At 44.8% G+C, this 131,438-nt stretch overlaps 2 protein-coding genes across 3 annotated transcripts; one reads left to right on the forward strand and one right to left on the reverse strand.

Annotated features, from left to right (window-relative positions):
* The first annotated feature begins 34,457 nt into the window (after positions 1–34,457).
* On the forward strand, positions 34,458–70,791 carry LOC143765663 (uncharacterized). Of its 2 annotated transcripts, none has more exons than XM_077252548.1 (5): positions 34,458–34,753; positions 40,963–40,982; positions 48,724–48,789; positions 70,096–70,246; positions 70,354–70,791. In XM_077252548.1, exons 1-5 carry the CDS (start codon positions 34,679–34,681, stop codon positions 70,459–70,461), a joined length of 420 nt encoding a protein of 139 aa, XP_077108663.1. In that variant the 5' UTR covers positions 34,458–34,678; the 3' UTR covers positions 70,462–70,791. The 2 variants fall into 2 exon arrangements, with proteins under 2 accessions (XP_077108663.1, XP_077108664.1); XM_077252549.1 differs by having other exon boundaries at positions 48,724–48,783.
* A 4,324-nt stretch (positions 70,792–75,115) lies between these two features.
* On the reverse strand, positions 75,116–99,610 carry LOC143765664 (all-trans-retinol 13,14-reductase-like). Its single transcript, XM_077252550.1, has 11 exons — positions 99,185–99,610; positions 96,641–96,823; positions 96,246–96,475; positions 85,471–85,666; positions 80,870–81,064; positions 80,406–80,525; positions 80,061–80,199; positions 79,244–79,353; positions 78,296–78,462; positions 77,159–77,318; positions 75,116–75,442 (listed from the first exon to the last, which is right to left on the reverse strand). The coding sequence occupies exons 1-11, from the start codon at positions 99,345–99,347 to the stop codon at positions 75,297–75,299; spliced, it is 1,809 nt and encodes a 602-aa protein (XP_077108665.1). The 5' UTR covers positions 99,348–99,610; the 3' UTR covers positions 75,116–75,296.
* Between the last annotated feature and the right edge of the window lie 31,828 nt (positions 99,611–131,438).

Genomic DNA, 131,438 nt, shown 5'->3' on the forward strand with positions numbered 1-131,438 from the left:
TGCCGCGAAAACGTTGGAAGCACATGCGGTCTTTGGACAAAAATGGTTAAGGCCAGGATAAAGGTTAACAGGGTGGTGTCCGCCTTTGTGTCTAGGAATGGGGGTGTGGCGGTTAGACACTTTGAGTTGGAAACAGGAAAAGGGGAGTATTGGTTTGCGGACAGCATTCATTTGAATGCCGTGGGAATGGATTTTTGGGCTCTCGGCTTACAGGAGGGCATTGAAAGGGCCATGGCTTTTCGTTTGGGTGGGGTCTCGGGCCTTTAAGGTGTTCAAAGGCCTCTCGTTGTGGCGGCTGGGGGGAGTCCTTGGAGTTGGTGGAAATTGGTTTGGGGGATCCATCGGTTTATGGCTCCTCTGTTTTGGAGTTTAATATGTTTCGGATCTGGTGAATGGTGGTGGGGAGTTCCGGCAGGGGTGGTCGGATCTCCAGATTATTACTGTGAACAGTGAACCCTCTTGTGGGGTTTTTGGTGCTCCTGAGCCAGGGTTACAACGGCTGGGAGTAAAATATTGGTTAAGTTATGTTCACGTTATGGTTAAATCACCAGATTCTTGTGGGCTCCAAGGACTTCTTCTAGTTTTAAAAATGTTGTGCTTTTACATTCATTGTTAATTGTTGTATGTTTAATAAAAAGGCTGCTGTGGCCTATACAATTCCAAAGAAATAATGGTCTCTGTCTTTAATTGGGAAATTGTGGGTGAATAGTCGGGTTGGGATGAAAAGGTGGAGTTAACGATTGGTGGGAGCAGGAGGTATTCCCCTCTTTTTCCCATAGAGCGCCTTCGACAATACCAGTGTCAAGGACAGGCCGGAGCGAGCCGTCCCCTCCCCCCACGGCCTAAGCGAAGGCCATCGTGACAATGGGTTGGAGAGGAGGGGGTGGGCGGCAATAGGCTAATTACATGGGGGGGCTAGTGGTAGGGGAGCAGAGAGGGGTCAGGGGGCGGGGGCCGGTCAGTTCCCGCTCACCTCTCTGAGAAGCATCCCTCCCTCCTGCCCTTATTTTTTGGTCTTTTTGGTTTTTTTATTGCTCGCGTTGAGCGGGTAGTTATAGTTTTTATACATGTTGTTGGTTTTTCTCTGGTCATTGCGGCCGGGGCGGCTGGGGGGAGTCCTTGGAGTTGGTGGAAATTGGTTTGGGGGGTCCATCGGTATATGGCTCCTCTGTTTTGGAGTTTAATATGTTTCGGATCTGGTGAATGGTGGTGGGGAGTTCGGCAGGGGTGGTCGGATCTCCAGATTATTACTGCGAACAGTGAACCCTCTTGTGGGGTTTTTGGTGCTCCCGAACCAGGGTTACAATGGCTGGGAGTAAAATATTGGTTAAGTTTTGTTCACATTATGGTTAAATCACCAGATTCTTGTGGGCTCCAAGGACTTCTCCTAGTTTTAAAAATGTTGTGCTTTTACATTCATTGTTAATTGTTGTATGTTTAATAAAAAGGCTGCTGTGGCCTATACAATTCCAAAGAAATAACGGTCTCTGTCTTTAATTGGGAAATTGATGGGTGAATAGTCGGGTTGGGATGAAAAGGTGGAGTTAACGATTGGTGGGAGCGGGAGGTATTCCACTCTTTTTCCCATAGAGCGCCTTCGACAATACCAGTTTCATGTGCTCGACATGAAAATTAAAATCCTGTAGTGCTAAAACCCATCTAGTCACCCGAGCATTCTTCTCCTTCCTTTCCCTCATCCATCTCAAGGGCACATGATCTGATACTAGCCTGAACTTATGCCTGAGCAGGTTGTACCTCAGGGTGTCAATCGCCCATTTGATGGCCAAGTGCTCTTTCTCCACAATGGCATAGTTCTTCTCACAGGAGAAGACTTTCCTACTCAGGTACAGGACTAGGTGTTCGTCCCCATCTATTTCTTGGGACAACACAGCTCCTAAACCGACTTTGAATGCATCCGTCTGGAGCACAAACTCCTTACTGAAATCTGGTGCAACAAAGACTGCCTGCTGCACAGGATGAGCTTCAACTCCTAAAATGCCATCTCAGCTTCAGCAGACCATTTGACCATCGGAGACTTTGTGCCCTTGAGAAGATCCACAAGGGGGGTGGCTATCATGGCGAAATTAGAGATAAATCGCCGATAATATCCCACAATTCCCAGAAACGCCCGAACCTGCTTCTTGGAGAACGGCTGCGGCCACTTTTGGATTGCTTCCACTTTGTCTACTTGCGGCTTTATCTCGCCCCTTTCGATGACATAGCCCAAGTACTTTGCTTCTTCTTTCCCGAGAGCGCACTTCTTTGGGTTTATAGTAAACCCTGCCTTCCTCAGTACATCCAGTACCGCCTGGACCTTTTGCAGGTGAATTCCGCACTCCGGGCTAAAGATCACAATGCCATCCAAATAAGCAGCGGCATACTTCTTGTGAGGGGCTAGGATCCGGTCCATAGCCCTCTGGAAGGTAGCTGGGGCTCCTTGTAGACTGAACTGCATTCTGGTATACTAGAAGCATCCATTAGATGTAGAGAAGTTGTTTTCTCCTTGGCACTTGGGGACAGGAGAATCTGCCAGTACTCTTTCGTTAGGTCCAGAGTGGTGATGTATCTGGCTGACCCTAGCTTCTCAATGAGCTCATTGACCTGGGGCATTGTATACGTGTCAAACTTAGACACCTCATTTAGCTTTCTGTAGTTACAGAAGTGCCACTCTCAATCGGGCTTCGGTACAAGGACAATAGGGCTGGACCAACTGCTCTTTGACTCCTCGATGACGCCCAGGCTCAACATTCTCCTCACCTCCTTTGAGATCATCTTGCACTGGGCTTCAGAAATCCGATACGGCCTCTGATTCACCGTCACATGTGGTTCAGCCAGGATCTCGTGCTCCACAACCTGCGTACAACCTGGTAGCTCCGTAAACAGGTCCCGGTTCCATTGAAGCAGCTCACGGCATTGTTGTTTCTGGGCTGGTGACAGTGTCTCTGCCACTGTGACATTCTCGACCCTGGCTTCAAGACATGCAGCCTCCCCCGGTTCCCGGTCTCACCATGGTTTGAGCAGGTTGATGTGGTACACTTGTTATGGCTTTCATCTCCCTGGTTGGTGAACCTTGTAGTTGACATCACTCAACTTTTCAACCACCTCATATGGCCCTTGCCTCTTGGCCAGGAATTTACTTAATCCTCTCAACACAATGTGCTGGAGGAAACTACTCTGGTCTTACATCACTGACACCATCATGCGCAGTGACAGGTATCTCCCCTCCATCACTTCACCAGTGACTCTGTCACACACTATATCTATAAAACTGAATAAAATAGGTCTCCTAATATATTGCTTACGTTTACCATCAAGGACCCTGTCTGTTTCATCTTCTATCCTTTTTCTATGATTTTTTAGCTAATGCCCGAGCTTCTCACTTGCCACTGGAGAATAGAGTCCTGTATAGACAACAAAGAACTAAGGGGTTGAAACCAACAATAAATGGGCTCCCTCTTCCCTAGAGACCTTATAGAAGCTGCATAGTCTGCTTATATACTTTGTGCACCCATAACCCCATAGCGGGTTCATGTATCGTCTCTATGGCTAAGTATGCCGTTCCTGTAACAAACCACTGCAGTAGTGGACACAGACAGAAGAAGACCCTTATGTAAATACAATATATGGGCCTTTTTCAGTTCAAAATCTCACAATAATGCACAATTCCTCTGGCTTGAATTGGTAGCGGGCCCCATACATCTTGGGTCCATACATGGCTGCACAGGTTGCACCAATGGTACGGCCATCCCTGAATCACTGTGCCCCAGATCGCATACTTGACCCAAAAAAAGAAAGAAAACGAGTGTATACAATATTAGTGGCTTCAAGTTTTACTCTAGCCACAGTGAAGTGTAGAATTAGGATACGTCAGAGACTTTTATGTCATCATAGAAATCCTTTTAATAATTCATAATACAAACTATAAGTTGATGGTCACAAGTCTCAGTATTGCTGCCAATCTGGTTTAAATAGAAATCGAAGTTCAGTATCAACAACAGCAGCTGACCAGTTGTACCCCCGAGCCGACAGTCTGAGCGGGGTTCATTGTACATGACCTGACATGAGAAGTAGCTTATGTTCTTTCTACTTGATTTTTAGGGAGTTGCAGATGTCTTCCACCACCCGTCCAGATGGCTAGTGTGAGTCCATTTGGATTTTGCAACTGTTTTTATCTCCTCTTATAATTAATCTCCAGCTAATGATATTATTATAAGCAGTTAAATAAGTTGAATGTTGATAGAAATATGCACAAGTTTCTTCATTGTATATTATCCAATACAGTAAAAATTACATATTAAAAGGACTTGGAGGCATTAGTACATAGTGAGCTGACCTATCGTAAATCGTGCCAGGCAGCTACCGCCAAACCACGAGATATATTGGATGAAACACTAAAGAACTATATATATGGTACATGAAGAAACAAAGTAAAGGATATAGTATTAAACATCAGAAAATAAGAAAGGCTAGGTGGAGCCAGTTCGACAAGGTTGGTTTGGGATGGCGGGCATGTTCCTTCTGGGTCAGACGATCAGACCCCCAGTGCATGTTTAGTGCCGGGATATCGAATAACATGGGAGGATTGTGGCAAACTACCCTTCATCTCCATGTAGAAGCATCCTAAGCCCGCTGCAACAGTACCCTGGTTCTGACTTTTTTTTATGTGCATGGCTGCCTGCCTAGGCCAGCTACAATGCCCAGAACATCTGATGCTGGCTATATTATGGGGAATATTATGATGACCACTCTGTTAGCTGCTGGAGAAGTGCCAGCTCTGCCCCATTGCCTATCCTCATACTTGTCCTCCTGGCTTTTCAAGGAACGGCTCTGCCTCCTGCTGCCACTGCCACAATGCCACTCCTTGATGTTCTAAGTCTGAAAGTTCAGCAGTGTTTGTGTTTATATTAATGAGTCTCTTTGTGTGTATATGTAAATATGCCTATGTATGTGTATATATTAATGTCTACGTATATGTGTAAATATGTACAGTATTATTTATGTATATGTAAATATGCCTGTGTATTTACAAATAAGCCTATGTATGTAACCAAGCCTAGATTAGATTCCTACCATGTTTTCAAATGTAACAAGTGGTTGTAGCTGTATTTCAATTATATGTTGTTTTTTAGGGAACACTAAAATGCTGGAATGCTCGTTACTCTAACCAAACAATTCCTAATGCTCGGATCCTTTTTTTCGAGTAGCGAGTATATAATGGGAGTCAATGGGAAATCCGAGCATTTTTCCGGCAGACTCTACAGTACAAGGAAGTCTGGGGGCAGTGAAAATGTTGAACTGGATGGAAAAAGTGCTGAGTGGAAGGAGAACAGTATGGGGAAGACCCCTGGAAGCATCTTTGACTCTCAGATTGCTGCTGAGAACAATAATGTCACACTTTTTACTCCACTTTAAGGACTGACAATAAAACATTCAAAATCGGCAAGAAATTGGAGGTTACAGGAAATCTTTCCTGTATAGTGATTTGTATATAAGGCTAAATTTAAAAAGGATAAAAAAAGATAATTTAAGTAAACCAAAACTGAAATCGTTATTAAAAAAAATTGAAATTTTCAGTGTAATTTACACTCACCGGCCACTTTATTAGGTACACCATGCTAGTAACGGGTTGGACCCCTTTTGCCTTCAGAACTGCCTCAATTCTTCGTGGCATAGATTCAACAAGGTGCTGGAAGCATTCCTCAGAGATTTTGGTCCATATTGACATGATGGCATCACACAGTTGCCGCAGATTTGTCGGCTGCACATCCCAAAGATGCTCCATACAAGGCAGGATGGATCCATGCTTTCATGTTGTTTACGCCAAATTCTGACCCTACCATCCGAATGTCGCAGCAGAAATCGAGACTCATCAGACCAAGCAATGTTTTTCCAATCTTCTACTGTCCAATTTCGATGAGCTTGTACAAATTGTAGCCTCAGTTTCCTGTTCTTAGCTGAAAGGAGTGGTACCCGGTGTGGTCTTCTGCTGCTGTAGCCCATCTGCCTCAAAGTTCGACGCACTGTGCGTTCAGAGATGCTCTTAGGCCTACCTTGGTTGTAACGGGTGGCGATTTGAGTCACTGTTGCCTTTCTATCAGCTCGAACCAGTCTGCCCATTCTCCTCTGACCTCTGGCATCAACAAGGCATTTCCGCCCACAGAACTGCCGCTCACTGGATTTTTTTTCTTTTTCGGACCATTCTCTGTAAACCCTAGAGATGGTTGTGCGTGAAAATCCCAGTAGATCAGCAGTTTCTGAAATACTCAGACCAGCCCTTCTGGCACCAACAACCATGCCACGTTCAAAGGCACTCAAATCACCTTTCTTCCCCATACTGATGCTCGGTTTGAACTGCAGGAGATTGTCTTGACCATGTCTACATGCCTAAATGCACTGAGTTGCCGCCATGTGATTGGCTGATTAGAAATTAAGTGTTAACAAGAAGTTGGACAGGTGTACCTAATAAAGTGGCCAGTGAGTGTATGAAGGAAGCAAGAACTGTCAAAAATGTGATGGAAGAGGGATTCAGATACAACCTGTGTTAGATATAAAGGAGGGCCTCATACACATTCTGTTCAAATTTTCATGAAGTGGTACCCCTAGACTCATAAAGGCTATGCACGAAGTGCAAAGTCTGCCAAAAATTACAAGCAGGGTTATCCATACACCCTTGAAGGTGCCAACTGTAGTATCTCATTCAAATATTGTGAACAATATGTAGTTGTGGTACTCCTACACTCATGGAAGCTATGCACACAGTGCAAAGCCAGCCAAAAATTACAAGCAGGGTTATCCATACACCCTTGAAGGTGCCAACTGTAGTATCTCATTCAAATATTGTGAACAATATGTAGTTGTGGTACTCCCACACTCATGGAAGCTATGCGCACAGTGCAAAGCCAGCCAAAAATTACAAGCAGGGTTATACATACACCCTTCAAGGCATCAACTGTAGTATCTCATTCATATATTGTGAACAAAGTGTAGTTGTGGTACTCCCACACTCATAAATGCTCTGCACACAATGCAAAGACTGCCTAAAATTACAACATTGATTTTTTTTTCCTGTTTTCAAGTACACGATATGGTAAAACCAATGGTGTGGTTTAAAAGTACAACTCGGCCTGCAAAAAACAAGCCCTCACAGGGCCATATTGATGGAAAAATAAAATAAAAACAGAAAAGCAAAAACGAAAAAGGGCTCCATCATGAAGGGGTTTAAACAATGTTTTACTTCAAAGAAAGAATAATTTGCAACCTCATGCTGTAATGTCTCTACACTTCCCACACCCTCCCCCGCCCAGGAGCTGTGGTGTGATCAGACAATGTTCTTCCTTGCTCAGACACAACAATTACACAGTACATATTAGGGACACATTTCTAAGATTATCTCAGCACAGGAACATTTTATCTAAACACATCCAGTTGTGGAAATTATTATTAACCCAAGGTTTACTGAGTAAATTGAATGTTTGTTCATGGGAAAACCCCTTTAAGTCCAAAGTTTAGCCCAGAGAGGGAGGGGTTATGCAGCAGGATCAGAAAGGACTTCCTGGTAGTTAGTCAGACCTTAGGTCTAGAGTGAATAGTGCTGCACGCAGTGGGTGTCATTGTGGCAAGAAAGGAACTACCGGAGCAGATAGTAAGAGCCTGTAAGAGAAGAGACAGCAGGGAAGAGAAGCAAGTAGCAGTCCAAAATTGGGACAGAGAAAGTGAGAGAAAGAATATTGCGGCCTGGGGCAAGAAGCCTAGCAGGACAGTGCGGAGTCTTCATCGGAGAGGTAATGGAAGCTAAAAGTAAAGGGAAGAGAATACGTATATCCAGGGGCGTAACTACCGCGGTCGCAGCGGTCGCCATTGCGACCGGGCCCCGCAGGTCAGGGGCCCCGGGCCGGCAGGTCTGAGCAGGGCCGGGCTGGCCATCGGGCACTTCTGGCAAATGCCAGAAGAGCCGATGCCAGTAGTGGGCCGCTGCACTGTTCCTCCCCCGGAACCCCCCCCCCCAGTGCCGCCGCCGCCGCATTTAACTATACCGGCGTCTATGACACCGGTATAGTTCAATGCAATGATGAAAGAGAGAGCGTCACCTGACGCTCCCTCTCCCATCATTCCCCGCTCTGCCTCTGACAGTACACTGCGGGTGCGCGATGACGTCATATCATCGCGCACTTGCAGTGTCCTGGGCAGACTTCAGCCGCCAGGAGCAGCGCGGGCAAAAGGAAAGGTGAGGAGAGTTTTTTTTTTCTTTTTAACCGGACTGTGGGGCCATTATTGGGGGGGGGGGGGAGATGAGTTGTCGGCTGTGCTGTGTATACCCCTGTGCTGGCTGTGCTGTATATACCCCTGTGCTGGCTGTGCTGTATATACCCCTGTGCTGCCTGTGCTGTATATACCCCTGTGCTGGCTGTGCTCTATATACCCCTGTGCTGGCTGTGCTGTATATACCCCTGTGCGGGCTGTGCTGGATATATCCCTGTGCGGGCTGTGCTGTATATACCCCTGTGCGGGCTGTGCTGTATATACCCCTGTGCTGGCTGTGCTGTATATACCCCTGTGCGGGCTGTGCTGTATATACCCCTGTGCGGGCTGTGCTGTATATACCACTGTGCGGGCTGTGCTGTATATACCCCTGTGCGGGCTTTGCTGGATATACCCCTGTGCGGGCTGTGCTGTATATACCCCTGTGCTGGCTGTGCTGGATATACCCCTGTGCGGGCTGTGCTGTATATACCCCTGTGCGGGCTGTGCTGTATATACCACTGTGCGGGCTGTGCTGTATATACCCCTGTGCGGGCTCTGCTGGATATACCCCTGTGTGGGCTGTGCTGTATATACCCCTGTGCTGGCTGTGCTGTATATACCCCTGTGCGGGCTGTGCTGTATATACCCCTGTGCGGGCTGTGCTGTATATACCACTGTGCGGGCTGTGCTGGATATACCCCTGTGCGGGCTGTGCTGGATATACCCCTGTGCGGGCTGTGCTGTATATACCTCTGTGCGGGCTGTGCTGTATATACCCCTGTGCTGGCTGTGCTGGATATACCACTGTGAGGGCTGTGCTGGATATACCACTGTGAGGGCTGTGCTGGATATACCACTGTGAGGGCTGTGCTGGATATACCACTGTGAGGGCTGTGCTGGATATACCACTGTGCGGGCTGTGCTGGATATACCACTGTGCGGGCTGTGCTGGCACCCAACACCATGTTGCAGTGCAGGAGATTCCTGCAACAGTCCGAGGCGTATCTAGGGGAAGGTGGGGGGGTAGGGCAGGGCGGGGGAAGGTGGGGGGGGGGTAGGGCGGGGCGGGGGAAGGTGGGGGGGTAGGGGGGGCCCCATTTGGAAGTTCGCACCGGGGCCCATAACTTTGTAGTTACGCCACTGCGTATATCATTGTAGTTTCTAAGCGTCTACAGTAAAGAAAGTCAAGAGTCGCCATATTGTGACACATCCTCTCCTACAGAGTAATCACAGGTCGCATTGCTATAGGATGGAGTCTATGACTCTTGTGGACTGGAAACCGAGATTATGTGAGGGGCCGTAGCATAACACCTCACCCCGTGCGGACCTCACAGAGGAAATGGGCCGTACCATTGCACCTTGACTCTTGCGATCCCCACAGAGGAAAACGGAAACTCCCAAGATAGTTTGCTGGGCTGTGCAAAGAGTAGAGCAAGTAATCGAAGAAGATACATTGTTTTCAGGGAAGAAGGAGATGTGTGTGTTTATGTCACTTGTGGTTAAAGAAACGTCCTTGAAGATAAATGCCTACTATCTGCTGTATACATGTCACGGTACTGTTGCAGGATTTCTCAGGAAAGGGGTTCCATCTCTATCCCTCATACTAAGGGGCACCCTAGTCTATCCCTGTCCCCCATAAGCTGGAGACGCCGAGGTCATGTGCCAAGCCTGCTATGCTCTTGACTTACCCATATCTGTTCCCTCCCCCACACAGGGAGGTGTGAGGCCAAAGTGTACAGGTTTACACTAAACCAGACAGACAAGGGAAGACACACAGAGATAAATGAAACCTGCAATAATACAAAAAATGATCACCAAACAGCAGAGTGGAACACAGGGGAGAATAAGGTAGGTGAAACCAAATATTAGAGGATGAGGATGAGTATGCAAACAAACTCCACTCAGAAATTGCCAGAACAACACTCTAAATGCCAACTCCAAATACCGAACTCCAAACCAGGCAGAACGAACTATCCCTGGCAATTCCCAAATGCCAGTGGAAGGCATATATAGCAGAGGTGAGTGTCCAACACAGAACAGCTGAGGCAATCCATGATGGAGAGCTCCAGGAAATAAACTGAAATGACTAACCCTAGTAATGCCACAGTTAAGAAAACCTGCATTGCTTAGTATGATGGTGAAGCAGTTATAACCAGTGCAGGAGTACGGTTAACCAGATGCCGCAATCTCCTGGCCCTTCTCTGTCATGGTATCCCCATGAACAGATAGTTCATAGTAAGTTATTCTTAAGTAAAAAGAAGTTTAATTTTAAATGGTGGTCTCCTTTCATGAACTGGTTAAAGAAGTTGTCCACTACTTGGACAACTCCTTCTCATTCCTGTTTGGCCCCGATAAAATAAAAAAGTCTATGCTCAAGTCCCATGCCGGCGCCGTTCCCGTGCTGTCGCCACTGTCTCTGCCTTCTGTTGAATTGAACAGAAGAGCAAGTCAGAGGTCAGCTGCAGCCCGGACTTCCTCTTCATGTGCAATTCATACAAAGGTCGGCACAGCGATGACAGTGCTGGGGTCACGTGTTACAGCAACCGCACGGGAGCCCGGGCACGGCTATTGCCGACACGGCTGGAACAGCACTGACTCGGTAAGGCTAGTTTCACATTTGTGGTTGAGTCCACAGTGACTTGTCCGCAACCGCATGCAAAAACGCATGCCAACGCATGTTTACACAGCGTTTTTATCCGCATCAGCTTACGCATGACAGCAAAAAAAACCTGCAGCATTTGCATGCGTTTTTATGCGTTTTTTGCCTGCGTTTGCGCTTTTTATGCGCATACGTTCGATATTTCCAGGAGGGCGTGTCTCAATGGGCATGTAAATCAGTTCCTGGACATGCGCAGCCCGAAGTACGCAAATGTAGCGAACGCATGCGTACGCAAATACATGCGTACGCATGCATTCCCATAGGCAGTAATGTTTTTTTAACACACTCATCCGCATGCGCATGCCTGAGCATATTTGACAGTAATTTGGCGCCTCAAAAATTGCAACATGGTGCGTTAGCCGCGCCCCGCCGCACACCGCGAAAATACACATGCGTAAGGAAACGCAGGCGAACGCATGCAAACGCATGAACCTGCGTCCACAATGTAAAAGATATGAAATCAAGTCGCATGTGGATGTATGCGTCAGAAACGCTGCGGATGTGACGCCCCAGGGTCCTGGTTGTCACAGTGACATTGCTTTCCTCACTGGGAGAGTGATGTTACGTTTGGAAGCGATGAAGGAAGATCTTTTATCAGGTAATCACAATGCATACGACATGTTCACACTCCAGACCAGAAGGGGGAGCTCTAAGCCTATGCACCTCTCACCATTCTACCATCTACATACTGGGAAGCCCTGGGGATACACTTCACCTGTGGGAAGGTGTACCATCTAGCTGCCATAGCATCACCCCAGCGGACCCCTTAAAGCAGCGTCGGTCACCTTGACCGAATACCACAGGTGGGGTCACGAACATAAACTTTATTCCCTTTAAAGACCTTTCCCTTTTATACGGACGTCCAAGGGCCATGGACCGCGTCAGCCACCGTGACATCCCCCTGTGAACCGCAGGACCCAGTACCAAGTATCCCCCTTGCCCTGACGGGGCGATCTACGGACACGACCGCGAATGTGAAGCTGGCCTTCGTAAGTATAAGCTTTTTTTTATAGGGACCAAACATTTTGATCAAGAAGGGGTTGTCCTAGTAGTGGACAACCCCTTTAAAATCTGGTCCTGGTAAATCAATGTCATCGGTTACATGCGGACTGCACTGATGTACTGTCCCAACCACACAAGTCCACACACCCAGCCAGGACCCCCACTTTCATGTAACATGCCGGAGCGCAGGAGAATACCTTAGGCTACGTTCACATTTGCGGTCAGCACCGCAGCGTCGGGCGCCGCAGCGTCGCCGCATGCGTCATGCGCCCCTATATTTAACATGGGGGCGCATGGACATGCGTCGCACTTGCGTTTTGCGCCGCATGCGTCACTGCGGCGCCCGCGTCCGGGCGCAGAGGACGCAACAAGTTGCATTTTTGCTGCGTCCAAAATCAATGAAAAAAAGGACGCATGCGGCGCAAAACGCAGCGTTGTGCATGCGTTTTGCTGCGTTTTTGCTTGCGTTGTGCGTTGCGGCGCCGACGCTGCGGCGCACAACGCTAATGTGAACGTAGCCTTATCCATGGTTACCATCCCGCACCACAGAGTAGGGCAGGGAGACCATGGTTTCTTGCTCTACTGCAGGGTTTAACTGTACGAGCTTCCTATGCACATTGATACAGCGAATTAACAGTGTACAGTATCTGGGTGGACCCGTCGCTGTAAATGGGTCAGGGGTGAACGCCACCCTGTTTTTCCAGTAGCTATGCTATTACAAAATCTTGTTCTACGACAGACTGTGTTTTACTGTACAGTACACAATTGTACATTTTGTTTTTTTGGTCCCAATGTATACCGTTATATTTATTCTCATTTTTACCATTTCTTTCAGTTAGTTTTGTCAGGTGGCATAAAGCTCTGATATTTCTGATAAATTCAGTTATGTAACATTCATCTACAGCTCTAGCAAAAATGAAGAGACCACACATGAAAACCCTGTCATGGGCAGCCCAATCTGCAGACCTGAACCCCATTGAAAACCTCTGGAATGTAATCAAGAAGAAGATGGATAGTCATAAGTCATCAAACAAAGAAGAACTGCTTACATTTTTGTACCAGGAGTGGCATAAGGTCATAAGCAGTTGAAAGACTGGTGGAAAGCATGCCAAGACACATGAAAGTTGTGATTAACAATCATGGTTATTCCACAAAATATTGATTTCTGAACTCTTCCTGAGTTAAAAAATTAGTATTGTTGTTTCTAAATGATTATGAACTTGTTTTGTTTGCATTATTTGAGGTCTGAAAGCACTGTTTTTTTTTAAATTTATTGCTTGTAACTTCGGAGACATGTTGTCAGAAGTTTATAGAATAAATTAACAATTTACATTTTACTCAAAAATATACCCATAAAGAGAAAAATCGGACAAACTGAAAATTTTGCTGTGGTCTCTTATTTTTTGCCAGAAAGAGCTGTATACAACCCCTGGCAAAAATTAAGGAATCACCGACCTTGGAGGATGTTCATTCAGTTGTTTAATTTTGTAGAAAAAAAGCAGATCACATACATGGCACAAAACTAAAGTAATTTCAAATGGCAACTTTCTGGCTTTAACCCCTTAACGACCGCCGATACGCCTTTTAACGGCGGCCGCTAAGGGTACTTAAACCACAGCGCCGTTAATTAACGGCGCTGTGGAAAAAGTGAATAGCGCCCCCCAGAGTCGGATTTTCTCTGGGATCTCGGTTGCCGAGGGTAGCCGAGACCCCAGAGAACATGATTCGGGGGGTTTTTACCGACCCCCGAGTTGCGATCGCCGGTAATTAACCGTTTATCGGCGGTCGCAAAAAAAACCAAATGCGATTTGCCATTTAATTTCTCTGTCCTCCGATGTGATCGGAGGACAGAGAAATGGGGTCCCCGATAGCCCCCCAATACTCACCTATCTCCCCCAGTGCTCCTCGTGGCTCCCGATGGGCGCCGCCATCTTTTTTCAGGGAAAAAATGGCGGGCGCATGCGCAGTGCGCCCGCCATGATCTGCTGGCCGGCAGAGGAGGATTCTTCCACTTGTTTTATTTTGGTCACTGTGAGATCCTATCACAGTGATCAAAATAAAAAAAATAGTAAATAACCTCCCCCCTTTATCACCCCCTTAGTAAGGAAAAAATAATAAAATTAAAAAAATGTATGAATTTCTATTTTCCAATTAGGGGTAGGGGTAGGGTTAGGATATGTGCACACGTAGAATGGTTCTCTGTGGATTTTTCCACAGCGGATTTGATAAATCCGCAGGGCCAGAACGCTGCATTTTTCCTGCGGATTTATTGCGGATGTACCGCGGTTTTTGTGCGGATTCCCCTGCGGTTTTACACCTGCGGTTTTCTATTATGGAGCAGGTGTAAAACCGCTGCAGAATCCGCAGAAAGAATTGACATGCTGCGGAATGTAAACCGCTGCGTTTCCGCGTGGTTTTTTCCGCAGCATGGGCACAGCGTTTTATGTTTCCCATAGGTTTACATTGTACTGTAAACTCATGGGAAACTGCTGCGGACCCGCAGCTGCAGAAACGCTGTGGATCCGCAGCAAAATCCGCAACGTGTGCACATAGCCTTAGGGTTAGGGCTAGGGATATGGCTTGGGTTAGGGCTAGGGTTAGGGCTAGGGTTAGGGTTGGGGCTAAAGTTAGGGTTAGGGTTGGGGCTATGTTTAGGGCTAAAGTTAGGGTTTGGGCTAAAGTTAGGGTTAGGGCTAGAGTTGGGGCTAAAGTTAGGGTTAGAGTTGGGATTAGGGTTTGGATTAGGGTTGGCATTAGGGTTACATTTGGGATTAGGGTTAGGTTTGGGATTAGGGTTAAGGCTAGGGTTGGGATTAGGGATAGGGGTGTATTGGGATTAGGGTTAAGTTTTGAGGTTAGGGTTGAGATTAGGATTAGGGGTGTGTTCGGTTTAGGGTTTTGATTAGGGTTATGGTTAGCTTTGGGATTAGGGTTAGGGGTGTTTTGGGGGTTAGGGTTGTGATTAGGATTATGGATCGGGTTGGGATTAGGGTTAGGGGTCTGTTGGGGTTAGGGTTGGAGTTAGAATTGGGCGGTTTCCACTGTTTAGGTACATCAGGGGGTCTCTAAACGTCTCAGCCAATTTTGCGCTCAAAAAGTCAAATGGTGCTCCCTCCCTTCTGAGCTCTGCCGTGCGCCCAAACAGTGGTATACCCCCACACATGGGGCATCAGCGTACTCGGGATAAATTGGACAACAACTTTTGCGGTCCAAATTCTCCTGTTACCCTTGTGAAAATAAAAACTTGGGGGCTAAAAATCTTTTTTTGTGGAAAAAAAAATATTTTTTATTTTCACGACTCTGCATTATAAACTTCTGTGAAGCACTTGGGCATTCAAAGTTCTCACCACACATCTAGATAAGTTCCTTGGGGGGGTCTAGTTTCCAAAATGTGGTCACTTGTGGGGGGTTTCTACTGTTTAGGTACATCAGGGGCTCTGCAAATGCAACATAACGCCTGCACACCATTCTATCAAAGTCTGCATTCCAAAACGGCGCTCCTTCCCTTCCGAGCTCAGTCATGCGCCCAAACAGTGGTCCCCCCCACATATGGGGTATCAGTGTACTCAGGACAAATTGGACAACAACTTTTGGGGTCCAATTTCTCTTGTTACCCTTGTGAAAATAAAAATTTGGGGGCTAAAAAAATCTCTTTTGTGGAAAAAATATTTTTTTTTTATTTTCACGACACTGCATTATAACCTTCTGTGAAGCACTTGGGCATTCAAAGTTCTCACAACACATCTAGATAAGTTCCTTGGGGGGTCTAGTTTCCAAAATGGGGTCACTTGTGGGGTGTTTCTACTGTTTAGGTACATCAGGGGCTCTGCAAACGTAACATAACGCCCGCAGACCATTCTATCAAAGTCTGCATTCCAAAACGGCGCTCCTTCCCTTCCGAGCTCTGCCATGCGCCCAAACAGTGGTTTATCCCCCACATATGGGGTATCAGCCTACTCAGCATAAATTGCACAATACATTTTGGGGTCCAATTTCTCCTGTTACCCTTGTGAAAGTAAAAATTTGGTGGTGAAAAGATCATTTTTGTGGAAAAAATATGATTTTGTTTATTTTCATGGCTCTACATTATAAACTTTTGTGAAGCAGTTGGGGGTTCATAGTGCTCACTACTAGGGTTGAGCGACCTTTGCTTTTTTAGGATCGAGTTGGGTTTTTCACGAAACCCAATGCAAGTCAATGTGCATTCTCATCCATCTCTCTCTCTCTCTCTCTCTCTCTCCTCCGTGCATATATTATATTTGACTCCGGAAATCATTGCAGCCCAAACGGTAATATGGCTCTATGACGCCGCAGAAACTGGGCCAGAACCTATGTCATCACGCTGCCCACAATTAATTGGCTGAAAAAATGGCGGGGAAGGCGTCATTCAAAATGCGACTTTGGCGCCAAGATCGCGTACCGCATGGCCGACCCCACGCTGGGATCGGGTCGGGTTTCATGAGACGCCGACTTTGCCAAAAGTCGGCGACTTATGAAAATGACCGATCCGTTTCGCTCAACCCTACTCACTACATATCTAGATAAGCTCTTTGGGGGGTCTAGTTTCCAAAATGGAGTCACTTGTGGGGGGTTTCTACTGTTTAGGTACATCAGGAGCTCTGCAAATGCAACATGACACCCGCAGACCATCCCATCAAAGTCTGCATTCCAAGCGGCGCTCCTTCCCGGCTGAGCCCTGATGGGTACCCAAACAGTGCCCTTCCCACACATATGGGGTATCAGCGTACTCAGAACAAACTGGTCAACAGATTTTAGGGTCCAATGTCTCCTGTTACCCTTGAGAAAATAAAAAATTGCAGGCTAAAAAATCATTTTTGAGGGAAAAAAAAGGATTTTTTATTTTCACGGCTCTACGTTATAAATTTCTGTGAAGCACTCGGGGGTTTAAAGTGCTCACCACACATCTAGATAAGTTCCTTAAGGGGTCTAGTTTCCAAAATGGGGTCACTTGTGGGGAGTTTCTACTGTTTAGGCACATCAGGGGCTCTCCAAACGCGACATGGTGTCCGATCTCAATTCCAGCCAATTCTACATTGAAAAAGTAAAACGGCACTCCTTCTCTTCCAAGCTTGGCAGTGCGCCCAAACAGTGGTTTACCCCCACATATGGGGTATCGACGTACTCAGGAGAAATTGCACAACAACTTTTGTGGTCTAATTTCTCCTGTTACCCTTGTGAAAATAAGAATTTGTGGGCGAAAAGATCATTTTTGTGTAAACAAATGCGATTTTTTATTTTCACGGCTCTACTTTATAAACTTCTGTGAAGCACTTGGGGGTTTAAAGTGCTCACCACACATCTAGTTAAGTTCCTTAAGGGGTCTAGTTTCCAAAATGGTGTCACTTGTGGAGCGTTTCCACTGTTTAGGCACATCAGGGTTTCTCTAAACATGACATGGCATCCGATCTCAATTCCAGCCAATTCTGCATTGAAAAAGTCAAACGGCGCACCTTCTCTTCCAAGCTCTGCGGTGCGCCCAAACAGTGGTTTATCCCCACATATGGGGTATCGGCATATTCAGGAGAAATTGCACAATAAAATGTATGGTTAAATTTCTGTTTTTAAACTTGTGAAAATAAAAAAATATGGTTCTGAATTAAAATGTTTGCAAAGAAAGTTAAATGTTCATTTTTTCCTTCCACATTGTTTCAGTTCCTGTGAAGCATGTAAAGGGTTAATAAACGTCTTGAATGTGGTTTTGAGCACCTCGAGGGGTGCAGTTTTTAGAATGGTGTCACACTTGGTTATTTTCTATCATATAGACCCCTCAAAATGACTTCAAATGTGATGCGGTCCCTAAAAAAAAATGGTGTTGTAAAAATGAGAAATTGCTGGTCAACTTTTAACCCTTATAACTCCCTAACAAAAAAAAATTTTGTTTCCAAAATTGTGCTGATGTAAAGTAGACATGTGGGAAATGTTATTTATTAACTATTTTTTGTGACATATCTCTCTGATTTAAGGGCATAAAAATACAAAGTTTGAAAATTGCTAAATTTTCTAAATTTTCGCCATATTTCCATTTTTTTCATAAATAATCGCAAGTAATATTGAAGAAATGTTACCACTAATATGAAGTACAATATGTCACGAAAAACAGTCTCAGAATCAGTGGGATCCGTTAAAGCGTTCCAGAGTTATAACCTCATAAAGTGACAGTGGTCAGAATTGTAAAAATTGGCCCGGTCATTAAGTACCAAATTGGCTCTGTCACTAAGGGGTTAAGAAACACTAAAAGAAAAAAACAAGGTTACAATGGGCTAACGAAAAGCAATCGTGGACTGTGGATGACTGGATGAAAGTCATATTCAGTGATGAATTGCGAATCTGCATTGGGCAAGGTGATGATGCTGGAACTTTTGTTTGGTACCGTTCCAATGAGATTTATAAAGATGACTGCCTGAAGAGAACATGCAAATTTCCACAGTCATTGATGATATGGGGCTGCATGTCAGGTAAAGGCACTGGGGAGATGGCTGTCATTACATCTTCAATAAATGCACAAGTTTATGTTGATATTTTGGACACTTTTCTTATCCCATCAATTGAAAGGATGTTTGGGGATGATGAAATCATTTTTCAAGAAGATAATGCATCCTGCCGTAGAGCAAAAACTGAAAACATTCCTTGAAAAAAGACACATAAGGTCAATGTCATGGTCTGCAAATAGTCCGGATCTCAATCCAATTGAAAATCTTTGGTGGAAGTTGAAGAAAATGGTCCATGACAAGGCTCCAACCTGCAAAGCTGATCTGGCAACAGCAATCAGAGAAAGTTGGAGCTAGATTGATGAAGAGTACTGTTTGACACTCATTAAGTCCCGGACTTTTACAGCCAGGGGCGGCTGCATTAGCAGCAATCCTGGTTGTAAATGTATTTAACCCCTTCAGATGGATTTACAATGTGGGACATGACTGTACGACGGACAGGTATGGGATATTGTTGCTTTTTTCTGTTCTTTTTTTTTCAGAAGAATGAGGCGGGTCTTCAGGTGGATTGAGCATACAATAAAGATATTAAAACCCCATGTGTGTATTTATTTCATTAAAATACTTTATTCATAATGTGTGTGTGTATTTTTAACCCTTTACTACTATTGGATTAATAATGGATAGGTGTCTTATTGACATCTCTCCATTATTAACCAGGCTTAATGTCACCTTAAATTAGCAAGGTGACATTAACCCCTTATTACCCCATATCCCACCGCTATTCGGGAATGGGAAGAGAGTGGCTAAGTGCCAAAATAGGTGCATCTTACAGATGTGCCTTTTCTGGGGTGGCTGGGGGCAGATGTTTTTAGCCAGGGGGGGCCAATAACCATGGTCCCTCTCTAGGCTATTAATATCTGCCCTCAGTTACTGGCTTTCCCACTCTGGCGGAGAAAATTGCGCTGGAGCCCACTCCAGTTTTTTTCCATGATTTAACCCTTTATTTTAACACCTAGAGCTCCCAAATTTTACACACAGACGCTTCTAACATTATTAGTGAGGGATATGTAAAAATCTAACGGATATGAAATGGTTTACTGTATGTAAACCATGTCTCATATCCTGTCGGGTTTGGTAAGGAGATAGCAAAAGCCGGCAATTGAATTACCGGCTTTTATGCTATCTAGCTCTGTATTAAATATAAATATATATACTGTATATATATATATATATATATATATATATATATATATATATATATATGTGTGTGTGTGTCTCAGTGACATATATATATACTGTATATATGTTTTCATGAATATTTGAGCCCATTGATCCATTATATGTCCATTTTGCAAGCCGGCGAGAAAATCTCGCCGTACGGATGCCATATGGATGACACACGGATAATTTTTGGAGGAAAAATCTCATCCTCGTACTGAATATGAATCACTGTTCAGGAACTTTTCTGCAAATCTCGTCCTTAAAAAATGGACCGTATTTTTATACGTTAGGTGTGACGCCGGCCTAAGTTGGACGCCCAAGGCCACGGACCGGGTCACTGCCACCGTGACTACCTCTTTAATGACTACTGGACCCGACCCGAGTACCCCAAGGTTCTAGCGGGCGCTCCAGGTTAGAGTCCAAACATACTGCCATTCGGCACTCAGAAGAATGGCGGCGCTCATGTCAAGGGATGGCGCCCCACACTTAGCAATGCACAAAAGACTGGCACCCAAGTATGTTCGTAGTGTTTTAAGGTTTTTTTCCATATTCTCAAGTATCCGGTGCTTGAGAAGAATATGGAATAAACCTTTTATATACTTTGAACATGCGTGAGTGACAGCTTTTGTGTATTTCTACCCACAGGTTATATGAAAATGTACTGATCAGTGTGGCTCCGACTGCTGGGACCCTCACTGATCAGTCAAATGGAAAGTTTTATCCCTGACGGGGAACTTATTTTTCATTTACAAAATGATGCGGCAGGTGACAAACCAACGCTCCACTTTTCACAGGGGCCCAAGAGGTAAGCAGCAGTTTTCATTAGCTATTGGATTGCAAAGGGCCCATATACTGTCCATGCAGGGGCCCCTCTTCGGACTATGATTGTCTCTCTATTCATTCTCTATTGGGTTGCCAGAAAAAGCCCGAATTCACCCCTTGGCAGTCTCTTAGGGAATGAATTTAGTGCAGGGACAGACATAGCCCAAAGAGGGCCCCCGTAAGGACATTATATGGGCCCTTTACAATCCAATAGCTCATTACAATTCACCCCTTTATATGTCTGTGACAGAAATTACTTGCTGCTTTGGAAGTAGAAGTGGGCTCCCTTACCCCTTGGGACCCTGGCAACTGCAGAGGCACCAGTGGTGTGTGCGCCCCTGATGGAGCCACCGTCGATCATGTACTTTGCGGCTCAATTCTCACATGAATAAAAATGCTCCATACTGGAGATTCCTGTGGATCCTGGACTCCTACTGATCGGTATAAGACATGTGATAAAGGAGTTGTCCGGGAAAACAAGCTAAGTGTTCTGCCGAAACCTTTCAGGGGCGTGCATACTGTTTGTGCAACCTATACAGCCCTCCGAGGGCACAAGAGGTATGGGGGTCCACATCTACCTCCGATGCAGCAAGCAGAATATGTCACAGACACATTATTGGGCTGCAAAAGGTCTAGGCAGAATGTTAACCACTAGTGATGAGCGAGTGTACTCGTTGCTCGGGTTTTCCCGAGCACGCTCGGGTGACCTCCGAGTATTTATGACTGCTCGGAGATTTAGTTTTCATTGCGGCAGCTGAATGATTTACAGCTACTAGCCAGGCTGAGTACATGAGGAGGTTACCTGGTTGCTAGGGAATCCCCACATGTAATCAAGCAGGCTAGTAGCTGTAAATCATTCACCTGCAGTGATGAACACTAAATCTCCGAGCAGTCATAAATTCTCGAAGGTCACCCGAGCAACGAGTACACTCGCTCATCACTATTAAAGGGAACCTGTCACCCCCAAAATCTAAGGTGAGCTAAGCCCACCGACATCAGGGGCTGATCTATAGCATTCCGGAATGCTGTAGATAAGCCCAAAATGTAACCTGAAAGATGAGAAAAAGTGGTTAGATTATAGTCACCCGGGGGCTGCGGTCCGGTCCGATGGGCGTCGCGATCCGGTCCAGCGCCTCCTATCTTCTTACGATGACGTCCCATTCTTGTCTTCACGCTGCGGCTCCGGCGCAGTCGTACTTTGTCTGCCCTGTTGAGGGCAGAGCAAAGTACTGCAGTGCGCAGGCGCTGGGCCTCTCTGACCTTTCCCGGTGCCTGCACACTGCAGTACTTTGCTCTGCCCTCAACAGGGAGACAAAGTACGCCTGTGCCGGAGCCGCAGCGTGAATACAAAAAGAGGACGTCATCGTAAGAAGATGGGATGCCCCGGACCGGACCGCGACACCCAGGTGAGTATAATCTAACCTCTTTTTCTCATCTTCCAGGATACATCGGGGGCTTATCTACAGCATTACAGAATGCTGTAGATAAGCCCCTGATGCCGGTGGGCTTAGCTCACCTTCGATTTTGGGGGTGACAGGTTCCCTTTTACCACAAAGCGAGATGATGGAAAGTCTCACCCTTGTGTAATATCGCCATCTAATGGCAAGATGAAGAACTAAAGAAAAGTAGAAGGAAGAAGACATTACAGTGAGTGTGACATGTACCCAAACAAATAATGATGAATTTGCCACATAGCGAAGCTATATGTGATATTACTAGGATTTTACATAGGGCTGAATTACCTATCAATACAAAACAATTCAAAAGTGACTAATGACAAATTCAGCTCTGCTATGTACATCCAGCCTCTAACGGAGCAGATCTGCTAATACATGCATATTTAGATAGCAGGGGTCTCACTACTGTAGCGGAATTACTGATCTCAGGTGAAGCTATATGGGGGGGGCAGCTCTAATCTTGTTCAGGTTTCTGAGATGACCCCGAGGCCCCTCCTAAGAATCCAGCATTATAAATTGCACATAGGAGGTGGGGGCTCTCATGTAGATTTTACATTAGATCCTAGGAGGTTCAAATTCCGCACCTTTCACCAATGGTCATGATAATAAAATGACCCCTTTCCCACACTTTGATGTGCGGCAAAGTATCTGAAGTGTTTTACCTTATGGAGAGTGATATACCAGCTGGCTTGTCAAGGTAAGGAGGCTTATTCGTTAAAGGGTTGATTGTGACTTGTAGGGTCGCTACTTCCAACAGGTGGCACTATAGAGTTTAAGTCCTCTTTTTCTCAGAAGAGGCAATTTGAATATTTAATTTCCCAGAGGAGCATTGCACGGCGAATAAGCCTCCTTACCTTGACAAGCCAGCTGGTATGTCACTCTCCATAAGGAGAAACGCTAGCCCTTAGACCCCAGTCCAGAGCCTCTCACCTAGCCAAATCAGTTCTCATGCTTCGCACTGACGAGGGCCAACAGCCTGAAACACCGTGTCTGTGAATTGAGATACTGATTTGGCTTTTATCCTAAGTCATATTGCACGACTCGTTAAAGGGTTGATTGTGACTTGTAGGATCGCTACTTCCAACAGGTGGCGCTATAGAGTTTAAGTCCTCTTTTTCTCAGAAGAGGCAATTTGAATATGAAGTGTTTTAGGCATTTTGACCTACTATTATGTCAGGGTAATCGGATGGGTACTGCTACTGTGCCCAAACAGAAGAAAATGTTCTAATGAATTCATTCCTAAATACCTGTAAAGAAAACCTATTATCCGACTGTGGCTGCCCTTTTAATTAAGAATATAGCTGGCAGACGCAGACAAGTGATTTTACTAAATAACTTTAACATGCTCAGAACTGTCCTGAAGCTGCCCTAAAGGTCTGGATTTTCTAGGAACAGTGGGGTCCAAACGTCCGCAAGGTAAAATACCGACATGCAAAGTTTGAGATCCTGCCGTATTATGTACACAGCAATTATTGATTGGTAACAGCTAAAAAGGTGTCACTGATCAGTAAGAACTGTGTATATTATGTGGCAGCGCTGTTTTAAGCCCTATTCTCACTGCATTTTCTGCAGTGTACTGAATACATCTAACAGGAATCAGCCGAACCCGCAATAGCACCATAGATTGCAATGACATAAAGGGAGTTCATTTGGGCACCACTCGGCCATTGTATTCTATGGCTTGTACGGGGTTCGTTTGAATCCCGTTTCTATGTAATAATAATAATAATAATTTTAATTTCTATAGCGCTAACATATTCCGCAGCACTTTACATTTTAGAGGGAACTTGTACAGATAATAAAAGACATGACATTGCTATTGGTCGATACCCAGAAGGAATTAACCCCTTCTTTTACCTAAACATCCCACACATTTGACGCCGAATGACCCCTCCAAATAACGACAGACTCCGAATCTTGGATAATAATTGGCCACAGTGGCCTTTATTACAAACATACAATAACAGTAAAATAGCATAGGGAGGAGTCCTTGAAGCTCCAAACTGGTGGTCAGACATAATAGAGAGTGGACAAAAACATACCATAAATTTACTCCCAGCCGTTACCACCCAGGCTCGGGAGCACCAAAATACCCCGGAGGGTTAACCATGTCCACTTAAACCTGGGAATCCGGCCCACCGTTGCCAAGATCCCCCCCCGGACCACCAGACCCGAGACCAAAGTTTACACCAACTGAAGAATCCGTATCCCGATGGATCCCCCAGGCCAATTTAGAACCAACTCCAAGGACCCCTCCCACCACCTCGAGCCACCATGACCCAAAACCATTACCGAAAAACACAACAATACAACAACACAAAAAACAGGGCGGGAGGGCGGGATCTTCTTGCTGCCACCAGAGCGGGAACTGGTAAGCACCACCCACCCCCCACCCTATAAACCCCCTCCTCATGAATAAGACTCTCCTCCCATAATTAACCCCTACCTCTCCTGACCTTCTGCTCCCAAACCCCTGTCATGACGGCCTGCACGTACGCCGTCTGTGGGGGGGAGGGGATGGCTCGCTCCGGCCTGCTCTTGACATTGCTATTGGTCGATACCCAGAAGGAATGAACCCCTTCTTTTACCTAAACATTCCACACATTTGACGCCGAATGACCCCTCCAAATAACAACAGACTCCGAATCTTGGATAATAATTGGCGACAGTGGCCTTTATTACAAACATACAATAACAGTAAAATAACATAGGGAGGAGTCCTTGAAGCTCCAAACTGGTGGTCAGACATAATAGAGAGTGGACAAAAACATACCATAAATTTACTCCCAGCCGTTACCACCCAGGCTCGGGAGCACCAAAATACCCCGGAGGGTTAACCATGTCCACTTAAACCTGGGAATCTGGCCCACCGTTGCCAAGATCCCCCCCCCCCCGGACCACCAGACCCGAAACCAAAGTTTACACCAACTGAAGAATCTGTACCCCGACGGATCCCCTGGCCAATTTAGAACCAACTCCAAGGACCCCTCCCACCGCCACAACGAGGGTATTTGCACACCTCAAATACCCAAGACCCCCCCACACTTGACCGCTATGGCCCTTTCGATACCGTTCTGCAAACCTAGGGCCCACAAATCGATGCTCACCGCATTCAGGTGAACACCATCACCAAGGAGAAAATCATTCCCACCTTTTTCCAGGTCAAAGTGACGGACAAACAAACCACCATTCCTGACCACAAACTTAGAAACCGCCCGATTAACCTTAATTCTGGCCTTATTGACCTTTTCTGCAGATCTGGCGTGACGCCAACATCTCCTTGGGACAATATCCGACCACACCATAAGTAAATCCCGAAAGGACACCCATAACCTGAGAAGGTCGTGTTTAATATCCCGGATCAGCTCCCGACAGGGGCGGATCCCCAAATCATTTCCTCCCACGTGCAACACCAAAATGTCAGGAGGCCTATCCAAACGAGTGCCATTATGCACCTCCTGCAAAACCCCGTTCCATCCCAATCCCCGAAAACCCAACCACCTGACCACGGCCACATCCTTGGAAAACCCGAGTTGGCGTCCGTCCCACCGAACGTCCGCACGTCTCGCGCCCCAATACACGTATGAATGGCCGACGATCCAAACCAACGGGATGAGGACCTGGAAAAACACAAACAACTTAGATTCCACCAAATTTTTACCACAAATACAAAAAACAATGTGGACCCCCCCAAACTATCAGGGTCTAACATAGCTCCTGTAACGCCCCGACTCCCATCTCCCGATCCTCTGTACAACCTTGGGTGCCAAACCTCCCATAGCCGCCTCTGTCGCGGCCCCAATACGGAAAGAGTGAGCTGCAAAATGGGAAGCATCCAGCCCCATCCCCGACAATGCCCGCCTAAGAACCGCCACAAACTGAAATTTCGACAAAAAGGACCCATTCTCATGACACAACAAAGGTCCAGCCCTAGAAGGCTGAAAACTATTAAAAACTTGCCAACAACTGACGGGACACATGAGCGAACCCACAACAGCACCCAAAACTACACGTTCACCTCTACCTTCCTGGTCCGTCTTCGACCTACGCAACCAAAATTGTAAACCACCTTCGGTAAGCACCACGTCCCTAGCCAAAAGCCCCCCTTGCCTGTACGTGTTAGGAGACACAATTTCCCCGACTCGCAAAGCACCGAAAAACGCCAGGGAAAAAGCTAAACGGAAAAGAGCCACCTCAAAACTAGATGTACAAATCTCGTCCAGCTGCGCACCAACTCTTTCCAGCAGGCTAAAAGAAATCGGACGCCTCCGATCCCCCCGACCCGCATTCCTTCTAAAACCTTTTACCGCCTGCCTGACCAGAAACAACTTTGTCAAATCCCATAAACCCCTGAGCTGGAAACAAAAAGCCAAAGCCGACCTAACTCTCTCCACCTTCGACGCCGACCACCCTTCATCAGCACCACGTCTCAACCACAACAACAAGGCCCCCACCTGATCATCACCCACGTTATCTGCCCCGCAAGACACCAACCAGGACTCCCATTCACCCCATACCGACCGGTACACCGCCCATGTGCTGGGTGCCAAAGACGCATGAATCAAAGGTCCTGCAGCCCGGATACCACGCTCCAGAGTTCCTGAGGGCATTCCAACCCCGCCTCCTCCGCATCTGGGGCCAAAGCACGGAAACGTTCCCACTGGAATCGAGACAAAGAGTCAGCAATGGAGTTCTCAACCCCAGGCACATGAGATGCCGTAACATACGCATTGATCGACATGCAAAACAACACCAACTGACGCAAAACCCTGATAACTGGCGGAGAAGATGCCGTTAAGCTGTTGATAACGCAAACAACTGCCATGTTATCACAATTGAGCCAAACCCTCCGATTGCGCAAATCCTCTTTCCACAAATAAACGGCAACCAGGATAGGAAAAATCTCCAACAAAGTCACGTTTTTTACCAACCTGGAACCGAACCAGTCATCAGGCCACCTGGAGGCACACCACCGACCACCAAAAAAGGCGGCAAAACCAACACCACCCGAGGCGTCCGTGAACAGCTCCAAATCCGAGTTGGCCACCACTTCTTCCATCAGCAGCGATCGGCCATTGTACCGCGCCAAGAAACTGTCCCACACCTCCAGATCAGCTTTGTGCTCGCTAGACAAGCGGACAAAATGATGGGGGGCCTTAACCCCCGCCGTAGCACCCGCCAGCCTGCGAGAAAAAACCCTCCCCATTGGGATGATTCTGCACGCAAAATTCAATTTGCCGAGAAGGGACTGAACCTCCCGCAAAGGCAACAAACGACGCGCAAGAGCCACCTCGCTTCTCAAACCGACCACTTTTTCTTCAGGTAACCGAAACTCCCATTCAACGGAATCAGTGACAATGCCCAAAAAAGAAATACACGTACTGGGCCCCTCAGTTAATCCAGGCGCCTAAGGAACTCCAAACCGTTCCGCCACCCAAAACACTGCCTCCAATGCTACGTCACAACAATTGGACTGAGCAGGCCCGATGCACAAAAAGTTGTCCAAATAATGAATCACCGAGTCAAAACCCGACAAATCCCGAACAACCCACTCGAGAAAGGAACTAAAAGCCTCAAAATAAGCGCAGGACAACGAACAACCCATCGGCAAACATCTATCAACATAGAACCCCCGGTCCCAATAACAACCCAACAGTCTCACGCTATCCGGATGAACGGGAAGTAACCGAAAAGCCGACTCAATATCGGTTTTTGCCAACAACGCGCCCCTGCCGCAGCTACGCACCAAACGTATCGCCTCGTCAAAAGACGTATAAACCACAGAGCAAAGCTCTGGGTCTATCCTGTCATTCACAGACCGCCCCCTGGGATAAGACAAATGCTGAATTAGCCTAAACTTGTTAGGCTCCTTCTTCGGGACCACACCCAACGGTTAAACAACCAAATCATCGAGGGGAGGAACGGGGAAAGGGCCGGACATCCTACCCAACGCCACTTCCTTGTTCAACTTTTCAGACACAACCGCCGTGTGCAAAACCGCGGATCTCAAATTCCTCAAAACTTGAGGAATACCAAAAGGAGGGGCAGGTATCCGAAAACCATCACAAAAACCTAAAAACAACAACTCCACTTTCTCCCTATCCGGAAACCTATTTAGATAGGGGACCATCGCGTCCAGCCTCACCGGCGTCACCCCCTTTTGAATTACCATCGGGCTTTCCTTTTTTCTTGAAGCACTTAGCGGCGCCATGGGAGGATCCGCTGCAATGCGAGCACGCGTGCTTAAACTTACAAGTGGCCCCGAATTTGCACTGGCCGTCGTTAAACTGTGAACACAAACCATGCTTCTGGCCCCCCGATTGCCCAGACTGACTTCCTGATCCAGAAGAACTCCCTTGCGCCGCGGTTTGGCCGGCATTTCCGGCCCCGCCCTGAAAGGAATGACCAAATTTCGTCGGCGCCATTACCCGCAACCACAAACCAATGTCCTTTTGATCCCACCGGATCGCCGGACGAACCGCCTTCCGCTGCCTAAACTGTTCGTCGTACCGAAGCCAAGCCTGACCCCCATACGCCCTGTGCGCCTCGCCTATCGAATCCATATAACAGAATAGTGCTGAACAATTCTCGGGCGCCTTTTCACCAATTACGCTCGCCAGAATCGCGAACGCTTGCAACCAGTTCGCAAAAGTCTGCGGGATAAGACGCCACCTCCGCTTTTCCTCGTCCTCTTTCCTACTGTCCTCCTTTTTGCTCATATTCGTCTTTCCAGATCTTCTCCCTCACCTCCTTTTTCAAATGAGCCCCAAGCGGCCCCTCAAAACAGACATAAATTTCGCCCCGCGCCTTGTCGTCCAAACGAATCCCGCCTTCCTTCTCCTTTTCGGTCTGCACCGACACCGACACGGGCTCAGATGAGCTACTGGGCGCCAAAGCACCCCCTCCCGACACCCCCAAACCCAAATCCGTAGGACCAACCCACGCGGCCAAAGGGGATGGCACGGACCTAACGCCTCCCAATCGTGCGAGCAACTCACGAACACTAGACAACAACTCGCCCACCCCCTCGCTCCCCTAAGCCGACCGAACCACCCCTTGCTCCCCCAAAACCGCCGCCCCACTCGCCTGACTAACCCCAACCGCCGGGGAAAAGGATAGCGCCGGTAACAAAACAGACATAGAGTCTTGCTCACCAGGCTGCAGGGGAGCTGGGGTCCCCCCAGCCGCAGACGTCCCGCTCGTCCAGCCGTCATCCGCTCCCGAACCGCTCCGTGGAACCCCGCGAGGCTGCGTCTCACCGCGCGATGGGGGACGTGAAGATCCGGCCCGGTCCAGGCCCGCTGCAGACGATCCCGATGCAGCCCGGTGGGAAAGGACACTCTGCGCAGGCCCACCGTGGGATGCAGGCTCTTCGGACCCCCGACCACGGCTCCTTCCAAATCGGCTGACGACCCTGGCGACGATCCCGGCTCGCTGAACGGGCCCGGCAGCCCGGGGGAACCGACGGCGCTGCCAGCCGCTGCATTGGTGGCTCTCCCTCGCTGTCGCTGTGCTGTGGCAGAAGCAGGTCGCCCGGCAGTAGCTGCACCGCGGCGACCCGCCGTGACATCACCGGCAGAAGAAGCTGCAGCGCGTGGAGGCCCCGCCCCCCGAAGTGCAGGAGAAGCAGGCCTCTCCACCGCCGCAGGCCCCAGCGCGCCCTGCTAGGGCATTTGCGGGCGGGCGCTCGGTCCGGAGGGTCCCTGGAGGGGCTCCTGCGCCTGCGCTGGGGTCGAAGGGAATCAGGGGACAGCCGATCTGGAGGCCGGGAGCGCCGCTCACCACTGGACGCTGCATGCACATCTCCGCTGCTGCTTCCCAGGATTCCAGCCACCTGTGCCTCTAGCCAGCCAGGAGGCTGATGCTCCGCTGCCGCCCGCAGCTGCTGCAGCACGCCATCAATAGCCAACATGGTGTGGATATCTTCTTGCTGCCACCAGAGCGGGAACTGGTAAGCACCACCCACCCCCCACCCTATAAACCCCCTCCTCATGAATAAGACTCTCCTCCCATAATTAACCCCTACCTCTCCTGACCTTCTGCTCCCAAACCCCTGTCATGACGGCCTGCACGTACGCCGTCTGTGGGGGGGAGGGGACGGCTCGCTCCGGCCTGCTCTTTACAGCATAACAGTAAGCACATAAATCCACAAATATCAAAAGGAATGAGGACCCTGCTCGCATGCTTACAATCTATGAGTAGATAGGGGAGACACGAGAGGTGGATGGTAACAATTACTTTCGTTGTTCGGCCAGCCATAGTGTAAGAATCGGGTGTTCATATAATGCTGCATGAACCAGTTATCAGCCAGAATATGCAACAGTACAGACACAGAGGGCTATTAAATGCATAAAGCATGTGAGAACATGATACCTAGGTCCTGGTTATGAAGAAAATTTAGATTAGGCAACACAGGTATAGTTAAATAAATGTGTTGAGGCGGTAGTCCAGTCGGTATATTCAGGCTGAACCCCGAACACAATGCAATGCATGATGGCATCTGAAGACCTTGAAGTTCGGATATAACTTTTCCTAGAAAGTTAGGTCCCATAGAGTGGCATTAGGGGCACTTCTTTTTCTAATTAAAAGGGTTGACTGAGCTTTGGACATACTGTATGTGACGCCTGCTAGGGCTATTTTGTCCGGGTCGGGCAGTTCTTCAAGGGAGATTGACACGGCAGCAGTGACCCGGCCTGTGGCCCTGGGCGCGCAATAAAATAATGAGGGAAAGTTTATAGGGGATTTAACGTGACGCCACCTGTGGTGTTTGGCAATGGATGGCCGACGCTGCTTAAGTGGACCGCTGGCGCCGATGGTGACACAGCTAGGATGGTTCTCTCTCCACAGGTGGAGCGGGGCTCCAGGGCTACCGGTACTGTTGTAAGTGGTTGGTGGACGTTGGGGTGCAGGACTGAGGGTGCGAGAAATGACTGGAGGACACAAGGGCTGTAGTTTTATTTACGTTTACTTGTCAGCTGAAGGTGCAGTCCAGGGCACAGGTAACAGATGGTATAGGGATCCGGGCAGCCTGGAAGCAATTTGGGATCCACCTGGCCAGGTGGGTTTGGAGGTCCTTCTTCTGCGCTGTCCTCTTAGGTCCCTGCTGCTTTAAGCTCTGCTCAGGTTCCTCTCACTGTCTGGCAGTTAGAACAAAATGTTACCCCCATGGCAAGCTGCTTGAGCCTTTTACAGGTGTTGCTCCTATGTGGCGGCTCCGGGCTCTGGGATGCTGCTGTGCCGCTGGGTGTTATTTGGGCCAAGAGACCTGCAGCCTCCTGCAGTCCAGATTTAGCTGCCAGGACTTCAGTACCCGAGCAACCACAGACTCCAGTGTCCGGTTTCTGGCGCTCAGCTCTGGGGTGAGCTTGGTTACAGCTCCACTCCCCAGGTTCTCCTTGACTTCCCTCCTCTCCTCTCTCAGGCTCTGACTAACTCCGCCTCCAGGTCAGAACTTATGATGATGCTCCCCTGAAACTGCAGAAATCATTGCCGGGCAAAACAAGCAGGTACAGTAGATAGCAACTACCTGCCTGTCATTTCTTACCCCATAGGGGAAAATAAATAAAGTCCTGAATAGCCCCTTTAATTAGTAAATCACATTTGTTTTGTCTAGGGAGGTAATCATTATAGTACATAAAAATTTTGTTACACTGACTAAAACCAGACCTAGAATATTAGCATAGGTGTCTGTGAGCATGTGACTCTCCGCTGCTGTGACCACTGTCAAGCTATCTCCGGGTCACAGCAGCAGAGCTTACGACTGCACCTGCTCACAGGCTCCTGTCTCAATATTCTAGGACTGGTTTCATTTAGGCCATGTGCACACGTTCAGTATTTTTCGCGTTTTTTTTTCGCGTTTTTTCGCTATAAAAATGTGATAAAAACGCGAAAAAAACGCTTACATATGCCTCCCATTATTTTCAGTGTATTCCGCATATCTTGTGCAAATGTTGCATTTTTTTCCGCAAAAAAATCGCATCGCGGAAAAAAGAGAACATGTTCATTAAATTTGCGGAATTGTGGGGATTCCGCACAACTAGGAATGCATTGATCTGCTTACTTTCCGCATGTGGCTATGCCCACCATGCGGGAAGTAAGCAGATCATGTGCGGTTGGTACCCAGGGTGGAGGAGAGGAGACTCTCCTCCACGGACTGGGCACCATATAATTGGTAAAAAAAAAAGAATTAAAATAAAAAATAGTCATATACTCACCTTCGATGGCCCCCGCAGTCTTCCCGCCTCTCAGGTGCACGCTGCCGCTTCCGTTCCTATAGCTGGTGTGTGTGAAGGACCTGCGATGACGTCGCGGTCACATGACCGCGATGACGTCGCGGTCACGTGACCGCGACGTCATCGAAGGTCCTGCACACACCATCTATAGGAACGGACGCCGCTGAGGAGATCGGCTGTCTGCAGAAGGTGAGTATAACCATTTTTTAAATTATTTTTAACCCCTTCCCGACATGTGACGGTATAGTACGTCACATGTCGGGACCCCCGCTTTGATGTGCGCTCCGGCGGTGAGCGCACATCAAAGCCGGGACATGTCAGCTGTTTTGAACAGCTGACATGTGCCCGCAATAGGCGCGAGCAGAATCGCGATCTGCGCGCGCCTATTAACTAGTTAAATGCCGCTGTCAAACGCAGACAGCGGCATTTAACTACCGCATCCGGCCGTGCGGCCGGATATGAGCGCATCGCCGACCCCCGTCACATGATCGGGGGTCGGCGATGCTCCTCCATTGTAACGATAGAGGTCCTTGAGACCTCTATGGTTACTGATTGCCGGTGGCTGTGAGCGCCCCCCTGTGGTCGGCGCTCACAGCACACCTGCAAATCTGCTGTGTAGCAGCGATCTTATGATCACTGCTGCATAGCAGAGCCGATCGGGCTGTGCCTGCTTCTAGCCTCCCATGGAGGCTATAGAAGCATGGCAAAAGTAAAAAAAAAAAGTTTTTAAAAATGTGAAAAAAATAAAAAAAATATAAAAGTTTAAATCACCCCCCTTTCGCCCCAATCAAAATAAATCAATAAAAAAAAAACCCAACCTACACATATTTGGTATCGCCGCGTTCAGAATCGCCCGATCTATCAATAAAAAAAAAGCATTAACCTGATCGCTAAATGGCGTAATGAGAAAAAAATTCGAAACGCCAGATTTACGTTTTTTTGGTCGCCACGACATTGCATTAAAATGCAATAACGGGCGATCAAAAGAACGTATCTACACCAAAATGCTATCATTTAAAACGCCAGCTCGGCACGCAAAAAATAAGCCCTCACCTGACCCCAGATCACGAAAAATGGAGACGCTACGAGTATCGGAAAATGGCGCAATTTTGTTTTGTTTTGTTTTTTGCAAAGTTTGGAATTTTTTTTCACCACTTAGGTGAAAAATAACCTAGTCATGTTAGGTGTCTATGAACTCGTAGTGACCTGGAGAATCATAATGGCAGGTCAGTTTTAGCATTTAGTGAACCTAGCAAAATAGGCAAGCAAAAAACAAGTGTGGGATTGCACTTTTTTTGCAATTTCACTGCACTTGGAATTTTTTTCCTGTTTTCTAGTACACGACATGCTAAAACCAATGATGTCGTTCAAAAGTACAACTCGTCCCGCAAAAAATAAGCCCTCACATGGCCAAATTGACGGAAAAATAAAAAAGTTATGGCTCTGGGAAGGAGGGGAGCGAAAAACGAAAACGGAAAAACGGAAAAAGCTCCGGGGGTGAAGGGGTTAACATTCTATCTTTTACTATTGATGCTGCATAGGCTGCATCTATAGTAAAAAGGTTGGTCACACTTGTCAAACACTATGTTTGACAAGTGTGACCAACCTGTCAATCAGTTTTCCAAGCGATGCTACAGATCGCTTGGAAAACTTTAGCATTCTGCAAGCTAATTACGCTTGCAAAATGCTAAAAAAAACGCAAAAAAAAACGGGAAAAAAACGCAAAAAGAAACATGCGGATTTCTAGCAGAAAATTTCCGGTTTTCTTCAGGAAATTTCTGCAAGAAATCCTGATGTGTGCACATACCCTAGTGTAACAAGACAGCAGCTATTTTAATGTGGCATAGTTGCTACCAATCTTGAAAAGACAAAAGTGATTTACTCTAGCTAGGAATTATTTCATTACATTTTCATTATTTTTTTTTTCTATTCCTGGAGTACCTCTTATAGTTACAACAATCACTCTTGTTGCTGAGCGTGGGTTACCTCTATGCCACTGAGGGATGAGGTGGGATCTAACAAAGTAGTTTGACCTTTAAGGTTAGTAATGTTAATATAAAATGTAGATGCAGACGCGAGATTCTCAATGTAGTTTCTGAAAGTAGAAAAGCTAAATTGAAGATGTTTAGAATTGAGAACATCCAAGCCCCCAAACTCCAGAAGTGTGTGAGACAGATGTGCTAAGGACCACTCAATATCTCATCCGTAACTCCTAGTAAGGACAAAGACAGGCAAGAGGAGGTGGAGAAAGCAGGGACAGCAGCTGTCTAGGTGTACAGAGTACTGTAACAAAGAAGTGGGAGGTGAAGCAGAGGAATGGGAGGTGTGAAGAAGGCAGTGACTTGCCAGTGTGAGAAGGTGTCAACCAGGAAAAGACAGAGAAACAGAAGGGCAATGAGGGTCACAATAAGGCGTGACTGAGTGAGACTTCAAGAAGTTAAGAAACAGGAGGTGGGTGGAGATATAATGTCCAAGGAGGAGAGAGGAAGAGAGACAGATAGACAAGACAGAGGATGTGAGCAGGATAGGTCATAGGGAAGAAGAGAAGCAAGACTTGTGACAGAAAAACAAAGACCACCAAGGGAACAAGACATGGCAGTCAATTCTTTCCAAAGGAAATTCAACATCAAGTTCTTGGCTGGTTATCTCGTCCATGTCAGCGCTTCAGTAAGTAAAGACAGTACTGATATATATTATTAATATTGAGATATGCAAATTGTCTCTTCAGAGAGGTAGATGACTAGATCCCTAGTGCCACCTATAGGAAGTAGCAATCCTAAAAGTCAATGTCGACTCTAACGAGCCTTGTCACATGTCTTAGGATAAAAGCCAAAACCAGGATCTCAATTTGCAGACACCGTGTTTCAGGGTACAGCGCCTTGTCGGTGCAAAGTGCGAGATCTGGTTTGAGTGTGTGAGAGGAGTCTGACCGGGATTCAAGACATAAATATCCAAAAACAATTCACCGAAAAGATGACGTGACTATGAGGACACTACAATAACTTTTTCCCCAAGGCTTGTACTTCCTTGGGAAATGAGCTCATTGTGAAGGCTAAAAAGACAAAAGAACTTGCAGACCAGTAGTAAACATTAGCTCTACTTAATCTTTAACATAGAGGATCGGAGAGTGCAGAAGTTTAGAACAAGGGTCCTTTTCATGACAAGCGTTTCATTTCTAGTCGGGATATAGTCAGTGTAGAAGGATAAAGGTGGGTAAATATATTACCCAGAGATGTAGACGTTTCACCAGTGAGAACAGTTGGTGAGACATCTGACAACTTTAAACTTCTGAGGGAACACACGTGTCACAGAACCAGCTTTACAGATTATGGGAGAATTGATGAATCTTTGGTACCTCAGGTGAGGATTAGTGACATTATCAAACTGGTAAAGGGGCATGACTTAACGTGAGTCTCAACTATCCAGATGGAAACCACCGTTGTTCCTATTTACAGGCAATACATGGCCCTAAAAGCCACAGGGGAACTACATATGCCAGCACTGTTATGTCAGACAATAGCCAAGAACCTATAGGAGAGATCAGCACAAATAGGGTCTTATCTGAGAAATACAGTAAGCTTTACACTCAGATTAAACTAACCTGTTCAATCTGTCAAAGATGCATATAATGTAGAAAATCAGCTGCAGCGGATCCACGAGTCAGCAAGCGACCATCAGACTGTAAAGGGAGTTAGTGAACAATATTCCGTGCTGCCGACAGAATAGAGACGTATATCCCAGTATGGTAAAGTGAGGTGGTGGTTTATTTCTACGCGTTTTGAAGTATATAACTTCTTCTTCAGGAAATTCCACATGTATGACGAGAGAGGAGGAGTATCATTTAAATAGGTTAATGCTTTGAATGTGGGCGCCAAAAAACGGAACCACATGACAACATCTGGTACTGGACTGAAACCTGACATTCTGTCGACAGCGCAGAATATTGTCCACTAACTCCCTTTACAGTCTGACAATAGGTAATTCCTCAGTAGATTGAACCACAGCCGGATTCTGACTCATATCCTGCTTACTGTCACACATTGCTGAAAAAGCCCAGTATGTAACGTATTCAAACGTTTTATTACAATCGTGCACGGTAGTGATCTACTAGGTTACACCGTCTATGCATAAACGACTAGATTAAAGGCCCATTTACTCTGGCCAATGGCGGCCATTAACTAATCACTGACTGGCTGCATAGAAGTATATTGTCAGTCATTTAGTAGCCTGATTAGACAGGCAAGCAGCGCTTATGATGCACACAGAATGATCAGTAATGGATCTTTTTGTGCACATAGGCTGTCATTGTTCTCGGCAGCACAAGTACTGTTTACACAGGATTATGTGCTGTCAAGAACAGTGATTTTTTTTTAGACCTGCCAAAAGATCTTTTCACCTGATGAATGAGCATTTTGCTCTTTCAGTGAGATACGCTGCACAATTATCGGGAAGTAAACGTTCCTAGGATCTGTTGAACCTGATAATTGTGCAGTATAAATGCAGCTTTAGATAAAGTATATACTTTAAATCAACTTCTCTTGATTAGTATCTTCATATTTAAAGACATTTAAGGTTTATTCATACGTCCATACACATCGATCCGAGATCGGACTGCTAATGCACGGACTGCCTGTGGGTCTCCCGACCTGAGCATTATGACTTCACGGATTTCTATGAGGATGTCCCATTCGGGTCAGGAGAGTTGTGGCAGGTCTGAGCATTGTGGTCCGATCTCGGAGCGATTTGCACGGATGTCTGAATAAGCCCTTAGGCCGGTGTCCCACTTTCAACTGCAATGTGAGAAACTCGCGCCTCAATACCCGGCACTGCCGCCGGCGGTTCGGACCGGAACGTTAAGCTGCATAGAAATACATGCAGCCGCACACTCTAGTCCCGAGTGCCAGCGGCAATGCAAAGTTTTGAGGCCCGAGTTTCTCGCATTGCAGTTGCAAGTGGGACACCGGCCTTACACTGATTATAACCCATTTAGACGAATTGATTTATGCCCATTATGTTTGCTGACTGACTGTTTACATGGTGGTGGGCGGTTGTATTCTGGCCCATTCTCGCACTCCAACACAACTGTACGGTAAAGAACGAGTGATAATACAATGGTTGCCTTTGTGTGATTCAGACCAGCATGGCAGATGTTAACAGATGTCAGGTATCTGTCAAAAAGTTATTCTGCCATGTAGGAATTTTCTAGGTATTTCATGTGGGAGTTAGAAAGTCATTAATGCCTAATGACACACTTGCATCCCATCTATGGAAGTCCAAACTAGGCCATAGATCATGGCAGTGATATTAACCCCTAATGCAACTGTACATCACAATCCGCTTGTGTGTGTATGGAACCCAATGCATACTTAGCAAATGCCATCTGAGTAATCCAGATATATAAATACTGCTGCCACACACTGCCAAAAGCATCTACATAGTACGACTTCCCAGCAACCCAACAACAGTTCCACCCTGTTCACCAGTACTGGACCCCAACAATCTGATATTGATAATCTATTCTATGAGAAGGTACACATTAGGCTAACATTGGCCAATATAGGCAGGTTCAGCCAAGATGTGTATAGGTGCCTTGGATAGATGATTGAAGTGGAAATTAAGGATCCAATTTTGGTCTGCGGATCATTTTGTTTTGTCTGAGATAGGTTGTGTCTGGCAGAGGGTCTTTAATAGAAAACAGAGCAGCAATTGGCAGAGCATGTCATTGAATAGGAGAGACGGCCGAGATCACTGCTGATCGGTTGAACCATTGTTTTGCTGATAGACATTTAAGGTGTATGAGGGATTACCCATGAATGACAATGACCGTGGATGTATTGGGGAATTTAAGGCAGATGTGTCACCAGATCTCACAAAGCACCCTTTAATACGTTATTAAATAGCTCTTTTAGACCTGATGAGGCTGGTGGACTTACATATCAGTATAGCATATTACAAGAATATTCAAATGATGTACACCAGCCTCATCATGTCTAAGAAATCTGATTAATAATGTACACCTATTGTATTATAGAATCTGGTGACAGATACGCTTTGCCGCTGTTATATTAATGTATAATAGTTTAATGTAGAGAAAAGCTTTTTTGGGGATATTATTGCGTCACTGCCTGCAAGGACTTGTGACATGAATGTGTAATATCTCTAGATAAGGTTTTCTTATCATGTAAATTCCCCGTCTCGTTATCTATGTTACCTTCCTCAGAAATGACTTATCAGATATCAGATATTTTTAGGGCATCATGTCTGGACAAATAGAGTATGTGTTTCAGTAGAGAGAGGGGTATAAGTTACTTCCAGACAGTGGCTTATCATCTTCAGGAACAAGACATTGGATGGGTTGAAATCTAATATGCACACTGCTTCATTCCTCTACATCTGCCACTTCATGGGAATGAGGGCACCCTCATACACAATACATATTCCCCTTGTCTTGCCCAAAATTATAGGTTCAGTTAACTTTTATTGCATAAATATGGGCAGCCAAACTCATCGATGGCAAAGCCATAGACTGGAGGCCACAGCTGGGAGAATTCTCCTTGATTCTGAAACTTTTTTATTTCCATGATCCCGTGAGGAACAAAAGGTTGGACAGGTAAAATTTTGTCCAGTTTGATCCACATATTGCTCAATGTTTAGGGGCCTTTAATTAACATTCTCAAGTCTATCGCCACCATTAAGTCTATGGCCACCTTGATTGCGTAGAACCTCCAACCTACTGACTTGAGTCATTGTGGCATACAGACTGTCTGGAAAAGACTTATACATGTGAGGATTGAGTTTCAAGAGAAGCATCAGTGAAAACATTTAAAGACCCCTGGTTTAGAATGATAGGTGTTTTCTCACAAATGAAGCCCACTTAACGATATGGCCAGATGAGCAACCCATGTCTAGAGGATACTGAACACTCACTGTAGTAACATTCAATCCTGGGATGAGGAATCCAGAATAGAAGACAATGAGTTACACAACGATGACTCCTATCTCCAAGGTGCTCCATCCATTATTTACTACAGATAGGTCTCCTTTAAGTAACACAAGTATTACAGTGAGAGACGGGGAACCAGTTATACCAGAGCAAATGCAAATATGTTATACATACTGTTTATACATAACATGGGTGTCTGTATTGATAACAATGAATGTATATATGTATATAAGGTATACACACTGCATCACACATGCAACATGCTGTATATGCGTTAGCAGTGGTACTGTATTTACCACTGAAGAATCATCTGGGTGGTGACAATATCAGAAAGAGTCCACTTCTCTTAGCCTGATTGAGATTTCCTAAATGTCACTATGATGGCCCCTGCCAAGCTTGGGCATACGCTGTTGACTTGTAGATCCTGCCTCGGGGTATACTGTGTGTATGCACTGAGACTGTCATACCCAGATTGTTGTATATTTTTCCCATGGTAGCGTTACAAAAGCCCCTAGGTCTTTTTTGGATAAAGTGCTAGCGTAGCAGTCTGTATCTTTGCCCCAGGTGAATGTAAGCAAGAATGTGTTTGTATACTTACTCCAAGCAAACATTCATAAATTGTGATAGTGATGTGGCAAATTCAATAAATACATCAAATTTGTTATGTTTCATGTGAAAAGAAATGATAAAAAAGCAATCCAATGACATTTTTCTCCATTCTCCCCACCTGATTGTTTGTCACACTCTGCATTTATTTTATGCAAAATGTACAGTTCCCTGAATTCTGTATCGTTTTCCTCCCCATAATACATCAGTAGTACAGTACATGGGCTGCAAGAGCAAGTAAAATCCCTGCTTGTTGTGCTTTATTATATTCCACCAAATAAGAAGCTGTCTAATGATCATCAGTATCTGTGATAGGAGTTTCTGCAATAACTTTTTCCATGAAGAACTTTAGTGGTACAGTACATGCAGTTTCATCATACTGGCAGTTCTTGGGACGGAGATGGTGACCCCCTTTAAACTACAGAAAGTTATATTATTTCCTGGGGTTCTCCATGAAATCACAAGATATAACTGACAAGAAGGAAGACATAATTTTCAGATTGAAAGGAACAACTTAATAAGGCAATAATAGTTGAATTATATTTATTAAAGGACTAGTGACTGAAGGAACTGAAAAACACACGACTTCTAATTTAATCATTGTATAGTGGAAAATTCTGCATCTTTCTAATATACTATATACATTTTGTATTTCAATTCCTTATCAATTTCAGAATCGCTTTTTGCTCTCTGAATGGAGATATTATTTTATTACATTATTACTCGAGACCCCTTCCTCACCATTTGCACTCTCATTGATCTGATGGTTTTACCAGTCTATGCAAACTTCAGTGAATGGCTCAAGCAATAGATTTATAGGGAGAAATATATTTATATACAAGCAGCTTTAGAAATTGGACCTAGTGTGCACATTTGACTATACACAATGATGTACTTCCCTGTAGCTACTCATTACTGTACAGATACATAATTATTACATTTGTATTAATGAAAATGGAAAATGCTGACCTGAATGATGTCACATGAATGAGCAACGGCTGCAGAGGCGAGCAGCGTGACTTGTATGAGCCACAGGCTTTTCTGAATATACATGGGGAGGCAAAGCAAATGATACTTCACTGTGCATTATTTCATTTCTGGAGAGTCAGAACAGGATGAAACGTCATAGATATTACACATGGCACAGAAATGCCGCCTTCATAGTGACCTGCTTCTGTGTGCCACATAAGAGGACACCAGTCTCTATAAATGAAACCTTGCAGATGGTTCGGTGTCAGATTCCACATAGGAACCAAATTCTAATTATCTGGTGTAAAAAAAATTATAGATGATTGTTTTTAACATTTCTTTTTCTTTTTTTTTATAGAAACTATGTCGGGACACAGAGTAAGTTATCACCTCAATAGTTTCCTCATTAGATACATCCATGTAATCATTTTCCAGATCTGGATCTTTTGATATCTCAGTAAGGCCTCAATCAGACTCCTTATAACCTCCCTATATCTCCTCCTATTACTCCATATAACCCCCTATATCTACTCCTATTACTCCATATAACCTCCCTATATCTCCTCCTATTACTCCATATAACCTCCCTATATCTCCTCCTATTACTCCATACAACCTCCCCTATATCTCCTCCTATTACTCCATATAACCTCCCTATATCTCCTCCTATTACTCCATATAACCTCCCTATATCTCCTCCTATTACTCCATATAACCTCCCCTATATCTCCTCCTATTACTCCATATAACCTCCCTATATCTCCTCCTATTACTCCATATAACCTCCCTATATCTCCCCCTATTACTCCATATAACCTCCCTATATCTCCTCCTATTACTCCATATAACCTCCCTATATCTCCTCCTATTATTCCATATAACCTCCCTATATCTCCTCCTATTACTCCATATAACCTCCCTATATCTCCTCCTATTACTCCATATAACCTCCCCTATATCTCCTCCTATTACTCCATATAACCTCCCTATATCTCCTCCTATTACTCCATATAACCTCCCTATATCTCCCCCTATTACTCCATATAATCTCCCCTATATCTCCTCCTATTACTCCATATAACCTCCCTATATCTCCTCCTATTACTCCATATAACCTCCCTATATCTCCTCCTATTACTCCATATAACCTCCCTATATCTCCCCCTATTACTCCATATAATCTCCCCTATATCTCCTCCTATTACTCCATATAACCTCCCTATATCTCCTCCTATTACTCCATATAACCTCTCCTATATCTCCTCCTATTACTCCATATAACCTCCCTATATCTCCTCCTATTACTCCATATAACCTCCCTATATCTACTCCTATTACTCCATATAACCTCCCTATATCTCCTCCTATTGCTCCATATAACCTCCCCTATATCTCCTCCTATTACTCCATATAACCCTCCTATATCTACTCCTATTACTCCATATAACCTCCCTATATCTCCTCCTATTACTCCATATAACCTCCCTATATCTCCTCCTATTACTCCATATAACCCCCTATATCTCCTCCTATTACTCCATATAACCTCCCTATATCTCCCCCTATTACTCCATATAATCTCCCCTATATCTCCTCCTATTACTCCATATAACCTCCCTATATCTCCTCCTATTACTCCATATAACCTCCCTATATCTCCTCCTATTACTCCATATAACCCCCCTATATCTCCTATTACTCCATATAACCTCTCTATATCTCCTCCTATTACTCCATATAACCTCCCTATATCTCCTCCTATTACTCCATATAACCCCCCTATATCTCCTATTACTCCATATAACCTCCCTATATCTCCTCCTATTACTCCATATAACCTCCCTATATCTCCTCCTATTACTCCATATGACCTTCCTATATCTCCTCCTATTACTCCATATAACCTCCCTATATCTCCTCCTATTACTCCATATAACCTCCCTATATCTCCTCCTATTACTCCATATAACCCCCCTATATCTCCTATTACTCCATATAACCTCTCTATATCTCCTCCTATTACTCCATATAACCTCCCTATATCTCCTCCTATTACTCCATATAACCCCCCTATATCTCCTATTACTCCATATAACCTCCCTATATCTCCTCCTATTACTCCATATAACCTCCCTATATCTCCTCCTATTACTCCATATGACCTTCCTATATCTCCTCCTATTACTCCATATAACCTCCCTATACCTCCTCCTATTACTCCATATAACCTCTCTATATCTCCTCCTATTACTCCATATAACCTCCCTATATCTCCTCCTATTACTCCATATGACCTTCCTATATCTCCTCCTATTACTCCATATAACCTCCCTATATCTCCTCCTATTACTCCATATCACCTCCCTATATCTCCTCCTATTACTCCATATAACCTCCCTATATCTCCTCCTATTACTCCATATAACCTCCCTATATCTCCTCCTATTACTCCATATAACCTCCCTATATCTCCTCCTATTACTCCATATAACCTCCCTATATCTCCTCCTATTACTCCATATAACCTCTCTATATCTCCTCCTATTACTCCATATAACCCCCTAAATCTCCTATTACTCCATATAACCTCTCTATATCTCCTCCTATTACTCCATATAACCCCCCTATATCTCCTATTACTCCATATAACCCCCCTATATCTCCTATTACTCCATATAACCTCCCTATATCTCCTCCTATTACTCCATATAACCTCCCTATATCTCCTCCTATTACTCCATATAACATCCCTATATCTCCTCCTATTACTCCATATAACCTCCCTATATCTCCTCCTATTACTCCATATAACCTCCCTATATCTCCTCCTATTACTCCATATAACCTCCCTATATCTCCTCCTATTACTCCATATAACCTCCCTATATCTCCTCCTATTACTCCATATAACCTCCCTATATCTCCTCCTATTACTCCATATAACCTCCCTATATCTCCTCCTATTACTCCATATAACCTCCCCTATATCTCCTCCTATTACTCCATATAACCCCTTATATCCCCTCCTAATACTCCATATAACCTCCCCTATGTCTCCTCCTATTACTCCATACAACCTCCCTATATCTCCTCTTATTACTCCATATAACCTCCCCTATATCTCCTCCTAATACTCCATATAACCTCCCCTATATCTCCTCCAATTACTCCATATAACCTCCCTATATATTCTCCTATTACCCCATATAACCTCCCTATATCTCCTCCTATTACTCCATATAACTTCCCTATATCTCCTCCTATTACTCCATATAACCTCCCTATATGTCCTCCAATTACTCCATATAACCTCCCTATATCTCCTCCTTTTACTCCATATATCCTCCCTATATCTCCTCCTATTACTCCATATAACCTCCCTAAATGTCCTCCAATTACTCCATGTAACCTCCCTATATCTCCTCCTATTACTCCATATAACCTCCCTATATCTCCTCCTATTACTCCATATAACCTCCCTATATCTCCTCCTATTACTCCATATATCCTCCCTATATCTCCTCCTATTACTCCATATAACCTCCCTATATCTCCTCCTATTACTCCATGTAACCTCCTCTATATCTCCTCCTATTACTCCATATAACCTCCCTATATCTCCTCCTATTACTCCATATAACCTCCTATATCTCCTCCTATTACTCCATATAACCTCCCTATATCTCCTATTACTCCATATAACCTCTCTATATCTCCTCCTATTACTCCATATAACCCCCCATATCTCCTATTACTCCATATAACCTCTCTATATCTCCTCCTATTACTCCATATGACCTTCCTATATCTCCTCCTGTTACTCCATATAACCCCCTATATCCCCTCCTATTACTCCATATAACTTCCCTATATCTCCTCCTATTACTCCATATAACCTCCCCTATGTCTCCTCCTATTACTCCATACAACCTCCCTATATCTCCTCCTATTACTCCATATAACCTCCCCTATATCTCCTCCTATTACTCCATATAACCCCCCCTATATCTCCTCCTATTACTCCATATAACCTCCCTATATCTCCTCCTAATACTCCATATAACCTCCCTATATCTCCTCCTATTACTCCATATAACCTCCCTATATCAAAACTCCATATAACCTTCCTATATCTCCTCCTATTACCCCACATATCCTCCCTATATCTCCTCCTATTACTCCATATAACCTCCCTATATATTCTCCTATTACCCCATATAACCTCCCTATATCTCCTCCTATTACTCCATATAACCTCCCTATATGTCCTCCAATTACTCCATATAACCTCCCTATATCTCCTCCTTTTACTCCATATATCCTCCCTATATCTCCTCCTATTACTCCGTATAACCTCCCCTATATCTCCTCTTATTACTCCACATAATCTTCCTATATCTCCTCCTATTACTCCATATAACCTCCCTATATCTCCTCCATTTACCCCATATAATCTCCCTATATCTCCTCCTATTACTCCATATAACCTCCATATATCTCCTCCTATTACCCCATATAACTTCCCTATATCTCCTCCTATTACTCCATATAACCTCCCTATATCTCCTCCTATTACTCCATATAACCTCCCTATATCTCCTCCTATTACTCCATATAACCTCCCCTATGTCTCCTCCTATTACTCCATACAACCTCCCTATATCTCCTCCTATTCCTCCATATAACCTCCCCTATATCTCCTCCTATTACTCCATATAACCCCCTATATCCCCTCCTATTTCTCCATATAACCTCCCTATATCTCCTCCTAATACTCCATATAACCTCCCCTATATCTCCTCCTATTACTCCATATAACCTCCCTATATCTCCTCCTATTACTCCATATAACCTCCCTATATCTCCTCCTATTACTCCATATAACCTCCCTATATCTCCTCCTATTACCCCATATAACTTCCCTATATCTCCTCCTATTACTCCATATAACCTCCCTATATCTCCTCCTATTACTCCATATAACCTCCCTATATCTCCTCCTATTACTCCATATAACCTCCCTATATCTCCTCCTATTACTCCATATAACCTACCCTATATCTCCTCCTATTACTCCATATAACCCCCTATATCTCTTCCTTTTACTCCATATAACCTACCCTATATCTCCTCCTATTAATCCATATAACATCCCCTATATCTCCTCCTATTACTCCATATAACCTCCCCTATATCTCCTCCTATTACTCCATATAACCTCACTATGTCTCCTCCTATTACTCCATATAACCTCCCTATATCTCCTCCTATTACTCCATATAACCTCCCTATATCTCCTCCTATTACTCCATATAACCTCCCTATATCTCCTCCTATTACTCCATATAACCTCCCTATATCTCCTCCTATTACTCCATATAACCTCCCTATATCTCCTCCTATTACCCCATATAACTTCCCTATATCTCCTCCTATTACTCCATATAACCTCCCTATATCTCCTCCTATTACTCCATATAACCTCCCTATATCTCCTCCTATTACTCCATATAACCTCCCCTATGTCTCCTCCTATTACTCCATACAACCTCCCTATATCTCCTCCTATTCCTCCATATAACCTCCCCTATATCTCCTCCTATTACTCCATATAACCCCCTATATCCCCTCCTATTTCTCCATATAACCTCCCTATATCTCCTCCTAATACTCCATATAACCTCCCCTATATCTCCTCCTATTACTCCATATAACCTCCCTATATCTCCTCCTATTACTCCATATAACCTCCCTATATCTCCTCCTATTACTCCATATAACCTCCCTATATCTCCTCCTATTACCCCATATAACTTCCCTATATCTCCTCCTATTACTCCATATAACCTCCCTATATCTCCTCCTATTACTCCATATAACCTCCCTATATCTCCTCCTATTACTCCATATATCCTCCCCTATATCTCCTCCTATTACTCCATATAACCTCCCTATATCTCCTCCTATTACTCCATATAACCTCCCCTATATCTCCTCCTATTACTCCATATAACCTCACTATGTCTCCTCCTATTACTCCATATAACCTCCCTATATCTCCTCCTATGACTCCATATAACCTCCCTATATCTCCTCCTATTACTCCATATATCCTCCCCTATATCTCCTCCTATTACTCCATATAACCTCCCTATATCTCCTCCTATTACTCCATATAACCTCCCCTATATCTCCTCCTATTACTCCATATAACCTCACTATGTCTCCTCCTATTACTCCATATAACCTCCCTATATCTCCTCCTATTACTCCATATAACCTACCCTATATCTCCTCCTATTACTCCATATAACCCCCTATATCTCTTCCTTTTACTCCATATAACCTACCCTATATCTCCTCCTATTAATCCATATAACATCCCCTATATCTCCTCCTATTACTCCATATAACCTCCCCTATATCTCCTCCTATTACTCCATATAACCTCACTATGTCTCCTCCTATTACTCCATATAACCTCCCTATATCTCCTCCTATTACTCCATATAACCTCCCTATATCTCCTCCTATTACTCCATATAACCCCCATATATCTCCTCCTATTACTCCATATATCCTCCCAATATCTCCTTCTACTACTCCATATAACCTCTCTATATCTCCCCTATTACTCTATATAACATCCCCTATATCTCCTCCTATTACTTCATATAACCTCCCTATATCTCCCCTATTACTCTATATAACACTCCCCTATATCTCTTCCTATTACTCCATATAACCTCCCTATATCTCCCCTATTACTCCATATAACATCCCCTATATCCCCTCCTATTACCCCATATAATCTCCCTATATCTCCTACTATTACTCCATATAACCTCCCTATATCTCCTCCTATTACTCCATATAACCTCCCTATATCTCCTCCTATTACTCCATATAATCTCCCTATATATATATACCGCCAGAACATCTTTGCCCATGCCGTGCTTCAGCCCACTGCACCTTGAACTACCCCTATCAACTGCCGCTCACCAACGACCTCTCCTCACTGACTAAACCAGCAAGTGGTTGCTATTTACTGGCCCCAACAACTCCCAGTTTGGGCTGGACCAATCATTAACTGTCTTTTTACTCTGTCTGTCCCAGCAGTCTTGTTGCTGGGCAAACGTAACTACAGTCACTAGCCTCTAACATTATGCACTAAGCATATTAGGCTTCTTTCACACTTCAGTTTTTTGGCGTCAGTCACTTCCGACATAATGACGGATCGACGGATCCGTCACAATAGTTGAAAAAACGGATGTAACGGATCCGTTTTTTTGACGGATCCGTTACTCGGGGGTTGTATATACTTTTTGGAGCATGCGCAATTGAAAAAAATTGAAAAAACGGATTGGGGCGACGGATCCGCCGAAATGACGGTCGCGACGGATCCGTCGCCCATAGGTGGCCATTCTATGAAATGACGGACGCGACGGATCCGTCGCGATCCGCCATTTCAACGCAGACAAAAAACGTTGCAATGACCGTCAATGTCTAGATGACGTCCGCCAAATTTTGACGGATCGCATGACGGATGGAACGGACGACCATCCGTCACAATCCGTCGCTAATGCAAGTCTATGGGGAAAAAAACGGATCCGTCGAAAAAAAAAACGGATCCGTTTTTTGAGGAAAATGGCGGATTTAGACTGACGCCAAACAACTGAAGTGTGAAAGAGGCCTTACACTTACAGTGCCTATCATGGTCTAATCTGCTCTATGTCCTAAACTCTAATCTATACCTACACCTGAGCTGAGCGCATGTTAGTCACAATAAGCATTACCTGGATAGAATTTACATAGCAGCATTAGTACCTTCCAACACTATACATTAGTTACATTACATTACTAAAATCAGCATGACACAGTTCACATTTCACATGGCACAATAAACCCGAACAACACTATTCTTATAATACGACGCTGTCTTTAGGGGTAGGGACAGGGCAGCCCACACCCTTACATGTTTAGTGTTGCTCTCCTTTTAGTAGTCTCATTTTGAAATCTGCTTAAACTCAGTGTAAGTAGGTCATATAGTAACGGAGGATAACAATAGGACGTCATTCACTCTAACATGCGTCATTCATACATTATGTGTCTTGTATAGGTGTCTGGATGGCTCTTCCTGTTGTGATGCTCAGAGCAAAGTCTACCTGGACTACAGCTGGTACGGGTAGGTCTCCTCAGTGATTTAATGACGGGTCAAGAAAAAAGGCGTCACCTATATATACGTTCATAATACTACCGTATGTAATATCAGGTCACATGAATTCATCCTATATCTGCCATGGACTCTACATTAATGTGCTTAGACTAATTACAGTCTGCCTCTTACTTAAGTGTCTAACATGCTCCAGAATCTTTCCTTATCTGATAACTTTGCCAATACTTCCGAAGCTCTGATACAGACAGCAAATATTGCATTATTTGATTTGGCTAGTAATGACGCCAATATACATAGTCACCAGTTGCAACAATATTTTAGTCGGGGAAATGGAAATTATACCTAGCCAAAACTACAACCAGGGGCAGATTAAGGGTAGTCAGGGCCCCGGGAAGTTTAGGGTGCATGGTCCCCTCGCGTCCAATGTATCATGTGAATGTCACATGACATTTTGGGGAGAACATGTGATAGGTCACATGGTAAACATACGGGTGCTCTGGTGCACACCTGCAGATGTAAGGATACTGAAACAATTTTTTCCCTTAAGTACAGCTCTACACGTAACAATAGGCAATACTATGTAATAAGGGACAGCGCTATACATAGAAAGAGAGGATGCTATAGAATTAGGGACACTGCTTTACATAATAAGGGTAGGTGCACACAAACGTTTCCTCTGTATCTGAGAAAAATGGTCCGATTACTGTGATCAGAGTTTAATCAGAGTTTGATCGGAGTGGCACCAGTTTTTCTTGGAGATGAAGAGAAAAAAAGAGCTTCTTTACCTTCTCCATCCTGAGAGTCTATGTAAATCGGGCAGCATTCTGATGTCATCTGAGTTTCGTCTGATGTTTTCTACTGACCCATAGACTTGCATTGGCAATTTTGATCCGACACTCGGATCAAAATTGAATATGTCACCGATCTTTTCCTCAGATCACTCTGTCTGAGGAAAAAATCAGACATGGGTAAGAGTGCTATCCATGAAAACTACAGGTAGCCTTTGTGACCAATATAATTGGACGTGTGCGTGAGCCCTAAAATAGTTTTTTTTCAAGCAAGTTTATTACTCACATCAGTTCACTGCAAATGTAGCACCCTGCATTACAAAATGAAGGCATGCACCCATTCATTAATGTACAATAAGCCACTGTGCAACCCATCATCCAAAATATCAGTGCCTAATAGACCAAAATTGAGGGCTATTCCAAGAATCAATAAAACCTATGTATAGACAGGATTATTAGTTATTTTTTTCTTTGAAAAATATCATTTGTTTATTACACAAATATAAATAAAAAAATACATATAAAAATAGTGTCAGACATAAGCTAAAACCATACATTTGCCCCAAAAAGCAAAATATAATGGCACACGTAGTAGATAGTGATGAGCGAATATACTCGTTGCTCGGGTTTTCCCGAGCACGATCGGGTGTCCTCCGAGTATTTTTTAGCGTTTTAGTTTTCATCGCGGCAGCTGAATGATTTATAGCTATTAGCCAGCTTGATTACATGTGGGGATTCCCTAGCAACCAGGTAACCTCCTCATGTACTCAGCCTGGCTAGTAGCTGTAAATCATTCAGCTGCTGTGATGAAAACTAAATCTCCGAGCACTAACAAATACTCGGAGGTCACCTGAGCGTGCTCGGGAAAACCTGAGCAATGAGTACACTCGCTCATCACTAGTAGTAGATAGTTTCCATTCAGGATATTAGTCAGAATGATTGGGTCAGGTCCAAAAAGACTTGGACATTAAATAATAAATATACATTGGAAATTTATTCCTACCCCTGGTATTTGGACTAAGCAATCAAGTGACTCCTGTTTATTCAAAGATCAAATAATGCCAAAACTAATCATTACACATGTATTAGAAAAACAGTGAATATACAACAGTGATTGGTGTTCAAAAAGATAAGTCACAGACACAATCATGGAGTAAACCAAAGGACAGTGGGGCAACAAAAGAGTAACCCTATAAAAATAGTATATGCAAAATTCAGTGGTGATGCATGAGGGGAAAACAAATAAACCTGTATGGTAGCCAAGGAGAACCCCTGACACGCGTTTCACATTCTGCTTCCTCCGAGGGGTTGAGGACATGCACCCAATCATTATTGTATAATTAGCCATTGTGCAACCCATCATCCAAAATAGAAATTGATAATCCTCCACTGCCCCCACCCTAAATTCATTATAATACTCTGGGCTCTCTCTGACCCCATCACCCTAACATCATTATAATATTCTGCTCTCTCTCACACCCCCCACCCTCAATACATTATAATACTGTCACAGATGTGTCAGAGGCTGCAGACCATTGGACTGCATCTGTCTGCAGAAGGTCTCAGCAGTTTGCTTTGCAGATTTCTGCCTGGTCCTTCTGACCCAGAGGCCACCTCACCTGGTGCTAATGGCCACACCTGGACCTTAGTGTTGATATACTTCCTGCTTGCTGCTGGCAAGCGCCGGTTATATTTTCTATTTGCATTTTCCTGATGAGGCTTGGAGCTGCAGCAGTTGGTTATTCTCTTGGAGTTTGAAGGACAACGGCGTTTCTCCCTGTGTTTAAGCAAGCTAAGTGTTCCGTTCCCTTGTTTTGTGTATCCTAGCTGTCTTTAGCTGTAGTGGGGATTGACTAGCACTCATGCTGTCCCTCCTAGTGCAGGGCTTATTCCCAGTGCCAGCCAGGGATTACGTATCATGCTCGGCGATATGTGCGGAACCTACATAGGGACGATAGGACAGACAGGGTGACGTTAGATCTGTCTAGGTGTCTCCACTCCCCCCTTCCCTAGTGTTTGGTTCCCCTTCCCTTATCCCTTTTTTGTTGCACTTATTCTGTCCTACACTGTGCGTGACAAATACTCTGTGCTCTCTCCCACCCCCACTTCATTAAAATACTCTGTGCTCACTTTCCCACACCAAATTTATTCTAACACTCTGTGCTCTTTCTCCCACCCCCTAAACCCAATTCGTTATAACACTCTGTGCTCTCAAGAAATCATTATAACACTCTGTGTCCTCTCTCCTGCCCAATTCATTATAACTCTGTGCTCTCTCTCCCTCCCCACCTGTAATTCATTATAGCACTCTGTGCTCTCTTTCCCACACCCTTAATTCATTATAATGCTCTGTGCTCTCTCCCACCCCGCCACCCCAATTCATTATAATATTCTGTGCTCTCTCCCACCCGGCCAGCCCAATTCATTATAATACTCTGTGTTCTTCTCCACCCCGCCACCCTAATTCATTATAATACTCTGTGCTCTCTCCCACCCGGCCAGCCCAATTCATTATAATACTCTGTGCTCTCTTCCACCCCACCACCCCAATTCATTATAATACTCTGTGCTCTTTCTCCCACCCGCTACCCTCATTTCATTATAACACTCTGTGCTCTCTTTTCCATCTCCAATTCATGAACTTAGTCTTTGCTTTCTTTCCCTCCACCCCACCTAATTCATCATCACATGCTTTGCTCCCTCTCCCACTCCCCAATTCAGTATCACACTCTTTGCTGTCTCTCAAGCCGCAGGTCATTCACTTGAAAGAAAAAAACAAACAAAACTTTCCTCCCCTGGCGATCCTGTTGCTCTGCATCCTTCCTCTTCTTACCAGGCAATGCCAACGCATACACACTGAATGACGCAGCCAGCGCAATGACGCCGGCTGCATCATAGTGAAGGTGACATTGGCTCCCTGCATGTAGTAAGTTTGCATCTCTATTGCTGGCAGTGAAGCAACAGGGGACTGCACCCTGCCAGCAATGAGCGCCGCCCATGGTGGTGCAAAAAATATGACAAAGGTTATCTGGAGCCTTGGGCCCTGGGTAGTAGCACAGATTGTCCTCACTATAATCCTCCTATGCCTACAACCACATACTTAAAATCAACTAAAAAGAATTATTTAAGATAGAATTAAAGGGGTAGACAGTTTCATTTCTAAAAAATGTAGTGATCAATAAAGCTCCAAAAAATGCTGAATAATATAATATTGTAATACATTGTCCAAATAAGTAATAAAGTGACAAAAATAATACCACCACATTTTTACGGATTTCATAAAACTTTCATGTAGTGGCCAAATAAAAAAATACCACTATAGAGTTGTGTCTAAATAATGATGCATACTGTGGACAAATAAATAATACTACCAAAGATGACAAAAAAATAAATAAATTTGCCCTGCACAAATAAGCAATATCTCAATATAGTGTCCACATAAATTATACCGAAAGGTTACTAATAAATAAAACCTGCTATAGACGTTACATGTTACCACTAGTGATGAGCGTATACGAGCACGCTCAGGTGGTCTCCGAGTATTTATTAGTCCTCGGAGATTTAGTTTTCGTTGCTGCAGCTGCATGACGCGTGGGGTACTCCTGACTCACAAGCGCCTCTGATAACTATACCCTTACTCCCAAACTCTTTTATATATACCACCCCCACCCTATAGAAGCATCAGTTGTAACACCCAAAAATGACATTACTCCAGCATTTGGATTAAATGGCCACAGCAGCCTTTTATTAACATACAATTACAAAATTAAACAACAACCCAAACTAGGAAGGGGTGGTCCTCGAAGCCACAAATTAAGGATTTCCAATGTTCCGATTATATATATATTCCTTTTGGCCTCCAGGCTTAGTCTTACCCCCAGCCGCGAAGCACCAGCTCGGGGGCAGCTAATAACCAGCCCGGCCAAAACCAACCAATACCAAGTCCCATAATTATCCGTTCCACCGAATGATCGACCACATCCACTCGTAAACTACTCCGGGGGAGTCCAGGACTCATAGAGATCCCCTCCCCTGCAATCCGCCATCGCCCTTTCCACCAACTTCGAGGACCTCCCTCCCCCGCCACCAACATAAATGTTCTGCCACCTCAAACATTTATGTCCCTCCAAACTCTGAGGCCGGTTTCAATGCCCTCTTGAATGGCCAAGCACCACATGTCCATCCCTACCTCATTTAAGTGAACCCCGTCCGACCTCCAATATTCCCCTTTTCCCGATTCTAAATTAATGTGCCGTACGACCACTGCTCCATTTCGTGACATGAAGCGCGAAATTGCCCTGTTCACTTTGATTCTCGCCTTGTTTATTCCTTCAACCGACCTTGCCCCGCGCCACACTTTCCGAGGAACAATGTCAGACCACGCAACCATCAACTTTGGGAACGACGCCCACAACCGCAACATGTCAAATTTTACGTCCTTTATCAGTTCCCGGCAAGGCCTTTTTCCCAAGTCGTTCCCGCCCAAGTGAACCACCACCAAATCCGGGGCCCGATCTAAACGTACAAATCGGTGAAATTCCGGCAGAAATTGACTCCAGACCATCCCGCGCTTCCCGATCCATCGCAACGTCGCGGAATCTCTCTGGAACCCCAGTTGACGCCCATCGGGCCGAACCTCTGCCCTTAAAGCCGCCCAGAACACGAAGGAATGGCCTAAAATCCAGACCAAACGGAATGTACCGCCTGAAATCTAATATATAAAGCTGAATGTGTGTGTATGTGTGTATGTATGTCCGGGATTGGCATCTGAACCGTCGCAGCTACAGCCACAAAATTTTGCACAGTCACACGTCTGGACCCCGAGAGCGTCATAGGCTATGTTGTGAGGTGAAATTTTAACCCCGCGCTTTCCAATTCACCAAACAATTTTGCCCCTATCTACATAATGGGGGAAAAGTGAAAGGAAAAGTGTTGGAGGCGTCGCAGCTACAGGCACAAAATTTTGCACAGTCACACGTCTGGACCCCGAGAGCGTCATAGGCTATGTTGTGAGGTGAAATTTTAACCCCGCGCTTTCCAATTCACCAAACAATTTTGCCCCTATCTACATAATGGGGATAAAATGAAAGGAAAAGTGTTGGAGGCAAATTAACAGCTGCCAGATGTGAACAAGGGGGACTTAAAGAATGAGAGCGATGGCGCCAAAGAGTATATACTGTACAGTTGCTAAGGTGGGGCCCCGACATGGGATAATCACCACACCACCACGGGGTTATGAACACACACACAAAATGTGCCACACACTACCACGTGCTCAAACACATATACCACCCTCAGCGCACATTTCACCACACATACACCAACCTCGCCACATAAAAGTTGAAACACAAAAGTCGCAGCTCAAAACTCGCCACACGCAAAACTCTCCACATGCAAAACTCGCCACACGTGCAAAACTCACCTCATGGAAAACTCGCCACACGCAAAACTTGCACACGTGGAAAAATTGCCACATGCACAAAAGTTGCAACACATGCAAAAGTTGCCTCACACAAAACTTGCACATACTCAAAAGGAACCACACATAAAACTCGCCACGCGCAAAACTCGCCATGCGCAAAACTTGCTGCACACAACTTGCTACACTAACCTGTCACATGCAACTCGACACACAAAAAGTTGCTACACGCATGTTGCCACACAAAACTCGTCTCACAAAAGTCGCTACATGCATGTCGCCACACGCAACTCAACACACACAACTTGACACACGAAACTTGCCCTAAAACACACACAAGTCTGGTATTATCCTTCAAAAATAAAAATCTGATTAAGAAGCTGAAAAACTACAAGAACAACAAATGTACCATATAGGAATCCGGCAGCTGTCAGTCACATGACCAGTCTATTATGTGTATGTGTGAGCTAATATATACTGCCAGGGGGTGGGCTTACTGTTGGCTGGAGATTTATCAGGCTGCCAATTTAGCTTACAAATACTGAGGTAATAATACTGACCAAATAACATGTGAACGAGGTCTAATACAGGAGGAGATGACATACAGATATATACTATATACAGGAGGAGATGACACACAGGTATATACTATTTACAGGGGAGATGACACACAGGTATATACTATATGCAGGAGGAGATGACACACAGATATATACTATATACAGGAGAGATGACACACAGGTATATACTATATAGAGGAGGAGATGACATACAGGTACATACTACATACAGCAGGAGATGACATACAGGTATATACTATATACAGAAGGAGATGACACACAGGTATATACTATATACAGGAGCAGATTACCTACAGGTATATAGTATATACAGGAGGAGATGACATACAGGTATATGCTATGTATAGGAGGAGATGACATACAGGTATATACTATATACAGGAGGAGATGACACACAGATATATACTATATATAGGTGAGATGACACACAGGTATATACTATATACAGGAGGAGATTACATACAGGTGTATACTATATATAGGAGGAGATGACATACAGGTATATACTATATACAGGGGAGATGACACACAGCCGGTATATACTATATACAGGGGAGATGACATACAGGTATATACTATATACAGGAGATGACATACAGGTGTATACTATATATAAGGGAGATGACAAACATGTATATACTGAGGTGAAAATGAGAGGTGTGAGGTGAAAATGAAAAGGTGTGAGTGCAAAATGAGAGGAGTGAGGGAAAATAGTGGAGTGATCGGAAAATGACAGATGTGAGGTCGAAATGACAAGTGTTAGGGGGGAATGAGAGGAGTGAGGGGGAAAATAAGAGGAGTGAGGGGGAAAATGAGAGGTGTGAGGGAGAAAATGAGAGATGTGAGGGGGAAAATGAAAGATGTGATGGGGAAAATGAGAGGCGTGATGGGAAAATAAGAGAAGTGAGGTGCTATAACTAACCACAGATATTTACTATGCCCAGGCAACGCCGGGCTCTTCAGCTAACTTAGATTTACAATCTCCATGCTTTTCTCATGGTCAACTTTATGTGGCCTGTTCAAGAGTTGGAACAGCCAAAAATCTGTTTGTCTTTGCACCTGAAGGAAAAACTAAGAATGTCGTTTATCAAAAGGCTCTCGAATAAGTAGTAGAAGATTACTTCACATTACTTGGCCAATTTAGTTAAATCTGTGTGGAATATCTCTGGTGTTGAAATATATGTTGTAAAATGCTTATATTAGCTTAGTTTTTGCCTTTTAATAATTACATTTCTATCTATTTGTTTTGTGGTTTTTTTGTGCAGAATAAATTTTTGTTAACACATTCTATTTTGCTAACAGCAGTTATTACCCCGGGCGAAGCCGGGTAGTACAGCTAGTAAATAATAAAACCGTAAGTAAGAAAAGACCTTCACGAGGCATACAAAATTCTACTACGCTAAATTCGGGCGGACGTAAGATCTGAATCTAATTGATTCCCATCGACCAATTCTCTTAACCATATCTTCACCTAAACCTCTTTTTGCCGCTTCCGTCGCCGCACCAATCCTAAATGAGTGTCCACTGTAGTCCGTCGGCGAAACACCCCCAGCTGCGAAACACCGTTTGAACACTGCGATAAACTGGAATCGCGATAAGAAAGACCCATCTTCATGTATCAAAAAGGGGTTGGATAACGCGCCACCGCGTCTCATGAAATTGTTCACGCACAACACTGGACACATGATGGAACCCGGAACCGCAAACAAAGCTATTTTACAACCTTTACCGCAAACATCAGTCTTAGAAGACCGCAGTAATATCTCGAACCTGTCACCAAACCCATTAACATCTTCCCTCAGTACCCCCCTTTCTTTAATTTGGAAGGGCTAACCAACTCCCCAAGGCGAAAAGCACCAAAAAAGGCTAAGGCAAAGGCTACTCTGAAAAGGTCAATCTCCCATTGCGATACACATACCATCGACAACTGTGCGCCTAAAACCAATAACACCTCGTACGAAACCGGGCGTCTTAAGTCCTCAACTTTCCAACCCTTTCTCCATCCTTTTAACGCCTGACACACCAAAAATGATTTTGTGACATCCTTGGTACCGCGGGCCTTAAAACCAAAAGCTAACCCTGCTAACAGCTTGTTCGACTTAGAAACGGACCAACCTTTTTCTTTTAGGTGACCGAGCAACAAAAGCAATCTGGGTTCATCTCGTAAACGCTCCCCTAAATAACCTTTCCACTCCTCCCAAACGCCCCATGCATGATCGTATTGTTTCCAGGACCTATCGGATAGGGAGTTCACCAATAAACCCTCTAAAGCCCCCCAGGAAGATTCCACAACTCCGCCGGACACTCCAGGCCTGCTGAGTCCGCTTGAGGCACTAGCTCTCGAAAACGGTCCTCCTGGAGATGAGAAAGAGCGACAACAACTGAGTTACTCTCCATTGACCTGACTTCGGCCACAATCCACAAGTTACACGATAAACCCAAGAAAACCAGACGTTGCAAAATTTTAACCACTAATGGGGAATCTGCTGACAATGAATTCAACACCCTCGCCTCGCTTTCTGACCTGCATGGGAAACGTATCTTTTTGTTCATGATAACCTTGCCCCATAACGACAAGGCCACCAAAATAGGAAACAGGTACGTCAACACGCGATTCGCTGTCCAACCCTGTTCCTTCCAAAATTCAGGCCATTCTGCCAACAACCAAGCTCCCTGAAAAAACAATCTGAAACTGCATCCGTCTACCACTGCAACAAAAAGCCCCAAAACATCCGCATCTATCACCAGCTCGATCCAAATGTACTTACCATTGTAATCTTCCAAAAATCTCGCCCAAACTGCCAGATCATCCCGTAACTCTTTTCTCAATCTAATAAAATGAATGGGAGATATTACACCTGCTGTTGACAATGATAGCCTCCTGCAAAATGCTCAGCCCATCGGCATGATCCGACAAGCGAAGTTCAACTTGCCCAACAACGATTGCACTTCACGTAATCTCAGTTTCTTCGCCCTGTGCGCCTTAAACACTTCATCTCGCAGCGCGCCAACTTTCTCCTCTGGTAATCTACAAACCATTTCCATCGTGTCAATTTCAATACCTAAAAAACTTAAAACATTAAGTGGGCCCACTGTCTTATCTGCTGCTAATGGGACCCCAAAACTCTTAGCAACCTTCTCCATTGAATGCAATAGTATTGAACAGTCTGCCGACTGAGCCGCCCCTATGAACAAAAAATCATCAAGATAGTGTATGCATGAATTTAAACCTGACACTTCTTTTATCACCCATTCCAAAAAAGTGCTGAATGTTTCAAAGTACGCACAAGATAGGGAACACCCCATGGGAAGACAGCGGTCAACAAAATAACCTCCATTCCAATAACACCCTAATAAATGCATACTATCAGGATGGACAGGTAGAAGCCTGAAAGCAGCTTCGATATCTTTCTTTGCAACTTGGCACCCTGGCCGCACACCCGCACCCAATGCATGGCTGCATCAAAAGAAGTATAGACCACCGAGCACAATTGCGGATCGATGCCATCATTTACAGACGACCCCCTAGGAAAGGACAGATGATGTATCATTATAAATTTATTGGGTTCCTTCTTAGGGACTATACCTAGTGGCAATACCCTTAAATTCCGCAAAGGAGGACAAGCAAACGGACCTGCCATCCTTCCCAGACTGACTTCCTTTTCTAACTTTTCAGACACAACCTCAGGAAATTGCCGGGCCGACTTTAAAATTTTTTTTAGACAAATTTGCTGCCGTATCAACTGACGGGATTCGAAAACCATCCCTGAAACCATCTTCCAACAACCTAGCTACCATCTTATCTGGGTACCTATTTAGATAGTGTACCATCTCTCCCAGCCGAATTGGCGTCACCCCTTTTTTCAGATCCCTCTGCTCCTCTCTGTCTGCTTCCCCTGAAACATTTAGATGAACCATGTGCTCCTCCGCAGATTGTACACTCATGCTTAAATTTGCATTTTGCACCAAATCTACAAGCCCCCTCATTGAATGCGAAGCACAAACCCTACTGCATGGCCGTTGGATGTCCTGCCTGACTATAGCCCCCTGCGCTCCCGGGAAAGGATTGATTGTTAATCGCCGCTTTGGATGGAACCATCACCCGCATCCAAAGAGCGATATCCTTATGATCCCACCGAATGTTGGGCCTAACTGCTTTCCTCTGACGAAATTGTTCGTCATATCTCAACCACCCCTGACCCCCGTAAACACGATAAGCCTCCCCTATAGCGTCCATATAACAGAATAATCCCGAACAATTTTTGGGAGCCTTTTCACCTATAACACTGGCCAAAATGGCAAATGCCTGCAGCCAATTTGCGAAAGTTCTCGGAATCAATCTATACCTCCTCCTTTCCTCATCCTCCTTCTTAGACTCATCTCTTCTCACTCTATCTAAGTTAAACCGTTCTAGGGGCAACAAAGAAAAAATTTCCACATACTCCCCTTTCCATATTTTTTCCCTAATCTTGTTTTTTAGATGAGCTCCTAACAGGCCCTCAAAACACACGTATACCTCTACACGTGCTGTATCATCTAACCTCACTGTATCCTCCTTCTCCTTTTCCGTGTCTCCTACCTGGCTAGCCACTGATACTGTAGCGGAAGAAGCGGCCGCACCGGCCCCCCCGCTCTCGTTCCTTAAAGGGAACTTGTCACCCCGTTTTTTCCGTATGAGATAAAAATACTGTTAAATAGGGCCTGAGCTGTGCATTACAATAGTGTATTTTGTGGACCCCGATTCTCCACCTATGCTGCCGAAATACGTTACCAAAGTAGCCGTTTTCGCCTGGGGAGGGGAGGGAAAAGAGCGCGATCTGCGCTATTCCCCTGGTGATCGGTGGGGGCGGCCATCTTCCTGTGGCCGCGCGTGCGCAGATCGAGCGCTCTGCTGCCCGGGGCTTCAGGAAAATGGCCGCGGGATGCCGCGCGTGCGCAGATGGAGATCGCGGCGGCCATTTTCCTGAAGCAGAGATGCGAACTCTGCTTCAGGAAAATGGCTGCCGCGATCTCCATGTGCGCACGCGCGGCATCCCGCGGCCATTTTCCTGAAGCCCCGGGCAGCAGAGCGCTCGATCTGCGCACGCGCGGCCACAGGAAGATGGGGAATCGATCACCAGGGGAATAGCGCAGATCGCGCTCTTTTCCCTCCCCTGTACAGTGGATTCTGGACTTGGGCATGCGCACACCACTACGCCACCAACGGAAAACTAAGCAAGATCTGGGGGAAGACACCACGCCCATCTGACCAGACCAGCCTGATTGACAGGCGAAAACGGCTACTTTGGTAACGTATTTTGGCAGCATAGGTGGGGAATCGGGGTCCACAAAATACACTATTGTAATGCACAGCTCAGGCCCTATTTAACAGTATTTTTATCTCATACGGAAAAAACGGGGTGACAGGTTCCCTTTAAACTCTCTGCTAAGAGATCCCTAGTCTGCACATTAGATACCTCTCCACACATGCCCCCTTGCCCCGAGCCCCTACCCGCATACCCCAGCCATGCAGTAGATGGGGGGGCAGCAGTCTGACCCCCCCCAGACCCCCACAAAAGAGCTAAATCTCTCAGCCCGTGCATAAGCATATTTAATCCCTCGCTAAACCCTCCTGGAACCCCCTCGAGACTACCACTCCCAGGCGAGGTTAACAAAGGGGGATAAGATAAAAAAGAGATGTTCTCACCAAGCTGCCCGAGCGCTGTGGACCCGGCAGCCGATGGTCCGGTAGCCTGATGCTGTCTCTCCTCCTCCGTCCTCCTATCGTGATCTGATGCTCCCTGGTCCCTGCGGGAGTTGCTCTGCGACGCTCTCCTTGGCGTTCCCGGTGGATCGGCGGAAGTCTGTGCTGGAGACTGGGAGCCTGCTTTATCCGGGGACTGCCGCCGCTGATGGTCCCTGCGTGCGGGAATGGGGGATGGGGCTTGCGCAGCGCCGATCGCCGGCCCGAGGACAGGCGCCACGCTCGACCCCCTGCTGCCCTGCGCTGTGAGTGGTAAGGCGGCGCTGCTAGGGCCGGCTGTCAGCCGCCCGCGTGGCACCCCCCGCTGAGGCGCCTGTGGAGCAGGCCCCCGTATAGGGTCTCTCCTGCCCGTCCCACGCTGAGCCGGCTCACCTGCCCCAGTGGCTCTGGCCGTTCCTGGTCCCGACACCCTGCGTGGTCCGGATGTTGAGGAGGAGGCCGACGCCTCCACCTGTTGTAGGCCCCGCCGCGTGACTGGATTCCTCCCAGCTCGCCCTCGGGACCCAGCAATCCCGCGGCGCGCGCTACCAGCTGGAGGGTCCCCGGAGGGGCTCCTAATTCGGCGTCGGGCCCGGGGGGGGGACATCGGGGCTTAAGCGTGCCGGCGGCCTGGACCGCCGCAGCCGGCGCCCTCCGGTGGAGACCTGGGGAGATCCGCTCGCCACCCCCTGGAGAATGCTGCTCACATTTTGCTGCAGCCACGCAGTACCCTGCGTGCTGGCCGCGTCTCGGAGGCTCTGCAGGAGTGCTTCCACCTCCATTTCGTCGGCAGACCGGAGCTTTGTTCGCTGGCAGACCGGTAGGTAAGTGAACGCTCCAGCCGAGTAACTGACGTGTACTTGGCGGTTTTCTTATTAACCGCCCTGCAGTCTCTCAGCCCACAGCTCCTCTACTCCACCCGTTTTGGATCCCTCCCCCTCCCCAATTCAAAAAACTCCACACAGCCCACTTAACCCCGTAATGCCCATTAACCCACTGTGGCCCTGCTGTTCGCATGCGACCCCGTCATGGCGGCCTCCCTTGATGGCCCGGGGCCCAGTACGGCCTTTCTTGATTTACGGCTGCTGGACAGGCTGAACACATGTGGTGGTTGCCTGGTTGCGAGGGAATTCCCACATGTGTTCAGGCTGTCCAGCATCCGTAAATCAGGCAGCTGCGGCAGATGAAAACTAAATCTCCGAGCAATAACAAATACTCAGAGATCACCTGAGCGTACTCGGGAAAACCTGAACAACGAGTATACTCGCTCATCACTAGTCACCACCAATGGTCATGGCCACAAATATCTCTCTAGTAGTCTGACCAAAAGCAAGGGGAGTACACTAATCTAAACCTAACTTTTTATAATATCATAATAAAATGAGTCATGCTCAAACAAGCACAGATAACAGATAAGCAACAAATAAATAATCAAAAAATGGGATCATGAATGATAAAGTGCTCAAAGATGCAGGGTAAAAACATTAGAACTCACCCATTACTCTTTAATGGAGAAGATCTGGGAAAAGGGTCCAGAGAACTAATGTCCCCTAATGACTCCCGCCCTAAAAAGGCAGTACCCAAATTACACAAATAAGATCTATACTTAATAGGACCCCTATATCCACCTCAATGGCGAGGAATTATCAGGGAAGTTTACCCGTAAAGTGGGGTCAATGATGGTAGAAATAGAAAATATGGTGCAGGGCAAGAAAGGTGTGCAAAGTGCAGAGCCTCAGGGAGTTATAGGCCATTCATGGTCACATTTTTTGATTATTTATGTGTTGCTCATCTGTTATCTGTGTTTGTGTGGGCATGGCTCATTTTACTATGGTATTATTAAAACTTAAATAAAACATAACATCATAGAGTAACCAAATAAATAAATAATACTGCCTTATTGTGACCAAAAATATAGTACAGCTATACAAAGGATGGACATGCTATTAGGGTATGTGCACACGTTGCGGATTTGGCTGTGGATCTGCAGTGGATTTGGCCCTGCGGATCCGCAGCAGTTTTCCATGCGTTGTACGGTACCATGTAAACCTATGGAAAACCAAATCCGCAGTTCACATGCTGTGGAAAATTCCATGCGGAATTGTGGTTTATTTTCCGCTGCATGTCAATTTGTTTGTGCAGATTCCACGGCGTTTTACATCTATTTCATAATTGGAATCTTCAGGTATAAAAAGTAGTTGAAATCCCCACAAAAACTGCACAAAATCCGCTGGGAATCTGCGCAGAAAAATCCACAATGGAATCCGCAACGTGTGAACATACCCTTAGAGCTACCTATCTATGCAGCTGCATAGGGGCCGAATAGGTAAGGTGCATTATAAGCTATTAGACTGCAAAGCGCTCATATACAGCTCTGGCAAAAATGAAGAGAACACGACATCAAAACCCTGTCATGGGCAGCCCAATCTCCAGACCTGAACCCCATTGAAAACCTCTGGAATGTAATCAAGAGGATGATAGATAGTCACAAGCCATCAAACAAAAAAGAACTACTTACATTTTTGCGCCAGAAGCAGTGTGATAGACTGGTGGGAAGCATGCCAAGACGCATGAAAGCTGTGATTAAAAATCATTGTTATTCCACAAAATATTGATTTCTGAACTCTTCCTGAGTTAAAACATTAGTATTGTTGTTTCTAAATGATTATGTACTTGTTTTCTTTGCATTATTTGTGGTCTGAAAGCACTGGTTTTTTTTTAATTTTGACCATTTCTCCTTTTCAGAAAAAAAATACAAAACGTATTGCTTGGAAATTCGGAGACATGTTGTCAGACGTTTATAGAATAAAAGAACAATTTACAATTTACTCAAAAATATACCTATAAAGAGAAAAATCAGACAAACTGAACATTTTGTACTGGTCTCTTAATTTTTGCCAGAACTGTATATAGGGAAGAGATACCATATCTCAGGATTGAAAATGCACAGAAACACGAGACATGCAATATATGTATATATTTTTTTATTTTATTTTTTTATGACAAGTGACAGGTCCTCTTTAAACCCTTTCTGGCTATGGCTGCTACTCTAAAGCCTGATGGACAATCCCCCTTTGATATGGTGGCTATACTGTGCTGACTCGGGGATAAGGGAGTATTGGAGTGTAGGGCACAGTGAATAACTGGTAGAAATTGGACCAATGGCGTCTACATAGAGATCTGCAAGTGGAATTGCAAAAACAAGACAAGCAATTAGGGAAGACCATAGAGAATCATTTACTTTTCTTTTTTCATATTAACTTTTCACATTCTAGACACACAAACTGGAGCCTGGACAGTAACAACTAATAATGAGATGTATCACCCCAGCCGTGATTGCATTTGTACTTATCTTTTTCGGCTTTTGTTTTAAGGCTGTTTTTTTGTTTTTCAGTAAATTCTTTTTTTTGGTTGCGCCTATTTTGAAGCCGATTTGCTACTTGTACGTTATGGTCGCCATTATGGGACGTGCTTTTAGTATTACTGATGTGTCATTACTTCTGCATAACAAGAATTTGGCGCAAAAAATGGCAATGTATAACGCATGTCTAAAAAGAAAAGTGACTTAAAAAAAAGCAAGTGATGATTCGGACCCTCAGTATTTTACATGTGGTTATTGCAAGCAATGTTGAGGGTTATATTCATGGCAAACAGCAGTATCCACTTTCCTCCTCACCAGCCCGTGGCTCCGAAGTTGTGTAATGATAACCCCCAGCATGATCTGACTATCTGCAGCTGCCCTGGAATGCTGAGAGTGGTAGTTTCACAACAGCTATGGAGCCGCAGGGTGGAGACCAATGCCTGGAAGCATGTGCCGGCTCGTTCGGACATATCCCAATTTCCATGCCAGGTTCTACCAATGTCTTTGTGAATCTGGAGGATGCAGGAATTGACCTAGTTGACTTCTGGAATAAAGACCTTGCCGCCGGAGGCACAACACTGGCACAATTGTGTCACGTTATTTATTAGGTCTCCTATACCCACACATGGCGATGGTGCCAATCATTGTCTTGCGAATACAAACAGCTGTGTATTTGTAGTTGGTGCCACTCCAGGCGCTGTACGTGTGTTCATACTTTCTCTCCGTGGCCGTGGTATAATAAATTTCCAGTTGGCAAAACACAGTGACACACTATTCATTATCTTGTTTCCAATGTAGTCATATCCTAGTAGCAACCCATAGGGGGCACAGTTCAACATAAAACAGCCAAGTCTTTAGTTGTTTTTGTTGCTCCTCAATTAACATTTGACTTTCTTCGATTACCCCAAGGTCATCACCAGGGCCTGACTGGCCAATTGGCAATTCTGGCAAATGCCAGATGGGCCTGTCTGGTCATGGGCTGCCTTGTCTGCTATGTTGTTAACAGAATTAGTGTTCTCAAGATACCCATACTGTTAAGAGCTGTGACAGACCACAAAGTCCCTTACCCCAGCAGGCCATGGGTGTCATTAGAAATATTGGTCTTGTAGTAAATCTTGCTTTCTTCAATCCAGGGTAATATATCCCATCTGGTGCTTGGGGACTGGGACCGCATGGGCCTATATGATTTGAAATGCCAGGGCTGAAAGTCCGTAGCTGGTCATCACTAAGACCAGGTTGAAGGTGCAACCATCTCCAGCTCCAGTTCTCTAGTTCTGGGCATCCTTTACAAGAAGACATGATGGACTTTGGGGCCCAACTTGACAAAGAAGACTTTGAGCCACAGAACATGAAATACTGATAAAAATGGCAGGGGTTCTATTTTTGGAATTAATATTTGGTCACTTTATGATGGCATTTTCTATTTGGTCATTGCATGATGGTATTAATTCTGCATTTCTTCGTCACTGCATGCTGATATCAGTTTTTTTACCACGGTGGGAGTACTTATTTGGTCCCAGTTTGGTGGTATTATTTATTTGGTCAATGTTTAGTTTGGTCACTACCTAGCGGTCCTATTTATCTGATTATTTTATGCTAGTAGTATTAATTTGGTCACTGCATGGAACATTTCTTTTTTGTCACTGTATGTTGAATTTATCACTGTATGGTAGTATTATTTTGTTAGCCCCAGAGTGGCAATATTTACTAATTGGTCACTTTTTGATGATATACCGCTCTGGCAAAAATTAATAGACCACCACATCTAAACCCTGTTGTCATGGGCAGCCCAATCTCCAGACCTGAATCCAATTGAAAACTTCTGTAGTGTAACCAAGAGGATGATGGATAGTCACAAGCCATCAAACAAAGAAGAACTGCTTAAATGTTTGCGCCAGAAGCAGTGTGAAAGACTGGTGGAAAGCATGTCAAGACACATGAAAGCTTTCATGTAGTGGCCAAATAAAAAAATACCACTATAGAGTTGTGTCTACTAAATAATGATGCATACTGTGGACAAATAAATAATACTACCAAAGATGACAAGAAATTAAATAAATTTGCCCTGCACAAATAAGCAATATCTCAATATAGTGTCCACATAAATTATACCAATAAGTTACTAATAAATAAAACCTGCTATAGACGTTACATGACACCACCTAATCTAAACCTAACTTTTTATAATATCATAATAAAATGAGTCATACTCAAACAAGCACAGATAACAGATAAGCAACAAATAAATAATCAAAAAATGGGACCATGAATGATAAAGTGCTCAAAGATGCAGGTTAAAAACATTAGAACTCACCCATTACTCTTTGGTGGAGAAGATCTGGGATAAGGGTCCAGAGAACTAATGTCCCCTAATGACTCCCGCCCTAAAAAGGCAGTACCCAAATTACCCAAATAAGATCTATACTTAATAGGACCCCTATATCCCTTCGGATGAGTTTCCGCCTCAATGGCGAGGCATTATCAGGGGAGTTTACCCATAAAGTGGGGTCAATGATGGTAGAAATAGAAAATATGGTGCAGGGCAAGAAAGGTGTGCAGAGTGCAGAGACTCAGCCTCAGAGAGTTATAGGCCATTCATGGTCACATTTTTTGATTATTTATGTGTTGCTCACCTGTTATCTGTGTTTGTGTGGGCATGGCTCATTTTACTATGGTATTATTAAAAGTTAAATAAAACATAACATCATAGAGTAACCAAATAAATAATACCGCCTTATTGTGACCAAAAATATAGTACAGCTATACAAAGGATGGACATGCTATTAGGGTATGTGCACACGTTGCGGATTTGGCTGCGGATCTGCAGCGGATTTGGCCCTGCGGATCCGCAGCTGTTTTCCATGCGTTGTACGGTACCATGTAAACCTATGGAAAACCAAATCCGCAGTGCACATGCTGTGGAAAATTCCATGCAGAAACTTTGTGGTTTATTTTCCTCTGCATGTTAATTTGTTTGTGCGGATTCCACAGCGTTTTACATCTATTCCATAATTGGAATCTGCAGGTGTAAAAAGTAGGTGAAATCCGCACAAAAACTGCACAAAATCCGCAGTAAATCCGCTGGGAATCTGCGCAGAAAAATCCCCAATGGAATCCGCAACGTGTGCACATACCCTTAGAGCTACCTATCTATGCAGCTGCATAGGGGCCGAATAGGTAAGGTGCATTATAAGCTTTTAGGCCGGAGTCACTACAGCGAGATACGGCCGAGTCTCGCAGGTTAAAAGCAAGCTCTGGCACCGGCACTCCGGAGCGGAGCGTTCGGCTCCATGTATTGCTATGCGGCCACACGCTCCGCTCTGGAGTGCTGATGCCAGAGCTTGCTTTTAACCTGCGAGACTCGGCCGTATCTCGCTGTGTGTGATCCCGGCCTTAGACTGCAAAGCGCTCATATACAGCTCTGGCAAAAATTAAGAGACCACCACATCAAAACCCTGTCATGGGCAGCCCAATCTCCAGACCTGAATCCAATTGAAAACTTCTGTAGTGTAACCAAGAGGATGATGGATAGTCACAAGCCATCAAACAAAGAAGAACTGCTTAAATGTTTGCACCAGAAGCAGTGTGAAAGACTGGTTGAAAACACGCCAAGACGCATGAAAGCTGTGATTAACAATCATGGTTATTCCACAAAATATTGATTTCTGAATTTTTCATGAGTTAAAACATTAGTATTGTTGTTTCTAAATGATTATGAACTTGTTTTCTTTGCATTATTTGAGGTCTGAAAGCACTGTTTTTGTTTTTTCAATTTTGACCATTTCTCCTTTTTAGAAAAAAAAATACAAAATGTATTGCTTTGAAATTCGGAGACATGTTGTCAGAAGTTTATAGAATAAAAGAACAATTTACATTTTACTTAAAGGGAACCTGTCACCCCCCAAATCTGTAATGCTGTAGATAAGCCCCCGATGTATCCTGAAAGATGAGAAAAAGAGGTTAGATTATACTCACCCAGGGGTAGTCCCGGTCCGGTTCTGGTCCGATGGGTGTCGCGGTCCGGTCTGGGGCCTCCCATCTTCTTACGATGACGTCCTCTTCTTGTATTCACGCTGCAGCTCCTGTTGAGGGCAGAGCAAAGTACTGCAGTGCGCAGGTGCCGGGAAAGGTCAGAGAGGCTAAAGAGACTGGTGGTCGGTTGGGAATCTGCCTAAGTTACTTGCAATGCCCTGGACATGGGGTAAGCAACATAACGAATGAGAAGAACTCTAATTGGAGGCATTTTCCGATATTATTATTAAGATTATTAAAATAGGATCTTGGAGATGGGAATACCCCTTTACGTCCATTTTCTGAGGGGATTGATAGAGACGTGACTATAGAATTCTATAATACAAAATTGGATCCTACTGAGAATTTGAAGGTGCGTTTTGGTCTTAGTGATCATAGATTTAGTCAAGAAAAAGTAGTAAGGTAATTTTTCTCTGTTCTTTTTTGTGTAAAATGGTTCAAAACCCTGGCACATAGTTTTCAGGGCCCACTCACTTATTTTGCCCTCTATATGATCACCTTTGTATTGGCTATATCCTCATCCCTCGCGATCTGTTCCCATGTGCATCTGAATGAATCAGTGTTTTTGCGCAAGAAGATTTGTCTGCAGAGTTTACTTCCAAGTAAATTTTGAACACAGCCAATCAGTGGCCTCTGATTGACTGCAGGCATCTGCTCTGAAGGGGTACTGTTAGGATATGTTTCCACGGTCAGGAAACACTGCTTGTTTGACGCTGCGCAGAGCTGCAGCGTCAAACAAGCAGCGTCCAGATGTTCCAGCATAGTGGAGGGGATTTTATGAAATCCCGTCTCCACTATGCGTGGAAACCCGCACGCGGCGGCCCTGCGACTACGGACATGCTGCGCGTCTTTTCAGATCGCAGCATGTCCGTACACCTTGCGGGGACGCAGCGTCCCCGCAAGGCATATCACAGGGCCCTATGGGACAGAGCGATCATCCCGGATGTGAAGAGTTAACACATCCGGCATGATCGCGTCCCAGAAAGGGTGTGGGGCTTAGCGCCGAGCGGCTTCGCCGCTGCAGCGATGCCGCCGGCCATCCTGAACGTGGAGACATAGCCTTAGGCTGCTACCGATCAGTGACCATGGCGGTTGCGATCAAGTGACATGACAATGCCACATGACTGCTGTGAGACATAAGGGAGATCACCGTTCATGGAGTATGTACTTTTTAAAACATTTTCTGCACCAGACTAAGCCATTAAGAAGGGTGTCCTGTAGTGGACAGCAAGGTTAAGAAATTCTCTACAAGCAATTCCCTTTTGTATAAAATTGTCTATTGGTGTTTTTAGCTTTATTATCATAAAACCAAGAATAAAATCAGAATTAACTTTGAAAAAAATCAAGATTTTTATTTTAGGGAACATTGCCCAGCTCTAATTAAATCTGTGTATTATCCTTTCTTTCTGCAGGCCGCTCTTCATCTGCATGCTGATTGTGTTCTCCGTCCTGTGCCTCTGTGGTATCTGTAATAATGTCTGTCGTTTCCGAACTCGATCTACACCGCCATCACCACGGGAGACACCTCTTATAAACATGGGTGCGCCACCACCGTATGAGGAGGTAAGTCACATGATTTATTACAGTTTGGTGAAGATTAGTTGCTAGACTCTCAGTGTTGTGTGTATGGAAGCCTGTCTCAGCATTACAACTTTTTTCCCCATTTGTAGGTTACGGCCAAGCCATTCCTTTACCCTCCCAGTTCCTCCAGTCCGCCATCTTACACCAGTGTAATACTAAACAGCCCGGACCCTGCACGTCCTGTTTTGGGGAGCTGACAACAGAGACAGTTGAAACCTACTTATGTTTACTCTCCGATGTCACACAGATCAGTAGGAGGAATGTGTACATGGAGCATCGCAGAATGAAGAAGACCACGTGGAGGTCATAAGGGGGAACCCAGAGAACAAAAGTTTTTACCTATAGTAATGGGAGGAAAATATGCGAGATGATGGCAATGAGTTATGGACATGTGCATGGAGTAATAGTAGGAGATATGGTGTAATAGGATGAAATATAGGGCGGATATATAGTGTAATAGGAAGAGATACAGGGAGGTTATATGGAGTAACAGGAGGAGATATAGGGAGGTTATAAGGAGTAATAGGAGGAGATATAGGGGAGGTTATATGGAGTAATAGGAGGAGATATAGGGAGGTTATATGGAGTAATAGGAGGAGATATAGGGGAGGTTATATGGAGTAATAGGAGGAGATATAGGGGGTTATATGGAGTAATAGGAGGAGATATAGGGAGGTTATATGGAGTAATAGGAGGAGAAATAGGGAGGTTATATGGAGTAATAGGAGGAGATATAGGGAGGTTATATGGAGTAATAGGAGGAGATATAGGAAGGTTATATGGAGTAATAGGAGGAGATATAGGGAGGTTATATGGAGTAATAGGAGGAGATATAGGGAGGTTATATGGAGTAATAGGAGGAGATATAGGGAGGATATATGGAGTAATAGGAGGAGATATAGGGAGGTTATATGGAGTAATAGGAGGAGATATAGGAAGGTTATATGGAGTAATAGGAGGAGATATAGGGAGGTTATATGGAGTAATAGGAGGAGATATAGGGAGGTTATATGGAGTAATAGGAGGAGATATAGGGGAGGTTATATGGAGTAATAGGAGGAGATATAGGGGAGGTTATATGGAGTAATAGAAGAAGATATAGGGAGGTTATATGGAGTAATAGGAGATATAGGGAGGTTATATGGAGTAATAGGAGGAGATATAGGAAGGTTATATGGAGTAATAGGAGGAGATATAGGGAGGTTATATGGAGTAATAGGAGGAGATATAGGAAGGTTATATGGAGTAATAGGAGGAGATATAGGGAGGTTATATGGAGTAATAGGAGGAGATATAGGGAGGTTATATGGAGTAATAGGAGGAGATATAGGGAGGTTATATGGAGTAATAGGAGGAGATATAGGGAGGTTATATGGAGTAATAGGAGGAGATATAGGAAGGTTATATGGAGTAATAGGAGATATAGGGAGGTTATATGGAGTAATAGGAGGAGATATAGGGGAGGATATATGGAGTAATGGGAGGAGATATAGGGAGGTTATATGGAGTAATGGGAGGAGATATAGGGAGGTTATATGGAGTAATAGGAGGAGATATAGGGGAGGATATATGGAGTAATGGGAGGAGATATAGGGAGGTTATATGGAGTAATAGGAGGAGATATAGGGGAGGATATATGGAGTAATAGGAGGAGATATAGGGGAGGTTATATGGAGTAATAGGAGGAGATATAGGGAGGTTATATGGAGTAATAGGAGGAGATATAGGGAGGATATATGGAGTAATAGGAGGAGATATAGGGAGGTTATATGGAGTAATAGGAGGAGATATAGGAAGGTTATATGGAGTAATAGGAGATATAGGGAGGTTATATGGAGTAATAGGAGGAGATATAGGGGAGGATATATGGAGTAATGGGAGGAGATATAGGGAGGTTATATGGAGTAATGGGAGGAGATATAGGGAGGTTATATGGAGTAATAGGAGGAGATATAGGGGAGGATATATGGAGTAATGGGAGGAGATATAGGGAGGTTATATGGAGTAATAGGAGGAGATATAGGGGAGGTTATATGGAGTAATAGGAGGAGATATAGGGAGGTTATATGGAGTAATAGGAGGAGATATAGGGAGGTTATATGGAGTAATAGGAGGAGATATAGGGAGGTTATATGGGGTAATAGGAGGAGGTATAGGGAGGTTATATGGAGTAATAGGAGGAGATATAGGGAGGTTATATGGAGTAATAGGAGGAGATATAGGGAGGTTATATGGAGTAATAGGAGGAGATATAGGGAGGTTATATGGAGTAATAGGAGGAGATATAGGAGGTTATATAGAGTAATAGGAGGAGATATAGGAGGTTATATGGAGTAATAGGAGGAGATATAGGGAAGTTATATGGAGTAATAGGAGGAGGTATAGGGAGGTTATATGGAGTAATAGGAGGAGATATAGGGAGGTTATATGGAGCAATAGGAGGAGATATAGGGAGGTTATATGGAGTAATAGGAGGAGATATAGGGAGGTTATATGGAGTAATAGGAGGAGATATAGGGAGGTTATATGGAGTAATAGGAGGAGATATAGGAGGTTAGATAGAGTAATAGGAGGAGATATAGGAGGTTATATGGAGTAATAGGAGGAGATATAGGGAAGTTATATGGAGTAATAGGAGGAGGTATAGGGAGGTTATATGGAGTAATAGGAGGAGATATAGGGAGGTTATATGGAGCAATAGGAGGAGATATAGGGAGGTTATATGGAGTAATAGGAGGAGATATAGGGAGGTTATATGGAGTAATAGGAGGAGATATAGGGAGGTTATATGGAGTAATAGGAGGAGATATAGGAGGTTATATAGAGTAATAGGAGGAGATATAGGAGGTTATATGGAGTAATAGGAGGAGATATAGGGAAGTTATATGGAGTAATAGGAGGAGGTATAGGGAGGTTATATGGAGTAATAGGAGGAGATATAGGGAGGTTATATGGAGCAATAGGAGGAGATATAGGGAGGTTATATGGAGTAATAGGAGGAGATATAGGGAGGTTATATGGAGTAATAGGAGGAGATATAGGGAGGTTATATGGAGTAATAGCAGGAGATATAGGGGGTTATATGGAGTAATAGGAGGAGATATAGGGGAGGTTATATGGAGTAATAGGAGGAGATATAGGGAGGTTATATGGAGTAATAGGAGATATAGGGAGGTTATATGGAGTAATAGGAGGAGATATAGGGAGGTTATATGGAGGAATAGGAGGAGATATAGGGAGGTTATATAGAGTAATAGGAGGAGATATAGGGGGTTATATGGAGTAATAGGAGGAGATATAGGGGAGGTTATATGGAGTAATAGGAGGAGATATAGGGGGTTATATGGAGTAATAGGAGGAGATATAGGGAGGTTATATGGAGTAATAGGAGGAGATATAGTGAGGTTATATGGAGTAATAGGAGGAGATATAGGGGGTTATATGGAGTAATAGGAGGAGATATAGGGGAGGTTATATGGAGTAATGGGAGGAGATATAGGGAGGTTATATGGAGTAATAGGAGGAGATATAGGGAGGTTATATGGAGTAATAGGAGGAGATATAGGGAGGTTATATGGAGTAATAGGAGGAGATATAGGAGGTTATATAGAGTAATAGGAGGAGATATAGGAGGTTATATGGAGTAATAGGAGGAGATATAGGGAAGTTATATGGAGTAATAGGAGGAGGTATAGGGAGGTTATATGGAGTAATAGGAGGAGATATAGGGAGGTTATATGGAGCAATAGGAGGAGATATAGGGAGGTTATATGGAGTAATAGGAGGAGATATAGGGAGGTTATATGGAGTAATAGGAGGAGATATAGGAGGTTATATAGAGTAATAGGAGGAGATATAGGAGGTTATATGGAGTAATAGGAGGAGATATAGGGAAGTTATATGGAGTAATAGGAGGAGGTATAGGGAGGTTATATGGAGTAATAGGAGGAGATATAGGGAGGTTATATGGAGCAATAGGAGGAGATATAGGGAGGTTATATGGAGTAATAGGAGGAGATATAGGGAGGTTATATGGAGTAATAGGAGGAGATATAGGGAGGTTATATGGAGTAATAGCAGGAGATATAGGGGGTTATATGGAGTAATAGGAGGAGATATAGGGGAGGTTATATGGAGTAATAGGAGGAGATATAGGGAGGTTATATGGAGTAATAGGAGATATAGGGAGGTTATATGGAGTAATAGGAGGAGATATAGGGAGGTTATATGGAGGAATAGGAGGAGATATAGGGAGGTTATATAGAGTAATAGGAGGAGATATAGGGGGTTATATGGAGTAATAGGAGGAGATATAGGGGAGGTTATATGGAGTAATAGGAGGAGATATAGGGGGTTATATGGAGTAATAGGAGGAGATATAGGGAGGTTATATGGAGTAATAGGAGGAGATATAGTGAGGTTATATGGAGTAATAGGAGGAGATATAGGGGGTTATATGGAGTAATAGGAGGAGATATAGGGGAGGTTATATGGAGTAATAGGAGGAGATATAGGGGGTTATATGGAGTAATAGGAGGAGATATAAGGAGGTTATATGGAGTAATAGGAGGAGATATAGGGAGGTTATATGGAGTAATGGGAGGAGATATAGGGGGGTTATATGGAGTAATAGGATATAGGGGGAGTTGTGGTAGGAAGCAAAAGTCATAAAACCCATAAAATTTGTATATATGTGAGATACTGAAGTCATACTAAATGATAAGTTATGGGATGAAAGAAGACTTATGAATTAATATTATTTGGAGTTTCTTTTTTTGGGTGGCGTTTTATTGATGTGATACCCATGTACAAAATAAATTAAACTTTCTTGCTTTTTCAAAGTAAAGTGAATGGATTGGAGGAACGAATAGGACACTTGTATTTTTTCTGTCATTCATCACTCCTCATCATTGCTTATACCACAAGAACACAACAGGAAGGATATATTGTACCACAAAACATGTAATGTTACAGTTTCCAGTTCCAATAAGACTTTTTATCTTTTTATGGATGAGGTCAGCTCTACTTCTGTTTATGAGCGCCTCTGTTTTATCCGTTTTTTAATCCTTTTTTTCAGCATAAAAAGATCGATGTAAAGGATCTTATTGAGGACAGCGGAGGCACAAAGCAATCCTCCGTGTACTGCACCTGCCACCCCACTGCTGAAGACATCCTGCCCTGCAACACAAGGAGAAGACTCATAATATGATTATAATATTCACCTAGGTCATGAATTGAAAATGTTCTAATCAACCGTGCCATGTCTGTGTCCAGCATGCAATACTACCTTTGATACGCAGCGGCCACGCTATGTATATCTCTGCTGCCAAATCAACTGGTCCCAGGAAATGCAATGATCTTCGAGCAATGTCTTCAGAGAAGGGTTGTACTCACAATGCCTTAAAAGGTTACTCTTAAACTTGTTCCATCGCTGGGGGTTCTAGCGGTTGGACCCCCAGTGATCATCAATCAATAATCAAATGGTTTTGTGAAGGGAACTCTAGATTAAATGGAGACTGCCAGAAATAGTGGCACTCTACACTGTGTTTTGTCCAGCAGTTCCACAGACAAAGAATGGGGCAGAGGTCAAGCATGTGCTCACTAGTGATGAGCGAGCGTGCTCTGATATTGTGTTATTACATCCAAGCATCTCAGTCAGCACTATGTTCGAGTCACCGCGGCTGCATGATTCACGGCTGTTAGACAGCAGCAACACATATGATGATTGCCTAACAGCCGCGAGGACTCAAACATATTACTCGACCAACGTTGTTTTATGTTTGTGCCACTTATACGCCCTGTAGATAAAAAGGGGTCTGGGTCCAGGGACACACATTGATCACTCAAACCACTGTGCAGAAGCACTTAGCTCAGCAAGATAAAGTGCTCAGAAGCGTCCTGTTCCTGGACGATCACATGTGCAGTGTGTATGGACTCCATAGAAAATCTATGTGACCATACTCCACTGTGCGCACCCTCATGGGGAACATAGTGTTTGTGACCTCCTCTGCCAGCTGAGCTGAGTGCTTCTGAACAGTGGTTTGAATGATCGGTGTGGGTCTCAGGAACCAAATATAAAAGAACTGATAATGAAAGTCTAAGTATACTTCTGTAATTAAAAGGAGTCAGACTCCCTTTAATAATATAACAATATTTTGTCATTTCAAGGGATGATCACGCCATGGAGGTAATAATCTACCACATTTATCATAAAAATACAATTGAGCTTTTTTTTTTTAAACTAAAGTATAAATTGTCTTTGTTGCCCATGGCAACCAATCACAGTGCGGCTTTCATATCTTATAATGCTCTAAGAAATTAAAATGAAAGCTGCACTGTGACAATGATGGATTCACTTTTAAACAGTTTTCAGAAACTGGCCCCTATATCTTCATTGAATATGGCCTTATCTATCAAAACTATGCGTAGCAACCAATCATAGCACAGCTTTCCGGAGCGTTCTACACAATGGCATCTGTGCTGTGATTGGTTGCTATATGCAGCAAGGCCTATGGAAGTCCCACAGACTTCGAGTCAAGCAGCATCACTCGTGTATCTGCTACTCCATTTGAATGAGGGACAGAAGACCCTGATTCTTATGATTGGTGGGGTCCTGCCCTCCAGGAATCAGACAGTTGTCAATTGTCTTGTGAATAAGTAAAAAATTATGATTCTGGGAACTCCTGTAAAGGCTGATAACAATTAAGACATAAGTTAATGTAGGGAGGTCTACCCTTGTCAGCACCCCCATTTACAGCCAGAAGGAACCTGCCTTGAGGCTTCATTTCTCGAGACTGATATTTGAAAAAACACTTGTGGCCCGTAGCAACAGTTTTTGTTGTCGGATAGATGCCTCTCTATACATATGGCTTCACCTGGTTAACCGCCTCTCACCTGTCAGGTATAACCCCGACACTGCAGTCTGTGACCTCATTCGGCTGATAATGTCACACTGGTATCTGCTGCAGTTCTGCTCGGCACCATACATGGACCCCTTTGGGGCCCGTAGATAAAATTCATTACTCACAGGCGTGGCAGCTTCCAAGTATTCAATCTATGTTCAAGGCAAATGAAAAAAGTAAGTGATTACATAGCAGTGGGTATAAAACATAAGAACTCATATGGATAGTGGAAACCATTTGACTCTGAGCACTTGATAACCCAAAAAGCATCACACTTGAATGCCAAATTGTGGGATGTGTCTGGTATCACCTTTGTCCCAAAAAAGACCAGAAACCACCCTATGTAAAAGGTTGCCTTTTTATGAGCCTACAGTATTTGTCTACCAGGGGTAATTGTTAGAAAATACATCCCTGGTACAGGGCATGATGGGGCAGTGCATAAAAAAAGAGATGCAAAGAACATCAAAAAGGGGATATCTGTGTTGTGCTTTACCCCCTTTGGTTCTGTAGTAACAGACCACAATATATCAGTTTTGTCCAGTGGTAAAGATGAGTGAATGATACGTAACTAATCGAATTTTTTACAAATTTTTTGTGATTGAATTTGCACGAATCTAGCCAAATGGATATTTATGGGGCAGGGGCGAGGTTAAAAAAAACAAACAATAAAATATACTCACTTGTCCTAAGCTCGCTCTTCACCTGTCCTGCCACTGAAGCTCTCGGCTTGGTCATCTGCTAGCTTTGGATCGGTGATTGGTCGTTGTTCTTCCAAACTACTCCCCCAAACAGTCATGATGTGCATTTATGCCACACGTAAGAATTAATTAGCTGCCAGATCTTTAGCTAGAGGAGGACTGAGCTTTGGAAATGTGTTGGCAGAACAGGAGAGGGGCAAGTCAAGAATAGATGAGTATAATGTTTTATTATTTTTGTAACCCCTTTTCAGTCATTGTTTTATTACGTTTTGTGTTTTGCAGAGATCTCAGACCATAGTAAAATGGCAATCAGTGCAGATTAAATTTGGAACAAAGTGAATCTGCCCAAATTTTAATATATTTGCTCATTTTAACCCCTGTGGATTCACTTAAAGTACCCTCAAATAAATATGAATATCTGTATGCACTACCTTTCCTTGTAGTTGTGGAAATTCTTTTATTGCTCTTTCAACCATGTGGTTGGCCAACATCATCTTCATAGTATGATACTCTTCGCCACGATTACGTGGTTTTTGGTCACTCCATTGATGGAACCAGTCATAAGGTGCCATTGTCAGCAGAGTCATACACGAATGGCCTATAGTGGAGGTCACATAATTTAGGATTTGTCCAGTGTACTTTCATGTTTTCCTCTCCTTCTAAGAGCTATAACTTTTTTATTTTTCCATTGACATAGCCGTATGAGGCCTTGTTTTTTTGTAGGATGAGTTGCAGTTTGAATAACTCCATTTATTTAATCATACAATGAACTGAAAAACGGCAGGCTCCTCATTAACAAGGCAACCCATCAGCGCCTTGCACTCTTATCACAGAGGTTATAATTTTCTGCCCAAAGTGGCTCCTCACTGAAACTGCGTGCCTTAAATTCAGCTGTCATGGATTGATGGCAGCTTTTAAACAGTTAACCTCAGTCATTGGTTCTAGGTCTGATCGCTGATGCTAGAGGCAGATGCTGGCTGTGTAATACATCCGGTATCTGTTCTGTGTGGAGCAGCAATTTCAAAACATAACTCACCATACCAAAATCAAAACCTTAAATGGCTATGTTGATGTAAAATTTAAAAAAAATATAAAAACCCCATGATTAACGGTATTTCAATCTATACAAATGATCACCTATACTGTGGTAAGTATAGAGTAATGACAAAAATAGCGAATATCTGTATTGCTTAGAATAACCCTTCAAGCATCAAACTTGGATAATCAGTCCTTTAGTAATTCTTCTCACCTTGATGGTTTCTTCACCTCTCCACTATGTTAGTTTTCCAAGACAAAGTGGGCAGTTGGTCTTGGTGTACCTTTACTACATAACTATCTATGTAATGCTTAAAATAGATCCAAATTCACATAATCCTGACCTGGATGCCTTTGACTGTATGTAGGATCCTTAGCAGATGGAAAAGTGATGAACATCAAGGGTAATTGCTTGCACACCTCTTCCCATTCCAAAGACTGTAATTTTTCCATTCTGAATAAGAAGAGCAAATAGTCTAGCATTCCACCACACCTTTTTGAGTGACTGTGAGTGTACTTATCTTATTTTTACAAAACGTTAAAGTGAAAGCTAAAGAGAGAATGATAGAAAAAGGTTCAGCAGGATGGGTTTTAAATTGGCCGAACCTTTGTTTCTCTAGGAGACCAGCCACTGCCAGACTACCATTTTCATACTGAAATAAACATGGACACTTGGGCAATGCAAGAATGTGTGGCTACAAGAAAGAGAGAGGAAGTAGTTGTCAGCAAAATAAGTGTTTGGCCAACGTCTAAATTAACTGTGTGGCCAACCTTATATCTTCTATGTACAGAAGCAACACAACTGAGTTTTCAAAGTTCTTAATTTTTTTACTAGAAGATGCAGGTGAGATTTTGAGGTTTACACAGTTTTTTCATCAATTGATCATCAAGTCCTTAGTAAGGCTTCTGTGGGTCAAGTTTTGGGTGTCAAATTTTATCAATAACTATTATCCAGGGAGATAGTGGATTATATCCGCGCTGCCAGACAATTCAGAATACAAATATGGTTAAAGGATGATGGTGGCTTATTCTACACGTTTCAAAGTCATCATGATTTCTTCTTCAGGAAATACCACACAGACCGTACCTATTTGCGCTCCTTGTTTTCCTACAGTTTTCGCTACTAAATTTTATCAATAAGGCAGATTTGTATTTACTCACAAGCTGTTGAGATCACTCTCAGTATAGATCCAGAGGTTGGTAGATTTCAGTCCCAGCTTATCACTTGTTCCGCATATACCTACGAAGACCAAAAAGCAACCCATCCCATACTGCAGACTAGACAAGAGGGACTCCACTTCTAATGAGGGAGAGAAGAACAGATGGGTAATGATGCAAAAACCATTATACTATTAGATAGTACTTCTATAAAATAGACTTCTGAAGAGTTATATAATTATGATACCATTGCTCCAGAATGAAACATAAAAGTTTTCCATATCCTTTTAATTTCTTGAAGGTTAGTGATGGAAATTTCTAGGGCTATTTTCAATGGTCACATCTTACCAGGTTTCTTCTTAACCACAAAAGGTAGAAGTTGTTCATACGTGTTGAAGATGCCAGCATCTGATACGACCACAGGAGCATAAATACAAATCTCCTTGTCTTTTCTCTGTACAGCCACCCCTAAAGAGAAAATGTAGAACTTCCAACCCATTCAATGTTGCCATCCCTAAACTCTATCAGCATTGTAACCAAGTTCTGGACAGACTCACTATGGTAAGCCTCATTTTATCTGCTATGATGTCATCCAGTATGGTGGCACATGACATTATTAGCATATAAGTAATGAGTCTAACTACATACATTGGTTTGTAAATCAAAACATAGAAGTTTCAAGACACACAGATTCTGTTACCAGGCATACTATAAAAACCCCATGATTGTATTGTGTCTCTAATACCATCTTCTAGGTCCTCTACCACTAATGGTCAGCTTATGTCTCCACTTGTTTGTCCTTCATTGCTTACCCGTGACTCTACCATTGTTTAACAAGATCCGTGTAACAGGAGCCTTTACAAGAACCTTGCCTCCAGCACGCTCTATTACCGGAATCATATGGAAAGCAATTTCACTGCTCCCTCCTCGAGGATACCAGGCTCCTCTTTTGTAATGATGAAGAAGAAGGGCATTGATCATAAAGCTAGAGTCATTGGGTGGGACTCCTGTAAAACATAGAGAACATTAAAAACCTTGGACACCTTTGTACAGAATATTTTATATTGCACCTAAGCTTTCTTCATTCAAAATGATGCAACTTTCTAAATAGTCTTCATTAAATAAAATTCTACCATTTTGCTATTGCTGAATTTCTGCTAATCTTTATCCAGCAGAGATTGTTGCAAAAAGGTTATAAATGTTACAAAAATCCTGTTCAGTTCACCCAACTGAAATATCAGCGTAAGGCTATGTTCACATGTTGCATTTTTGCTGCATATTTATTCTGCAGGAAATCCTGCTGTCTTGGCAGTTATGAAGCTGCTTACAAAAAGCAGGTTTTGCTGCATTTTTGTTTAATTTTTCAGGACCCCAAAGTTCAGACCACAGAAGCATAAACACAGGTCACCTATGCAAGGCATAGGTGACACCATAAAACCATTTTTTGAACATGTAACAGTGGGATAGGTGAATTGGTCTGGAATAGTTTACAGACATTGACAGAGAATTGAGTTTGTAGGACATTGTTTACTTTAACACTTTGGTTAGCTTCAGGCATTGTTCAATTTCACACCTCGGTCGGCCATGCGCAGCTATACACAGCAGCCACAGAGACTTCAAGCCTCTATCTCATGTCACACACTGCGCAGGCGCCATTAACCCAGCGCGCACACCGCGCTCCACACCTACCTTTGATATGGCCTCGCTTTGCTGCCGGCAGGCGCCATAAATAGAATCACTGCCACCAATGCAGACACACACTCTAAAGAAGCAGGATACCCCAGCAACACTCTAATAGGAGGTTGGTAATTACCCCATACCCTGTGCCACTCTTTTTCATGGATTATACACTTCTTTACAAGGGATTCTCCTTCCCTCTTTCTTTTCCCACAGCCCTTAAAGGGACCAGACCTCTTTACATCCACTTCCAACATTACAGGTCAGTGCTTAAAGTGATTTATACCTGCACACATCTAGTCCACCACTAGGCATTATTTAAACCGACCACTTAACTTATTTAATTAGCATATTTCCGGTCCTATTCTCATTGTACATGGTAATTGTAAATTACCTAACCCACGAGAGACCAAGGAAAGGATTTTAGTGCATTTATTGTACCTCATGAACCTTTTTCTCTTACAACGGGACTTATGAATTATTGATTGTAAATATAGTTGTATATACTTTTGTAAATATTAATTTCACGTTCCCTTTTTTGTGTACAGTACACTAATCGTAGTTTATGTTTACTTGCAGTTTGAGAAAGACCCGGAATAGGGTCGAAACGTTACTCCGTTTCTAATCCTGCTGTGTGTGTATATATACTTATGTTTCAACACTTGTGAATAAATATATCACCCTTTGCAAGATATAACCCGAGACAGTGCGGCTGTTTTCTTGTTTATAGGTTTGTCTGACTAACACAGTCTAAATAGATGTGTCTCTATTTTCCACTTTGTAGTAAATAAGTTAGCCACGTCATGTCACATCAAGAAGAAAACCACTGTTAAGATTGTCAGAAAACCAAACTTAGAACATTGAAATACTCGATGGGCACCATGTAGCAAACATGACTGAAGGAGGACTCTGGTGCTGACTGCTGAGCAACCTGTGATTGTCTGAAATTGGGGGCTGAGTGGCTTCACTATATCACTTATTATTGGCATGGGTACTGCCTATTTAGCTGGTTTGGTGACTTTCTAACCACTAGGTGTGAAATTGTGTACCGAGTATACAATAGTGTATTAGTTTTCCCTGGAGTGTTCCTTTAAATCCGGTCTGACAGCCAATAAGTTGTAAAAAATGTTGGTTTACAATTGAGTGTCAACCGGGCTCTGTGAGTCTGGGTGTTGGGCAAACAATACCAAGGATTTGTGGTTGCTCTAAATTTAAGACCACACAATATTGTGGCCAACACCAATTTAGAGGGTGCCTTGTATATTTTGTTTGGTCTTGCCAATGGTGACTTTGATGTTATGGGAGGTTAGCTTTGAAGAGCACGCTGTAATCATGTACATGGGACTTGATTTAATCCTTTCTCATGCCACCATAATCTGTACCATCCATGCCACAAAGCAGCAACAACAAAAACAAGCCAAAAAAACTACAACCATAAACCAAGTTCCTACATTCGTTCACACATATTTATAATTTCTAGTTAGACTTTCCATCATTTGGGACAGTCACTCAGTTTACTGTCCCAACCTTATATCTAAATACCCTGGTCAAGACAGCGTGAATTGTTGGCACCGTCCTGGCACCTTCTTGGCACCTAGCTCCCAAGGCACAAGCTCCACTAACACCTCCCTATACTGTAGGATAATAAACTTTGCCCAGTGTTTGTACTTTGTAATGGAGGTCATGTGTCTTGTTCGTTAATTGATTTATCAGAGATGTAATCAGCACATCCATAAACTAATTACAGAGAGTTAATGGATTACCCAGAAGATAAATTCAGAAGGAATAGACACTGAAATAGGTGTGAAATGATAGCATTTGAAGTGAATATTAACTGATTATCCTCCACAATATATAACATTTTCTGTAAATACCTTATTACATACTTTTGCCTTGTACATACTGTAGTTGTTTTGTGTAATGCCTGGTTTTCATGACTGCATCAGCTCCAAGAGCCACTGGCTGAGCCTAGATTTTTATTTTAATTTTTTTTCTTGAGTTGAAAGTGGCTATTGTTTAATTAAATTAATAATAATAATAATAATCTTTATATAGCGCTAACATATTCCGCAGCACAGCAGGTTGCACACATTATCATCGCTGTCCCCGTTGGGGCTAACAATCTAAATTCCCTATCAGTATGTCTTTGGAATGTGGGAGGAAGCCGGAGAACCCAGAGGAAACACACGGAGAACATACAAACTCTTTGCAGATGTTGTCCTTGGTGGGGTTTGAACCCAGGACTCCAGCCCTGCAAGGCTGCTGTGCTAACCACTGCGCCACCGTGCTGCCCGTATACAGGCTTGTCTAAATCTACAGTGTGATTTGTTTTGCGTCATTTAGGGCCAGAATGAGTGGTAGGCCAAGTAGGTTGCTGCATGCTTGACGAGAGGTGAGGGATGAAGCCAGGAAAGGAGCTGCATGATTTGGTATTATCACAGATATTTGTCTGAGTGGTCAGTCTAACCTGCACACAGAATTCACTTCCATGAAGGAGACAGAGGTGAAAGGGAGTTGGTTGTATGTATTACTGCATATATATCAATACTGAGATTGGTGGTACAGAAGCAAGGGAGGCAATGGAGTAATAAATTGAATTTATTGATCTGATAGCTATCATGCTGAACTTCAGGCCCCCAAAGGTGATGGCTTGCGAAACCATGGGCATTAAGAGAGATTAGGTGGAACTTTCCAGCCTATCTACAATTTAATCACTTCCTTGCACCTTTTACAAGAATGTACTAGGAAAAAGTAGACTTTACCAAATAGAGGCGTGAGGAGACTCAAAGCCCCATCTAACACATAATAAAACACCAGTCTAAAATGGTAGATGGGAACCCTGTTACCGATCTACATTGTTGCCCAGGAGCTTTAAGTTATGCCTTGTTATACAAGTTATGATATAGACCAATGCCCTAGTGATACCTGTGGTACTCCAACCATACATTATATTTATGTTAATTAAATGTCATGCATACTTCACTTTAAGAACCAATGCAAAGTCTCATTTCTAGTTTTCACTAATTAGCTATCTGTCACCTTATCAAGCATTGATAAACTAATTTTTCAAGTTTCAGATGTCTGTGTTTCAGAGTCCATGGACTAGCCACAGTTCCCGTGACCTGAACTAAAAATCCTCAAAGGCATTAGAAATAAGGAAATCAATTCACAGGACACTGGTCCAGCATCCATGTCAGTATTCTTTGACCACCAGAGGAGTCCTGTGAACCACATCCTATCTGCCGGTATCTGATTCACAGGCTTGGCGTGACATCATGCAAGGCCTACAATTATCAGAAGTGCCAGGGATGCTGGCAAGTAGGGAGAGGTTTGCAGGGCTCCCAGCTGATGCATGGACACTGGACAAGAGTTTTGAGAATCAATTTGCTCATCTCTAATAAGCATATATGAGTCTGTTTATTTCTGGTAGGAGACCCTGCATGAAGAGACCCTGGTCAGGAGACCATGTGAGCAGGTACCCTCATCAGGAGACCCTATGCACGGAGTTTGAAACATGAAGGTTTGAACCCAGCATCATGAAGAGTGGATTGTCACAAAGTGAACTGCTGCCAAAGATAGGTGTTGGGTCAAACAGGTCATCAGTTCTGATAAGAAAAAGAGTCACCACAGAAGAGCATTGGTAGATACAGTATTTAGATAGACTGACTTGAAAAAATATTTTTTTCAGAGCATATTCTCTACACTTCTGTATTAGCTTTACAACATGCTCTCTTACCATAGAAGAGGTAGCTGAACACTGTCTGGAGCTCTTTATTGCTAGTAAGGCCTCTCACCACATCTTGATGACTGGACTCTGCAAGGTGAAACACTGGAGATAGTCGATGAAGAAGACCAGACTTCAGAAGAAGCAGGGCTAAATGCTGAGGTATAATCTTCAGAATCGCCAGCAATGGCACCTGTCTCGCCACCTTCTGTAGATATATAAAATGAGAACACTCCTAATAATGATACACTATATAAAAAGGTTTAATCTGGCAGACAGGTATCACGGCTGTTTCTCATGTGTTCTCTAGGAGAAAGCCACCAACAGATATTTCTGCCTGTTGCTTATCTTCAGGAGAACAATGCAATTGGCAGTCTGAAACTAAACATGCCCTATTGATATCTCCTCCAAAGGTCAGTTGGCTGACGCCCCCATATACATTAGAGTGGCGACAGAACCCATCAATATCGCTAGGATCTGCCAACATTAGTCTAATGTGCATGAGGGCTTTAAAGAGGCATAATAAGTTTACACCACCCATAAGAAATGAGAGAACCTAAGCTACAGAACCCTCAAAATGCCTTTTAAAATTATACCTTGGTTGATGAAATCCGTCTAGTGGTTGTTGTTTAATCTGTATTTGCAGTTTTCAGTTAATGAGATTCTCGTGATTCGGGGTGGCCTGTGGGGTGTTTCATGTTGTGCTCTGCCTACATATTCATCTATATGGGCTTATGGCAGGTGACTAATCCTTCACTGACCTGCATCCTATTTTACGTGCTGCATAGAATATTGTATGGAATAAAAAAATTAACATTCATCACCCAGGCGCTGTCGCATGATACAATAGATAATATGCATATACAGTTGTGCTCAAAAGTTTACATACCCCTGCAGAATTTTTGCTTTCATGGCCTTTTTTCAGAGAATATGAATGATAGCATCAAGACTTTTTCTCCACTCATGATTAGTGGTTGGGTGGCGCCATTTATTGTCAAACTACTATGTTTTCTCTTTTTTAATCATAATGTCAACCCAAAACATCCAAATGACCCTGATCAAAAGTTCACATACCCTGGTGATTTTGGCCTGATAACAAGCACAGAAGTTGTCTCAAATGGGATTTAATGGCTACTAAAGGTAACATCCTCACCTGTGACCTGTCTGCTTGTAATCAGTGTGTGCATAAAAGCTGAGTGACTTTCTGGGATCCAGATAGACTTTTGCATCTTTCATCCAGCCATTGACATTTCTGGATTTTGAGTCATGGGGAAAGCAAAAGAAATGTAAACGGATCTACGAGAAAAGGTTGTTGAACTGTATAAAACAGGAAAGGGATACAAAATGATATCCAAGGAATTGATAATGCCAGTCAGCAGCGTTCAAACTGTGATTAACAAATGGAAAATTGGGGGCTCTGTTAACACAAAGCCACGGTCAGGTAGACCAACAAAAATGTCATCCACAACTGCCAGGAAAATTGTTCGGGATGCAAAGAAAAGCCCACAAATAACATTAGCTGAATTACAGGAAAACTAGCAGTGTGGCTGTTTTAAGATGCACAATAAGGAGGCACGTGAAGAAAAATATGCTTCATGGTCGAGTCGCCAGAAAAAAGCGATTACTGTGCAAATGCCACAAAGTATCTCACCTACAATACGCAACAGCACAGAGACAAGCCTCAAAACTTCTGGAACAAGGTAATTTGGAGTGATGAGACCAAAATTGAAGTTTTTGGCCTCAACCATAAACGTTACATTTGGAGAGAGGTCAACAAGGCCTATGATGAAAGGAACACCATTCCTACTGTAAAGCACAGAGGTGGATTGCTGATGTTTTGGTGATGTGTGAGCTACAAAGGCACAGGAAACGTGGTCAAAGTTGAAGGAAATATGAATGCAGCACATTATCAGCAAATACTGGAGGCAAATTTGCACTCATCAGCCCGGAAGCTGCGCATGGGACGTTCCAACATGACAACGATCCAAAACATAAGGCCAAGTTGACTTGTCATTGGCTACAGCAGAACAAAGTGAAGGTTCTGGAGTGGTCATCTCAGTCTCCTGACCTCAATATCATTGAGCCACTCTGGGGAGATCTCAAGCACACAGTTCATGCTAGACAGCCCAGGAATTTACAGGAACTGGAGGCTTTTTGCCAAGAAGAGTGGGCAGCTTTACCATCTGAGAAAATAAAGAACCTCATCCACAACTACCACAAAAGACTTCTAGCTGTCATTGATGTTAGAGGGGGCAATACACGGTATTAAAAAATGGGGTATGTGAACTTTTGATCAGGGTCATTTGGATGTTTTGAGTTGTCATTTTGATTTAAAAAGAGAAAACACAGTAGTTTGACAATAAATTGCTTCACGCAACCACTAACCATGAGTGGAGAAATGTTTTGGTGTTATTTTTCATAGTATATGAATAAATGCCAAGAAAGCAAAAATTCTGCCATGGTATGTAATCTTTTGTACACAACTGCATTCATTTATGATTTAGAAGGAAAAAAATTGGCTTAATCAAGATGTCACCAGTGGCGCCTGCGCTGTAGCATCTATCATTACGCAGTAGATGCCACTGCCCAGGCACCGACACCATTTTGCTAGAGATAAAAAAACTTGGCTCCATGAAAATGGCGCCAGCAGCGGTGCCTGCGCAGTAGCATAATTCGGAACGTGATAGATGCTACTGCGCAGGCACGGCCCCCAGCGCCATTTTGATAAAAAAAAGTTTTTCTCACTACAACACTGCATGAATAAATCATAAATGCATATATGCATATTATTCATTGTATGATGCTACAGTGTAGGCACCTGCGTGATGAATGTTATTTTTTTTATACACAATATTCTATGCAGTATGTAAAATAGGGGGCAGGTCAATGAAGGATCAGTGACCTGCCATAAGCTCATACAGCTGCATATGTAAGCAGAGCACCACATGAAGACCCCCCACAGGCCACACCGAAGCACGATAATCTAATTAAAGGGAACCTGTTGCCAGGTTTGGCTGATAAGTAGTGTTGAGCATTCCGATACCGCAAGTATCGGGTATCGGCCGATACTTGCGGTATCGGAATTCCGATACCGAGTTCCGATATTTTTGTGGTATCGGAAATCGGAATCGGAAGTTCCCAGTGTATGGTTCCCAGGGTCTGGAGGAGAGGAGACCCTCGATGACGTCGCGGCTTGTGATTGGTCGCGTGAGCAGTCACATGAGCGGCACGCGACCAATCACAAGCCACGACGTCATCAAGGGTCCTAAACTCCTCATTCTTAGGAACGGAGGCTGCCGGTTACAATCGGTAAGGTCCAGGGGCCGCCGGACGGGTGAGTATATCCATATTTTTTATTTTAATTCTTTATTTTTTACATGAATATGGATCCCAGGGCCTGACGGAGAGTTTCCTCTCCTTCGGACCCTGGGAACCATCCAGGATAGCTTCCGATACTTGTGTCCCATTGACTTGTATTGGTATCGGGTATCGGTATCGGCGATATCTGATATTTTTCGGGTATCGGCCGATACCATCTGATACCGATACTTTCAAGTATCGGAAGGTATCGCTCAACACTACTGATAAGAGATATGGCCATCACCTTTCAGGACTGATATGCAGCATTCTATAATGAAAAGAAGCGAAGAAAAATAACTTTGATTATACTCCCCTGTGGAACAGTCTGGTTCGATGGGTGGCACTCTTCTTGGCCCGGCGCCTCCCTTCTTCTTGCAGTGCTGCCCTCCTGCTTGCTTCGTGTGGATGACGCGTCTCAGCACAGTGCTCCTGCACAGGCGCACTTCTCTGCCCTGTTGAGGGCAGAGCAAAGTACTGCAGTGCACAGGTGCCGAGAAAGATCAAAGAGCCCCGACGCCTGTGCACTGCAGTACTTTGCTCTGCCCTCGACAGGGCAGAAAATTACGCCTGCGCAGGAGCGCTGTGCCGAGGAGACTGTGTGGATGACAAAGGGACGCGTCATCCGCACGAAGCAAGCAGGAAGATGGGGATCGTAAGAAGATGGGAGGCACCGGACCAAGAAAAGCGAAGCCCACGGACCGGACCGCCTCGAGTATAATAAGTTATTTTTCTTCTCTTGCAGGACGGGTTGGGGGCTTATATACAGCATTATAGAATGCTGTATATCAGCCCTGAAAGGTGATGGCCGTATCTCTTATCAGCCAAACCTGGTGACATTCACTTTAACTGAAAATAAAGATTAAACAACAACCACAAGATGGATTTCATCAACCAAGGTATCATTTTAATCAGTATAACGGCCCCAACCTGACACTCTCTGTAGGTTGCTGAGCAAAATCCTGTTGACAGGTACGCTTTAATATTATCAAGGCAATATGATTACTGCTTAATGTAATAGCACAGGGAAGTTACGGAATAGCAGGATGACCATAAAAATTCATTGTTTGGAACAACTTTCTCCTTAGCAGAGATATTCATTTGAGCAACTTCTGTTTCTTATCATATCCATTATATCTGTTGTGGTGTGACTGGTGGTCGCGTGGTTAATGGGAGGTATTTATCACAGGGATGGATGCTCCCTGCGATGCAACCCGGAGTATTTTGTCTTTAGTGCACGTGAGCACTAAAGATATCATTTAGTGCACCTGGGTCCGGGTTGCGGGTAGCTATGAGTGATGGGAGGGTCTGGCTACCCATATACCTCACCTCTGAGTGGGGGTGCTAACTGTACCCTTTTTCCCTGCAGGAGGTTGAGAACCTGCAGTGATGTCATGATCATGTGATCAGTGCATGTGATGTTACCTCACCTGTGGGTGTGGTTACAGGCTACCTAAAGGAGGTATGTTTAGCTGCACATGGTAGTAAGTGTTTGGGAGTCTGTCAGTGTGGACGGATTTCCATGTGTCCAGGCTGGACAGTACAGAGTGGTCTGTGTCTTGAGAGGGAGAAGCCTTTGTGTGTCCGTGGCTTCGGATAGAGCCTGAGTGCTAGACATTGCACAGCCTGTGTGCCTCCAGGCCTGAGAGAGCAGAGCCTTGCTATGGACATTAATGCTGTGTCGGCCTGATGTACGGACTGTTTACCTTTTTGTTGCTGCCTTGATGGTTTATGGAGCAAATAAACCCACATGGACATTGAAGAGAATGTGCCTCCTGTTTCCTCCTACGCATCTGAGTGAGTACAATCCTTTCAATTGGTGCTAGACTGCGGGCAACGATCCAAGGAGCACATGTTGCAGCGCTGGCTGGTCTGAGCCAGAAGAGTGGACGGTCTTGACAACCGTGAGTAATACTGACCGGGGTCAGTGAGAACTGCTGTTTGTGGGATACCCCTGAGGAGAAGAGGGATCTGGGAACCTGTGTGGCTGGCAGGTAACGGACAGAAGTCTGTGCTATGCTGACCGGGGTCAGTGAGAGACTGTGTTTTCTTATAAAGCACGTGTGCAGGTGTTTGCTGTGGACTGGCGGGTCCATGTATTTTTTCTTCCTTGATCAACTTGCTGTGGCTCGGCGGGGCCACGAAGACTGAAGGCGTCTGGCGGTAACTCGGCGGGGTTACGAAGTTTGCTGTGGATCGGCGGGTCCACGAAGTCTGCGGTGGTTACGTGCAGTGCAGTTGCAGCAAGAGGTTCTGCAGCAGCCGGAGATGCGGTGGCAGCAGCAGCAGCTTGTGATCGGCAGCCGGAGGTGCCAGTGGTTTGTGTCTGCAGTGGGAGCTGTGGTAGCACTGCAGCACCCCAGAGTCCTGGTTGCTGCAGTAATGTTATTCTTCCACCAGGAGGAGTGATATGATTACGTCTGATGGCACTAAAGGAGTTCATCTTTCCAGGTATCACGACACACTTCACACTCCAATCCACCAGGGGGAGCCATGCTCCTATCTAGTAGGGCACTCCTCACAGAAGGGTAAAACTGGTGGTTTGGATAGAAAGTTAGAGAGAAGCTGGCTGGGCTTTGCCCAAGCAAGACCTGTCAGGCAGACAGGAGGAAAGGAGGAACATCTGAGCTGCAGACAGAGAGTCCATGTCAGGAGTGGGATCCTGACAGAGGCCTAGCACAAGATAGAAAGCTACGGAGCGGTGCCTGCCCCACGTGCAGCAGTATCCTAAGAAAGGACACAAAGAGAAGTGTATTGTAGAGAGTGAGAAACGAAGTCACAGCACAAGGAAAAATAACCTGGAGGAGTTCTGCCCCGAGACAGGCAGCCTCCTTCTGAGGCGCGTAGCCAGTGGCCGGAACACCAAGGGAGTAATTGACTCTACGCATTACTTCAGAGACTGGCAGGACAGTCAATTCCAAGTTGGCTGCCCAACCTTAATACCTAAGAAGACACGGTGGCAAATTGTGGGGGTCGGGGCATCTCTAGGGTCCCTATAAACAAGCCTCAGGCCATCCCAGTCAAACGGGTTTGTCCTATCCATACCATCTGGGGGACAGAGAGGAAGAAATAACATCTAGAAGATCTACAAAGGTTGTGAGGACTATCCCGTGGTGCTCAGCAGGGAAGTACTACAACACACAGGCGCTAGTAGGAAGGCTACTGATTTCCACCTGGTTAAGAGAACTCTGGATTTGCCTTCGGACCGGCCAGACTCTGCCTGCCCTGTGAACGGTACTCTGGACTGTGGACGCTGAAGTCTTCAGTAAAAGGTAAAGAGACTGCAACTTTTGTGTCCTCGTTATTTATTGCGCCTTACATCGTCCACCATCACCACCTACACATCTGGGAAGCCCTGGGGACATACTTCACCTGTGGGAAGGTATACCATCTAGCTGCTATAACATCACCCCAGCGGACCCCTAAGCAGCGTCGGTCACCCTGACCGAAAACACCACAGGTGGCGTCACGAACACTAGACAAACTACACCTTTAATTGGACGCCCCTCAAAAGGGCCACGGACCAGGTCAGGCCACCGTGACATCCCCAGAGAGGGACCCGGTACCGAGTACCCCATTGCCCTTGACGTGGGGGCGCTCCAGCACCAGTAGGAACTGGTGAGATGTCGAAAAAGACATTACTGGACCAGGTCGTGCAGACTCTTAAAGGGCCAGTGCTGACCTAAAGAGACATATACTGTGGTACTGTTGGGGCCTGTGAGTGCCGTGGGGGAGTCTACGGGGTGTACCCCAGAGTGGGGTGGTGTCCCTAAAGGGGGTGGAGTCCCAAAACGGAGCGGTGACCCCAAATAATTATGGTTGGCCAAAAAGGGGCTGCATCCCAAAAGGGAGTAGTTGCCCAAAAGGGGGTGGAGTTCCTAAAAGGGGTGGTGGCCCTAAAGGAGAAAATAGTCCACAAGGGGGTGGTAACCCAAAAGGGGGTGGCGACCCAAATAGGGGTGGTGGCCCAAAAAGGGGCGGCGGTGAATTCGCTGATGAACTGTTGCGGGGTTCAGTGTTCGAACAGCGCATGTTGAGAATATTGTACTGACTTTCCATCTGACAAGATGTCACAGAGCTGTTCTGTAGAAGTCAATGAAGTGTGCGTGACTGGACTTCTGGACTCAGGGAGCCTGGTGATGCTGGTGAGCGCCACACTCCCTGTCTATGATTCCCGGAAGGAAGATGGAAGTCCACTGCGTTCATGGGGTCCCTAGGGATTATCCGGTGTCCAGGGTAATCATTGAGACTACCACTATTTTTTTTCCAGCCATGATGTACCTGTAGTCCCAGACTTGCCATTTCCTGTAGTAATAGGCCAGGACTTTGAAAGGTTTTGGGACTTGTGGGAGGAAAGGGGAGTGTCTGATTGCTCAAAAAGGATCCAGATTGACCCTAAGGGAGCCCCACCACAACAGGCGGCTGTAGTGATTCCGGATCATGTGATGTGTGAAAAGGAGATAGCAACACCTAAGGTCGATAGTCCAGAGTTCCGGGTGACTGGAAGAAAGTGTGGGTCTGACACTTGTTTAAGTGGGGAATTGCTGTTCCAGGATGACAGAGTGAGGGGGGTGACTCCTATTCAGACTGTGACTCGAGCGCAAGGGAAAAAGTGTGCAGTAAGGAGGAGCCGAGTAAAAATCACAGATCTTCAACTCGTCGCGGGGGCCGCAGAAAGGCGGGACAGGTTACACCCTCTGAGAAGAGAGATGATGAGGAAGAGACAGGGTCAGGTACAGATCACTTTATTGTCCTTGATGAGGAGGTCACTTTATCTCTGACAAACCCTAGCACTGATGTAGTTGGTGACGCGCTGGGGTTAGAACAGACCTGTAGTAGACCCACATCTGCAATGCCCGGAAAGGGTGAAGTGGCTCAGTATGATGAAGGCTCCAGAGTACCTGATGCTGAAGAGATGGAGAACTCTGAAGTTACAAAGAGTCAAGAGGTACCTAAGAGTAAACAGACAGAGAGCCCTGCAGAGACCATAGATGTGGGTGCAGAAACAGGTGGAACCCTGAAGAGGCAGAGTGTGAGTGGGCAAGAGACCCCATCTGAAAGTTTAATTAAAGAACTGGTAGTGCGACATGTGCTAGCCAAAAGAGAGCAGGACCATAACATAGAGCTGCTTAAAGAAACAGTCGAACGAGAAAGGGTTCTGAGGCAAGCAATTGAGCACAGAGTGGGTGACCTAGAGAAGGAAGTCTCTGAGCTCAGAGGTCACCTGTCAGCGTGTCAAAACATGAACAAGGCCATATTGAAAGATATGGAGGTGTTCAGAGAGGCCCAAGAGAAGAATCAGCAGGAGCTTCTCCACAGAGAGGATGAGCGTCGCTGCTTGGTAGAGGAGCAAGATAAAGTTCTCCAAGAGCTCAAGACAAAGGAGATTAATCAACAGCTCCAGAAATCCACGGATGACCGGGAAATCGAACTGTTGCGCTCTCCCGATCTGATCACTATGAAGGAGAGTGAGCTGGAGAGGCTGACCAAAGAAGGGGCCTCCACGGAGGAAGACATCCAGCAAGGGAAGAGCCACGCAGATGGCCGAGCAAAGGATGAGGAGGTCCAACGATATGACCAAGAAGGTGAGACTTCGATTTTCAAGTGCGTAATAGACGTACCCAAAGACATGCAAGAAGCGTGTGCCAGTGAGGAGGTGCATGAAGCTTTTAAAAAGGCGGTCAAAGCGTATAGGGTGCACTGGGCACATGAGACTCATCAACTGGTCATACTGTCGACTAGGGAAGTCACAGTGAAGCGGGTGGCTGTCCTGAGAGAGATGCATCTACAATGCCTCTGCACAAAACAAATGATCACGTTGAAGAATGAGGAAGCCGCTCGATGTCTGGAGCTAGCGAGAGAAGCTGAAAGTCGGTTGGGTATTGTAGAAGACATCGTGCAAGTGCCCAGAGGTCTGGTGAGGAAAGTCATCGGAAGATTTGGGAAGGTGATGCAAGAGATGGTGAATAGGTCTGGTGTTATGATAGTGAGCATTCCAGCTGATGACGAAGCCCAGGTCGTGGGAGAAGATGGGATGGTTCCATTCCTTGTCGTCGGATCCATGGAGAGCCTTGGGAATATCCAAATGCTCCTGGGGTATCATGTGGCATACCTGAAACAGATAGAGCAGCTAAGACGTGAGAGGGAGCAGATCAATATAGAGCTGCAGGAATTGGCAAACAGATTGCCACCTCCTTCAACTCGCGGTATAGAGAGACGAAGAGGTTCTCTAAAGACTGGAAGTCCTCAAGCTGAAGCTAACAGAGGATAAAGAGGTAAAGGGAAGAACTGCTCTCTGAAGAAAGACAATAGGAGAGATCACCAACAGAGGGAGAACCGAAGGTGGCCAGATGGAAGAGCTAGAAATAGTGACTCCTCAGTTAACTCAGGGCTCAGTGACCTAAGCGGGAGACCCTGTAGCGGACGAAATGACAAAGAATCAGACCAGACAGGACGCATGGGTACAAGGGGATTATGCCTACGTACTGACCGATGGAGGCGGGGAAGGCCTAATAGATTGTTGACGCTGAAACATGAGGCAACAAAGTCTGATAGTACACTGTTCACAGACAGGGATGTGGTGACAGTGATGGACTATGTCTCAGGGGCTGACGCTCAAAACCAATTGGGAAGGCCCTCTCGACGTATAGAGCAAGGTTATGTGGGTGCCCTGTCTCGGGGCCCTCGGTTTAGGACAAGTGTTCAACCCCACAGGTTTGAACAGAGGTGGTGTAACTGGTGGTCGTGTGGTTAATGGGAGGCATGTATCACAGGGATGGATGCTCCCTGCGATTCAACCCGGAGTATTTTGTCTTTAGTGCACGTGAGCACTAAAGATATCATTTAGTGCACCTGGGTCCGGGTTGCGAGTAGCTATGAGAGATGGGAGGGTCTGGCTACCCATATACCTCACCTCTGAGTGGGGGTGCTAACTGTACCCTTTTTCCCTGCAGGAGGTTGAGGACCTGCAGTGATGTCATGATCATGTGATCAGTGCATGTGATGTTACCTCACCTGTGGGTGTGGTTACAGGCTACCTAAAGGAGGTGTGTTTAGCTGCACATGGTAGTAAGTGTTTGGGAGTCTGTTAGTGTGGACGGATTTCCATGTGTCCAGGCTGGACAGTACAGAGTGGTCTGTGTCTTGAGAGGGAGAAGCCTTTGTGTGTCCGTGGCTTCGGATAGAGCCTGAGTGCTGGACATTGCACAGCCTGTGTGCCTCCAGGCCTGAGAGAGCAGAGCCCTGCTATGGACATTAATGCTGTGTCGGCCTGATGTACGGACTGTTTAACTTTTTGTTGCTGCCTTGATGGTTTATGGAGCAAATAAACCCACATGGACATTGAAGAGAATGTGCCTCCTGTTTCCTCCTACGCATCTGATCAATCCTTACAATGTATATTCAGAAATGTAGCATCAATTAATCCTCACCTTCATCAAACTGACAAATTTGTCAATGGCTTCCTTTTCTCCTGGAAACTGCTTCTTTAGGGTAGTTGGAAATTCATGCTTTCCTGCATAAAGTCGGTACAACTTATGACCTATGATGATCGAGTCATATTGGTCTTCCAGACGGTTCCACTGAAGTTGTCCGTCCGTTAACTGGTCCATGATCACCCTCAACATTCCTCCTTCATGCATCTGACCGACATAGTGGAGACCTATCCAATTTCAGACAGTGTTGGCAACTGTAAGCTCAATCTAACATCAACATCTGAATGAGTCTTATTAAGTCGACAGGTGACTGAAAAGATGAAGACTTTAGTGGAACTATAAGTTGCATATAGGCATCAATTTGACAGTGTTTAGGCTACTAAAATACTCACCCACGTCAAACTCATACCCATGCTCTTGGAACGTGTGACAACTGCCCCCTGCTTGATCATGTTGCTCTAACACAAGGACTCTTTTTCCAGCCTTTGCAAGAGCAGCGGCTGCTGATAGGCCTCCAACACCACTTCCAATAACCAGTGCATCTAGGTTGGGTGGTATTTTGTCCTGGGCGAATCCTGTACTAGACAGAGAGGAGAGAACCAAATATACAAATACAGTATGGAATGTTACCGGGAGGAGAAGGGATTCTGGCATCTTATATAATATTTTTTCAGAACCCTATGCCCAAGAATGTTTACGAGTTTATGCTATACGACTCTTTGTGAGAATAACTAACTAAATAAAATTTATTTCTCCTTTCCACCACCAAAAAATCTCTGCAGAAGGAATAGCTGAACATTTGAAGATGATTTTCTAAATATACAGTATAGATTGATGAAAACCCCTTTGACAACATTTGAGGGGAATACATCTATACCTAGCACAAATGTCTTTAAGGTTGTATAGAGGGTCTATTATCTTCGGTGCTCCTTGAATCTGTGTGTCATGATTTGCCCCCTCAGATCATATCCAATTCTGAAGGGACCCAAATCTTTTTTTTTAGATGTTAGGCTGGCTGAAGTTCTCTTCAACAGAATTAGCTATTCATCAGTCAAGAGCCAGACCTGAGACAATTATCTGATCTCGTCCACGCTGAAAAATCTGTCTATGTAAATGTGAAAAAACTAAATTACATGGACAGATTCTTAGCCATTGTAAGGGGCTATCGTCAATGTAACAAGTCAATTGCTACTTGGCCTTTATACATGGGTTTATGCATTATGTATAGGAAAGCACAGTCATTAATTAGGTTGTCTGGTTAAAACAAGTTATCACTTATCCATGGAATAGGCGTTAATAACTTGCAGAGCAATGGGTGTCTCACCACTCAGGGAATGGTGAACAGTGTAACCTGCACCCCAATTATTTCCTTCGGTCTTGCCGACCACTGTGCACAACTTTTTCCAACAGCCCTATAGAGAATGAATGAAGCATTTATTGGGCATCCAACCTGCTGGACCTTGTAATGAGTATAACAGTTGCCCATCGGGCACCTGCCAATTCTGTGGATAGGTGACATTTTGTTGTAACCAGACAACCTTTTATTGCAATTGTTCTCCATACAATTTGCATATTTTTGGCAGCACATTCCTTGTTTACACAAGATGTGCTGTGCTGCCAACCAATGATGCCTCATTAAAATTGTTAGTTTGTTCATTGACTGCTTGCCATGTTTGCACAGGCCAATGATCAAGAACAAGTGTTCTTACAAACGCTCATTAAGCCAGTTGTTAGACTGTGGAAACTTAAGTAATCTGTAATGAGAAAAAGGTTTTCTGTAGGGACCTATCATCATGGAAATGTCCAATATTCTGGCAACATGTTATAGAGCAAAAGCAGGTGATAAAAATGTTTTGTATTATTTTGTGGCAGAAGGATATGTATCACTTGTATTTATTTATTTAAATTCCTGCTTACTTGGCTCAGAGGTCCAGTGGGCGGTCCTAATCAGTCACTGACAGCTTTCACTGTATGCATGCTCATTCAGGGAATTATAACAATCTCTAATTAGGACCGCCCACTGGACCCAGGAGCCAAGAAAACAAGAATGTAAATGAATAAAAAATATATATTTTCTCCTACAAAACTGTATAGTAATGTGCTCACCTACCTCTGCTCTATTACTGTATTCTGCCTGCAGATCAGGTGGAACGGAATGCTTAACGTGATAGGTTCTCTCTAAAGGGAACCTGTAACTATGAAATTGCCATCTAATCTGTGGGCACCATGTTATAGGCAAGGGGAGCTGATTAGATTGGGATATATATATATATATATATATATATATATATATATATATAGTTTTGGGAGGAAAGATTCGGTATAACCTGAGTTTTAATCACTTAAACCTCTGCTCTTTTTTTTCTGACTTGAACACCCCAACCTTCACCATGCTGTGATTTTAATTACATCCAAACACAGTTGGTTCTAACCTTCCTATAAATGCAGGCTTTACCATGTTATTAGCCATAGGTAAGTGTTCACACTAGGCAGACAGGTTAGTTACCCATCCGATCTGAGATTACCTTGACGTTTGGTGGATGGGCTCACAATTTTTGGCCAAATCTTGTGCTAAGCATCTCATGTGTTTTTTCATAGATTTCACAAGCCAGTATGCTGTTCGCATTTCGTGTGTCGCACATTTCCTTGCTTTAGCGCAGTAAAATTGAGTGCAGCCATTATCTATTTGCTATGACGTGGTGCCTGCAGATTGGATGGCAATTTCATGGTAACAGGTTCCCTTTAAGATACAATTTTTTCTATATTGTTGCTGAACTCCATTACAGTCAAATTTGATAACATATTGTGGGTAATCTTACTTTTATACCATAATTAACAATACAACTGTATACAAATAGACAAGATAATATGTATTAAAAGAATACAATTATGATGTTCTTACATTGCATTTAATATGGGATATCACAATTGCTTACCTTGTTTAAGAACCTTGTCCCTTGCTCTCTTGTCTGTGACTAGAGGTCCGGGGGGCTGGATATTTTCTTCCTTAAAGAAACTCCCCCATCCATAATACAACCGCAAGTAGCAATAGAACAACATAATAGACAGCAACAGAGCAAGTAGGAACCATAGTAACATGATTGGGGGAAAATGCAGCAGTCAGGTAAATATGGAAGTTTTAGATAGAAAGAGAACTAGTTGGCTATATGACACTGCACAAAGCTGCAATCTGCACACTAAGTCCACACTTCAATAGTTCACAACAAACAGTATATAGTCATACCACATTCACGCACGCTGACTGAATATTACATATATACAGACACTGCCGGGATTCCACAGTCATACACAGCCAGCCAACACAGACGTCCTGCACCCACAGCGCTCAATGGAATTAATCTACCAGTAAAGGATTCAGAATAACAGTACAAAGGTTCCTTGTTATCACTGTAACCCCAGGAGAAAGTCGATTCCTGCTAAGTAAACTCCTAATCCATAAAGTATTGCCAGTGCTAATTGTATGAACATCTACATCATGTGCATTTAAAGGCATCCAATGGTACCACCAATAGTCTCCACATAACAATACCAGTAATACCAGTAAAAATGAATAATAATAATAATAATAATAATAATAGCAGAAAAAAAAAAGGGGAGAAGCCAGCACTGCTTATGGTCAGAACGCAACAATTAAAGTGCACATGCACAAACTAAATTCAAACTGTATTTCAAATATGAGACATTTAGCAAACAATTGATCAATTCTTTGAGCTACCCCGCCACTTCACGGCAATCTCATAATGGGGCAGTCCTACGCTACGTATTTTATTTGCGTTGTGCCATTACGGCCTCCTAAATGTATTAAGAGTATAAAAAGAAAGACCACATTACATGCAAACTGTACCTGGAGCATTTCAGAATCACTCCCTTGGTGCCAGGAAAGGCAAGCGCGGGTAAAGGCCGATCAGGTCCTGTGCGGACATCTCAGATCTGGCTTCCACACTGCCAAACCAGCACCAAAGGTGCACAATTAACTAAAGCCTGAGGCAGGACAGGGCTGCTGTGTGTGTGCACAGCAGCCTATCAATCACAGTGAACACAGAAAGAATAGCGTACATAACCCAGCGTGCGCGGCAACAGTGGTGGTCAGCCACTTACCAATGCAACAGCAGAAAAAAAAAGGGGAGAAGCCAGCACTGCTTATGGTCAGAATACCAGTAATACTGTGAAAATAATATTTCAAGCCATAGACTTCATATCAAAAGCAGTAGTCTTCCAGTGGTGGTCAATAATAGTAATAGTCTCCAAACAATAGTGTCAGTCATACTGCCCATGTAACAGTACCAGAAATGGTCTCCGAACAGTGTCAGTCACACTACCCATATAATAGTACCAGAAATGATCTCCGAACAACAGTGTCAGCTACAAAGCCCATATAATAGTACCAGAAATGGTCTCCGAAAAACAGTGTCAGCTGCAATGCCCATATAATAGTACCAGAAACGATCTCAGAACAACAGTGTCAGCTACAATGCCCATATAATAGTACCAGAAATGGTCTCCGAACAACAGTGTCAGCCACAATGTCCATATAGTAGGACCAGAAATGGTCTCCGAACAACAGTGTCAGCTACAATGCCCAAATAATAGTAACAGCAATAGTCTAATAAGACAAATATATAAAGTTTCTCCAAAAATAATCATAAACTTTTAACTGACTAATCCAATTGGAGTAATTAAAAATGACAAGACATAACTTTTAATAATAATGTTAAAAAACTCACTGTGCAACTATAAAGTTTAAAACACTCAAAAGTGCCAGAGTAACCACAGTTTGTCAGTGGTATCCCCTACGGGATCAGAAACATGAATCTAGATATTAGCTGATCTAATGGATCTCAATAGGAAATTATATAGGTTAGACCCCCTAAACATATCAGTTAGAGAGCGAACATGATTGAATGTTGGCAGTGACAGGTCCCCCCTCTTTGCTTATATGGTGGCATTCAGGTTAGGGGCAAGTCTGGTTTTATAAATGCTGTCAGTTCAATGATCTCCACTTTGCACTGACGAGGGGCAATACCCCGAAACACAGTGTCTGCAAATTGAGATTCTGGTTTGGCTATTATCCTAAGTCATGTGACAAGGCTCGTTAAAGGGTCGACATTGACTTGTAGGATTGCTACTTCCAATAGGAAGCACTAGAGATCTAGTTCTCTTCCTGTCATGTCGGACGCTGTTCAGACCAGGTCGGTTGACAGACAGCGGTAATTCCGCTTTTGACCACTATTTGCTCATTGGCGTCGGCTAGATTTTATCTAGCTGTTCCGGGGTTAATTTACCTGATCCTCGGATTGGAAGCTAGGCCATGCTCATTGCCTTTAAATAGCTCTCCTGATCATTGGGCGTCGCCGATTATAGCTTCTGTCTTGTGCGTTGTTATCTCGGTCTGGAGTGGAGAGCTGGTTGTTGGAGATTCGCTGCTGGTGGTGTATTTTCCTTTGTCTTATTTACTCCTTCCTATATTTGTATTTATTTTGCCCTGCACATTTATAGTGTATTCCTGAGTGACTGCGGCGTGGTGTATATTTTCCTTTACCCTTGTCTGTGCTAACTGTGGGTATAGGTGAATTACCTCTTCACTGGGTGGTGGGCGGAGGTTTCAGCTTAGGGTTGAAACAGGAGACAGGGTGAGGTTCGAGGCCTGGACATGCACACCATCAGTGTAAACTTCAGGTAGAGGGTCAGCCAGGATTTCCCTAGTCTGAGGGAAATTGCAGGGGCCTGGGTTATTAGCTCTCGCTCACCTAGTCTCCCCGTGACATTATAATTGGCCCAACAAAAAAAAAAAAAAAAAGGGGGTTCTTTTTTTTTTGTGTTTGTCATGGATCCCATGACTTCCATAACCCGCCAGTTGGAGGCGCTGTCCCTACAGGTCACTGAGTTGAGGGGGGCAGTACAGCAACAGGGACTAGCAGTATCTAATGTGCAAGCTGGAGCGACAGGAAGAGTTGCTGAGCCTAAATTTCCTTTGCCTGAAAAACTTGCTGGGGAACGCAGTAAATTTATTTCTTTTCGTGAAGCTTGCAAACTATATTTCCATATGCACCCGATCTCGGGTAATGAGGCTCAGCGTGTGGGCCTGGTGTTGTCATTGTTAAGCGGGGATCCCCAAGCATGGGCGTTTTCTTTGCCATCTGATTCTGCTGCATTTGACTCTGTGGAGAGTTTTTTTTCCTCTCTTGGAAAAATCTAAGATGAACCTGACAGAATGGCTCTAGCAGAATCTAAGATACGCACTATTCGCCAAGGGGAGCGAGTTGCAGAGGACTACTGTTCTGAATTTCGTCGCTGGGCGATCGATACACAATGGAATGATCCAGCATTGCGGAGTCAGTTTATACATGGGATTTCTGGAAGGGTTAAAAAAGCCCTTCTGATGTACGAGACTCCTACTTCTCTAGATTCCGCTATGAGTCTGGTTGTCCGCATTGATCGCCATTTGCGTCAGGGGGAGCATGAGACACGGCCTATGGGAGAGTGTTTAGGTTCACGTGAGGTTGCTGCAGGTGAGCCCACGGAGCCTATGCAAATTGCAGGGGTGTCACATGTGAAGCGTCTAGTTCCTGAGCTCAGGAAGCAGGGAGCCTGTTTTTACTGTGGTAAAACTGGTAATTTTATTAACATCTGTCCTCTGCTGTCTAAGAAAGACGCAACGGCGGAAAACTTCTAAGCTCAGAGGGTGTGGAGGAGACCAGTCTGAGCTTATGTATATCCTCCATGGTGGTTTCTCAATGCATGCTCCCTGCTAAGGTTTTTATCGCTGGCAGTGAGCTGCCAATTACTGTTTTTGTGGATAGTGGTTCAGCCACAAATCTCATTGATGAGGAGTTTGCGCGCACAGCAGGTTTTAGGATTGAAAAACTGTCTCATCCTATCTGCGTGGTCACCATCAATGCTGCTCCTCTCTCTCAGGGGGAGATTACTGAATTTGTGGCTAAGGTGAAACTCCACATTGGAGTGCTACATTCCGAGCGGGTTACATGTAAGGTGCTCAGGAATCTTCCTACTCAGGTGGTTTTGGGTTTTCCTTGGTTGTCTATGCACAACCCGGTTATTGACTGGAAAACTCAGGACATAATTCGGTGGAGCGAGTTCTGCCAGGAGAATTGCCTGGCCACATTTGTGGCTGCGGTGACTTCAAGCGTTCCGGAGTCACTTCTGGATTTTGTGGATGTGTTCTATCAGGTTTAAACCAGGGGCCAAATTGCCTAAAGCAAGGATGTTTAACATCTCCGGTCCGGAGAGACAAGCGTTAAAAGATTACATTGCTGAAAGCTTGAGCAAAGGGCACATCAGGCCATCACCCTCGCCGGTGGCAGCAGGGTTCTTCTTCGTGAAGAAGATGACAGATTACGCCCGTGTTTGGATTTCAGGGAGTTGAACCAGATTACGGTTCGTGATCCATAACCTGTGCCACTGATACCAGATTTGTTCAACCAGGTGGCAGGTGCTAAGTGGTTTACCAAGCTTGACCTCAGGGGGGCGTACAACCTCATAAGAGTCCGTCAAGGTGATGAGTGGAAGGCGGCTTTTAATACCCCTGAGGGTCATTTTGAAAATTTGGTGATGCCGTTTGGGTTGACTAACGCACCTGCAGTGTTCCAACATTTCATCAATGATGTGTTCTCACATGTTTTGGGGAAATTCGTTATCGTGTACCTAGATGACATTCTCATATATTCTTGCGACCGTGATGCTCATTTAGATCATGTCAGGCAGGTGTTACAGCTTCTCAGAGAGAATAAGCTGTATGCTAAACTTGAGAAATGTGTATTTTCTGTTGAAGAGTTGCCTTTCTTGGGTTATATTGTGTCTGCTTCTGGTTTTAAAATGGACGCCGCTAAGGTGCAAGCGGTGCTGCATTGGGAACGTCCTGATAACCTGAAGGCACTTCAGCGGTTCCTTGGGTTTTCTAACTACTATAGGAAATTTATCAAGGATTTTTCCATCATTGCTAATCTGCTAACTGACATGACTAAAAAGGGTACCAATTTCTCCATTTGGCCTGAGACTACTGTGCGCGCATTTGAATTTCTCAAGAGCAGTTTTGTTTCAGCCCCCATTCTTGTGCAGCCAGACGTATCAAAACCCTTTGTTGTGGAAGTCGATGCGTCTGAGGTTGGTGTTGGAGCGGTACTATCTCAAGGCTCATCCTTGAGTGGTTTGCGTCCTATTTCTCCAAGAAATTGTCGTCCGCCGAACGTAACTACGATATCGGCAACAGGGAGTTGTTGGCAATTAAGTTGGCCTTTGAGGAATGGCGACACTTCTTGGAGGGGTCGGTACATCAGGTAACTGTTATTACCGATCATAAGAATCTGCTGTATTTGGAGTCAGTCAAGCGTCTGTCCCCCAGGCAGGCTCGCTGGGCATTGTTTTTCACGCGGTTCAATTTTGTTGTCACTTATAGACCGGGGACTAAAAACACTAAGGCGGATGCTCTGTCCAGGTGTTTTCCGGGGGGAGAACCTCGGGAGGATCCAGTACCCATCCTCCAAAAGGGTGTTGTGGTTTCGGCTCTCACTACTGAGGTTGAGGCTGAGATTGCGGAGGCTCAGGAGGAGGTACCATCTGAGCTTCCCATCAACAAATCTTTTGTACCGCTTCATCTCCGCTTAAAGGTTTTGGCGGAGCATCATGATGCTGTCCTGGCTGGCCACCGAGGGGTTAGAGGTACCTTGGAGTTGGTGTCACGTCGGTTTTGGTGGCCCAAGATTCGACAGGACGTGGTCTCATACGTGTCAGCTTGTACCACGTGCGCTAGGGCTAAGACGTCCCGCTCCCGTCCTGTTGGCACACTACTTCCTGTTGAGGTACCTAGTAAGCCATGGACGGAAATCTCCATGGATTTCATCACTGATTTGCCCTCATCAGCTGGGAACACGGTCATCTTGGTGATTGTTGATCGGTTTTCAAAAATGTCGCACTTTGTGTCTTTGCCTTCGTTGCCTAACGCTAAGACTCTGGCTCAGGTATTTGTGAAGGAGGTGGTCAGACTTCATGGGGTTCCGTCTGACATCGTGTCTGATAGGGGTACTCAGTTTGTGGCAAAATTTTGGAAAGCATTTTGCTCACGGCTGGGGATCAAGTTGTCTCATTCTTCGGCGTTTTATCCTCAGTCAAATGGTCAGACTGAGTGTATGAACCAAAATTTGGAACAGTACCTACGCTGCTTTGTCTCTGATAACCAGGAGGAGTGGTCTACCTTTCTTCCTTTGGCTGAGTTTGCTGTTATGGTTCTCAATGGCAAGAGAACATAGCCCAGCAAACATAAGAACTAGCTCTTGGAAGGATGGAAACTAAACTGACCATGAACTAAACCTGCCGCACAACTAACAGTAGCCGGGTAGCGTAGCCTGCGTTTTATCCCTAGACGCCCAGCGCCGGCCGGAGGACTAACTAATCCTGGCAGAGGAAAATATAGTCCTGGCTCACCTCTAGAGAAATTTCCCCGAAAGGCAGACAGAGGCCCCCACAAATATTGGCGGTGATTTTAGATGAAATGACAAACGTAGTATGAAAAATAGGTTTAGCAAAATTGAGGTCCGCTTACTAGATTGCAGGAAGACAGAAAAGGCACTTTCATGGTCAGCTGAAAACCCTATCAAAACACCATCCTGAAATTACTTTAAGACTCTAGTATTAACTCATAACATCAGAGTGGCAATTTCAGATCACAAGAGCTTTCCAGACACAGAAACGAAACTACAGCTGTGAACTGGAACAAAATGCAAAAACAAACAAGGACTAAAGTCCAACTTAGCTGGGAGTTGTCTAGCAGCAGGAACATGCACAGAAAGGCTTCTGATTACAATGATGACCGGCATGGAAGTGACAGAGGAGCAAGGCTAAATAGCGACTCCCACATCCTGATGGAAACAGGTGAACAGAGAGGATGATGCACACCAGTTCAATTCCACCAGTGGCCACCGGGGGAGCCCAAAATCCAATTTCACAACAGTACCCCCCCCTCAAGGAGGGGGCACCGAACCCTCACCAGAACCACCAGGGCGATCAGGATGAGCCCTATGAAAGGCACGGACCAAATCGGAGGCATGAACATCAGAGGCAATCACCCAAGAATTATCCTCCTGACCGTATCCCTTCCACTTGACCAGATACTGGAGTCTCCGTCTGGAAACACGGGAGTCCAAGATTTTTTCCACAACGTACTCCAACTCGCCCTCAACCAACACCGGAGCAGGAGGCTCAACGGAAGGCACAACCGGTACCTCATACCTGCGCAACAACGACCGATGAAAAACATTATGAATAGAAAAAGATGCAGGGAGGTCCAAACGGAAGGACACAGGGTTAAGAATCTCCAATATCTTGTACGGGCCGATGAACCGAGGCTTAAACTTGGGAGAAGAAACCCTCATAGGAACAAAACGAGAAGACAACCACACCAAGTCCCCAACACAAAGCCGAGGACCAACCCGACGCCGGCGGTTGGCAAAAAGCTGAGTCTTCTCCTGGGACAACTTCAAATTGTCCACTACCTGCCCCCAAATCTGATGCAACCTCTCCACCACAGCATCCACTCCAGGACAATCCGAAGATTCCACCTGACCAGAAGAAAATCGAGGATGAAACCCCGAATTACAGAAAAAGGGAGACACCAAGGTGGCAGAGCTGGCCCGATTATTGAGGGCAAACTCCGCTAAAGGCAAAAAAGCAACCCAATCATCCTGATCTGCAGACACAAAACACCTCAAATATGTCTCCAAGGTCTGATTCGTCCGCTCGGTCTGGCCATTAGTCTGAGGATGGAAAGCAGACGAGAAAGACAAATCTATGCCCATCCTAGCACAGAATGCTCGCCAAAATCTAGACACGAATTGGGTACCTCTGTCAGAAACGATATTCTCCGGAATACCATGCAAACGGACCACATTTTGAAAAAACAGAGGAACCAACTCGGAAGAAGAAGGCAACTTAGGCAGGGGAACTAAATGGACCATCTTAGAGAAACGATCACACACCACCCAGATGACAGACATCTTCTGAGAAACAGGAAGATCCGAAATAAAATCCATCGAGATGTGCGTCCAGGGCCTCTTCGGGATAGGCAAGGGCAACAACAATCCACTAGCCCGAGAACAACAAGGCTTGGCCCGAGCACAAACGTCACAAGACTGCACGAAGCCTCGCACATCTCGAGACAGGGAAGGCCACCAGAAGGACCTTGCCACCAAATCCCTGGTACCAAAGATTCCAGGATGACCTGCCAACGCAGAAGAATGAACCTCAGAAATGACTTTACTGGTCCAATCATCAGGAACAAACAGTCTACCAGGTGGGCAACCATCAGGTCTATCCGCCTGAAACTCCTGCAAGGCCCGCCGCAGGTCTGGAGAAACGGCAGACAATATCACTCCATCCTTAAGGATACCTGTAGGTTCAGAATTACCAGGGGAGTCAGGCTCAAAACTCCTAGAAAGGGCATCCGCCTTAACATTCTTAGAACCCGGCAGGTAGGACACCACAAAATTAAACCGAGAGAAAAACAACGACCAGCGCGCCTGTCTAGGATTCAGGCGTCTGGCGGACTCAAGATAAATTAGATTTTTGTGGTCAGTCAATACCACCACCTGATGTCTAGCCCCCTCAAGCCAATGACGCCACTCCTCAAAAGCCCACTTCATGGCCAAAAGCTCCCGATTCCCAACATCATAATTCCACTCGGCGGGCGAAAATTTACGCGAGAAAAAAGCACAAGGTCTCATCACGGAGCAATCGGAACTTCTCTGCGACAAAACCGCCCCAGCTCCGATTTAAGAAGCGTCGACCTCAACCTGAAAAGGAAGAGCAACATCAGGCTGACGCAACACAGGGGCGGAAGAAAAGCGGCGCTTAAGCTCCCGAAAGGCCTCCACAGCAGCAGGGGACCAATCAGCAACATCAGCACCCTTCTTAGTCAAATCAGTCAATGGTTTAACAACATCAGAAAAACCAGCAATAAATCGACGATAAAAGTTAGCAAAGCCCAAAAATTTCTGAAGACTCTTAAGAGAAGAGGGTTGCGTCCAATCACAAATAGCCTGAACCTTGACAGGATCCATCTCGATGGAAGAGGGGGAAAAAATATATCCCAAAAAGGAAATCTTTTGAACCCCAAAAACGCACTTAGAACCCTTCACACACAAGGAATTAGACCGCAAAACCTGAAAAACCCTCCTGACCTGCTGGACATGAGAGTCCCAGTCATCCGAAAAAATCAAAATATCATCCAGATACACAATCATAAATTTATCCAAATAATCACGGAAAATGTCATGCATAAAGGACTGAAAGACTGAAGGGGCATTTGAAAGACCAAAAGGCATCACCAAATACTCAAAGTGGCCCTCGGGCGTATTAAATGCGGTTTTCCACTCATCCCCCTGCTTAATTCGCACCAAATTATACGCCCCACGGAGATCTATCTTAGAGAACCACTTGGCCCCCTTTATGCGAGCAAACAAATCAGTCAGCAGTGGCAACGGATACTGATATTTAACCGTGATTTTATTCAAAAGCCGATAATCAATGCACGGCCTCAAAGAGCCATCTTTCTTAGCCACAAAGAAAAAACCGGCTCCTAAGGGAGATGACGAAGGACGAATATGTCCCTTTTCCAAGGACTCCTTTATATATTCTCGCATAGCAGCATGTTCAGGCACAGACATTAAATAAACGACCCTTAGGGTATTTACTACCCGGAATCAAATCTATGGCACAATCGCACTCCCGGTGCGGAGGTAATGAACCAAGCTTAGGTTCTTCAAAAACGTCACGATATTCAGTCAAGAATTCAGGAATCTCAGAGGGAATAGATGATGAAATGGAAACCACAGGTACGTCCCCATGCGTCCCCTTACATCCCCAGCTTAACACAGACATAGCTTTCCAGTCAAGGACTGGGTTATGAGATTGCAGCCATGGCAATCCAAGCACCAACACATCATGTAGGTTATACAGCACAAGAAAGCGAATAATCTCCTGGTGATCCGGATTAATCCGCATAGTTACTTGTGTCCAGTATTGTGGTTTATTGCTAGCCAATGGGGTGGAGTCAATCCCCTTTAGGGGTATAGGAGTTTCAAGAGGCTCCAAATCATACCCACAGCGTTTGGCAAAGGACCAATCCATAAGACTCAAAGCGGCGCCAGAGTCGACATAGGCATCCGCGGTAATAGATGATAAAGAACAAATCAGGGTCACAGATAGAATAAACTTAGACTGTAAAGTGCCAATTGAAACAGACTTATCAAGCTTCTTAGTACGCTTAGAGCATGCTGATATAACATGAGTTGAATCACCGCAATAGAAGCACAACCCATTTTTTCGTCTAAAATTCTGCCGTTCACTTCTGGACAGAATTCTATCACATTGCATATTCTCTGGCGTCTTCTCAGTAGACACCGCCAAATGGTGCACAGGTTTGCGCTCCCGCAGACGCCTATCGATCTGGATAGCCATTGTCATGGACTCATTCAGACCCGCAGGCACAGGGAACCCCACCATAACATCCTTAATGGCATCAGAGAGACCCTCTCTGAAATTCGCCGCCAGGGCGCACTCATTCCACTGAGTAAGCACAGCCCATTTACGGAATTTCTGGCAGTATATTTCAGCTTCGTCTTGCCCCTGAGATAGGGACATCAAGGCCTTTTCCGCCTGAAGTTCTAACTGAGGTTCCTCATAAAGCAACCCCAAGGCCAGAAAAAATGCATCCACATTGAGCAACGCAGGATCCCCTGGAGCCAATGCAAAAGCCCAATCCTGAGGGTCGCCCCGGAGCAAGGAAATCACAATCCTGACCTGCTGAGCAGGATCTCCAGCAGAGCGAGATTTCAGGGACAAAAACAACTTGCAATTATTTTTGAAATTTTGAAAGCAAGATCTATTCCCCGAGAAAAATTCAGGCAAAGGAATTCTAGGTTCAGATATAGGAACATGAACAACAAAATCTTGTAAATTTTGAACTTTCGTGGTGAGATTATTCAAACCTGCAGCTAAACTCTGAATATCCATTTTAAACAGGTGAACACAGAGCCATTCCAGGATTAGAAGGAGAGAGAGAGAGAAAGGCTGCAATATAGGCAGACTTGCAAGAGATTCAATTACAAGCACACTCAGAACTGAAGGAAAAAAAAAAAAAAAAAACTTCAGCAGACTTCTCTTTTCTCTCCTTTCTCTGTCAATTAATTTAACCCTTTGGGGCCGGTCAAACTGTTATGGTTCTCAATGGCAAGAGAACATAGCCCAGCAAACATAAGAACTAGCTCTTGGAAGGATGGAAACTAAACTGACCATGAACTAAACCTGCCGCACAACTAACAGTAGCCGGGTAGCGTAGCCTGCGTTTTATCCCTAGACGCCCAGCGCCGGCCGGAGGACTAACTAATCCTGGCAGAGGAAAATATAGTCCTGGCTCACCTCTAGAGAAATTTCCCCGAAAGGCAGACAGAGGCCCCCACAAATATTGGCGGTGATTTTAGATGAAATGACAAACGTAGTATGAAAAATAGGTTTAGCAAAATTGAGGTCCGCTTACTAGATTGCAGGAAGACAGAAAAGGCACTTTCATGGTCAGCTGAAAACCCTATCAAAACACCATCCTGAAATTACTTTAAGACTCTAGTATTAACTCATAACATCAGAGTGGCAATTTCAGATCACAAGAGCTTTCCAGACACAGAAACGAAACTACAGCTGTGAACTGGAACAAAATGCAAAAACAAACAAGGACTAAAGTCCAACTTAGCTGGGAGTTGTCTAGCAGCAGGAACATGCACAGAAAGGCTTCTGATTACAATGATGACCGGCATGGAAGTGACAGAGGAGCAAGGCTAAATAGCGACTCCCACATCCTGATGGAAACAGGTGAACAGAGAGGATGATGCACACCAGTTCAATTCCACCAGTGGCCACCGGGGGAGCCCAAAATCCAATTTCACAACAGTTTGCCATCAATAATCACCGCCAGGAGTCGTCTGGGGAGTCTCCGTTTTTTTGTGTTTACGGGCTACATCCTCAATTTTGTACTTTGAGTCAGAGGGGCTCTTCCGGCGTTCCGGAGGAGGACCAGTTAGGAGCACAATTGTCATCAGTCTGGAGGAGAGTTAAACAGCGCCTGTTGAGTGTGGGTGTCTAGGTACAAACGTGTGGCCGACAGTAGGCGTGTGCCAGGTCCAGACCTGAGTGTGGATGACTGGGTGTGCTTATCCACAAAAAACATAAGACTCAAAATACCGTCCCTTAAATTGGGTCCACGGTTTATTGGTCCATTTAGGGTCACCGCCGTCATTAACCCAGTAGCGTACCGATTGGAGCTCCCTACGGTATATAAAATACACAAGGTGTTTCACAGATCTCTTTTAAAGAAGGTGGTGGGTTCCGTGGACGCGGCGCCAATGCCACCTCCAGTCTTGGTGGATGGCAATTTGGAGTTTGAAGTCTCCAAGGTGGTTGACTCTCATATAGTGCGCCGCACATTACAGTACCTGGTACACTGGCGTGGTTATGGGCCTGAGGAGAGGTCCTGGGTACCAGCCTCGGACATTCATGCGGATCGGCTGGTCAGGTTTTTTCATCGTCGCCATCCAGACAAGCCGGGTCCTATAAGCCGTGAGGGCCCTCGGGTCCCTCGTAGAAGGCGGGGTACTGTCATATCGGACGCTGTTCAGACCAGGTCGTTCGACAGACAGCGGTAATTCCACTTTTGACCACTATTTGCTCATTGGCATCGGCTAGATTTTATCTAGCTGTTCCGGGGTTAATTTACCTGATCCTCGGATTGGAAGCTGGGCCATGCCCATTGCCTTTAAATAGCTCTCCTGATCATTGGGTGTCGCCGATTATAGCTTCTGTCTTGTGCCTTGTTATCTCAGTCTGGAGTGGAGAGCTGGTTGTTGGAGATTCGTTGCTGGTGGTGTATTTTCCTTTGTCTTATTTACTCCTTCCTATATTTGTATTTATTTTGCCCTGCACATTTATAGTGTATTCCTGAGTGACTGCGGCGTGGTGTATATTTTCCTTTACCCTTGTCTGTGCTAACTGTGGGTATAGGTGAATTACCTCTTCACTGGGTGGTGGGCGGAGGTTTCAGCTTAGGGTTGAAACAGGAGCAGGGTGAGGTTCGAGGCCTGGACATGCACACCATCAGTGTAAACTTCAGGTAGAGGGTCAGCCAGGATTTCCCTGGTCTGAGGGAAATTGCAGGGGCCCGGGTTATTAGCTCTCGCTCACCTAGTCTCCCCGTGACACTTCCTCTCTGAAGAGACAATTTGCATAATTAGCATATTTCCCAGAGGAGCATTACGGCTTTAAGTCTCCTCATCTCAACATGCTTAGCATGTCAATCTCCGCAAGGAGAAACGATACTTCTTGGATATTGCCCATATATCAGGAACACCAATAATGTCTACATAAAGGTGCCTGATGCATTGCAATAAATTAGTACCTGTAATATTATCTAAATTACATCGGAAGCCACATTGCCTGTATAATTGAACTGGCAACAGTGCCTGAATAGCAATGGCATACTTATTATCTATATAAAAGTGCCCAAATGATATTACGATATAAACTAACCAAATGATAGTACCAGTAATAATGTAAAAAAGCAATATTATCCACAGTGCCCATATAATAGTTTAACAATGATTTTCAATCAAAAGCATCAGTCACAGTACGAGTACCGTGTTTTTCGGACTATAAGACGCACCAGACCATAAGACGCACCCCAAATTTGGTGTGAAAATTGCAGAAATTTTTTTTTTTTTATAAGATGGGGGTCCGTCTTATTGTCCGAATTTACAGTATCTTACCTGAGGGCTAGCGGTGGCAGAGCAGGGTCACAGGAGGCATGGTGTAGGCAGAGGTGGGGTGATGCGGTACGGCGTGCACCTGAGCAGAGTCCCTTCCTGCGTAGGTGGGCGACACCACAGCCTGGTGTCCATGGGGGGGTTGCAGCAGTGGTGTGGCGATGGCAGAGGTGCTGGGATAATGAGCGGTATGGTGTGCGCAGGGTCCCGTCCACAGGTGAGGTCGTCCACAGGTGAGGTCGTCCACAGGTGAGGTCGTCCACAGGTGAGGTCGTCCACAGGTGAGGTCGTCCATAGGTGAGGTCGTCCACAGCGGCCCGGAATGCAATGTGACCAGCAGAGCTGGGTTAATCACCGGTTTATCGGCGGCGGCGGCCGCCGCGATCTCCATCTGCGCACACGCGGCATCCCGCGGCCATTTTCCTGAAGCCCCGGGAAGCCGAGCACTCCATCTGCGCACGCGCAGCCTCAGGAAGATGGCCGCCGCCACCGATAAACCAGTGATCAACCCGGCTCTGCCGTTCACATTGCATTCCGGGCCGCTGTGGACGACCTCACCTGTGGAAGGGACCCTGCACACGCTATACCGCACCTCTGCCGCCGCCACCACACCGGGTAAGACTGCATTACGAGTATAAGACGCACCCCCTATTTACCCCCCTTTTTTGGTGGGGAAAAAGTGCGTCTTGTAGTCCGAAAAATACGTAATTCTGTCTAATTAAAGGGAATTGGACAGCAATTATTTACTATTTAATCTGAGAGTAGCATAACATGGGTCATGAGACCATGATTCCAGGGATGTGTTACTCACAAGGGTCTGTGCTGTAGTTTCAATGCAAATGGTGTTTTATCAGCAGATTAACACTACAGAACTACAGCTCACAGCCCACAGTCAGGCTAATCTGTGTAACTATGCCCCTGCCACTGATTGGCAGCTTGCTCCCAGTGCACAGTGTTCACAGGAAGCTGCCAAACAGGGGTGTGGGTGGGATTATACACACAGAAGAAGACTTAGCTGTGCTACATCTACACTGCTCAAAAATAAAGGGAACACATAAAAAACACATTGTAACCCCAAGTCAATCACACTTCTGTTAAATTAACCCGTCCAGCTATGAAGCAACACCGATTGTGAATCAATTTCTCCTGCAAATAGAACAGACAACTGGTAGAATTGATAGGCATTTAGCAGGACAACCCCAATAAAGGAATGGTTCTGCAGGGGGTGACCACAGACCATTTATCTGTTCCCATCCCTTTTGGCTGTTGTTTTGCTCACTTTTGCATTTTATCATTGTTCTCACCCTTAGGGCTCATACATATTTGTTATTTTAACTGTGTGCTTAGGGTAATTGTCTTGTTGGAAGGTGAACCTTCGGCAAAGTCTGAGGTCCAGAGCACTCTGGAAGAGGTTTTCATCCAAGATATCTCTGTACTTGGCCACATTCACGTTTCCTTCAGTGACAACCAGGCATCCTGTATCTGCAGCTGAAAAACATCCCCGTAGCATGATGCTGCCACCACCATGTTTCACTGTTAGGATTGTATTGGGCAGTTGATGAGCAGTGCCTGGTTTTCTTCACACATACCTTTTGGAATTATCACCAAAAAGGTCTATCTTTGTCTCATCAGACCAGAGAATCTTATTTCTTATAGTCTGGGAGTCCTTCATGTATTTTTTCAGCAAACTCTATACAGGCTTTCATATGTCTTGCACTGAGGAGAGGCTTCTGTCAGGCCACTCTGCCATAAAGGCCTGACTGGTGGAAGGCTGCAGTGATAGTTGACTTTGTGGAAGTTTCTCCCATCTTCCTACTCAGCGTCGGACTGGAGCACCTTGGGCCCACCAGAGAAAATCCCGGAGGTATGTCTTCTACCCCGGTGTCAACCGCCTCCGAGACGTCAATCATCTCCCTCTTGCGTCTGTGCGCCGCCTCCTGTGTTCAAAATACATGCCCAGCACCTGCATTCTGCCAACATTTCTCAGGCATGCGCACTGCCCGTGAACTTACAGCAGGCGAGTAACGTTGGCAGAGTGCAGGCGCTGGGCATGTACCGTATTTTGAACACAGGAGGCGGCAACATTTATAAAAGTGATTATTTCAGCATTCCTAGGGATACTAAGCATAAGAGCCACCTTCACAGAATGCAGCCTTGGTGCTGCTGAAGGTGGCTCTTTTACTTAACCCCTTTCTGACCTCGGACGGGATAGTACATCCGAGGTCAGAACCCTCGCTTTGATGCAGGGCTCCAGTGGTGAGCCCGCATCAAAGCCAGGACATGTCAGCTGTTTTGAACAGCTGACATGTGTCCGCAATAGCGGCCGGTGAAATCGCGATTCACCCGCCGCTATTAACTAGTTAAATGCCAAATGAGCGCATCGCTGACCCCCGTCACATGATCGGGGGTCAGCGATGCATCAGAATGGTAACCATAGAGGTCTCAAGGACCTTTACTGAGGTAAAATACTGACCAAATACTGAGCGTGTGATCATGGCCTTAGTTTAATTTTTCTGTCACTATAACAATACAAAGAAAAAACCTGAATACCAATGTGATCCTTAGCTACACCCTTTCACTTTTAAGCCATCAAGATTTACTATTTTTTTTTTTAGTTTCCCAGAGATCAATCTTTTTTATTTTTAAGTTTGTATAAGGGTTTGATATTGACAATGCTGTCAACAGAGGATGCATATCATTTAAACGGGTGGTCCCATATAAAAGATTATTACTCTGTAGGCTTAGGGACACAAAAACAAATAAAACAAAAAAAATGAGCTCCTAGGTTGTGCATATGTCTTTTAGACGCCAGCCTGCACACATTGATTTTGTTATAGGAACTGTTTTCAGGAACATAACATACCGTAGCTGTTTTTCCTGAAGCATCTTTTAGAGTATGTGCACATGTCAGGATTTCTTGCAAAACATTCCTGAAGAAAACCAGACATTTTCTGCAAGAAATCCGAATGCGTTTTTTACGCGTTTTTTCGCAATGCATTATTATGAGTGTTAATAGTGAGCTTCTTGCTGCCTTCTTTCAGCCATTTTTCATCTTTGAAAACCTAAAGCTGTTAGAAGAAGCTGAAAAAGAGTGAACTTATGTACAAGTCATTTTTACACTGTGGATCATTTTTATTTTATTTTTTATCATTTTTTTTTTCAGGTGTTTTCCAAACAAACTACTGGTAATCCTGAAAAAGACACCGTGTGTACATAAGGTCACTATCGGGGTCCAGCGAGGCCTCTTTCCACTGTTCTCGCCTCTGATGAGACTCATGTCTACTGTGCTGTAATCTATCACCGAACTCAGTGGATTGTGACATCTTCATCAGACACTGAGTTCAGTGATTGACCTCAGCGCTGCAGACAACTTCACAGCTGCACCCAATCAACAAAGCTAAATAGTTAGGCTATGTGCCCACGTTGCAGAAATGCTGCGCAGCATTTCCGCAACTCCCTGCTGTTTTCCCACAAAACACAAGCGTTTTTAGCTTGCAGAATGCTTGCGCTTTTCCAAGCGATTTGAAGCATCGCTTGGAAAAGTGATTGACAGGTTGGTCAGACTTGTCAAGCATAGTGCTTGACAAATGTGACCAACTTTTTATTATTGATGCTGCCTATGCAGCATCAATAGTAAAAGATAGAATGTTAAAAATAATTAAAAAAAATATGGTTATCCTCACCTTCTGACGGCCCCCGATCTCCTCAGCGGCGCTCCCAGTACGTTCTGTTCCCAGGCATGCTTTGCGCGAAGGACCTTTGTGACGTCACGGTCGCGTGACCACAACGTCATCCCAGGTGATTCGCACACAGCATCCCTGGGAACGGAAGCCGCCGCGTGAACCGCTGAGAGCCGGGAGGACTCCGGGGGCCATCAGAAGATAAGTATATCATTATTTTTTATTTTAATTCTTTTTTTTTTTTACATGAATATGGTACCCAGGGCCTGGAGGTGAGTCTCCTCTCCTCCAGACCTGGGTACCATCTGCACATGAAGCGCTCACTTTACGCATGGTGGGCATAGCCACATGCGTAAAGTGAGCGTTTCAGTGCAATCCTACGGTGGCAGAATCGCCACGATTCCGCAGAAATAATGAACATGTTGTGGATTTTAGCGCTATGTGATTCCGCAGCGGGAAAATCCGCAGCATGGGCACAGCAACTGCGGAATCCCAAAGGATTGCATGGGAATGCATTTTTTAAGTGTTTCCGCTGCATAAAAAACGAGGCAGAAATGTATAACGAACGCAACGTGGGCACACAGCCTAAAACTCTTGTTTTTTTACCTTTTTTTTTTTTATACCCCGAAGATTATGAAGTAATTTTTAAAATGGGACAACCCTTGGTAATTTTTTTTTACTATTAGATTTTTGCTATAAATAACATTATAGATATATTATTCATTCTGCATTTAAAAGTGCAAGGTTTTTTTAAAGGTACATGAGCATTTTTTGTGGCGCATTTAACTAAAGCATATATGCTTTTTTATGTCTGAATCCATCACTAAAAATGGCAAATGTATTGTATACACATTCACTTAGGCCGGTTTCACATTTGCGGTTGTGTCTGCAGTGTTTCTTCCGCAAATATCTGCATGCGTTGTGTTTTCTTATATTTAACATTAGGGACGCATGTGTCTGCGATCGGCTGCATTTTGCCGCGTTTGACGACGCATGCGTCGTTTCGTCTGTGGCTTGGCGCGGTAAACGCAACATGTAGTAATTTTAGAGGTGTCAATTTGCCGCCTAGAAATGTATGCGGTTGTTAGCGCAAGGAAAGCAGCAAAAAAACGCATTACTATCTATGGGAACGCATGCGTACACATGTCTTTTCGTACGCATGCGTTTGATGTGCTTGCGTACTTCGGACTGCGCATGCCCATTAAAGACACACCCTCCTGGAAATATCAAACGCATGCGCATAAAAAGCGCAAACACATGTAAAAACGCATGCAAATGCTGCGTTTTTTTTACCATCATGCGTAAGCTGATGCGGATAAAAAACGCTGCATTAACAGACGTTTGCATGCGTTTGCGGTTGCGGATGATACGCTGCGGACTTAACCGCAAATGTGAAAGTAGCCTTACATAAATGCATTGCAGACATGCACACTGTACTTATTTATATAGTGTATAGGTGTGCATTTGTGTATACACTTAGGGTATGTGCACACGTTGCAGAATGGCCTGTGGAATTTTCCGCACAGAATCTACATCTCTTGCAGAAAATGTAGGCCAAAATGCTTGCGAAATTGATGTGGATTTGTTGCGGATTGTCATGCGTTTTTTGATGTGCGGATTTGCCTTAGGCTACTTTCACACTAGCGTTGCTTGGTGTACGTCGCAATGCGTTGTTTTGGAGAAAAAAACGCATCCTGCAGAATTGTCTGCAGGATGCGTTTTTTCTCCATAGACTTTCATTAGCGACGCATTGCGACGTATGGCCACACGTCGCATCCGTCGTGCGACGGATGCGTCGTGTTTTGGTGGACAGTCGGCACAAAAAAACGTTCCATGTAACTTTTTTTGTGCGTCGCGTCCGCCATTTTCGACTGCGCCCCCTCCTCCCCGGACCTTACAATGGGGCAGCGGATGCGTTGAAAAACTGCATCCACTGCCCCCGTTGTTCATTTCTTTCACAACGTGCGTCGGTACATCGGGCCGACGCATAGCGACGGCCCCGTACCGATGCTAGTGTGAAAGTAGCCTTAGGGTATGTTTCCACGGTACATAAACGCTGCTTGTTTGACGCTGCAGCGTCAAACAAGCAGCGTCCAGATGTTCCAGCATAGTGGAGGGGATTTTATGAAATCCCGTCTCCACTATGCGTGGAAACCCGCACGCGGCGGCCCTGCGACTCCGGACATGCTGCGCGTCTTTTCAGAATGCAGCATGTCCGTACACCTTGCGGGGACGCAGCGTCCCCGCAAGGCATATCACAGGGCCCTATGGCGAGGGGGGCGATGATCCCGGATGTGTACTGTACACATCCGGCACCATCGCGTCCCAGAAAGGGGGCGGGGCTTAGCGCCGAGCGGCTTCGCCGCTGCGGCGAACCCGCCGGCAAACCGTACCGTGGAGCCATACCCTTACTCAGTGTATAGTCAATGGAAGCAGAAACGCTGCGGTTCAGCACAAAGAATTGACATGCTGCGGAAAAAAACCTGCAGCGATTCTGCATGTTTTTTCCACAGCATGTGTACAGCGTTTTTGTATTTCCCATTGATTAACATTGTGTGCACAACGCACTGCGGATTTGAGGCAATGCCGCGCGTCCAAAAACGCTGCGGAAACGCATCAAAATCAGCAATGTGTGCACATAGCCTTATACACACACAGAAATAAGATAGATGGATCGCGGGCAGCAAGCGCTGTGAAGAAGATGGGGATCTCCTGTCACCATCACAGAACAGCAGTGGGGGAGACATTGTGATATCAGCAACTAGAAAGCAGAAAGGGTAGAGGGGGCAGGGAGAGCGCAGATGTATGGGGCAAACAGGAAAAACAGCTTTTGTTGGGGTGGAGGACAGAACGAAGTCAGGATAGAGACATAAGCAGGAAGCTCCAGTACTCACTTCAGGTCGGCACTGTGTTCCTCTGGAGCTCCCCTCCCCCTCCTGACCGTGCCGACAGCAGAGCTTAGAGCTTGTCTGACAGCAGTATGGGGGAGAGAGGCCATCTTCTATTCGCTTCATTAAGCACTTTCTTCAGCAGTGGCTGCACAGCTCTCCTGGCCCCACACTCCAGCAGTCTGACCTGGTCCGTGCTGGTGGGCGGGGCTTACTGCTGTGAGCGGCTCCAGCAGCATCTAGTGTAGCTCAGGGAAATGGCTGTGCTGAGCCTCCCTCCCCCCATCCTAGCCAGAGACTCGGGGGAGGGAGAGAGAAGGTAGAGATCCTGCCCGCACACTGTTCTCCCCACCCTATGTTATACCAGGCAATGCAGGAGGCTCCTGCCAGAAGCTCAGCGGGGAGGGGCGGGGCTTAAATAGTGCATGCAGGGCAGGGATACTGAGAAGAGAGAGACTGTCGGAGTCAGGGGCCCACCGGGGGATCCACCGGTTTCCCGGTGGGCCAGTCCGAGCCTGTTCCTACTGCATCTCTGGAGCTCAGCCACAGTGATCTTGGGGTTCTTCTTTACCTTTCTCACCAAAGCTTTTCTCCCACGATTTGGCTGGACGGCCAGGCCTAGGAAGACTTCTGGTGGTCCCAAACGTCTTCCATTTAAGGCTTATGGAGGCCACTTTGCTTTTAGGAACCTTGAGTACTGCAAATATTCTTTTGTAACCTTGACCAGATCTGTGCCTTGCCACAGTTCTGTCTCTGAGCTCCTTGGCCAGTTCCTTTGACCTCATGATTCTCATGTGGTCTGACATGCACTGTGAGCTGTGAGGTCTTATATAGACAGGTGTGTGCCTTTCCACATCAAGTCCTATCAGTTGAATTAAAAACAGCTGGACTCCAATGAATGACTAGAACCATCTCAAGGATCACAAGGAAATGGACAGCATGTGACTTAAATATGAGTGTCTGAGCAAAGGATCTGAATACTTATGACCATGTGAAATTTCAGTTTTTCTTTTTTATTAAATTTGCAAAAAATTCTACATTTCTGTTTTTTTTCCAGTCAAGATGGGGTGCAGAGTGTACATTAATGTGAAAAAAAAAAAAAAAACTTTTATGAATTTACCAAATGGCTGCACTGAAACAAAGAGTGAAATATGTAAAGGGGTCTGACTACTTTCCGTACCCACTGTGCAGCGTCGGACTGGGGTGTCTGGGGCCCACCAGGGGAATGGACTCTAGGGGCCCACCCTACAGCTATATGCAAATATCTGTCATAGTGGAGCATCGGCTGTAAAACACCGGCGGCTGCTGCACATCTACCGTGTGCTCCAATAACTGGGATGTATAATTACGGTAGTTTACATTAATGGGGTTCTTGGTTAAAACAAGTTATCACCGATCCATGGGCTCTACAGGATAGGTTATCGCTTAGGTCAGACCATTAGAAACTGCACCGATCGGAAGAATGGGGAAGTTTTATCCCTGACAGGACACTTTTATCACTATTTTAAAATGCAGCGGCAGGTGGGATGTCTGACCGCAGCTCCATTCATTCTCTTTGGGGCTTCCAGAAAAAAACAAGTGCAGCCACAGAGTGAATGAATGAATCAGTGATCTAGTCGGACATGCCACTCCAGTCTAATGGGGATAAAAAGTTCCACATTTTGCTGAATGGGTCCAAGCAGTCAGACCCCCCCCACCAATCAATACGTTATCCTGTGGAGAGGTGATTACTTTTTTCCACAGGAAACCCCCTGTAAGTGCATCTCCGCCGCTGTGTGCAAAGCATTAAAATTCTAATGGAAATAAAGAATCTTCTCCTAATTAATATCAGAGAGAACAAATGACCGCCATACACAACACAATCCACTATACCAAGACCAATATTACCACATACAGGAAGAAATACCACCTCACCATGACCAGACCACATAGTGACCGAATAATAATACATACAAGGGACAAATACCGCCACACCATGAACAGATCACATATTACCACCACATAGTGACCGAATAATATGACATATTAGGGCAGCACGGTTCAGAGGTTAGCACTGCAGCCTTGCAGCTCTGGAGTCTTGGGTTCAAATCCCACCAAGGACAACATCTGCAATGAGTTTGTATGTTCTCCCCGTGTTTGCGTGAGTTTCCTCTGGGTACTCTGGTTTCCTCCCACATTTACAAAGACATACTGCTAGGGAATCTAGATTGTGAGCCCCATCGGGGACAGTGGCAATAATGTCTGTAAAGCGCTGTGAAATTAAAAGCGCTATATAAATGAGTAAAAATAAATAAAAATAAATATTACCAGCATATAGGGACCAAATGATACCACATACAAGGAGAAATACTGCCACGCCGTGACCAGACCACAAATTACCAACACATAGTGCCCGAATGCTACAATATTGATTATGAATACAAACCATAATACTAACAACACTGTTATTACCACCAGTGACAATGTACACAGTACCTCTGTATATAGTGTCAGAGTACAGGTAATACAGTGATCACCAGTGACATTATACACAGGAGCTCTGTATATATTGTATAGTTTACCGATAATACAGTGATCACCAGTGACATTATACACAGGAGCTCTGTATATAGTGTCAGTGTACAGGTAATACAGTGACCACCAGTGACATTACACACAGAAGCTCTGTATATAGTGTCAGTGTACACATAATACAGTGATCACCAGTGACATTATACAAAGGAGCTCTGTACACAGTATATAGTGTAAGTGTACAAGCAACACACTGACTCACCGGTGACATCTGTAGTTGAGGTCTTTTTTCTTCATCCAGTGCAGACCGCCATTACTTCTTCCAGCAAAGACTCGTCTCTGCAGAAAATAACACAGTTAGCTATAGTTGATCGCTTCCAGAGCACATTCCCCACTATTTTCCTCGACTTCTATACTATGTCAGATGAAGAAAAAAAGACATAGCGCCACCCTGCTCAGTAGCAGGACCCTTTTGTTCTCTCCATGGAAGACAGTAAGATCAAAAGTAAATTACAGCAGTAATAATGTCCCCTGATTGGCCCCTACAGCAATTATGTCCCCATTTGCCACCATAAACCAATAATGTATGTTACTCATCCTGACCTCAATACAGTAATTATGTCACCCATTTATTTATTAAGGTGCCAGATCCTTGGCCCCTTTATTTAATGTCTCCATCTTGGACCCCAATGTCCACCTTAATAAGGTCCCTATCCTGGGCCCCTTCCAGTAATAATGTCATCATCCTGGGCCCCTTTATTTAATATACCCTCCCTGGGCCCCTATGTCCGTGCCTATGGCCACTACCTTGCCCAACTACAGAGGGGGGATTCTTCTCACCTTCTTGCGCTCCACAGCATCCTCTTTTGGCTTCATATTCGGCGTGGTCGTTACAATGGCTGCCGACTGCAGCTGTGACAGGGCGCTCTGCTCTGTGACAGGCCGCGCGCTGACGTCACATAGCAGTAACATTGAAAGGCCGCCGGCCTATCAAAGGCTACAGGAGTCATTTAACAAAACTGCTATGTGACTTCAACACATGGCCTGTCACAGAACAGAGCGCCCTGTCACAGTAGCAGCCGGTATTCATCTTGATGTGCGTTGTCGCCAGGGTCAGCTCCAGGTTTTCATGGGCCTCTGGCGAAAGAGTATCAGTGGGCCCCTTTAACACATGCCACGATTCCTGATGCACAGATAAAAAAACAGATATAGTACAAAATATAGGCACCACACAGTGCGCCATACAGTATTACGGGCACCTCATAGTCCTCCATACAGTATTATGGTCAATCACATAGTCCTCCATACAGTATTATGGGCACCTCATAGTCCGCCATACAGTATTATGGTCAACACATAGTGCTCCATACAGTATTACGGGCACCTCATAGTCCTCCATACAGTATTATGGGCAACCACATAGTCCGCCATACAGTATTATTGGCCCCATATAATGCTCCTCCATACAGTATTATTGGCCCCATATAATGCTCCTCCATACAGTATTATGGGGACCTCACAGTCCTCCATACAGCATTATGGCCAACCACATAGTCCGCCATAAAGTATTATTGGCCCCATATAATGCTCCTCCATACAGTATTATTGGCCCCATATAATGCTCCTCCATACAGTATTATGGGCACCTCATAGTCCTCCATACAGTATTATGGCAAACCACATAGTCCACCATACAGTATTATTACCCCATATAATGCTCCACCATACAGTATTATTGGCCCCATGTAATGCTCCTTCATACAGTATTATTGGCCCCATTTAATGCTCCTCCATACAGTATTATTGGCCCCATATAATGCTCCTCTATACAGTATTATGGGCACCTCATAGTCCTCCATACAGTATTATGGCCAACTACATAGTCCTCCATACAGTATTATTGGCCCCATATAATGTTCCTCCATACAGTATTATTGGCCCCATATAATGCTCCTCCATACAGTATTTTTGGCCCCATATAATGCTCCTCCATACAGTATTATGGGGACCTCACAGTCCTCCATACAGCATTATGGCCAACCACATAGTCCGCCATACAGTATTATTGGCCCCATATAATGCTCCACCATACAGTATTATTGGCCCCATGTAATGCTCCTTCATACAGTATTATTGGCCCCATATAATGCTCCTCCATACAGTATTATTGGCTCCATATAATGCTCCTCCATACAGTATTATGGGCACCTCATAGTCCTCCATACAGTATTATGGCCAACTACATAGTCCTCCATATATCAACAAAAAAATAGGTCTACAGACCACAATAGAGTATAATCCATATTTATTTTATTGGAAAGAAAATACAAAAAAATAATAACGAGATAAAAAGAGAACCACGGGAAGCCAATATATGGGACACAACAAGCCCAACACACCAGGAAAATGATAATGTTGAAGAGTATATGAGTATCAAATCAATGCTATAAGAAGTGTGTATAAGCAGGCTCGATACTAAATCTGTGCAACTGCTTAATAATAATGAAACACTTCACTGAACCACATAACTGATAACTAAGGTGCACAGTGCATAAGGTGCAATGCCATGAGAAGTGTATATAGGCAGGCTAGACTCAAAGTCTGTGCAACTGCTTAATAATAATGGGGCACTTCACTAAACCACATAGCAAGTAGGTAAGGTGCACAGTGCATAAGAGGCCGGATGAGACCATAAACTTAGAATGAATAGTTTTTAGTGGATACAAGCATGATGTACTTACATAATAAGCCTGGGTGCAGACGGCCGGTTGGTCCCCGCCGCCCCAACGCACGTTTCGTCGAGACTTCTTCAGGAGGCGTGCATTGGGGAGGGGGTTCCAACTATTTAAGCAGATACTGACCAATCAAACTGAAGGATAATTAATTAACAAAATGCCGTGCACCTACTACTGAATGTACGGCTTGCAGCCGTTCGCATCACGTCCGGTATTGCCGGCGCATGCGCCGCATCCACAGACACCGAAAGGGCCATCACGTGACCGGCCGTGGAGCGCAAACACAAGGTGCCGTCATGGAGACGGCATCCAAGTGTAGCGCGCCGGGAGCCACCCACAGGATGACCCGGCGCTGCGGATGAGGCGCATGCGCACACCAGACGCGAGGCAATCAGGACCGAAGAGACTAGGGGGAGCAAATACTGCGTTATGATGGTGAGAGCTGAGAAGTGCGAGAAAGTGCAGAAACCGTGCAATAGATAGTATAAAATGCTACGGGTGTTAAAGAAGCAATAAATTGCTACATATTACCAGATGGTCTACCAACATATAATGTGTTAGACATGATAATAAAATTATATTAAAAGGCCATATGTGTAATTACATTATAATAATAAAGTGCAAATAGTGCAAATATTACGGAAAATAATTATCAGATAACCCAAAACCTGACATTTACAATAGATGAAAACCATTAAGGAAAATGCAGCACAAAATATGCACATAAATATTACAGATACGCAATATATATATATACATATAAAAATCGAATATAAATACATATAACAAAACATATAAATACAAGTGCGCTGAGAATAAGGATAAAGCACTATAAGTGAAAAGATTCAGCAGTATTGCTCCATCCAATGGGGAAAATATCTTCTCCATCAAGCCGTATTTCCAGGTGCGAAACAGGATACATGAAACATGAATCAATTGGTCGGAACTAAAAGATTAAAAACACAGCAATGAATAAAAATGAAATGACTAAATGTACAAGACTATTAAAAAGAACCCCACCCCCATAAAAAACGTGAAAGATGTCTCAAAGAAATGATCCGAACCCGAACCCCTCGTTTAGACCACCAGGAGCCACTGTGTTGAGGCGATATATCCAGCGGCTCTCAACCCTAGCCAATGCTCGAAAAAGATCTCCGCCTCTTGGACCCAGGGAAACCTGGTCAATAGCCTTAATTTTGAGTTTATTGGCATTACACTCATGATACTGGAAAATATGTCGGGGCAGTGTTTTTAAAGAACTGGGATCTTTAACCTTTTTAGCCTTCTCTATATCACGCACGTGTTCTCTTGTCCTGATTTTCAGTTCACGGGTTGTCATCCCGATATACACCTTGTTGCATGGACATTGTGCGTGATAAATTACGCCTATAGAAGCGCATGTAAGTCTATGGCGAATTTTGAAGGATGGACCACCCTGAGGATTGGAAAACTCTTTGCTTTTGACATGATTCTGGCAACCCTTACAGAGTGCACAGGGGAAGAAACCATGTGTGAAGTCACTTAATCCTTTCACCCTAATCCTGTCAGGGGAATAATGGCTTTGAACTAAGGGCCCCTTCACACTGTGCAATCAAAGTCTGAACGAGCGTTCGATTTGTGACGTTTATCCGTCCTCGTTCCGAGGTTGCAAAGTGTGACATGGCGTTACGATCTGCGACGCAGCCCAGCATCGTACGATGTGAAAGAAAGAGCAGAACTTTCTTTCGTCGTAAATGTCTCGCTGTGGCGGTCGAAATCGTAGTATGTGACGGCGGTCATACGAGCTCGTAATGCGACTACGTGGGTTGGGCTTCCGCATACCTGTCTCCTGATTGGGCGTGATGTTTTAGCACGCCCATGCTGGTAATACGTCACGCTCGGAGTCGTAGGACTATGGCGGTGTGAAGGGTAGCGTACGATTGCGACGCGTGACGTTCACATCGCAACTACGTCAGAAAAAGCGTTAACATCGTAGAGTGTGACCGCTGGCTACGAGCTCGTACTGCGATGTCGAATATGACGCAAATGCGTCGTAATCGTAGCAGAATCGACCAGTGTGAAGGGGCCCTAACAGATCCCGAAGGTTATCAGATCTCTTGGCTGTTATCAATGGCCTATCAGATAGCATAGTGTTCAACATGGGGTCAGACCGCAAAATTCCCCAATGTTTGTTGATAATTTCAACAAACTGTTTCCACTGGCTGTTGAATGGGGTAATAAGTCTCACCTGCTTGTCGTCTTTGTCCTTAGATGTAGTTCGATTCGATATAGAAGATCATTCCGAGGAGTTGAACACGCTCTTTTATAGCCCCGACGGATTTGTCGATGGCTATAGCCACGTTCTCTAAAGCGACAATATAATTCACGAGCCTGACTCCGAAATTTGTCCTGATCAGAGCAGATACGCTTGATTCGCAAATGTTGTCCAATTGGAATACCATTAATGGTAGACTGAAGGTGTGAAGAGCTTGCATGAAGTAAGGTGTTAGTAGCGGTAGGTTTCTGATATACATTAGTTTCAATCAGTCCCTGCTCAGAGACACCAACATCTAGATCCAAAAAATTCACCTGTCGACCATAGGAGAAAGTCAGTTTGATGTTAAGATTATTCCTATTCAACTCCGCCATAAACTCATTCAATTGATCAACCGACCCCTCCCAGATGAAGAAGACGTCATCAATATATCTAATCCAGTGGTGTACCTGATCGATATGCACCACTGGACTAGTGAGGAAGACGTCCCTCTCCCAGGCGCCCAAAAATAAATTGGCATAAGACGGGGCACAGGCGGCCCCCATGGCGGTACCCTGAAGCTGGAGATATGTCTGACCAGCAAACATAAAACAGTTATGTGTAAGAATAAATTGAAGTAACTGTAAAATAAAATCAGCCAATAGTTTGTCAACATCTCCAGCCTCAAGGAACCAGGAGACCGCCCGCAGCCCGTCCTGATGCCTGATAGAAGTATAAAGGCTCTCAATGTCAGCCGTCACGAGAACCCCCTAGTCTCTTCGGTCCTGATTGCCTCGCGTCTGGTGTGCGCATGCGCCTCATCCGCAGCGCCGGGTCATCCTGTGGGTGGCTCCCGGCGCGCTACACTTGGGGTTCTTTTTAATAGTCTTGTACATTTAGTCATTTCATTTTTATTCATTGCTGTGTTTTTAATCTTTTAGTTCCGACCAATTGATTCATGTTTCATGTATCCTGTTTCGCACCTGGAAATACGGCTTGATGGAGAAGATATTTTCCCCATTGGATGGAGCAATACTGCTGAATCTTTTCACTTATAGTGCTTTATCCTTATTCTCAGCGCACTTGTATTTATATGTTTTGTTATATGTATTTATATTCGATTTTTATATGTATATATATATATTGCGTATCTGTAATATTTATGTGCATATTTTGTGCTGCATTTTCCTTAATGGTTTTCATCTATTGTAAATGTCAGGTTTTGGGTTATCTGATAATTATTTTCCGTAATATTTGCACTATTTGCACTTTATTATTATAATGTAATTACACATATGGCCTTTTAATATAATTTTATTATCATGTCTAACACATTATATGTTGGTAGACCATCTGGTAATATGTAGCAATTTATTGCTTCTTTAACACCCATAGCATTTTATACTATCTATTGCACGGTTTCTGCACTTTCTCGCACTTCTCAGCTCTCACCATCATAACGCAGTATTTGCTCCCCCTAGTCTCTTCGGTCCTGATTGCCTCGCGTCTGGTGTGCGCATGCGCCTCATCCGCAGCGCCGGGTCATCCTGTGGGTGGCTCCCGGCGCGCTACACTTGGATGCCGTCTCCATGACGGCACCTTGTGTTTGCGCTCCACGGCCGGTCACGTGATGGCCCTTTCGGTGTCTGTGGATGCGGCGCATGCGCCGGCAATACCGGACGTGATGCGAACGGCTGCAAGCCGTACATTCAGTAGTAGGTGCACGGCATTTTGTTAATTAATTATCCTTCAGTTTGATTGGTCAGTATCTGCTTAAATAGTTGGAACCCCCTCCCCAATGCACGCCTCCTGAAGAAGTCTCGACGAAACGTGCGTTGGGGCGGCGGGGACCAACCGGCCGTCTGCACCCAGGCTTATTATGTAAGTACATCATGCTTGTATCCACTAAAAACTATTCATTCTAAGTTTATGGTCTCATCCGGCCTCTTATGCACTGTGCACCTTACCTACTTGCTATGTGGTTTAGTGAAGTGCCCCATTATTATTAAGCAGTTGCACAGACTTTGAGTCTAGCCTGCCTATATACACTTCTCATGGCATTGCACCTTATGCACTGTGCACCTTAGTTATCAGTTATGTGGTTCAGTGAAGTGTTTCATTATTATTAAGCAGTTGCACAGATTTAGTATCGAGCCTGCTTATACACACTTCTTATAGCATTGATTTGATACTCATATACTCTTCAACATTATCATTTTCCTGGTGTGTTGGGCTTGTTGTGTCCCATATATTGGCTTCCCGTGGTTCTCTTTTTATCTCGTTATTATTTGTTTGTATTTTCTTTCCAATAAAATAAATATGGATTATACTCTATTGTGGTCTGTAGACCTATTTTTTTGTTGATATATACTAGTTTGAGTTTTGTGTCCGTTCTTCTATGCTCTGGGCATTTATATATGTTAAACCATAGTCCTCCATACAGTATTATTGGCTCCATATAATGTTCCTCCATACAGTATTATTGGCCCCATATAATGCTCCTCCATACAGTATTTTTGGCCCCATATAATGCTCCTCCATACAGTATTATGGGCACCTCATAGTCCTCCATAAAGTATTATGGGCCCCATGTAATGCTCCTCCATACAGCACATCATGGGCCCCCTGCTCCTACATACAGTATTATGGGCCCCGTGCTTCTCCACACAGTATTATGCCCCCCCAGCTCCTCCACACAGTATTATGGGACCTCTGCTCCTCCACACAGTATTACGCCCCCCCCAGCTCTTCCACACAGTATTATGCCCCAGCTCCTCCACACAGTATTATGTCCCCCGGACAGTATTTCCCCCCCAGCTCCTCCACACAGTATTATGCCCCCCACACAGTATTATGTCCACCCCCCGCACAGTATTATGCCCCCGCACAGTATTATTGCCCCCTGCACAGTATTATTGCCCCCTGCACAGTGTTATGCCCCGCACAGTATTTCCCCCCCCCAACTCCTCCACACAGTATTATGCCCCTGTACAGTATTATGCCCCGCACAGTATTTCCCCCCAGCTCCTCCACACAGTATTATGCCCCTGCACAGTATTCCCCCCCCAGCTCCTCCACACAGTATTATGCCCCCGTACAGTATTATGCCCCGCACAGTAGTTCCCCCCAGCTCCTCCACACAGTATTATGCCCCCGCACAGTATTTCCCCCCCAGCTCCTCCACACAGTATTATGCCCCCCCGCACAGTATTATGCCCACCCCTGCACAGTATTATGCCCCCTCGCAAAGTATTATTGCCTCCTGCAGAGTATTATTGTCTCCCTGCACAGTATTATGCCCCGCACAGTATTTCCCCCCCAGCTCCTCCACACAGTATTATGCCTCCCCGCACAGTATTATGCCCACCCCCTGCACAGTATTATGCCCCCCGTGAAGTATTATTGACCCTGCACAGTATTATTGTCCCCCTGCACAGTATTATGCCCCACACAGTATTTTCCCCCCCAGCTCCTCCACACAGTATTATGCCCCCGCACAGTATTTCCCCCCCCCAGCTCCTCCACACAGTATTATGCCCCCGCACAGTATTTCCCCCCCCAGCTCCTCCACACAGTATTATGCCCCCGTACAGTATTATGCCCCACACAGTATTTCCCCCCCAGTTCCTCCACACAGTATTATGCCCCCGCACAGTATTCCCCCCAGCTCCTCCACACAGTATTATGCCCCCGCACAGTATTTCCCCCCCCAGCTCCTCCACACAGTATTATTCCCCCGTACAGTATTATGCCCCACACAGTATTTCCCCCCCAGTTCCTCCACACAGTATTATGCCCCCGCACAGTATTCCCCTCAGCTTCTTCACACAGTATTATGCCCCGCACAGTATTCCCCCCAGCTCCTCCACACAGTATTATGCCCCGCACAGTATTCCCCCCAGCTTCTTCACACAGTATTATGCCCCGCACAGTATTCCCCCCCTAGCTCCTCCACACAGTATTATGCCCCGCACAGTATTTCCCCCCCAGCTCCTCCACAAAGTATTATGCCCCCCTTCTCCCGCACAGTATTATGCCCATCCAGCACAGTATTATTGCCCCCCCCCCTCCCCGGCACAGTATTATGCCCCCGTTCTTCCATATTTATTATGGGCCCCCGCCCCAGTCAGACATACAGAAAAAAAAAATCCTCACCTCTCCCGTTCCCAGCGCAGGTCCGGTGCACTCAGCGTCTCTCCAGCTCTGCAACGCTCAGGACAGAGAGGCTGAGTGCGCAGTGATGACGTCATCGCACCCTCTGCCCTGAGACGTCGCAGAGTCAGAGGGTGCTGAAGACGCTGCAGC

Source organism: Ranitomeya variabilis, chromosome 4 (assembly GCF_051348905.1).
Source record: "Ranitomeya variabilis isolate aRanVar5 chromosome 4, aRanVar5.hap1, whole genome shotgun sequence".
Lineage (NCBI taxonomy): Eukaryota > Metazoa > Chordata > Amphibia > Anura > Dendrobatidae > Ranitomeya > Ranitomeya variabilis.

Coding starts and splice junctions, on each gene's coding strand:
- LOC143765663 (XM_077252548.1), top strand. CDS start 34,679: ATGGCAGTCAATTCTTTCCAAAGGAAATTCAACATCAAGTTCTTGGCT. Junction 34,754..40,962: donor TCGTCCATGTCAGCGCTTCA/GTAAGTAAAGAC, acceptor TTTTTTTTATAG/AAACTATGTCGGGACACAGA. Junction 70,247..70,353: donor CGCCACCACCGTATGAGGAG/GTAAGTCACATG, acceptor CCCCATTTGTAG/GTTACGGCCAAGCCATTCCT.
- LOC143765664 (XM_077252550.1), bottom strand. CDS start 99,347: ATGTTACTATGGTTCCTACTTGCTCTGTTGCTGTCTATTATGTTGTTC. Junction 81,065..85,470: donor GTTCAGCTACCTCTTCTATG/GTAAGAGAGCAT, acceptor TATGTTTTACAG/GAGTCCCACCCAATGACTCT. Junction 77,319..78,295: donor TTCCACAACTACAAGGAAAG/GTAGTGCATACA, acceptor CCTTGAACATAG/ATTGAATACTTGGAAGCTGC.